The 133,843-nt window shown below is 39.7% G+C and overlaps 8 protein-coding genes and 1 long non-coding RNA gene across 13 annotated transcripts in view; 6 read left to right on the top strand and 3 right to left on the bottom strand.

Moving 5' to 3' along the window:
* Positions 1-7,532: 7,532 nt before the first annotated feature.
* Positions 7,533-25,022, bottom strand: LOC119489343. Its single transcript, XM_037771647.1, has 6 exons — positions 24,686-25,022; positions 13,958-14,190; positions 12,173-12,359; positions 11,990-12,085; positions 10,422-10,929; positions 7,533-8,905 (listed from the first exon to the last, which is right to left on the bottom strand). The coding sequence occupies exons 1-6, from the start codon at positions 24,710-24,712 to the stop codon at positions 7,971-7,973; spliced, it is 1,986 nt and encodes a 661-aa protein (XP_037627575.1). The 5' UTR covers positions 24,713-25,022; the 3' UTR covers positions 7,533-7,970.
* A 9,016-nt stretch (positions 25,023-34,038) lies between these two features.
* Positions 34,039-51,163, bottom strand: LOC119490603 (peptidase inhibitor 16-like). The gene is made up of 6 exons (XM_037774108.1): positions 50,677-51,163; positions 37,800-37,950; positions 36,993-37,060; positions 36,757-36,866; positions 35,351-35,442; positions 34,039-34,580 (listed from the first exon to the last, which is right to left on the bottom strand). The coding sequence occupies exons 1-6, from the start codon at positions 50,968-50,970 to the stop codon at positions 34,081-34,083; spliced, it is 1,215 nt and encodes a 404-aa protein (XP_037630036.1). The 5' UTR covers positions 50,971-51,163; the 3' UTR covers positions 34,039-34,080.
* Positions 51,164-66,190: 15,027 nt separating this feature from the next.
* Positions 66,191-77,340, bottom strand: edem2 (ER degradation enhancer, mannosidase alpha-like 2). Its single transcript, XM_037772867.1, has 11 exons — positions 77,084-77,340; positions 73,546-73,656; positions 72,727-72,766; positions 72,426-72,531; positions 72,192-72,317; positions 69,651-69,862; positions 69,250-69,391; positions 68,277-68,401; positions 68,038-68,182; positions 67,645-67,766; positions 66,191-67,215 (listed from the first exon to the last, which is right to left on the bottom strand). Exons 1-11 carry the CDS (start codon positions 77,224-77,226, stop codon positions 66,733-66,735), a joined length of 1,755 nt encoding a protein of 584 aa, XP_037628795.1. The 5' UTR covers positions 77,227-77,340; the 3' UTR covers positions 66,191-66,732.
* Positions 77,125-82,053, top strand: LOC119489893. The gene is made up of 3 exons (XR_005207275.1): positions 77,125-77,274; positions 81,082-81,197; positions 81,362-82,053. It is a non-coding gene; the product is annotated as an uncharacterized LOC119489893 (long non-coding RNA).
* A 731-nt stretch (positions 82,054-82,784) lies between these two features.
* Positions 82,785-93,750, top strand: LOC119489199. Its single transcript, XM_037771363.1, has 12 exons — positions 82,785-82,884; positions 83,310-83,500; positions 84,164-84,383; positions 85,375-85,674; positions 85,882-85,979; positions 86,473-86,585; positions 89,925-90,055; positions 90,252-90,442; positions 91,112-91,331; positions 92,119-92,460; positions 92,668-92,765; positions 93,248-93,750. Exons 1-12 carry the CDS (start codon positions 82,785-82,787, stop codon positions 93,365-93,367), a joined length of 2,124 nt encoding a protein of 707 aa, XP_037627291.1. The 3' UTR covers positions 93,368-93,750.
* A 21-nt stretch (positions 93,751-93,771) lies between these two features.
* LOC119489891 (macrophage mannose receptor 1-like) lies at positions 93,772-99,165 on the top strand. 2 transcript variants are annotated; one of them, XM_037772869.1, is made up of 7 exons: positions 93,772-94,000; positions 95,277-95,378; positions 95,575-95,771; positions 96,608-96,833; positions 97,775-98,122; positions 98,326-98,420; positions 98,754-99,165. In XM_037772869.1, the coding sequence occupies exons 2-7, from the start codon at positions 95,336-95,338 to the stop codon at positions 98,871-98,873; spliced, it is 1,029 nt and encodes a 342-aa protein (XP_037628797.1). In that variant the 5' UTR covers positions 93,772-94,000; positions 95,277-95,335; the 3' UTR covers positions 98,874-99,165. The 2 variants fall into 2 exon arrangements, with proteins under 2 accessions (XP_037628797.1, XP_037628796.1); XM_037772868.1 differs by lacking the exon at positions 93,772-94,000 and having other exon boundaries at positions 95,242-95,378.
* A 6,340-nt stretch (positions 99,166-105,505) lies between these two features.
* LOC119489892 (macrophage mannose receptor 1-like) lies at positions 105,506-110,036 on the top strand. Its single transcript, XM_037772870.1, has 6 exons — positions 105,506-105,677; positions 105,874-106,064; positions 106,734-106,953; positions 107,741-108,079; positions 108,283-108,377; positions 108,871-110,036. Exons 1-6 carry the CDS (start codon positions 105,635-105,637, stop codon positions 108,988-108,990), a joined length of 1,008 nt encoding a protein of 335 aa, XP_037628798.1. The 5' UTR covers positions 105,506-105,634; the 3' UTR covers positions 108,991-110,036.
* A 55-nt stretch (positions 110,037-110,091) lies between these two features.
* On the top strand, positions 110,092-126,220 carry ccdc135 (coiled-coil domain containing 135). The gene is made up of 18 exons (XM_037772865.1): positions 110,092-110,218; positions 111,253-111,407; positions 113,355-113,526; positions 114,332-114,457; positions 115,288-115,482; positions 115,636-115,779; positions 117,331-117,549; positions 118,721-118,855; positions 119,100-119,169; positions 120,130-120,258; positions 120,571-120,699; positions 121,959-122,170; positions 122,581-122,796; positions 122,915-123,025; positions 124,353-124,463; positions 124,698-124,892; positions 125,657-125,796; positions 125,960-126,220. The coding sequence occupies exons 2-18, from the start codon at positions 111,253-111,255 to the stop codon at positions 126,057-126,059; spliced, it is 2,559 nt and encodes an 852-aa protein (XP_037628793.1). The 5' UTR covers positions 110,092-110,218; the 3' UTR covers positions 126,060-126,220.
* Positions 126,221-127,169: 949 nt separating this feature from the next.
* Positions 127,170-133,843, top strand: part of LOC119489962 (PHD finger protein 20-like) — a 14,742-nt gene continuing 8,068 nt past the window's right edge. Inside the window, exons 1-8 of one of the 4 annotated variants that reach the window (XM_037773035.1) lie at positions 127,170-127,308; positions 129,641-129,720; positions 130,006-130,168; positions 130,381-130,465; positions 131,454-131,527; positions 131,634-131,865; positions 132,401-132,484; positions 133,712-133,771. In XM_037773035.1, coding sequence (XP_037628963.1) covers positions 129,641-129,720; positions 130,006-130,168; positions 130,381-130,465; positions 131,454-131,527; positions 131,634-131,865; positions 132,401-132,484; positions 133,712-133,771 — 778 coding nt within the window. In that variant the 5' untranslated portion in view covers positions 127,170-127,308. Of the gene's footprint in view, positions 127,309-127,377; positions 127,400-129,640; positions 129,721-130,005; positions 130,169-130,380; positions 130,466-131,453; positions 131,528-131,633; positions 131,866-132,400; positions 132,485-133,711; positions 133,772-133,843 lie in introns of those variants that run through there. The other 3 variants (XM_037773033.1, XM_037773036.1, XM_037773034.1) reach the window with 3 other exon arrangements.

The raw sequence follows: 133,843 nt of genomic DNA, 5'->3' as shown, positions 1-133,843 counted from the left end.
CTGTGAAGTTCAGCATTTTGAAAGTGAAAATATCACTCAGGATTTTAATCATAATTAAATAAAATGTAGATAAAAGCCTCAAAACAAAATGAAAATAAAATACTAAATTTTGAGGTCATGGTCGATGTAGGGTGGTAAATATCAGACTTTTATCTCAAAAACTGTATTTTTGACAGTATTTTGAATTCTATCCTCGTGTGAACCATTGCAGTCAATGGAAATCAAACATCAATTTGTCACTTATGGAGCGATCAATCTTTATTGAAATAAATTACTGACATTTGTGTGTTGTTGTTACGAGCCTGCAGGGCCAGACAGGCCTGCAGGGCCAGACAGGCCTGCAGAGCCAGACAGGCCTGCAGAGCCTTTCTCATGTTCTGTTCTGCCCCTGTTTTAATGGAGGTGATTGGAGTCCACCTGTATAGAGTTGGTCAGCTGCTGATTGGCTCACTCTCATACCATCCAGCCAATCGCTGTCGTGGGCTGCATTTAACAGAGGCACACTCTGGGCTGCTTCTCTCTCTCTCTCTGACTCATTTGTACTGAAGTATTTGACTTGTGAAGACACTTGTTTCTAGTGTGAAATTAGAAGATAAGGTTTGTGGTAAGGAGGTAGAGGGCATAGGTAAGTTTGGGGTACCCTGTACACCTTTTGCACGTTCATGTCTAGAAACACTAGATTTATTGTTTTTTGCAAACCCCTGTATGTTTTGTAAACTGCTGTTTGTATATAATTTAGTCAGCCTTTTGTTTATGTTGTGTTTAAAGAAGACAGAGATTTAGTTAAGCCTGGTTTTGATTTGTTGATTTTGATTATTTGGCACAATCATTTTGTCCCTACCTCCACCACATTTGTTAACCTTTAGTTTTCTTTAATAAACCTGTAATTTTGCACTTCACTTTGACTCTATCTAATCTTTGGTTGTTGTTCATTTATTGTTCCACTTAGTGGACGTAACAGTTGTCTAGATGAAGTACGCAAATTCTCTGAATTGTCAGGAAAACTGAATTTTTTACGCTAGTTTGAATTCTGCCTTTACATGCAGCCCTGTCGCCTGCCTCAGTCATAGAGTGATGTCAGTGTGAAGTGGTAGTTTCCTCTGGGTAGTGAGCTCATTAAGATAGTGATGTGCCCTTGGTGCTTGAGGTTGTGAGTTCAAGACCCAATCGAGGCAGAACAAATAGGCTAATGCCTTAAAGGATTAATGATGATGGACCGTCCTGTACTTCACATTTATCTTCCTCCTCCTCAAAATGCCCTGCCCCGACCCACAGCTGAGCAGCAGCTATAATTTATTTCATTATTTACCCCTGTGCTTTTCCTGCTGTGCCGTGTCTGTTTGGTACTAAAAAAACTAAATATTTGAGGTTAAACCATCTCCTCTGAGGAGCATCACCCACCACAGACCTCGTGTCCTTTAAAGGACCCGGACCCTGAACTGTGGAGGCAGCATGTGTGTCTGTTTTCCCATCATGCTTTGATTCCCCAAAGCTTCATTAGTTCAAGATCTTCAGCCCCAGCTGTCGTCTCACTGTGAATCTATGAACTCAGCCGAGCGTCTCGGCCTCACGATCTGTATACTCTCGCTGTGTTTCTCCACATTTCAGGGCTGAGATGATCGGAGATCATGAATTAATTAAACAGTATATGTATTTAGCAGCTCAGTAGCCAAATGTGGGTAACACTAGAATAACCATAATTTATAAATGATATATTATACGTGAATTGAACTTAGTAAATAGTTATTTTACTGTTAATAAACAATGAATTAATAATGCTTACTAATTATTAGTAAATCTATAATTTGTTATTTTAACAGTTTATTGTTGCACACATTATAATATTTTAGTAAAGTAATTTTTTTCGATAAATTGAATCCATGAATTTGTCAGTAATTCCAAAGAAATTTCAAATAGGTTACTTGCTAATTATCACCTAATTGCCATGAATTTTACGGACCTGTAAAACGAAGTGTTACCGAAATTATTTTTACGATTTAGAGGTTCATTATTTCTTGTTTCCTGTAAAGAACTGTAATTTGGTAGAAATTATAGGAAAAATAGAGACAATGTTTAATTATATTTCCAACTGATAAATTCCAGTTAGTTGCTTGTGTAAACTAGAAAGTCTTTAAGGCTCTATACTGAACACACAGACACGAGACTGATATCCATCTTTTCTTCTGACTCTCAAAAACAAAGAGAATGAGCACATTTCCCAAAGATCTTTATGTCAAAATAAAAAACAAATGTTTGAGGGATCACAGTTTTTTAATATATATTCCCCTTTTAATAATTGTCTTCTGTGTGGAGGAGAGAGATTCAGACGGACGGACCAATGAAACCAGCTTAGAGTAGTTAGCTAGCTGCATGCTTCACAACATTATTTATAATTTTTAATCCAGTTCTTGTCGATCAAATTCAGCAGTTAATGAACATGCACTGTAACAATCATTTGGCTCCGTCCACTAAGGTTTAAGTCAACAAATTATATTATTTATGATTTAAGGACATCCCGTCTTCTGAGATGTATTTGTCAAAATAAAAGCTGAGTCGGTGAAAAAATACAGGACAACATCTTTAGCTCTTATGTATGGAGGACCACAAGAGTCAAGGAAATAGTAATAAAGCATTAATTAATAACTAATTGTACAATAAAAATAGGCATTAATCAATTTGTTCACAAATTGATTAATTAATCTATAAATAAATGGACTAAATTACAAAGTAATTTATTATTTTACATTTTAATGGGCAATAAAAATAAGAATTATAAAAAGATTTTAGAAATGAAACTTTAATCCATCAATAAATAGTTGAAATTAAAAAGGGATTTACAAAAACACCATAAAACAGTCAATAATTACATCATTTAGAAAAAACATGATAAATACATTTAATTTGTAAATTATTTGTATAATTCTTTTTATTGCCCATTAAAATGTCAAATAATGAATTAGTTTGTAATTTAGTCCATTTATTCATAGATTAATAAATGAATTTGTAAACAAATGTATTAATTCCTATTTTTTTATTGTACAATTAGTTATTAACCAATTAAATGCTTTATTACTATTTCCGTGACTCTCTTGGTCCTCCATACATGTGACACTTTAGGCAATCATTGAAATGCTTGTTCTGTGCTAATCAGGAGTTAGCATGCTAGGTTCAGACTGTAATAATAAAGCTTGTTTATGCAGTTTGATTGTACACTAACATCTACGTACGTACTGTACACTAGCATATAGCAGGATGTCGGTGAAAAGCAGAAGTAATCTACTGAAGGCAAAGTAAAGGATAAAGTATATAAAAAACTAATATGATTATAAAATATACTTTTACATCATACAGTGATAGTTGTTCTAGATTGTCCACAAACCAAAGTTACACAATGTCTTTGGCTAAACACTACTGACGAGTTAGTATCAAACATTATATTCTCTCTCTTGCATGAACACACACACACACACACACTTAGAAAAAGAAACCCCTTAAATATATTCATTTGACGAGTCCAACTTCGTGACCTTCCTCCGAACTTCGACAGAATATGAAAATAAATGGACATTTTCTTATTTTTAACAAAATTGCATTGAACAGTTTCATTATACAACACGTTATTACATCATAACATTTAACCCTGATAAGCGTTTCTCAGATTAATCCAACCACCCATGTTGGTTTATAGCATGTATGATAATCCCACTTAATGAGACTGATGGACGCCTGTTGTTGTGATCCAGTTCTCCTTCACTCCTCACACAGAATCAGGTGATTTAAAAGATATTTTTGAAAAAGAGAAAACTACCTGAAGATCTGACAGGATGGATAAAAGTCTCATTTAGTCATTTTAAGTTGAAAAAGTTCCATCATTTTGTTGACATTACTGCTGATGTCTCATTTTGTAACTGAACACTAAACGTAGTGATATCAAAAACCAAAGTTTTACTGGGAGTTACCTGCTGGATAATTTAAACCTGTTCTAGCTAGAATAGCTGCTTCTAGTCTTTGTGCTAAGCTAACCATCTCTTCTCTTACAAAAAAGAAGTTTATTCAAGTGTGCCATTAGTATACTTCTTTTAAACTTAAAATAAGAGAGTATGCTTTCAATTTACCTTTTATGTACTCATCAGAGATATACTTAACAAAATTATACTTAAGTATACTTGGCTTATACTGACAAGTATACAGAAGTATATTTGGCTAGTACAATAACTTCACTTAAAGAAAACCTACAAGTATACTTGCAACAAAAACTATTAAACTAGTAGTTTACTGAGAGTATACTTGTAAGTGTACTTTCATAAACTAAAAAGTGGGCTACAACTATATAACTAGTAAACTATAAGTATAACAGTATACCTATAAGTTCACTTGTAGTATAGTTTATATTATAGTTGCAGTACAAAATACCACTTGGATGTAAACTAGGTGTGTACTACTCTTACATTTACATTACATTTAAACTTAAAAGTATACTTTTATAAACTAAAAAGTGGGCCAATTGTTGGTGCCTTCAAACGGAGTTGTGTTTGTGAAATATAGTATATTCACGAGGAGAGGCCATATGAACGCCCCCCTCTTGTCGCATTCACGAGTTGTGACGTGTTTGTTGACGTTGTCAGAAATGGCGGAGGCCTTGGAGGTTAATTTTTCGGTGCATAATAAGTTAATAGATTGTAATTTCAGTCATATATTTTTTTTCTTCTTAATTTTATAATATGTCTGAGGAAAATGTTCATATTTCCAAAGACCTCATCTTCTTCCTCTGTCATTATGTCTTTGCATTTCCTGCATTATGTTACCCACTTGCTTGCTTGCTAAATTGTTAGCCTCTGTGGCTTCTAGACGCCGACAGTAACGTTAATACTTCTGTTGCTTAGCAGCGGTGTTCTTCACGACTTAACCACTTGAATGTCTAGCGTATCGTGTACACGACTTCCCATGTTGTAAACACGAGCTCACCAGTTTCATTTGAAGGCACCATTAGTCCCAAGACGTATTGAAGTAGTGCACTTACAAGTAATAGTACATTGCTATTAGTATACTTATTACATAAAGTATACCTGGGATTATACTTGAACTATACTTAAGTTTACCTAATAAAATATACTTCTTTTTTGTAAGGGTTGGCTGTAGCTTCATATTAGTCAATCTTCTCATCTAAATCTCTGCAAGAAAAATGTATGACCTTCTTCTTCTTCTTCTTCTTCTTATGTCGAACCATTCCTTTAAAGATAATTTATAGTGATTTCTGATGTATTACTGAACAGATGTATAAACCTTCTTCAGACAGATCACTAAATGGAGCAGAATACTTGGAACCAAATAGAAGTCTTCCGAAATAGAAACCCGGTTGCACTCAGCGCTGCGTGGAGCCCTCTCTATAGCGTCTCATTTATTTACACTCCAAGTCTGTGTGAGATTAAAACGGTGAACCACCCAGGAGAAACGGTGACTAAAAAAAAAAAGTGTGGTGAAACAGCGTCTTAGAGGATTTAGAGGCTGTTTGATCATAAAGGTGCTGACATCCTCTAACAAGCTTACAGCGAGCAGTTCACAGAGTCGTCCGTGTCGTTTCACGGCACAGAGACGGAAACAAAGGCAGTGAAACCAGAAAAGGAGATGGAGACACTTTTCCACAAGGCGATATTTCAGACCAGTCACAGGCGGTCTGGTGTGTGAAGAGTCCGACCAGCTCATCCAGTGAGTCTATTAACGCTGCAGAGTCTGAAGCCTCCTGCAGCTCTTTAGTGTCCTTTTACTCTTACAAACCTGCAGAAAATCATTTCTATAGCAAGCGTTGGATCAGAATCTTGTTCATGTCAGACAGTAGTGTTGGTTTAAACTCTTTTGCCATATATTTCAGTTCATTTCACTCTTTTCTGGGGACAGCTTGTTGGTAATTTTCCTCGTGAGCAACAGTAGTAGCTTTGGCCACGTTGTTTTTATAATTCTTGACCCATCTGAGGAGACACTTTTAGGCTCTGAAGTCCAAACTTCCTTTAACACGACTGAGATCCAGATTCACTAAGATTGCGGAGCAAGTCCAATTTGATAGAGAGTCTAAGTCCTGCGCCTTCTGATGGACCCTGATGGGACCTTATTTCGGAAAAAATATGTACGATAGTCAACGGAGAAAGACAAATAATGTTTTGATCCCGTTTGAAGAGCGCCATGAATCACACATATGATGTTTGTCGATTTAAAAAATAATTTTGCAAGTCAAGAAAGTCTGTTTGTTGTAAAACTGTAAAAAAAATACGTAATTAGAAAGACGACACACCCGAAAGTGTCGTAGTGACGTCTCTCCGTCTGAAGCTACGATGCCGGCGTGTTTCCTACTGGGATGAACTCACACCAGTAACGGGTCTGATCGTTCTTTCTCTTCCCGGCTGATAAAAAAGACCAGGAGTCGCTGGATAAAACACTTCATGTAAGATAACGTTTCATCTGTGCGTGGTCATAGCTACGTTAGCTAGCTAGCTAGTGCTGGTGACGTATATTGTCCGAGACGAGAGATGTAGTTCACTGAGCCGTTTCATACAAAACTAAATGATACTACAACAAACTGTGACTTTTTTTACTTGAAAAGATCTTTCAAATTGACAAACATCATGTGTGTGATTCAAACGGGATAAAAAAAATATTCATCTCTCTCCGTTGACTACCGTTTATATTTTTTCCGAAATAAGGTCCCATGTGGGACACCGGAAGGCGCGTGACTTTGGCTTTCTATAGTATTTTTAATTTCATCATCAGCTCATGTCTGCCAGCATCTATTTTAGAGTTTTCCATATATATACTATATATATTTATATATTTTAACATTGCATAGACGGTTGAAATGCAACATGAAAAGGACATAATAGTATTGCCATACCCACCGAGGGTTAACTACAACTCTGCAGCTCTATGCATCTGTTAGCGTCTTTTAGCTCATTGTTTTGATTCTCCAGCTTCACGTAGACCGTATGGTTGATTCCCTCAGGCTCTCACCAACCTGCCCATATATACATAATTATCAGCAGCCATTTCTAGCAAACATGCAGCACGAAAAGGCGTATGAATGACACGATAACGTGCAAGGCATTTAGCGTGCAATAAGAACGCCTTTCTTGCTTTTGATGTGTCATTTCTACGCCATGTAGTCGTACCTGTACTGACCGCGGGCGGGTGAGAAGGTGGACGGGTCCAACAACTACACAGGACTTTCAGCCAGGAGATCGTTGTTTGGGATCAGTTGTTTGGTTTTGTAATTAACGTTTGTGACGTGTTTTTTTAGTGACGTTTATGACGTCTACTTCTATTCCATTGTCTCCCTACGTATGCTACATAGTTTACATACTTATTTTAAGCTCAACCATGATGTTTTTCCTAAACATAAGTGTGTGGTTTTGTTGCCTTAACATTACTACGGGCGTTAGTTTTGTTGCGTGGCATACACTCTTCACGGGCTAGATTTTTAAAGCCTGAAAACAGAGCCATGAGGAGGTGCAGAAGTCTAGTTTTCTCTCAGAGCACTTGAATTACAATATGCTGAAAGGTTATTATGAAATTTTTGCCCAATGATGCCAAAAACATTCTGCTTACTGAAGCTTTAACTGCTGTTGTAATAAAACAGTAACAAGAGTTGTCGACGCCAAGACTGTGATTGGCTTCAACCATCTCTATGTGATTCCTTTGAAAACTTCTTAGATTCACTACAACAGTTACTGGGTTGTGTTGTTAAGTGAGCTTGTGGATTGCGTGTGTTCTTGACATACAAGGCTCAAAATAATGTGATTTATATGCAGTTGACAATGTAGACGCATGACCATGACCTCTGTCAAGCACAACTTCAGGTTAAACAACTTTCTGATTTGGTCATTTTAGTGCAGATGTTTACACTTGTCGCAACGCAAACCTTTTAATGAATCTGGGCCTGAGTGTTGGATCGATCAGCAGTAACCAACAGTGGTGTTAGACAATCAGACAGTAGTAACCGATAACAGAGGGCTGGGACATAGCTGACTGTCGCTCTCCACCCGTGTCCCGTGAGTCAGCAGTTCCTCCACAGTTGTCCAATCATCAAGCAGCTTGCTGTTCCTCAGCCGGTTCTGCTTCATGTGGCTCAGCTCCAGCACCGTCTGAGACGACATCGACCCCTGAAGTCCCCCGGCCTGCTCCTCCCCTCCCGCTCTCCTCTCTCTGTGTTGCCGCGACAACGCCAGGTGGCGTCTCCTTTCGGTCCGGTTCCAGTATCGCCCCGCCCACCGACCGTCCTCCCCGTCGTCCCCGCCGTCTCTCTCCCCCTCTCCTCGCACCTCCTCGTCTGTTGTGACCTCACTGCGTTCCCTGGCCAATCGGTAAGCTCGGGCTCTGAGCAGCTGGTTCCTGACGGACTTCTGATTGGACAGTCTGGAGCGGGGAGAGGGTGGAGAGTGAGGGTTATGTTGTGGGGCTCCAAGTGTGCTGTAGAAAGGACCCGAGGAACCTTTAGTCATGCCGGGGCGATTCCCGAGAGTCTGAAAGCCACGCCAGTCTGACGCTCCGCTGGAGCCAGATCCAGGACTCTTAGAGAGGGGGGAGTCCTCCTCTCTGCTCCGGCTCATGCCCTGGCTGTTTCTCAGTGCGTGCTGGTGATTGGTCAGACTGTTTCTGTCTATGCTGAGGTGACTGGTGGGGTGACAGTTACTGGGATAACTGGCCCTGCTCCTCGGCCCCAGCGTGCTGCTAGCTGGTCCCGGCGGGCTGGGAGAGTTTGCCTCTAACATGTTGGGGTGACTGGCCCTGCGTTGGCGCTGTCCTTCACTCAAATCTGTTATTGTTCGACTCCGCCCTGGAGGCTCCATCATCCCGCCTCCTCCCTGCTGCTGCTGCTCCAACCACAGCGCCCTCCGCTGGCAGGGCTCAGTACGACAACCTGCAGACAGAAAGAAGTAATCAGGTCCAGAGTGTTAAACCTCCATTCAGCCATTATAGCAAGAACTCCTTGTTGCCACCTGAAGCTGGACATACACTGTACGATTTTAGAAATGTTGTTGTGTAACTCCTACTCCTACTGTACGAGTAGATCGTTTGCGATGTAAAGCCAAAGCTCACGATTTATGTGCCATCAGTAAGATAGAATCTATGGTCCTGACCACGGCTCTGAAATATCAGTAAGTTAGAATCTATGGCCCCGACCACGGCTCTGAAATATCAGTAAGTAAGAATCTATGGGCCCGACCACGGCTCTGAAATATCAGTAAGTTAGAATCTATGGCCCCGACCACGGCTCTGAAATATCAGTAAGTAAGAATCTATGGCCCCGACCACGGCTCTGAAATATCAGTCAGTTAGAATCTATGGCCCCGACCACGGCTCTGAAATATCAGTAAGTAAGAATCTATGGGCCCGACCACGGCTCTGAAATATCAGTAAGTTCGAATCTATGGCCCCGACCACGGCTCTGAAATATCAGTAAGTTAGAATCTATAGCCCCGACCACGGCTCTGAAATATCAGTCAGTTAGAATCTATGGCCCCGACCACGGCTCTGAAATATCAGTCAGTTAGAATCTATGGCCCCGACCACGGCTCTGAAATATCAGTAAGTTAGAATCTATGGCCCCGACCACGGCTCTGAAATATCAGTAAGTTAGAATCTATGGCCCCGACCACGGCTCTGAAACATCAGAAGCCTACATGTGCTGTGTATTGATAAATCCATGGCGCTGTCCATGGTGCTGAAATAGCAGATGGATTAGTAATTGCAAGTTTTCCACTGAATCCTGCCCTTCTATCAGTTTTGTCTTGGATCTATAATATTCTCTAAACTCTAAAGCTAGGAGGGGGTATTAAAAAATACAGAACCGACAGTCGTCCATGGGGCGGTTTGTTAGTCGCTGGTGAACGAAAATAACCGTCCCTCGTTAAAAACGAACAAATCACCTACTAACTAAACTTGTAATAAAGCTAAACACCTCACGTTTTTGAGGGGCACTCTTACTTCACTACTTCACCATGGCTTTTACTGTGTCTAATAATAATAGTAGATAAATAGTAGATATAATAATAATAGATAATGTGCAAGCCTGCAGAACTGAGTAAAGCCGAGTTGCTCTTGTTGCTAACCAGACAGAGATATTTTAAACGACAGACTGCTTGAAGGAACATTAGTGATGCACTTAAAGTTTCAGTTAAGTTCAGTTGTTTTTGAATGAAGCTGCTGTTGATTGTTTATCATGTGTGACTAGTAACAGCAAAACGCCTCTGGCTGCAAAACAAACACCTCAGTGTGGCTGAGATCACAGCTGCATCATGGTGCACCTCACTTTTAGGATCCAGTGTATCAAACATAATCTGAATTATAGTCTCTCTGATGTTCTTGTCTTCAGAATCTGTAGACTGTGGCGTTAGAGGGATAATAATCAATCATAGTAATGGAGCTTTACTAACCCATGGAAGGGGAAGGCGGCGAGCGGTGGCGAGGTAAGGTGGGGCTCCTCTCCGCTCTGTGGAAATGAACTGTCGTCGTCGTGCTGTTACCCACAGTGCAGCGGGACGCCTGTGGTGCTCCAGAGTGAGTCATCGGAGTCGTTTCGGGGATGGACTCCAAGTCCCAGCGTCCTCTCTGCTCTCGAGGGGAGTGGCCTGAGCGAAGATGGTGCGTTTGTCGGTGGGCGTGGCTTCCGTGAATCTTATGCAGTCGTCTGTGCTCCCCGGTACTGACGCTGTGGAAGCCGGAGTCGCTGGGTTCAGAGGAGATCAGGGATTCGGAGGAAGAGGAGGAGCCTTGGGAGGAAGGGGTGTGACCTGGCAGCGATGACATGGCGTCCGTCTCGGCCTCGGAGAGCGCCATCTGGTGATTTGGGCTGTCGGGGCCGCAACCCAGCCCGCTGTCGAGCTCACTGAGGGGAAGGTATCCAAGAAGACGATCAGACCGCCAAGGAGGCTGATAGTCGGACTAAAGAGCAGGGAAGAGAGAATTTGAATTGAATTTAAAGTACAAAGGATGCAACAAAATTTGCCAGGCTAAAAATGTTTTTAAAAAATGACATAAATTTCAAAATTGTTACGCCGAATTCACACCAGAGCAACGACCTGCGGCGAGCTGCCATGCAATGTCTATGGAAAGCTGTGGCGGCCGCTCCCGTGCTCAGCAAGCTGCGGACGTTTTATTCTGTGGTGAAGTGCGGCCTAATTAAACTTGGGAAAAGTTTAAGTAACTTTTAGCGGCAAAGTCTGGCCAGAGATTAACCGCAGCCAATCAGTAAACTGATCCTGTGACCATGGATGTATAAAGAGAACTGGATACAGGGTTGAAGGCGGGCTCCCGTTCATTCCCATGAACGTTACTCAGTGGCGCATGATCAACCAGCGATCCTCCGCCCATTGGGCCCATAGAATAGGCGCAGTAGCGTTTCCTTTAACTCCGCCTCCCAGCCCTCGCTACAGCCTCGGTCTGGGTCTCATTCACATGAACGGAGGAAGGAATATAACTCTGATTCGGCTATTAGTGCATTTTATAACTTTTAGGACCTAATGATTTAAATAAGGGCTATTCAAGTGTTCATACTGGGAAGTTGATTTACCTCACAAACAATTGTCCCCTGATTTACAGACGTCTCTTTCCCAATTTAAGTGTATGGGAAAAAGTCTTTTTGGGCCCAATGGCATCATGTGATTGACACGGAAGTTGTAGTACCACCGTTTGGCCACTACGAAAATTTGTTTCAATTCCCGGCGCTCTTCCTGGGGGCTTGCCTGTTACATGTTGACCTACTGTATGTTACAAAGAATTTCTTCCTGCCTGAAACAGGTGAACATGCCTCCAGGCCGCAGAAAAAAATAAATGTGGTTATTGCAGCGAGCCGCGCTTCAACGCTGCCTGGTGTGAATCTGGTGTTAGAGAGGCAGCATAAGAGAGAAAGAAGTGCAAAAAAGGAATACCTGAGGGGCAGAAGAGGGCACAGAGGTGTTGCAGAATAAGTAAAATAGTGATGCAAATCACTGAAATGATCTACCTGTCTGGGGAAATTCTTTGGCTCCATCTCCTCTGTGTTGTAGCAGCCAATCAGACAGCTCTCTGAGTTCGGCTGGTAGGGCAACATTTCTGGACCCTGGAATAGAAAACGTATTACTTCTGTAGCATATAATAGTAATCCATAGAATGAATCAGAACATAAATTCAGAATAGAATAAATCACCTGGTAGTCCAGTCTGTCCAGGTGATCTAAGCTGTAGGAGACGCTGGGCAGGTAGTTGTTACCCGGGTGCTGGTCATTGGATGATCTGGTTAGGTAGCCATTGGGTGGATAGACATCAGGCGACAACATCATGCGACTACTGACGGAGTACAGGTCAGGTGACACGGTCATGTGACTATAGTAAGGCCTGTGTAGAGGAAGAAATCAGGTCATGTTAAGGAGGTGATGTCAAAGAGAATTTATAACGGAGAGGGTATGTAGGTCTATTTATTGTTCAATGTCTCTGTGAATATTTATAGTCTTCATCCACATGTATAATCAAAGCTTGTGTTGCACTGACAGCTGTCTCAGCAGAACCACCTTCCACTCATGAATATTTATGAGAGAGCCAAGAGACTAAACGCAACATCATGCTGACCTTGCAAACTGATCCCTCAAGTAAAAAATATTGTCCCTCCATTTGAATCACCAATAGACAGAAGTAGAAGACCTCTTTTCATACCTTTCACTTCCGTCCACTCCCAAACTTTTACTGCAGTCTTAGCCTTTTTTCGCCCATTCCAAAATTTGTACCCTTGTCCTAAACTTCTTCCCTGTTTTCACACTTAACACCCAGGTCCCAAATTCTTTAACCATTACAGAACTTTTACCATAGTTCCAATCTTTCATCTAGATTCGCCGGAAAAAACTTGGGCAGACTAGAGCCGACGGTGCGGGACACACCGCAAAAACTAGGTCGACGGATGCTCACCGATGGCCCCAACTGTCTGACGGCGGACCGTCTGCTTGGTGTGTCAGGGCTAAGAGCTACAGTACCCTCCATTACAAGTCTTTCTCCCATTCACAAAACATTATCTTTCTCCCCCCATTCCCTCATTTATGCCTCTCCCAAATGTTACCCCATTCAAAAGCATACCAAGTGCACAACTTTTACTTAAACCGTTTACACCAGACCTAACAGTTACATCTGTAAGCATTCACCCAAAAACCCGCTAACACAGTCCCTAGCTGTTTACCCCAGTCCTCCTAAGCCCCATTCTTCGGTCTCCAACCCTTTTCAAAGCTTCATCTAAATCTGAGGGCACCATCTTACACCCGGCGCACAGCGCAGCACAACTGTCATTGCTAGTTTCAGACCGACACAGTTGTCATTTTCACGCCCAACACCCACTATTGTAAATAGCAAATGTGCTTGCACTCATCTGTGCAGCCATGGGCGTGTTGGTCTTAAAATGAGGTGTGGTCAGGCGCTTTGTTGGCACATTGCTAACAAATTGATTGGCCATTGACCAACAAAAAATTGGTCTAAAGTCTGATGGATCCGCACATTAGGAGGTGCGTAATGCATCCCCGGAAGATTCCGCTCAGCTGGTCCAAGCCCCTCATGGGTTGCATTGAAAATATTAATACAGTTTTTTTTAATTATCAATACATGTTTATCATATTTAGCCTAGTGCTTATTATCATATAATGAATACCGCATAACTAGCAAAAGTGGAGTTGGACACGCTCTCAATGCACTTGCCCCATGCACTTTAGACCATGCACTATAGATCGTTTAAATAGGGCGTAATAATAATTGCATGTATTTACTCAAACGTACATAATATTCACAAATACTAAAACTTGTAAAATATTAACACAAATAAGAAAAGAATTGCTAAAAGTTTGTTGATATATCTGTTTCCCTGCCTTTACCCAGGACGACCCGTCACATCATTCTGTCATTATCCCAAACTAATACAAAACTTTAACTCTTTACTCGAGGCCTCACCCATTACCTACCCTGCACTGTAGCCGTCTCCCTGGCCTCCATCTCCCTCCATCAGTCCCATGGCTCTCAGGGCCTCCCAGTGTCTTTCTGGCGGGATGTTGCACTCAACCGCGCAATGAGACCGCCGCCTCCTGTGACCACGCCCCCTCCTTGCCTCCACCTGCATAGTGATTGGCTGGCCATACTCATCCACAAAGTGCAGCTCCTCCCGGTGTCGGTGATGAGAAGGTTCGTGAGTCTTGGCCTGACCAGAGGGAACACTACATGTCAGAGTTGGGACCGTACTCACAAGGAATGCTTTACCTTAAGGTTACAAATATATTATAGGTACACATGCAGCTCGGTAGTAGTTATATTTTTACACACTGATGCTCCATCTGTGAGAAGATTTCATTTTTATGTCTTCCCAAAGATTTCGTTTTTAAAAAAGGGTCAGCAGCAGGTTGGTTTAAAGATCGGAGATACTATTAAACATAGATATTATCCTGCTTCTACTGTGTAACATTCACGTATTATCTATATTATTGATGAAGGAAAAATGCAGCATACACACGCAGTGGGAAAGTGGGAGTTTAGCCTTCAATACAAGGTCAGTCAGTTCTTTGGTTTCCAACTTTTTGGGATGCCTGACTACAATTGTGTTACATAACGTGGCATATGATTCACACTCTCTTTATATAAAAAGATAAAAGATTGAGCCCCTTAGTATAAGTTGGAGATCAGGAGAGAACACTCTGCAGGTTTCTGTTCCAGCTGAACAGCAGCTAAAATCACAGAATTTTTTTCCTCTCGTTCTGTGTTAATTAGTGGAAACAGCTGCTGTGGTGCTAAAATCTGCAGACCCTTGACCCCCCATGACACATAGTGTGAGACAACTGATGTGCAGTATTTTAAAATAGCATTTACTTTACCTTACTTACTACCTTACTTACTAACTTACTGTATATTGCTCAGTCGGATAGATCTAACCCAGGGGTCAGCATCCTTTACTACAAAAACAAATCTGTCTGGAGCCACAAAACATTTGAGCATTGTGATGAAGGTAACACAGTTTATAGTCTGAGTATAAAGTATATAAGTCTAATGCAGTGAGGGCCAAAGAGCAAATGTACCACGGAGTATTAGGGCCACATTAAGGGGAAGAAATCTGAGATTTCCAGAAAAAAGTTGTAATATTACGAGAATAAAGTCATAACTTTACGAATGAGAAATTTTGAAGTTGTAAACTATGGAGTCACAGGAGTGTCATAAAAATAATGAATCTGTAAAAGAATAACAAAATAAAAGTGGAAATTTAAAGACTAATATAAAAATATAAAAGAAAATTATAAGAATTTTCATTTATATATATTTATTAATATATACTGTATATATATATACAGTATGTTCTTTGTACATACTGCAACCAACATTTGTGAGGAACTGAAGCCGTTATAACGCGATCTTCAAAGCCACCAGACCAGACTCCATTCACAAAAACAGTAATTTTACCTCACAGAACACGAGGGTTGCCGGTCTACCAAAAATTGTAATGTTCGGATTTGAATACATAAGGAACACCTCTGGGAATCTACAGAATGATATAAAAAACTAAAAAAATAAATAATAATAATAATAATAATAATAATAATGGACCTGCCCTTTAATTAGATTAGTTTGATGTAGAAATCTTCATATTGCTATCTTCAGTAGTGGAAGAAGTATTCATAATGCAGAGAGGCTACTGTCAGTGTTATTTTATATTATTGAATCATGATTGTTTATGTATTCCAGCCCAATCGCACGGAAGTTCGTGAAATAGTCAAAAAAATGTATGTATTGATTCGTGTACATAGAAACGAATGTCACATTTTTTTCATGATGGTCAGCATGAAATCAATTCGCATGTAGTCCACGTAATGGTTGGTCAACAGGTTGGTCAAAAAACATCAAACTATCACCAGGAGACCGCTGTTCATGTCCCGTGTGAAACCAGAAGTCAACGTTGATTTATTTGTAACTTCCGTATATAAGTAACGCCACTCACAGAGTTATTTAAACCCAAACCAGCATCTTTTCCTAAACCTAACTAAGTAGTTTTGTTGCCTAATTCTAACCAAATCAATCTTTTTCCTAATAATAACAATGGACCCACCCTTTAATTTAATTAATAATCAATTAATATGATAATAAATCACTTTGTGGATTATCTCTCACACACTGAGGGGGCCTGTATGTTTTACATTAGAGAGCTCAGGAACAACAGAGGAGGTTCTCTTAATGTAAAATGTGAGTGTGTGTGTGTGTCACCATTCTGTCAGCTCAGGACATAAAAGGACAGCTCACGCCCTAAAGGACACGCTGTCATTACGTCTGCTGAGTCTAAGTCACCACACAAACTATAATAGTGGTGGTTTGTGTTGTAACATCTCATGTGAAAGTTAAGATGCAGCGAAGTTAAAGAGGCTCGGTCTGAGCAGCATCATGATGTAGGTCAGGATTCAGCAGCAGCAGCCCACTATAACCCCTCCTGGACCAGTACTGGAGTCTTTACACTCTCTCAGTGCACGGCCCGGGGGCCACACACACACACACGCACACAATCTGAAAACGCAAACACACAAAAACAAGCACACATACATACAGAAGGATGTGCACACGTACATAAACACACCAGTTTCATACATGTGGAAACCTGCTTCACACAAAGTCATCGTGCACTAACATGCACACTTCTACACACAGCTACACACAGAGGAATCAGAGAGTGAGAGTGATGTGCTGTACCCTGGAGAAGTGTGTTGCGCTCCGCTGCACTTTGACAGTAACACAGACTGATCTCTCTCTCTCTCTCTCTCTCTCTCTCTTCATGTATCTCTCTCTCTCTCTCGTTCTCTCACAGTTTTTTTTTTTTTATGAAGCTTTTGACTCAATTTTCACTCAAAGTGCAAAACTCTGCAAAATGCGACACTCCTCGTTCTCAGCACAAAATCACGGTCGGCATGCAGAATTAAATCAAAGTGTCAGATGCTGCAAGCTTCACAAAACTGTATCAGAATATTGGATTTGATCCCGTGAATTTCAGTCACTGCAATTATGAATAAATTATCAAATACAAATAATTCCCATTAAGTCAAAGAAAAGACTCTCAGCCTTTATTCTGTTTAAAGGGACTGTATATAACTTTTTAAAAGTTTAGCCTGTAGACTGCTTTTTATGTGAAGGACTCGGGTCGGTGTCCCAGCGGATGTGACGTCATGCGCGCCCGCGTGTTCGCAGCTACAGGGATAGCTAACGGTTGGTTAGAAATGGAGCCCGCTAACGCCAACAAACGACCAGCCCCCACCACAACTCAGACTCCAACACAAACTCCACGGAAGCACAAAACTAAAGTTCTAGTTCTAGTGAAGCCCGTCTCACAAAACAGGAATGTGACCGACATCGGAGGAAAACTAGAGTTGTGGGAGTGTGTGTGCACGTTGGAAGTGAGTGGTGAAGCAAGAGAGAGCGAACGGCGGGCAAAACGAGCGAGCAGCGGAGCAGAAGAGAATTAGTTAAGCTCTGAGAATACGTGAATGTTCAGAAGAAGTTGCAGTTTGTGCTGTGTTTATGCTCCTCCAGACCAACAGAGGTTTCCTTTGTCTTGTTTTGCAGCTGCTGAGTGAAGTGGCGACGGGGGTTAACTCCGGAGAGAGTAACGTTATCGACTGAAGCCCAGGAGACCAAAACTATGGTGCCTCCCCTGTGTCTTCTGACCACAGTCGGGAGGCTGAAGCAAGAAAAGTAAACACCAGGATCAACATCGATTCATGGAGGGACATAGTTTGGTAAGCTAACATTACTGCCAAGCACGTGAAATATAGAGTGATATTGTGGTTTTAGCTGCTAATGTTGCTAACGTTAATCAACATGATGCCCGTCAATCACGTTCAGTCTTGTGTGTGTCGGTAGCGTGAGCTCTAGCAACAGGACTCTGATGGCTAACGGCCACAGGTGTCACTGTTAACAAGCAATTTTTGATTCTTACGCAGAGTCCCTTTAAATATTTTAAAATGATGCATTCATTATAAATCCACTGCTGTTCATGATAGAGGAAAGATGCAGTAAAAGGAGACTTCTCATGATGCTAAATGGTATAAAACACCTCCAGTGATGAATCAGTTCAGTGTGACTGATCTGCGTCAGACTCACTGTACAACTCTGTGACCCGACAAGACTGTTGATATTGGACGTCATGTTACAGACATTATAAACTATAGTATCACAGGAGAGCTTTACGGTATGATGTATATCTACATTTATAACTGGATGTAAAGATAACACCTTTGAAAATAAGCTTCTACCCGAGTTTCAAAATATGTTGTTGAATACAAAATGAAGGACATACAGTATATGCTTCTTAAACAAACACCTGGTTCTGAATGCGATGTTACATCTCGGTCATCTATGAGCCACAGACCTTTATTTGAACTGGTATTCTTCCCCTGACTACTGAGGCTGCCACATTTAGAAGTATTCAAAAGGAAAACAGATTGCGTGAGCCGAGTGATTTGGGTGAAGTGAGTCACATTTTCTTTTGTACGTCCAGAGAGTGTCAGTCCTTCACACTGAAATATTCTGCTGCACTGAAGATTAAAAATGTGATTTTTTATGCATCTCACTTTGCTATCATTGTCTCAGAAGGATAATTTGACTATTTAATTAGTTATCATTATTACAGACTGTGATTTTTGAATTCTTGCTTGAAGGTTTGAAGATGAAAATTATATGAATTGATTTTCTTGAAGAGTACGTGCTGCATTTTGGTTTGGTTGATAATAATCTGTGGAGTCTTCTAAGCTCATGCAGGCTCACAATCATTCATTCATTCACTATCAGCTGCACAAAAAACTAAAATAATTCATCACAACCCAGAAATACGTTGTCGCTATTTTAGTCAGTCCAGGTTTTCCAGCAGCTCTATCGAGATGTAAAGTGTAATGTACGTCCACGGGTGATATAAAGCCGTTAGTCCTGCACCACCACCCATTTATGTCAAGCCGTCAGTCTCTTTACAGTCACATGAAACAACATCCTGCTCTACTGCCTCACATCACAGACAAATAAACCCAAGTGTGGTCCTCCAGCTCAAACATTTACATTCAGCTTCAGCAGCCGTGGAGGAAGATCCCCGTTGATCCTCTCTGAGACAAAACCTTGGCTCAGACGTTCATATTATAATAATGAAGCTATATTTGTGAGGGGTTTTTAAATATTTACGTCTTCAGTTGGAACCAGTGGGCAACCTCCAGGTCTGAGAAGTGAAGCCAATGCTGAAGTGCCTTGAACTTGCATTCTTTCTAACAGCCAGCAGGGGACGACTCCTCTGGTTGCTAAAAGAAGTCTGATTGTATAGAAGACTATGAGAAAATGAGCCTACTTCTCACTTGATTTATTACCTCAGTAAACATTGTAAACATGAGTTTATGGTCTCAATCGATAGTTTTGAGTCTTCTTCAATACAGCATGATGTTCATCTAGTAAATTATGCTCCCATTTAGAGTCAAATAGACCATAAAGCAGGGGATACTTTCGGGTGTGACTACCTTGTGATTGACCGGTCGCTACCACGGCTCCAGTCTGGGAGTTGTCTGTGTTTTTGTCTTAGAACTTTAACCCTTTCACAGTGTGTTTTCAGTTCATGAAAATTAATACAAATATTTTGGTCGCCTAAAAATGTCTTATTTAGCGTTTAGTTGTACTTAGCTCCACCCTCTCTCCACTAAGATGGTGACGGCCAAAAACCAAGATTGCGACAGCCAAAAGCCAAAAACCAAGATGGCAACAGCCAAAAGCCAAAAGCCAAGATAGAGACGGCCGAAATGCAGTAAAGTAACGGCAATTATTTTAAACCAAACCACTTTTCCTAAACCTAACTAAGTAGTTTTGTTACCTAAACATTGCAGGCGCTTGAGTAAGCCCACTGATGGCTCATGTAGCTGGACATTCGTAGGATAGAGATATCATACGAACCGTTGAATGAAGTGTGTTTTACAAGGATCAGCGAGGTAAAGTTAGTGTTTCTGTCAATGGAGACTGGTAGCTTTGAGCGGCTGTTTATTTTCACAGCTAACTCTGTGAATTAGGAGTTTATTTCGACCAAACCAGAGTTGGTGATTTTTGGAACAGTGGAAAGACTAACAAAGACGGTTTTGATGAGTATTATTTTGTTTTATTTTCTGTCGAGTTTGTGCGTTTCAACGATCAACGAGTTAAAATCACTGTCGTCCGACTGGAGTCTGGCGGCTTTGAGGACAGCATATTAATTGATGACCTGTTGATTTTATTAATATCTTATTTTCAACTTGCATCACATAGCATCACATTGAAAAAATGGCAAAAATTTGCATAATTTTTTTTTACTATTTACCTGCAGCCTTTGTCTGCACATGAGATTTGTTGATAATAAGAGAAGAATGGTCAAAAGCACATATTATTAGCCCATCAATTGTAGAAGCTAACAGTACGAGTGGGTCGTATGTCTTGATGGAGAGTTAACGAGCTAATAGTTTGTCTGTGCGACTTCACTCTCATCAGGTTACAATTTAAGAATATTTTGCACATTAATGCATTAAAAAGTGAAGCAGTGAGCCCATAAACAGTTCTGTGTAAACACTTCTGTGCCTCTGTTTATCTTCCTCCCTCATCTCTATATAAAGTGATGTGTTATAGAGGTAGACTGATATGTACAGTGACTGTTTTTCATGTCTCTTGTTGTGTGTTTATGTGACGCTTGTCTTCCTCCATCTCACAGATCGGGTCACCTCAGCAGCCATCAGATCCAGTTATGATCTCTCGGTTGGTGTGTTGGTCTGTCAGAAGTCCTGAACTGTGTGTGTGTGGGCTACAAGAAGTCATCTGATAAGGTGTTTGTTTACGTGCATCAATGCATCAAGGAGAAAAACCTCCACTGACATGCGTAGCCGGATAATCGTGTGTTCCAGAGTTCAGAGAAGAGCAGCTGTCGTTGCTGTTCAGTTCTTCATGTCTAAAGAGGGCGTCGAACCGCAGCCAGTCGAGCCTTTTGATTATCGAGGCGTTCAGCCAAAGAGAGGTGGCGCTACATGAAAACACGGCCAAGCAACGAGCTCTCGTCACTGATCGTCACGATGGAAAGAAATCCACAGACATCAATTACTGAGATGTGGCATCTCGCTATGACAAGCAGAGAGGAGGGCTCGCTGACCAAACAGGCAACAAACAAACACTTTCCAAGAAAAACTCCCATTGAAGGACTAATTTGTGGAAGCGAAGCTGGAGCACTCTACATAATGTGTTCAGAGTTGTTCTCTGCCTTTGCTTTTAAGAGTGATCTGTTCAGTTGCTGCAGATTAGTCACCACTGGAAGTCATGCTCTGTTGCTTTAACCCATTAATGTTCTGCTCGACCATTTGAAAAATGTGTTGAACTTGATCGCTACCACTCAGTTTAAGGCTGGCCCACAGTAAAAGATTTTACAAATCTTAACAGATGTGTAAAATATAAGAGAGCCCACACATAACGACTTGTTGTGTTAAATTTAACAGTTTTGTTCCTGTAGTGTGTGGAGAGCAATGATTTGGCCAAAACAGCCAAAACACCACACACTAACAGATTCATTCATCAACAACAAGTCCCCATTAAAAAAAACGGATATCTCACAAAATATCTCGCAAAACATCTCGCGATCAAATGATCAAAAAAGGCGGACGACAGGCAGAAAAAATTAGCGATGTTAGTTTTTACTTTGTACTGAAAATTCACGAAGGATGGATGGATGAAGTCATGGAGAAACGTTAAAGAAACACTTGTGTTGTTGCCACAAATCAACATTTCTGAGCTCCATCTTACTACGACTTTATGCTTCACGTTTAGCATTAGCTCATGCATTAGCCACGGCCACCATGATGGCGGTGGTTGTCCTTCCTTCTTCAGTCAGCTTGGTTCTCTATTGGCTATCGTTCTTTCCCACGTGACTGCGTCATCGGCTGTCCTCGGGGTACCCCACACACAACAGGCAAACCCATCGTACATATTAAACATGTTTAATATTTAGGATTTGAAATCGGTGCGGCCAGGATGGACTTCCGAGCCGATCGGGGGATGTAAAAAACACACAGGAACATCTGGAAAGATAATCTTTAGAACCATCAAAATATCAGGGCTTTGCTGACGAACGCCGATCTTGATTCTCGTGTAGTGTGTGCCCCGAATAACACTCATGCAATTTTGTCGACTAATCGATTAGTTGATTTAATCGACAGATCTGTAAAACTGAGTTTCTTCACAAAGAATCACACAAAAGCAAAACTTTAAATCTGGTGTTTACCAGAGATGTGCTCAAGAATTTCTTGGAAATAAGCATGAAAAAAGAAAAAAAAAACGACTAAAGACGTCTTAGTCGACCAAAACAACCGATTAGTTGACTGAGAGTCTTACTGATAACCTGCTAAAACATTCAGCAGAAAATCAGTTTTAGATTCTGGGTCCATTTGAGAGGAAATCAGCAAATATCCAGCTGTGTTTTGTTCCCAATTTCAACAGCAAAGTGTTCTGAATTTGCAAGTCAATTAATTTTATTTATATAGGCCTAGCTGAAAATCAGTTATATAATCATCTGTCCTGTGTGAAACCAGAAGTCAACAGTGATTTATTTGTCACATAACTTCCGTACTTAAGTAACGCTGCTTACGGAGTTATTACAACCCTAACTGCGATCTTTTCCTAAAGCTAACTAAATAGTTTTATTTTGAAAAGACTGGAGCAGAAATTGACACGTGCGTCACGTGTTGCTTGATATTTGTAGGAAAACGCACTAAAAATATGTTGTAAGTCATGGTGAGCGTCACGAAAGAAAAAGGTAAATTAGTGTCAGCACGCAAATCAAATTGATTACATTTCGTGACTATTTAACGAACTGCTGTGAGACTGTGTTGTGCATTACTATGTAAGAGGTACTAATTACACATTTTAACTACTCCAGACACTTTAGGTTGTTTAATCTGTAACAATGGATCATATTTTATAAACTGATCATGCTTTTTATTTGTTAAATCTAAATTTGAAAAGTAACTAAGCTCTTGAATAAATGGAGTGGAGTAGAAGTATAAAGAAGCATAAAATGGAAATACTCAAGTAAAGTACTTTGTACTTATGCACAGTACTTCAGTAAATGTACTTTTCTTTTCTGTCTGTCTGCTCATCCTCTCTCAGATAATTTAGCCTTCAGTCATCAGAGCTTCTCCCTCAGCCATTGTCTAGGTTCACTGGTATTTTCTGGGTTAGAGATGTGTGTGTGTACTTGTATAGCTATCTTTGTGAGGACATTTTGGCCGGTCTTCACTTTGGGACAGACCTTCAAAGGCCTGTTTGAGGGTTCAGACTTGGTTTTAAGGTTCAGATTAGAATTAGGTTTAGGTTTAAGTTATAGTCCATTTCCCCTCACTAGTCAGCTGCTTTTCTTGGACAGTTGAGTCCTGAATATAAAGAAAACCTTTTTTGTTGTTGTTGTTTAACGCTCCGGTTAAAATGAAACAAGACGACAGCTCTGTGGCTCTGTGAGGCTCTAATGCTATTTACAGACCACAAAGAAGAATCCAAGAAGCCAGAATCGATATATTTGCTTCATTTGAGTCTATGTAGAGGTAGAAGGAAATTACCGCTTTTATTGTTGTAGTCTGAGTAACGTGACGTCATATCCGTTCCGTATCCGTCAACCAAAACAAACCAGCGGGGGGGCCGAAACGAGAAAGTAGAAAACGGTGGAGGGTCGGCGTGGATACGACCTGTACCCTCACATGTTAAATCCAAAGTGGTAAACACTACACATACAGTAAAGTATGGAAACACTTTGGGTTTCACACATCACAGCTAACACAACACAGCTGCATGCTAACTCTGTCATGGACAGGAAACGTTATCATATTGTGGTAACGTGCGGTCAAGCTGGTCGTCACTCTCATCTCCGTGGTCAAATGGGCCGACGCTACAACTGTAGAGCACCCATATACTGACATTTAGGTTAAATGCATTCAAACGGCCCCGAAGGAGCTGACCATGGATGTATAAAGAGAACGGAGCTGACGGGAGAGCTAGAGACGGACTTGGAGAAGTTAGAGGAAGTATACACGTGTGACTACGTCCGATTTTCAAAATAAGGTGTTAACAAAGGGTACTGTATATACAAAATACATATATCGAAATAAGATTGATTGGATTATATTCACCGAAGTATAAAACATTACATGTCCCTTATAAATTAAAAAGAAAATACCACTAATTTGTGAGGGAAATGTCTTTATTCTAAAAATTGTAATAAGTAATTCCTGACAATGATCCTGATATATTTGACTTCAGGACATCTCTGGCTACATACATGCTGAAAATCAAACATTCTTACTGTATTAATTTAGATATTTTCCAAAGTAAAAGTCCCTCGAAGTGTATGATTCAACTTTTTCCCATGGTCTAGTGTTAAAAAAGATAACAATAATCACAATAAATCGTAATATCGAATCACAATACATATTGAATCGGGAGAAAGGTGTATTGTCCCTGCCCTGCTAGGGAATGCATTATGTCAATAAGGGTCCTCACAAAGATAGAAGTTCAAGGTTGTGTGTGTGTCTCCAGTGATCTAACGGAGAGCAGGTCATCATCAGGCAACCATCACATCTCATTATCTATCCTCTCTTCTCTCTCTCTCTCTCTCTCCAGACACACACCTGCAGAAGGTCACTCACCTTGGTCCGAGTGAGACGACAACCCATTCTGACTTTTCCTCCGACAGGTACGAGTCAGGAGGAGAGGATGAAGATGGAGATTGAGAAAAAGAAAATAAAGATGCTGATGAAAGAAGCTGCAGAGGAGAGGAAGGGAAAAAGGGAGAGCGAGGGTCAAAAAGAGAGCGAGAGAATAGAAAGACAGTGTGATGAGCCTCGTTTGTCCACCAGCTCACATCTCCAAACTCTGATCACCCACAATCCCCGGCTAATCAGCTGTCCTCCTGCACTGCCGAGGAAACTACAGCTCCCATGATGCTGCGGTGTAAACAGCAGCAGCAGCAGCAGTAATAGCAGTCGGTGGGCAGCAGGTCCATTGCATTAAACCTCTCTCTCTCCTCAGGAATCAGGATGGATGAGCAAACAGCAGCAGAGAGGGAGAGACAGGGGGGCGAGCGAGGCAGAGAGGCTGCTGGGAAACTGAAAAAGAGAGAGAGACGGAGGTGAGAAGAACAGAGACGTCCTCCTCATCTGACAGTTTCTTCTTCTTTCTTATTCTCCTGTCACACTCTCTCTCTCTGTATCTCTGTATCTCTGTATCTCTGCTCCCACCGGCCAATCACAGAGCCCGGATGCGAGGAGGATGGGAGGCGGAGGCTCTGATTGGCTGAGAGCAGCATCACTTTCAGCATCCATTCAGGCCTTTCTCTCTCTCTCTCTCTCTCTCTGTCTCTGTCTGTCTCTCTCTCTCTCTCTCTCTCTCTCTCTCTCTCTCTCTCCATCCTTCGTCTCTGTTTTCTTCACTCTCTCCCTTTTGCTCTCGTCACCATCCGTCTCAAAGTACCTTCATCCTCCTCCTCTTCACTCTCGACTGATGCTGATATTATTCTGTGTGTGTGTGTGTGTGTGTGTGTGTGTGTGAGACATAATGTGTGTCACCGTGTGATTTAGTTTTTTTATATTTTATGTGATTCATGATTTTCATTCTAAAACAAGACATTAAATATTCAGTGTTTGTCAGTAACTAGGGCGACCAGATCCCAACAAATCAAGTGCTTGAAGTGGAAGAAAAATAAGTGCCAGTCCTCTCTTATTCACATGTATGGCGTTTTGTGTATCGGCCGCTATCAGAAAAATCTCTTGCGACTTATTCCTATTTATTCATTATTTCTTTCAGCATGTTATACTGTCTCAGTCATAATCAGCTGTGGTTTTATTGCTATTATTATACCTGGGCTATGCATCTTCTATAGTAGGCCTATAATACTCCACATTATAGGGTTAAGGTGGTATATTTACAAATAGTGTTAATACTTACAGTGTTTTCCTGTTATTTGTAGCCTATAGTATTGCTCTATAGACTATTATTATTCCCACAGATAACTCCAAAAATGCTTAAAACTGGAAATGTCTGCCCTAAAAGAGTAGATTCAGAAAACTTTTGAAATAATGTTTCATTAGTTATATTTGTTCACGACTAAAAAAAGTTAGGACCAACAGTTCACTAATTATTACGTGAAGCATGTATTGATAAATTACAGCACCCTCGTTCTCACACATAGTTCCCACATAGTTTTTATGTTCATACGATTTATAAGGCGAGGCTCAAAGACGCTGGCGCTGCACGGTTATGATTATGAATCTCCCAGAGAACCTGATATGGAGAGGGTAGAGAAGAGTACCGGCAGCTTGAGAGAAGCGCCGGTACGCAAGAAAAAAGTGACCGTACGCCAAGGAGTAAAATGAAGAAGTGCCGGTCGCATTCCCCCCCTTGTGAAATTGAATAATAACTGGCAAATTTCACAAAAAACTCTCAGCATCGCCTTCCACTGGCTTATAAATACTTAAAAGTAGTTTCACAGTCTTTGTTGTAGCTGCTCTTCCTTTTCTTTAGGGTAGTTTCCATCATATTCTGCCTAAATCTACATAGCTTGGGACTTTGCGGTGACTCGCAATTTTTCTCTGTTGGGCGTAGCGTAGCAAAGGCGGTGTAGGGACCAACCATTACTGGTGGCAAAGACAATGAACTACGCTTCTCAGGATCCTTGAGTCATGCAGCCATTGGCTGTGGACTCAGCTCAGTAGCCATTGGCTACTGTAGCATTCACACATAGGTGTGAAATTCACCCAGGACAAAACCAGAGGAATGTCTTTGTTCCTCTCTTTCTTCACCTTCTCCTCACCTCCTGACCTGTGGAGGTGAGCTGCTGCTCTCTTGACCAGAAGCAGCTCTTCTCTGATCTATCATCTGTTAGGAAACAGCCATAGGAACACAAGGAACCTCTAATGCAGAGGACACGAGAGCCTGCCTTTTGACCAGCTAACTTCAAGCAACAACCGCAAGGAAGTTAACACCAAGCTATCAAGATGCTGGGAAGAAAGTATTGAAGCGATCAGCTTCCTCCAATCTGCACAACTTGATTTGAGCATAGCAAAGACGACATCTTTGACTTGGAACCACAACTTCAACACATGGAATTACAAACCCCTTTTCTTCCATGGATTGGTAACGTACTGGGCTTACCTTAGCATTAGCAATTGCACATGGCTGAGCAAGACTGTTCAATTTTGATTTCTAGAATGTACCTGTATTGATATGATTAATGTTATTCATTGAGTTTGACTGTTGTGATATTATTTGTAGTTAAGATATTTGTGTAGCTGGCTTTGCCACATCTGATGTGTTTAGTTTATGCTTCACATAGACAAGGTCTTGCATGCAAACTAACCATCTTTTCTAACCCACTGCATTATCTAACACACATTAAGATCACATACGTTTTGGTTATTGGTCCCTGATTCCAGGGTGGTGCCCCGTTTATTATTAATGATTATTGATAATCTTTATTAATATTAATAATTCCATTATTATTTATTAATTAATTTGCTAATAACCAAACCTGTTACTGCCAAATCCCTAAAGGATCTTCTATAGTAGGCCTATAATACTCCACATTATAGGGTTAAGGTGGTATATTTACCCATAGTGTTAATACTTACAGTGTTTTCCTGTGTTATATGTAGCCTACAGTATCGCTCTATAGACTATTATTATTACTACAGATAACTCCATAAAAAACAAACTGGCAAACTGGCCTCTCTCCAGCTACCAGTTCACACTCAGTACTTGGTCCATGTGGGGACTTGAACCGGCGGCCTTTTGTTTCACAGTCTTTGTTGTAGCTGCTCTTCCTTTTCTTTGGGGTGGTTTCCATCATATTCTGCCTAAATCTACATAGCTTGGGACTTTGCGGTGACTCGCAATTTTTCTCCGTTAGGCGTAGCGTAGCAAAGGCGGTGAAATGTTAACCTGCACTTGACCCGCGTGTGCACAGTTTGACAGCAAACACAGCGTCATGATGACAGCCTTCACTGCTTTCTTCACAGCTACTGATAAAAAACAGATTTTAGAAAAGCGTCTGTCCTGCAGTGGTTTGACTTTTGAAAGCTAGAGCCATTGAAAATGTGGGACATTGTCTCAATATGTGAGTGTCTACAGACACCGACAGACTAGTTGTTGGCCACAATAATGAGAATGATTAGAGGCTAATGATGCACAATAATCTAATTTAATTCATCTTTGTACTGAACTCCATGAACCTGTTCATGAAGAACAAGAGTCTGAGGTTCAGAAACTCATTCATGGAACCTGAATTACGTAGGACTTTCAAGAGCTCTCGGAAATTATGAAAATTGCTCCATTAATTTGTCAGGATGAAGAAGCGAGTTGATAATAGTTTTCCTGCTGAGAGAAGAATGAGGTTGATTACAGAGGAGTGAGAGGAAGATGGAGAGAGTTATATAAATCACCTGAACACACTGACTCACACACACACACATACACACGCACACATACATTTAAAGCCGTTTCACACGAAACTCGAATCTTCGTCGACAGAAATGTATAAAAACAGAGATTTTTGGTGGTTTTATGAATGCTTCCACACGCCTAAACGTCTAAATGCGTCCACTGTGTTCACCTGCTGGAAACTGTGAGGCTGAACCAGACAGGAAGTGTGCCGTAAAAACCAAAACTATGAGCTAAAAGAGGCATTACTTGGTTACTTTGTGAGACAGATGACTGAGAAACGCTTCCTAAACACGCTGTAACAAGGACAGTTTGATTACTACTTTTACTAACAGCTGTTATAGCTAACTAGCAAATAAGAGAGGTCAACATTAACAGTGTTAATGTCATCGAGCAACTGTAAAAACTATGTTTCACTGCAGTTACGTTTCATCTGTTTCTTTTATTTTCTGGATTAATAAATTAATGGTTTGCTCTATATATGTCGGGAAATTAAGTGAAAAATGACCATCACATTAACGTATTTAAATTGCTTGTTTTGTTCGGGACAACAGACCAAAACCCAAAGAAATGAAATGTACAATCAGAAGAAAACCCAGAACGTCCAGCAGTAGAAGAGCAGGGTGGTGAAGGGAAGACAGATAAAAAGATAAATAGTAGTGAGAGGGTGAATAAAGAGAGAGAGAGAGAGAGAAGAAGAAGTGAGCCGGGGCAGCCAGAGGCCACGTCACTATTAATCCTCTCTGGCTTCAATGACTCTTTCATTCACTTTCCTCTGCTCTTCTCTAACTTTCTCTTTATAGTTTTATTAAACTCTCCTTCTCTGACCCAATCTCTCTCCTCTGTTTCTCTAAATTGATCTCTTCATGTATGTCCATCCTCTCTTCTTTTTCTCTTCCTTCATCTCTCTCTTTCTTTCTTTCTTTCTCAACCTATCTCTCTCTCTCTCTGTGTCTGTCTCTCTCTCCTCTAACACTTTGTGTTTCAGTTCAGACTCCCTCTCTGCCTGGAGGAAGGTTGTTGTTGGTGTGGAGGTCACCAGAGACCCATCCAGCAGTGGTGGTGCAGTGGTTCACTGTGTGTCCACTGCAGTGGGAGTCTCACTCTGTGGCTGGAGGACCCAGGCAGGGTCGCTACAGGATACAGGAGACTCATGAAACTGATGTAATGCGATCAGCTATAGAGAGGAGGACGAAACCTGCCAAAAATAAATAAAATAATGTAGCAAAAATAATATTTAAAATAAATGTAGCTATTAACTAATTTATAAAATGTGACATAAATTGACATTTCTGTTAAATTTGCTTTTTATTAATTCCCTTACTTATTTATTTTCGCATTTGTTCTTTATTTATTCATTTATTTTTGTATTTATGTTTTAATTAATTTATTTATTTTTGCACTATTTTTAATTTTATATTTTTTTTCAAATGTAGGTATTTATTTATTTTTTATTTTTTATTATTTTTTTTAATTTATTTATTTATTTTTGCATTTATCTTTTATTTATTCATTTATTTTTTGCATTCATTAATACATTTATTTATTTTTGCACTTCTTTTTTTATATTTATTTTTTCAATGTAGGTATTTATTTAAATATTTATGTATTTACTTATTTATGCACGATTTTCCCTTTGCATTTCACCCCTTATTTATTTCCCCAAACTTATTTATTTCTGTATTCTTTTCTTTATACATTTCTTTATGCATTTCTGCCTCATTATGTAAATGAAGGGGCCGTCACTCAACGTGTGTCATCGGTAGATACAGAATTAATGTCAATTAGTACCAGCTGAAGTTTGTCATTTTAACCAGCGGAAGTGGCGGTGAGACTGTAGTTAAAAAAAAAAAGTATATATAAATTAAAATAATTGAGAACTGTGTAAACCGTTCAACATTTAGAAAAGAAAGAAATTGCATTTATATTTTATTTAAATTGTATGTGTTCTGTGTGTATGTAAAGTATGTCTATGTACAGAGATCAGCACAGGAACACACATCTAACACACACACACACACACACACACATACATCTAACACACACACATCTAACTTACACATCTAACTTGTCTGCACAAAGTGAAATAAAGAAGCAGTGATGGAAAAAGAGGGACGCAGCAGAGAGAAATACAATCACAGAGAAGATCTTTTTAATAGAAGAACAGAAATGTTCTGTTTAGCTGCAGGGAAGAGCTACATACACACACACATACACACACACGCACACACACACGCACGCACACACACACCAGAAATAGCCTGAGAGCAGTTAGCAATGAATATTTCAACTATTCGTTCTCAGTCACTTTAAATGTCTCTCTGCACTCCTCCACATTTATAATTTCTTCTTTTCTATTTCCACCTCTCTTTAAACTTTTAATTTACAATCTTCTCTCTCTCCACAGGTCTGTGCACCTCCTCCTCCTCCTCCTCCTCCTCTTCATCCTGTCGTTCCTCCATCTCCACGGCTCAGGAAACAGTTTCAGTACAGTGAGTGCAGTAAATGACGAACCACCATTATTCAAATCACCAACACCTACTATGGAGGACCACAATAATAATAAAGCATTTAATTGCTTAATAACGAATTGTACAATAATAACAGGCATTGATACATTTGTGTACAAATTAATTTATTAATCTATGAATAAATGGACTAAATTACAAAGTAATTTGTTATTTTACATTTTAATGGGCAATAAAAAGAAGAATTATAAAAACAATTTACAAATGAAATTTTAATTCATTGATAAATAGTTCAAATTAAAAAGGGACTTAAAAAAAACACCATAATTAGCCCAGGCTAAATGCACAGGCTAAATGGAGAAGCAAAATGAATAGCTAATACATTTAGCAAAAGTAGCAGGGAAATGCAAATGGGAAAAGAAGTTGGCCTTTTAAATGCCTGAATAAAATCTGTATCCTTAATTCAACTTGTGAATCCAGTTATTTGTTTCTATTTTTAAACTGCATTTTCAACTGGAATTTTAAATTCTATTATTTATTTATGAATTCATTCATGTCTTTTTAAATGATGTACTTATTGACTGTTTTATGTTGTTTTTGTAAATCCCTTTTTAATTTCAACTATTTATTGATGGATTAATATTTAATTTGTAAATTATTTTCATAATTTTGAAATACCCCCCCCCTACTTAGGTAAAAGATCTGAGTACTTCTTCCTCTGCTGAAAATTAGTTCACTGAATAAAATGTGAACAAAGATTGAAATAATAAATTAACACACACTGGTGAAAGAAGAGCCGCATGCGTCGAACTGTCAAAAAGAAGAAATCCTGTTTATTTCTTTATTAATCTTATATACAGACATTTACAGCAATCTTTGCTAAGTTTATTGAAGGTGGTTATGGTAACTTCCTGTTGTCTACGACAGTGTAACAGAGATCATGAAAGTTATTATTGTAGTTCCAGTCTGAGAGTATATGATGCTCATTAGATAATATATATATAGTGAAGAAGAAGAAGAAGAAGAAGAAGCAGGGTCGTCAGTCTGTTCAGCAATCATTTCTCCTGCATTCACTCAAACACTAACAACACATGAGATGAGACTGTATATTTACCCTGCAGATACAAGCTGAACATGAGGAGGCGATCTGAGAGGAACTACTTCATTCGTTGTGAGTGACCTCCTCCTCGTTACAGCACTTGAACCCTTTTCAGTACAAAAGCGTGTTTACACAACTCAAATTAAAACATTTAATGTCACAAGCAAACAATACTTTTTTTTTAGCATCCTGCATCTGTAATTAAACACATTTGTGGTTGAAAAGTTTTTTCATTATCAGATGTTTCAGTTTGTTTGTTTTATAATGAGTCCTTTTGTGCTGATGTTTAACCCTGACGTCATTTAACGTCACGTCGTTACTGTGAAACGGTCACGGTTATGTTTAGGCAATAAAACCCACTTAGGTTTAGGAAAAACATTATGATTGTGGTAGAAGTACGTACACTAAATAAAATATGTACGTAAACAACATAACATAAGTACGGAAAACAGGTTAAAGTCCTGTGTTTGTGCAACACATTCTCTCTCCCAACTCATCAAATACCGCCGTTTGATCAGTGCCCCTCGCCATCGGGACCGACGCACGGGGTACCCGTCTTGTGTTACTTTTGGATGTACCGGGGACTGTGTGTTAATAAACGCTCGTTATATGCAAGGTGTCTTTTCAAAATAAACTTCCGTTTTTAGGTTTAGGCAACACAACCACTTAGTTATGGTTAGGAAACGGTTATGGTTGACGTTAACTCACCTCACTGACGATACTAACGAGTCATGTGACTAACTACTGACGTGACTCATGCGGCTGACGATACTGACGAGTGACTAAAGACTGATGTGACTCACGAGACTGACGATACTAACATGAACAGCGGTCTACTGGTTGAAAGTCTTGTGTTTGTTTGACCCATCCACCCCTCCCACCTGCCCTTAGCGGACTCTCACGCTATTAATACTACGTGACTTGCTCCGACCGTCGAATAACGCCGAGAGTGGGTTTACATTGGAGTTAGTTGAAAGCCCGGTTCATCACATATTGCCGCTAAAGACCGCCTCCGTGCGTCCGTTTCTGATGCCGAGGGGCGCTTACCAAACGGCGGTATTTGACGAGTTGAGAGTGAGAACAGGTTGGTTTGTTGGACCCGTCCACCTCCCCTCCCTCCCTCCCACCATCAGCAGTCTCTCTCTCTTTTTATTCTACGTCACTACCTCTGAGCGTAGCACGGATGCGTTTACATTACAGTCAGTACAGACTACATGGCGTACACATGACATGCCAAAAGCAAGAATGGTGTCGTTATTGCACGCGAAATGACTTACAAATTGCCGTGCCATTCATACGCCATTTGGTGAGACCGGGCCGGTTATTATGAGCACAACTTTAAAACCTACTTTGGTAAAACGTGCGTGGTATAAGGACTTTACAGTCACCTCAATCTGCACGCACATTAAAGGAACACTTTTTGGGTGTTTGGGGGAAATTCACTTATCTGCGTTCACCAAGATTTGCACAAAGACTGGAAGCAAGGGGAAACAGCTGGCCTGCTTCCAGTCTTTATGCTAAGCTAGGCTAATCATGTCCTGACTTCAGCTTGGCATCCATCTGAACTTGAAGGTGATTATTTAGAGGCTGCTATCTGACATCAGCTTTAATGAAAATAGTCAAAATCACAACAAGCTTCACCTCATTAACCTCCACTTTTCTCTCAGTTAGCAGTCAAAAAATCCTCCAAACGGATCCTGTAAATGTGTCTCCTTTTATACGAAAACAACACATTTAGTTCTTGTAACTCACTGGCAGTAATATTGTTGTATTCCAAGCAGGTTATGCACTCATTATTTGACCCAGATCTCGGCCCAGACTACATGCAGATGTTGTGAACATGGCAGCTGTTTTCTGATGAGTGTGAATTATTAATTGACCCATATTACTCTGCAGGGGGAGAAATGTTACCACAGGGCGGGTTAACAAGGTAATGTGAAGTCAACGCAGGAGTGGTGAGGTGAGGTGTCTCTTCTTCTTTTCCTCCTCCTCCTCTTCCTCCTCCTCCTCCTCCTCCTCCTCCTTCTCCTCCTCCTCCTCCTCACAGCCTCAGAGTCAGGATCCCAGTCAGACAGGCTAACAGGATAGAAGGTGATGCTACTGAACCAGCAGCGACAGTACTAACTTTCTTTTTTTCGTATATGTTTCGTGTTACATCTCTCTCCCCCTTTCCTTCCGTCTTATCTGCTGTTTCCTTTCTCTTCTCCTCCTTCTTCTTCTCCTCCTCCACCTTTTCGGGGACTTTCGGAGGATGGGTGCCCGGGGCAGGTGTGGCTTGTGGTTGGGCGTCCTCAGACTCCTGAGCAGAGGTGGTGGTGGTGATACTGGGAGTACTGGCAGTAGTAGTGGTGGTGGTGGTGGTGGCAGGCTGGACATGAGAGTCAGTTGGTGCAGGAGGAGGGACAGCCTTCTCCTCCTCTTCGTCTTCCTCCTCAGGCTGGAGGGAGGGATCGGATGTTACTGGAGGAGGAACTACAGCCTCCTCCTCTTCGTCCACCTCCTCTTCATCATCCTCGTCCTCTTCCTCCACCGTGTCAGAAACTAGAAAACACACAACAGAAGAAAAAAAGATTTTCTTCTCAGATCTTCTAAACTGTAGGGCTACAGCCAAAGAGTATAGAAGCAAAGAGATGAAACTCCCGTATTTTTTTGACAACAGCCCCTGCCGCCATTTTGGACTGAAATTGTTTATTATATTTATAATATTTTATTCTTCAACACAGGCCATTCTGGTAGAATATGACAATAGAATAGAAATAATCTAGTTCTACTGTTGAATGGCACATTTTAGTCGGATACTTTACTGGCGTCCGGTAGTCTCTTTCAGTCCAAAATGGTGGAAGCTACGACCATAATTTACAATTTTTGCTACAGCAAATATTGTTTTCAACTAATTCATTCAATTTTGAATCTTTAAAATGCCAAGAAATGCTTCAGGTTTCATCTCTCATTTGGAAAAAGAAGATAATTGTTGTCCCTTTTATAGCTTAAATGTGTGACAATGCACCTTCAAGAGTTTATTGTTGATAGAAACAGAAAGTCAGACATTGAGATTTGAAAGCTTGAGGCCAAGAAACAGCTGGATTCAGAGCTCTGCTAAGTTGATAAACTCATCTAATCAGGGACGGATTTACACCCTAAATATTTACCGCAATGGACATCTGCTAGGACATAAAACTTTCCTCGGGACCAGAACTGAACCTTTAAACGTGTGATTTAAGCACCACAGTCGAGTGTTGCTGAAGTGAAGAAGAGAATGGAAACAGATGTTAATATGAGGAGACAGAACGAGTAAAGAGAGCGTGTCGTACCACAGAGGTTGTTTTCACATTTCTGGAGGTTTTCAGGACATCTGGAGCACCAGTCACCTTCAACAAACGGCCTCTGGTCTTCATAGTTCCCTCTGAGGACACACAGGTTAAAACACACACAGAGTTATAATCTATAACGATATAATGACGGGGAGGTCTTCTCTCATTCATTACTTTGTTTTAATCTAATTCAATTTATCACACAGAACGTCTCATTCAACGTAGCCCACTGAACATCAACCTAAATATAATTAAATATGCTAAATATGTTCATACATGTAAACACAAACACTGTGAAGAAAAGTTTTACTGTCCACCAGGGGGGGCTCTTCTTCCAACAGCAGCAGTACTCACACTGGTACTGTTATATATACGTAGTAATGGTGGCAGCAGTATTATTAACAATAGTAGAGGTAGTAGTACAAGTAGTAGCAGCGGTTATAGTACTAGTAGTTGAGATATTAATAGCACTGTATTAGTGATAATAGTAGTTGTAGTGGTAGTAGCAATAGTTTAATTAGTAGAGATAATAGTAGTAGGAGAGGTACTTGTAGTAGTATTAGTTGCAGCAGTAATAGCAGTGGTGTTAGTACTATAGTAGTAGTAGTATTGTTATAGTAGTAAGAGTACCAGTAATATAGCAGCAGTACTACTTGTAGTAGTAGTAGTAGTAGTGGTGGTAGCACTAGAAGTAGCAGTGGTATAGTAGTTGTAGTAGTTGAAATAGTAGTGGTACTTTATAAATGGTAGAAGATGTAATAGTAAGCAGTAATAGTAAAAGTGGTGGTAGTACAGTAGTAGTAGTAGTAGTAGTAGTAGCAATAGTTCAATTAGTAGTAATAATATTAGTAGGAGTACCAGTAATAGTAGCAGCAGTATTAGTTGCAGCAATGGTAGTAGGGGTAGTACTGTAGTACTAGTAGTGGTAAAAATAGTTGTTGGGGTACTAGTAATATAGCAGTTGTAGTAATAGTATTAGATGAAGCAGTAATAGTTGGGGTGGTAGTACTATAGTAGTAGAAGTAGTGATAGTAGAATAGTAATAGCATCAGTAGTTGTAGTAGAATTAGTCCTGGTAGTAATGGTACCACAGTAGTAGTGATGTAGTAGTAGTACTGATGCTGGGTAGTAGTTGCAGACGAGAAAGGAGACTCTCTCCCAGTCCAGACCCTCCATGTTGTTAGTAATAGTAGTAGTACTGTAGTAATAGTACAGTAGTAGTAGTACTGTAATAGTAGTAGCAGTAGTAGTAATACTAATGCTAGGTAGTAGTTATCGAGGAAGGAGACTCTCTCCCTGTTCAGACTCTCCATGTTGTTAGTAGTAGTGTCTGTAATAATGGTACAGTAGTAGTACTGTAGTAATAGTTCAGTAGTAGTAATAGTAGTAGTAGTAGTAATACTGACGCTGGGAAGTAGTTGCAGACGAGGAAGGAGGCTCTCTCCCAGTCCAGACCCTCCATGTTGTTACAGAGATGGAAGGCACAGCCCACTCTGTGTGTGTCGGCCCACACCATCTGAAACACACACACACACACACACACACACACACACACACACACACACACACACACACACACACAGGTCAGATCCAGTCCAGAGATACACATGCGTGTATAAATATGTGTGTTTTAGTATCTGACCTGTGTATAGTGTCCACACATCTTGTCTTCATCACAGCTGTTGTTTTGGAAGTCATAGTCCAGACGTTCTACACAAACACATTACATTACATTATATATACATTATATTATATATACATTATATTACATTCAACCAGTGGTGGAAAAAGTATGCAGATTCTTTATTTAAGTAAAAGAAGTAATACCTAACGACTCACGGGACTGACGTGACTAACGACTGACGTGACTAATAACTCACGTGACTGACAACTCACGGGAATCACGGGACTCACGATGCTAACGACTCATGTGACTCACAGGACTGACGATACTAAATGACTCACGTGACAAAATAAGTCAACGTTACTTTTAGTTTCACAAGGGACACAAACACCGGTCTTCTGGTTGAAAGTCTTGTGTCTGTTTGACCCATCCACCTCCCCTCCTGCCCTGAGCGGACTCTCATGCTATTAATACTACGCCACATGCTCCGGTTTACATTGGAGTTAGTTGAAAGCCCGTTTCATCAAATACTGTACTGTCGCTAAAGGGTTCCTCCTTGCATCAGTTTCTGATGCCGAGGGGCACTGATCAAACGGCGGTATTTGATGACTTTGGAGTGATAAAGGGTTGGCCCATCCGATGAGTCCAATATTCTCCCTCTTTTCGCTCTGTTTTTGGTCTCCTCCAACTCCTGAGGGAAATATCTGTCTCTTTAGCTGCTAAATGCTCCACTATGTTCACCAGCAAGAGGAGAAGATTGTTTATTTTTTGACTGCTCTTTTCCGAGATGGAGGACCAGCTACTGCAGACGTGCCCCGCACTCACCCAGAAACCATTTCTCCATAGCCTCTGAGAGGTTCAGAGTTCCGGTGCCGACGAACAGATTCTCTCCAGTGTCCTCCAGATCTGGGTTGTGGTTCCAGATGCATTTAGCGGCGTAACCCTCTGCGATCAACTTCAGGCTCGGGTCCCATCTCTGCAGAGAACCAACACAAGTTACAGTATGGAGAAAAATTACCTCTGAAACTCTGATGCAAACTACTCAACCAGACATGGACCTCTCTTTTTAAGAACATTTCTGGTGCAGCTCATTTGTGGTGTGAAAGTAAAGCAGACATTTACAGTAACTCAAAATTCCTAACTACAAAGTGTCTTTTCCCCAATCAGGGAGTGTAAAATCCCACGTTCCAACTTATAATTGAATGCAGCATTTCAGTCCTTCCTGTGGGTCCAGCTGATTAACAGGAATGATGACCATAAAACGACCTCAGAGAAAGTTTTCTCACCATGTTTACTGTCAGCAGTCATTTAGTGAAAACAAGATACCCCTTACGAAAGAGTAGTGTACTTCAAGTTTATTTTATGAAGTATACTTAAGTAAAGTTCAAGTATATTTCCCCAAAGTATACTTTATGTAGTAAGTATACTAATATCAATGCACTAGTAGAATACTTGTAAGTGTACTAATTCAATACTTCTCGGGGCTAAATTGGCCCACTTTTGTACTTTAAGTGCAAAAACAGTAAACTTTAAGTACACAACTAGTTTAAATCTAAGTTGTATTTTGTATTTCAACTATACTATAAACAATACTATAAGTGAATAGGTATACTGTTTAATAGTTATATACTTGTAGCCCACTTTTTAGTTTATGAAAGCGCACTTTGTATACTTTAACTTTTAGTACTTAGCCAATGATTTATGTATTACACAAAGAGACTTGCTCCTTTTGCTATTTGACTTGATATTTTGTGATGATAATCAAAATATTCATTTACAAACTCTCACACACTTTAATAGGCTACTCTATCAAAAAGTAAGCACAACTACAAGCCAAGTATATCTTTCTGTAGGCCTATAAGGCAAGGACACTTAATTATACTTTTAAATATATCTCGATCAAAAGATTAAGTACAAGTATGAGCCAAGTATACTTAGACTTTTTTGTATACTACTCTGTATGAGCTAAGTATACTTAAGTATATCTCTGATAAGTACATACAAAGTAAACTGAAAGTATACTCTCTTATTTTAAGTTTAAAATAAGTATACTAATAGCACATTTGAATAAACTTCTATTTGGTAAGGGACACAAACACGCAGAGAGAGAGATGTAAAATATTGTAGAGATGTTCCAGCACACTTTACATGAAACCTGATGGAGCTTCAGGTGTCACACAGGAAGTTACTGAACTGAAATAAACTTTAAAATTCTTCTTCAAGACATTAGATTGATTGTTGTGTATCCGTTTATATCCCGGCTGTTTTTTCTCTTCCCCTCTTAAACCTGCTTTTAATCAGCGTGATGATTTCAAAGTGTAGCTGGTTTTGATTTATTATGTTTTAAGGCCTCCCTCGGGGAACGCGCTACACAAACATTGTTTTATTATTATTACATAACATATTTTATGTCTCTATATTATAAAATCAACCACAGATCTTTGGCGCGGACTTCAGCCGATTCAGTGAACGGATTCTTTTTTTATGTTTTCTGAGACATTAAGGAGTTAATTTGACAGCCTCTGGTTAAAAAAAAACAATGTTGAAAAAATGATATGACATTTAATATCTTATCAAGGAAATGTGCAAAAGACATGCAGGAAAAAGGGGAAGTGAAGAAACATTTAGATTTATGAACAACACATTGTGTTTGACCGTGACTCTGGTATCACCCTCACATGGCTGAGTCAGGAAATCATGACTTCATTCAACCAACGAAGCTTCACATTAAGACTTTTGTTTCCTTTACATCCAGATACAACCAAGAGGTGTTGCTCTGGGAGCGTTTATTCCCTCAGCAGGAAGTCCTCATCTCCCACTTATCCATGACCTGACGTCTGACCCCTGAACCCGTCACCAGCCAGAGGCACGTATTTACTTCCAGTCATGCCGGATGGTTTAACTTCCTCTTCTGAAAGTGATGTGGTGAAAGGTGGACCGCGAGTCAGCCAGCTGCAGGGATCTTTGATTCCATCTCTAACAGAATGAGCCATCGAACATTTTCTGGCGAAAGAAACCCCGTTTGGGATCATATATATAATATATATATTAGGGCTGTCAAAGTTAACGTGATAATAACGTGCAAATTCGTTCAAATACCCCTAATTTCTTTAACGCAACATGAGATTTTTAGGTTATAGCGGACTCGCCGACCAACCATGTCATACTAGCTTGTCGTGAAGGAGGTTAAAGAAAGCTCCAAACTTACGCTAAATTTTGGCGAGGAAAAACTGGCATGGTCATTTTCAAAGGGGTCCCTTGACCTCTGACCTCAGGATATGTGAATGAAAATGGTTCTATGCGTACCCACGAGTCTCCCCTTTACAGACATGCCCGCTTTATGATAATCACATGCAGTTTGGGGCAAGTCATAGTCAAGTCAGCACACTGACACACTGACAGCTGTTGTTAGCTGTTGTTGGCTGTTGGGCTGCAGTTTGCCATGTTATGATTTGAGCACATTTTTTATGCTAAATGCAGTACCTGTGAGGGTTTCTGGACAATATCTGTCATTGTTTTGTGTTGTTAATTGATTTCCAATAATAAATATATACATACATTTGCATAAAGCAGAATATTTGTCCACTTCCATGTTGATAAGAGTATTAAATACTTGACAAATCTCCCTACATTTGGAACAGAATGTGCGATTAATTGTGATTAACTATGAACAATCATGCGATTAATTGCCATTAAATGTTTTAATCACTTGACAGCCCTAATATATACTGTATGTGTATATATACTGTAGTTCTCGTGGATCAGTTACGGTCACGGTCATCTGACTCGCTCTGATGTCTCCGTAGAGTTTTAAACATAAAGTAAGATACTAAAAAGAACTACTTCTGAAACATAAACTTTGGTCTCAGATTTAATGTTTAATATTTGTTAATTTGTCTGAAGGTAAATTTATTTTTTATTGAACAGTTAACGTTGCGTGAGAGTGTGAGATAGATGTGTGTTTAATTTGTAGTAAGAAATGTCAGTTCATCCAAATCTAGTCTGAAGACTTGTGGAGCTGCAACGATCAATTGACAGCTCAGGTGTACCTGATAATTGATAACAAGTTTCAGGGTCCTGGTGTTGTGCATGCCGTCGTGGCTCACTGGGGCACTTTATGGAACTAAACCATCGTTAACAAAATGTGTTTCACCTGCTTTGAAAAGGCCTTTTACAAATACAGCATACTGCATCGGACTACAAGTTCAAACTCTCCAAGAATACAAACTACGAATACAGTGTGAAGTAGTACACCGTAGTTTTTCTACTAGCAATGCAGTTCCACCTTGTTTTATAAAAAGTGTCTGAGAGGAGAAATCAAACATGGAAATACACAAAGAAAGTCTGGTTAAAACGTGAGTCTTGCGCTGTGGATTTTAATGTCTTTATAATGATTTTCTTCTGCTGATCGTGTTTACTGATGTTTATTTATGTCTGCAACAAACAGCCAGATCTCCAACCACAGGACTGCCTGCCTCAGGAAATGTCCATGCATCTTTATCACAGCAAGTGAGTTAACACATTCATTTTATTTTAACTGTCTCTGAAGCTTTTCTGCATCACCACGGTTCAAAGAAATATAGATGAATATATATAATAATATATATTCTTGTCAACACTGTTTGTGTGTATCACAGCCTGATATATCTTCTTTTTCTGTGCCATAGAGCTTCTTTGTTGTCCTTTTCACAAGTTTTTTGAAATTTTTTCACTATTTTTTTCACATATTTTACTAATATATATTTTTCACAAGTAAAATATGTGAAAAAAATAGTGAAATATATGTGAAAAATGTTCGAAAAATATCAGAAAAATATTCGAAAATTATTAGGAAAATATTCTTAAAAAATATGAGTGAAAAATGGCCCCAAAATATATGTAAAATATCCAAAATGGATATTTTACTGCCACTAATACTCACTAGAGCACCACATGTGGATTAATACCCCGCTGGAAATAGTCCCCAACAAATGCACTACTTCCTCCTGTTTGTGTAATAAAAACTACAGTGAGCAGCTGTTTTAGGAAACTACTGATGAAATATATATACAGTATTTGTGTTTTTAAACATTTACGTCTTCAGTAGGAACCAATGGGCTTGGAGTTGAGAGATGCAGCCAGGAAGTCAGACAGTATTGAGAGACGCGCTAACATGTTGATTTGTTGACAATAACACAAATATAGAATATCACCAGCCTTGTGCTTTAAGAACAGATTGACGTCTTTAACTCTGGCAGTTATTTCCATCTTGTGGTTTGAGTCGCTGTTGCTAAGATACCGAAAGAATGAACAATATTCCTGTGTGTGTGAGATTGTGTGTGTGTGTCTCTCTGTGTGTGTGTGTCTGTGTGTGCGTGTGTTTATTTGTCCAGTGATGACACACAACACAAACAATAGTCAGGGGTCTCCTTCACATTCCTGTCTCTCTCCAGGCTCTCTCCACATCTGGTCTGTGTTATGACTTTGGGGTCATGCGCATGGTAGTGTTGTAACACACACACACACACACACACACGCACACACACACGCACACACACACACACACACACACACGCACACACACACACACACACACACACACACACACCCACACACACACACACACACACACACACACACACACACACACACACACACACACGGTCAGTCACCTCTGTCGGCCATACTAGAGGTCATCCGGTCTGTGAACAGCTGATTTCTGTTTCTATTTGTCTCAACAGAAAAGTCATTGATAAGGATGAGATGATTTTATGTTATTCAGATGTTTCTTAATATTATTTGTAGGGCTGGGATGATTCACCTCCCGATACTATCACGATACCTGGGTGCTGTTTCGATATGTATTGCTATTTTTAAGTATTGCGATTCTACAAGTACAGCGATTGGATATTGCGATTTATTGTGATTTTTGTCAACGTTTTTTAACACTAGATTATGAGAAAAAGTTGAATTATACACTTCGAAGGACTTTTACTTTGTAAAATATCTAAATCAATTCAGTAAAAATGTTTGATTTTCAGCATGTATGTAGTCAGAGATGTTCTGAAGTCAAATATATCAGGATCATTGTCAGGAATTATTTATTACATTTTTTCCAGCAACCCAAAAATCTAAGAATAAAGACATTTCCCTCACAAATTAGTGGTATTTTCTTTTTAATTTATAAGGGACATGTAATGTTTTATACTTCTGTTGAATATAATCCATCAATATTATTTCCATATATGTATTTTGTATATACAGTTCCCTTTGTTAACACCTTATTTTGAAAACCGGACGTAGTCACACCTCTAACTTCTCCAAGTCCGTCTCTAGCTCTCCCGTCAGCTCCGTTCTCTTTATACATCCATGGTCAGCTCCATCGGGGCCATTTGAATGTATTTAATATAAATGTCAGTATATGGGTGGTCTACAGTTGTAGCGTCGGCCGATTTTGACCACGGAGATGAGAGTGATGGCCGGCTTGACCGCACGTTACCGCAATACGATAACGTTTCCTGTCCATGACAGAGTTAACATGCAGCTTTAGCCGTGATGTCTAGCTCTGCTTTTCCTGCAATGTGTGAAACCCAAAGTGTTTCCATACTTTACTGGATGTGTAGTGTTTACCATGCTGGATTTAACTGACATTAAAAAATAGATTTCAAAATCGTAAAAAAAAAAATGCAATACATACTGTAGATGAATTGATTTTTTTTCCCACCCATTATAATGTATAAGTTATGAACTCCCTGTCTACAGTCCCAGTTCTGTGTTTATCCCTTTAAACAATGGAGGCTTTTGTTTTGAACTGCCAGCTGTTTAATTTAATACAACTTGATATAATGAAGTTGTTGAACATAATGTAATATGTTTATTTCCATGTTTTTTGAGTGGAGTTTGGTTCAGTTGGTTTCTCTCCTCAGGCAGATGTTCAGGACGTTTTTATCCTCCGTGATGGAAACATGGAGATGTGATGTAACTTTGACTCCAGCTGCTGAGGACAATGTGTCCTCTGGTTTGTCTTACTGGTTTCTGAGCACCAGTCATCTGAACTGGTCAGACTGGTTTCTCAGTTGTTATTGTTTTTGTCTGAACAGGTCAGACTGGTTTCCCTGTTGCTATTGTTTTTGTCTGAACTGGTCAGACTGGTTTCTCTGCTGTTTCTACGTAGCACAGAACAGTTTTAATGGAACTGGATAGACTTGTTTCTCAGGTTTTATCGATTTGATCGGAACTGGTCAAACTGGTTTCTCTATGTGCAGCACATACTAGATGCAACTCTGCTGGTCTCAGTCCACTTTTTCGAACGCCTTATCTGACTGGAAATGTTGAAATTACATTATACAGACATTTTCTTTCTTGCCAACAAAAACGTGAATCTGTCCTCCCAGTTCAACACACTGACCTCTTCCACTTCTGTCATCTTACTCTCTTTCTCCCCATTTTAGAACTACTCCCTTTCTCTCCATCCCTCCTTATCTCCATGTCACTCTTTTTTCAATCCTTGTCTCCTTACAATCCTTCTTTTATTCTCTCTCATCCACCTCTCCTCTTTCCTCGCCGCCTTTTCTACCTTCCCTCCTTCCTTCCTTCCTCCTCTTCCTCCTTCCCTCTACTTCTCTTTGCTCCTCACTCCTTCTCTCATTCTGTCCTTCCTTTCTCTTTCCCTCCAGTCTGGCAGAAAGAAAAACATGAATATGGAAATGTCCCAGTGGGGCTTCCATACTGGCGGAGACGGGCTGAGACCTCTCCTGGTCCACACACATATACATACACACAAGTATGAACACAAACATAAACACACACACACATTCCTCTGGGTGCTCATTCATACCCTACCTAATTTTCATTTTTCTCTCTCTATCTAAACATTGTGTTCGTTTCTTTCCCAACAGTCTTCCCCCTCTGTTGCTCAACCCTGAGCGTTTACTCCCTCCCTATCGGTCTGTCGTCCAGGATGATTTCCCCGCTGCGTTCCTCCTCTCACACTCGTGTTATTAACAGGAGGGAGTCTGCAGAGGGAAACACCCGTCTGTTCCTGGAAACCAGCATTTCTGGTGCCTTTTTAATGTGGTTGTCCCGTAAAAAGTGGCGATCCTGGTCTGCTAATTAGGAGTGGGGGAAAAAATCGATTCACCTATGTATCGCAATTTATTTTTTACTATTTTGAAATCGATTTTTTAATGCCAGAATCGATATATTTGCTTCATTTGAGTCTATGCAGAGGTAGACTCAAATGAAGAGGCTTTTATTGTTTTAGTCTGAGTAACTTGACATCATATTCGTTCCGTATCCGTCAGCCAAAACAAACCGAAGCAAGCCGAAACGAAAAAGCAGAAAACGGGGGAGGGTCTACGTGGATACGACACGCACCCTCACCTGTTAAATCCAGAGTGGTAAACACTACACATCCAGTAAAGTATGGAAACACTTTGGGTTTCACACATTGCAGGAAAAGCAGAGCTAGACATCACGGCCAAAGCTGCATGCTAACTCTGTCATGGATAGGAAACGTCATCGTATTGCGGTAACGTGTGGTCAAGCCGGCCGTCACTCTCATCTCCGTGGTCAAATGGGCCGACGCTACAACTGTAGAGCACCCATATACTGACATTTATGTTAAATGCATTCAAACGGCCCCGATGGAGCTGACCATGGATGTATAAAGAGAACGGAGCTGACGGGAGAGCTAGAGACGGACTTGGAGAAGTTAGAGGAAGTAAACACATGTGACTACGTCCGGTTTTCAAAATAAGGTGTTAACAAAGAGAACTGTTTATACAAAATACATTTATGGAAATAAGATTGATTGGATTATATTCACCAGAAGTATACAACATTACATGTCCCTTATAAATTAAAAAGAAAATACCACTAATTTATGAGGGAAATGTCTTTATTCTTTGATGTTTGGGTTGCTGGGAAAAAAATTAATGATTCCTGACAATGACTGATATATTTGACTTCAGGACATCTCTGACTACATACATGCTGAAAATAAAACTTTTTACTGGATTAATGTAGATATTTTCCAAAGTAAAAGTCCCTAGAAGTGTATGATTCAACTTTTTCCCATAATCTAGTGTTAAAAAAGTTAACAAAAATCGCAATAAATCGTAATATCGAATCACAATACTTGTAGAATCACAATACATATCGAATTGGCATCCAAGTATCGTGATAGTATAGAATCGGGAGATAGGTGTATTGTCCCAGCACTAGTAGAGATGTCTTTTTTACTCAACAAGGTGTAGCTCATTGACAGCAGGGGGAGACAACTATACTGTAACTGCAGTGTCAACCCAAATGAACACAACTTCTTTATAATATGATAAAATGCCTGTAAAACAGTTTTGGAAGAAAGATATTTAGGTCCAAACAACCACACTCAGACACATATGTAAACTTTACTGGAATCCACAGCCATAAAAGCTCATCAGTCATCATCACATCTCCATAAGGAGTTAAACCAGCAGCAGCTCCTCTCTGGTCCACCGACCAAACCAAAACAACCAGCCGGCTCCAACCTGCCGGGAGCTCCCTCACAGAGATTTAATCTGACCTCCAGTTCACCTGGAAGTCTGACTGAGAGTCAACGAACTGTTCTCAAGTCTGACGCAGCATCATGACGAATGGAAAACTTTAAAATTAGTCTTTAATATACCAGTGAGACGGAGAGCCAAGAGACAGTAACAGCCACAGGACATCAGCCTGTTGAATGAAATACAGTATCTAACTAAATATTTATTGAATTGATGATGAATATTAATGACTTTCATGATTCTCTGACTTTTCGTCTGGCGCCACTAACAGGTCAAAGTCTCCAGTTCATGACAGCATACCTCGAAAAGTAATGTCAGCCTAAGATATATTTAAGAGTAACGTTCAAGCTGACATGGTGTCGTTAACATGTTAACATGCAAACTATTACTGTACATAATGCCATCAAGGTAACATGCTAAATGTTACATACTAACATGACAAAAACATAACTAAACATTAGGGCCCGGACGATATACCCATCTCCCGATTCAATTCTATCGTTGCAATTCTATCGTTGCAATTCAATATTGCGATTTATTGTGATTTTTGTTAACTTTTTTAACAAAAAAAAAAAAAAAAAGTTGAATCATACACTTCTAGGGACTTTTACTTTGGAAATTATCTAAATAAATACAGTAAAGATGTTTGATTTTCAGCATGTACGTAGTCAGAGATGTCCTGAAGTCAAATATATCAGGATCATTGTCAGGAATTATTTGTTCATTTTTTCTAGCAACCCAAAAATCAAAGAATAAAGAAAGTATTTTCTTTTTAATTTATAAGGGACATGTAATGTTTTATACTTCTGGTGAATGTAATCCAATCAATCTTATTTCCATAGATGTATTTTGTATATACAGTTCCCTTTGTTAACACCTTATTTTGGACGTAGTCACATGTGTTTACTTCCTCTAACTTCTCCAAGTCCGTCTCTAGCTCTCCCGTCAGCTCCGTTCTCTTTATACATCCATGGTCAGCTCCATCGGGGCCGTTTGAATGCATTTAACACAAATTTCAGTATATGGGTGCTCTACAGTTGTAGCGTCGGCCCATTTGACCATGGAGATGAGAGTGACGGCCGGCTTGACCACACGTTACCGCAATACGACAACGTTTCCTGTCCATGCAGCTTTAGCCGTGATGTCTAGCTCAGTGTGAAACCCAAAGTGTTTCCATACTTTACTGGATGTGTAGTGTTTACCACGCTGGATTTAACATGTGAGGGTGCAGGTCGTATCCATGCCGACCCTCCGCCGGTTTTCACTTTTTCGTTTCGGCTCACGGCGGCAGGCTGGTTTGTTTTGGTTGTCGGAGTTTGAACGAATATGACGTCACGTTACTCAGACTACAACAATAAAAGCGGTAACTTCCTTCTACCTCTGCATATACTCAAATGAAGCAAAGATATCAATTCTGGCTTCTTGGATTCTTCTTTGTGGTCTATAAATAGCATTAGAGCGCCACAGAGCTATCGTCTTGTTTCATTTCAACTGGAGCGTTAAACAACAAAAAAGGTTTTCTTCATATTCAGGACTCAAGTGTCCAAGAAATGCAGCTGACTAGTGAAGGGAAATGGAAAATCAAGACGTTGCTGAAGTGGTTTCGTCAGCAAAGGGACATGAAAACCAGATACAAAGAAAGATAATTGGACCAAGACGGAGCACGTTCAAGACAAACGCCAGCAAACAGTTCCAGAGATTACATGATGTGCGTTTGTGTTCTGGGAACAACCGGGAAACAGAAACAGAAGAAGAAAACTGAGAAGACGATGAATATACAGTGTTAGTAAATTAGTCAGTAAGATGTATTTCTTTATACTTTGTCTTGTCTCCTTCCCACTCCTCCTTTCCTTTTTTATGTACCTCCTCCTTCCTCTTTTTCACCACAACATGTGATCCAGACCTCCTCCTGCCATCTCAGACAACACCCACCATCGTTTACACAAAGTGAAGTAAACTCAAAGACTTAATTCTCTGTACTTCTGAGCGTGCTGTTGATGTCCGCTGTTCTCCCACAACACAATGCACAACAGGAATGAAGGAGGAACTCACAGCTGGAGACGATTAGAATAAATTGTGAACAGTGGAGGGACGTCTCCAAGCACATCTTAGAAAACAATATATTACATATTTATTACGTCTTTGTAGAAACATCTGGATTTCTCTTTGTTGCGTTGTGGTGCTCCAAAGATGCAGTTTGCTAAAATGTAACTTGATTTAAGAGATAAAAGTGTCACTTCATTTCATATCTTCATTTCTTGAATAATAACTTTAAAATATTCTACTTTCATAAATCGCTGACCCGAATGCTACGAAGCTTCGACCGTTGCCATGGTAATCGATCTCCAAATCAGTACTCAAATGCTTCGTTTTTTTTAGTTTTTTTATATATAAGTATGTAATGATAAAGAATAAATTCCGATATAGCCCATGAAATAAGGAATAATCCCACGACATTATTCATATTCAACATTAATTATTATTAAATATTCTGAGATATTCCTGTCTGAAACGCTCTGTTTGAGCTCCTGTAGCTCCTGTAACTCTAGACAGCAGTTTCCTGACCATATTCATGTCCATTAGAGACACATTTCAAGCCTTTCAAACATTTTCTGGCTCACTCACAAAGCCAACAATAATTTGCTTTACCAGCTGTTGTAATGGGCATTTTCATGTTAAACTTTTTTATAAGTACATAATTCTTTTAAAGGGGCGGGCCCCCCAAAAAATATTTTTTGCAGATAGTTTCAGTGTGACCTTTGAGATATCACATCATCCCCACACAATAAAGCTCAATGACTGATTCATGGTTTCTCTAAATGCTGCAAAATTAGATTAGTAAGACTCAACAGCAGCGTCTGTTTCCAGGTATAATGACAAGTCTGTGACGTCTGGAGGTCCGTTGATTACTCGCTGTCAACAGCTTCATTGAAAACTTCTGCTACTCATTCTGATGGGAAACTTCTACTATTAAATTAAAAGCTGCACAAATTGTTCTAGATCATTGCTGCAAAAAACTCTGTGGTGCTTTCTCCTTTGGCTCTTGATTTTTGGGGTGTTTTGGACTCATTCATTTATTGTTTTAAAACAGTCAAGTTTATGTGTATTGATGGTGTCAGACTGCTCTTAAGAAGCCACTTCAGGTTGCGATCTTTTATATGATTCTCATCAACAGCTTCATGATTTTTCTGTCGCATTTTTGTTTAATTCTGATCTTGTGATCTTGTGATCTTGTGCGGCTTTGTCCGGGTCTGAAATGTGAAGCCAATGCTAAAGCCCCTTAAACCTCCATTCTTTCTAATAACCAGCAGGGGGCGACTCCTCTGTTTTCACTTCATCAAAGTTATTTGTAACATTTTGGTCGCCTACAATTGTCTTATTCAGCATTTGGTTGTACTTAGCTCCACCCTCTCGTGTCACTTCTGGTATTTTTTTCATTTATGACACAATTTCAATACTTTTGTCAATTATTTTAGTTTATTGACTTACATAAACTTACATCACAATAAGCAAAAATACCAATGTAGGCACTGGTGGACCATTTCTACTGCAGAGTTCAATATCTTAAATAAAGTTGCATCATAATATGAAGGTTTTAATGCTGTAGTACTGACAAAACACTATAAGTCTGACCTTTGACCTCTTGAAAACCAATATTTTTTTAGGTAAACACCAATGTTTTTAGACTTTAAAGTCTAAAAATAAATAAATAATTATGATCTTTTTAACATTTAATGTTCCAAAACATGACAGATATTTAGTGGTTTTCTTCAACACAACATTTGAATCATTTATTAGACTAATACAAACTTGCATAAGAACAAAACCGAGTGCCAGTTTCTCATTAATTGCAGGGAAACCCTAGGACGCATTAGCGCCTTCTTATGAGGAATTATTTCACAAAAAACTTGAAGATTAAATTATGACTGAAACGTACACAGAAAATCGTCTTTACAGATTCTCCTGCTTGTAATTCTGCAGCTATATTCAGGAAGGAAACTGTCATGATGCTGCGTCTGACATTTAATGGACAACATGTGTTCATTAAATCAATATCTCACCTTATTGACGTCTTTCTACTGGTTGATGTGAATTTGTGATGACGTTAATGCACAATAAAGCCGTACTGCGATGTGAGCTAATGCACGTTGGTATTTTAATCTGTGCAGGTGTCTTACCAGAGGCAGCATGGCCGAGGCACTGGGTGAAACCTGTCCTCTGTAGTAGTTATGAAGCTCCACCAGCAGCTCCTCCTGCTCCTCGCTCAGAAAGCTCCAGGCTCCAGGAACCACCAGGGCCCCCAGCAGGAGCCATGCCCAGAGAGGAGCTCCCCTCGGCGGGCAGAGGCACCGACACCCGGACCCCCTCCTCGGCCGGGAGCTCCACGAGGCTCGATCCTGAGTAGTCCTTCGGGTGGAGACCCCCCGCTGGGTGGAGACCCCCTGGAGCTCCGAGAGGCTCCGTTGGTGCATGATGGGAATCAGAATCCTGAGGGATGTATCCTCGAGTGGTCAGTCCAGAGTCCAGCTAAGTGTATGTATGTGTGTGTGTGTGTGTACAATAGGCCACTTGTCTTTGAGTGTGTGTGTCTCTGTGTGTTTTTAAGAGTCAGTCTCAGTGTGTGTGTTCCCTCCTCAGTGCCTCTCACTCTCAGCTCTGCTGATCTCTCTGTTTCTGACCCGGCTTTAAGAGAGGGAGAGGATCCTCCCCTACACACACACACACACACACCCCACAGTTCCCATTTCACACACTGCACCGACTGGTACGCCAAACAAACAGCCCCCCCCTCAATACTCTTACTCCCCATATTCTCCATGTCCATCTCCCTCCTCCTCCTCCTCCTCCTCTCTTGTAGCCTTTCTTTCATTTCCCCGTCTTCAACTTCAATCTGCTTTATTGGCACAACATTCAAAGGACACTGTAGGTTCAGATTTTATCTCATACAACGTGCACATGTTCATATGTACATTGAAACAGTTAATATGACGCTTGTGCACGCACACAAACGAGGAGGCTGCATCTTTTAATGTTACTGCTAAAAGTTAAAGTCTTTTATCAGAGGTGGAGGAAGTATTCAGACCGTTTACTGCAGTAAAAGTACTAATACCACAGTGTAAACCTACTCTGTTACAGTAACAGTACTAATACCACAGTGTAAACCTACTCTGTTACAGTAACAGTACTAATACCACAGTGTAAACCTACTCTGTTACAGTAACAGTACTAATACCACAGTGTAAACCTACTCTGTTACAGTAACAGTACTAATACCACAGTGTAAACCTACTCTGTTACAGTAACAGTACTAATACCACAGTGTAAACCTACTCTGTTACAGTAACAGTACTAATACCACAGTGTAAACCTACTCTGTTACAGTAACAGTACTAATACCACAGTGTAAAACTACTCTGTTACAGTAACAGTACTAATACCACAGTGTAAACCTACTCTGTTACAGTAACAGTACTAATACCACAGTGTAAACCTACTCTGTTACAGTAACAGTACTAATACCACAGTGTAAACCTACTCTGTTACAGTAACAGTACTAATACCACAGTGTAAACCTACTCTGTTACAGTAACAGTACTAATACCACAGTGTAAACCTACTCTGTTACAGTAACAGTACTAATACCACAGTGTAAACCTACTCTGTTACAGTAACAGTACTAATACCACAGTGTAAACCTACTCTGTTACAGTAACAGTACTAATACCACAGTGTAAACCTACTCTGTTACAGTAACAGTACTAATACCATACTGTAAACATACTCTGTTACAGTAAAAGTACTAATACCACAGTGTAAAACTACTTTGTTACAGTAACAGTACTAATACCATACTGTAAACATACTCTGTTACAGTAAAAGTACTAATACCAACCAACTTTGGGTGGAAACCTGGATCAAGTAGTTTTGTTGCGTATGTAAACCTAAAAACTAAATACTCTCTACACTGGAAGTTTATTTTGAAAAGAGACGCTGTCCCTGACATGTCCAGAAGTGACGCTAGAGTCGTACCTAGAGTGTCGTAGTTTGAAGCGTAGTTCCGCTGACCAGGCGTCGGTATTTGAGGATTTGGCAGTGAGGATGTGTTGGCCCGGAGGTTTCTCAGTTGTCATGAAGAACTTGTTGTGATGCTGCAAACAACTGAGCGAACTCCACCCGGCGATGAAGACGGAGATGTGTGTGAGATCTCTGGGGAAAACCTAGTTAGTGGACCTCAAGTTTATTTCGTCAAACAACTATGTCCATAATAAAAATGAACTTGCATGTTCAAAGATGTTTTTCTTTGTTTTATAGCTCCTTTATTGTAGTTGTTGCCTGGCAACCGGTAAAGAGCAGCACCCCAGGAGAAGAAACCCTGAAGTCAGAAATCTGTGATCAATGAAGAGAGAGAACCACATCATGGACAGGGAGGAGTCACAGCTGTCACATCTGTAAGTAACAAACAGAAACTGTAAACTGGGATGAAGAGGCCCAGTAACACTTTGACACTGGGACACCTCTGAGAGAGCTGGTCAAACTCTGTAAAGGTAAACTAACATACTAGTCTATCAGTAGACTGCTGACAAAGACTGAATATCTGAACTTCTCTTGTATTAATGCAGTGGTAAAGCTAACAGCTGAGTCAACTCCAGTGTTCCCATTGGCTACCTCTGAACGGTGCGATGTCAGAGTGAATTTAATTACATCCACGTTCCCCTCTTCTCTTAGTCCCTCTTTGTATCCAGGTTTACATCCAAATGTATCGCAACATTTTAACCGAATTTTGAGAAAATCTGCAAAAGAAAATGCGAATTAATGCTTGTTTCTATCCACTACCGTTATGTGATTATAAGGAGTTGGTTCATACAGATCAGCAGTAGGTGGAAAACCATTATAGTGCTGCAGAAGAAGATGTCGTAATTAAAAGAGCGCCAGTCGAACCTCAAACGGTGAAAAACAAAAGTAGAAAACTGGATGTAAATCTGAGATTAGTGTTAGTTTCATGTGTTAATGTGAGAAAGGTTACATCAGATCTGTGTGGAGCGATGAGGAGACTGATTTTTATCTCTTCAGTGGACGTTGAAGTCACATGATGCTTCATGTCCTTCATCATTTATTCACTAAATCTGTTTCCATTTTGCTTTTTATCGATACACCAACTTTCAGCCAAGAGGATTTCTTTTCAGCATTTCCACTCAGGGTTTTTAAACGCAAGTTGAAAATGTGCATAAAAGCAGGTGGATGTAAACGCACCTACTGATGACACACGGTGCAAGGAAAAGCTGCGAGGGAGGGTGAATCAAGTTTTCAGACGTCTTTTCCTCTCAGGCGTCATGAGAAGCTACGTCAGTTTCTTATGACGGCTGCACATCTGGATCACAGCTGGATCACCTGCCAGTTTAAAGGCGTCGGCATTCAAGCAATGTGCTTGTCAGATTGTTAAACGGTGTCTGTAACCTGCAGGTTGCATAACGTGAGCCGCCGAGTGCAAAACCGTGGTAACGCTGTTGGCTTCACTCAGAGGCCATCATTACCATAATAACACTACTTTAGGAGCAACTGAAGTCAGATGGCGGCTGGCGGTAGCACAGTTTCACAAGCGTGTTGGAGAACTACAGTGGCCTTTAGATAACGTAAAAACGCGAAAGTCTCTCTCTAGAACCAGTGTTTGGTTTGTCTGTTCTGGGCTACAGTAGAAACATGGCGGAGCAACATGGCGGACTCCGTGAAGAGGACTCGTTCCCTATGTAGTTATGAAGGACTCATTCTAAGCTAACGAAAACACAATGATAATTAGTTTCAGCTGATTATATACTAATGAAAACATAGTTGTGAACTAGGGCTGTCAAAGTTAACATGATAATAATGCGATAACACAAATCATTTTAATGCCACTAATTTAACTAATTTCTTTGACGCATTAACACAACTTGCATCGGGCCTGGCCGCTATTCAATCTTTCAGAGGTTGTAGTGGACTCAGTTTTACGTTAGAGTGATGCTGGTATCATATGAAACTAGAAAAACATCAGGAATCCATTGGTACCAACCATGTCATACTAGCTTGTCAGGAAGGAGGTTAAATAACGCTCCAAACTTACGCTAAATTTTGGTGAGGAAAAAATGTCTTTAAAGGGGTCCCTTGACCTCTGACCTCAAGATATGTGAATGAAAATGGGTTCCATGGGTACCCACGAGTCTCCCCTTTAAGCTGCTCCAGAGAAGCGAGATGAGACGAGAGTCGTTGCAGAAATAAGAGCTTATGGTTGGAACGGCGTGATGTTGGACCAGCTCAGCTTCCAGGTCACATGAAGGGAACTGACATGTCTCCTGTATCAGCGGTTAAGTTCATGTAACAGTAAATGTATATCAGCACGTATGCCTTCGTGTATATGTAGATGCTGGTGTAACATTACAGTAGTATTATTATTAAATTAAACTATAAAACTCAGTAATTTAGAGATGTGTGTGTGTGTGTTTGTGTGTCCGTGGCACAGATGCAATTAGAGACTCGCAGTGTGAGCGCTCGCCTAAAGCTGTGTTTTCATTCTTTCAGCCAAGTACATCACATCATAACACACACCCAGCTGTACCCACAGGCTCACATTTCACTGTACAACACATTCCTCACTGCGTGTGTGTGTTGGAGGAAGCAGAGGGGGTGAATGTGTGAAACTGAATCCTTTGGGTCACCGTTTGCTCCGTAACACCGACCTCATGTTGTCAGTCTGCAGGGAGACACGGCACATGTGTGTCCTGACCTCACTGTCACACACACACACACACACACACACACACACACACACACACAATAGTGACTTTGTGTCACCTTACAGATACAAGTTGAAGAGATCAGGAAGCTTTGGATCATTCACGTCCCTGTCAAAACTATTGTTCATGGAGTTATCAGCCTTTATTTAAACACACTGAGAACAAGATCTCTTACAGGAAAAAAACAAATGTGTTACAGAAACAAAAGATAACAATCAAAGAACAAATGACAAGACAAGACAGGCAACCGAGATTCAGTGAATCACATCCTAAGATCTTTTTTCCAGATATGTGAGACTTGCAGGGTGGAGTCTCGTGTGTTGTCCCGCAGTGTGCACCAGCTGGACGGTGGAGACGAGCCAAAAACAAGTTCACTCTGATGTTCGTAGTCTGGTCAGCGAGACGGGCCGAGGTCCTGAGAGGGATGAGACGGGTCTCTGCTGAGCTGGTGCGATAACACGAGATGTATGGAGAGTCAACTGAATCAGCAGGGAAAGAATTATTCATTCAAATCTGATCTGAGTTTCTTACGACTCTGTAGGTGAGAATAGAACCGATGCCTCGTCTCTTCAGTTTGATCTGAACTCAGTGCTTCACTAGAAAAGGTGACGTCAAAATCACGTCATTCATTCAGGTTAAGTGTTCAGAATGAATGCAAAGCTAATTTTAGATGTGGCACAAGTGCATATGAATTAAAGGTGAGACATGAAAAGATGAAATGTTCTCTCTAGCCGGTCTGAGCAGCCCAGTTGCTAGGAAAAAAATGTTTGCATTGTACGTTTCTGCAAACCACGGATACGGTGAATGACGGCGGTCAGAGCAAGTAACGTCATACATTGAAAGTGAGGTGATATAATGATGAGAAAGGGTGGGAGGTAGGGAGGGTGTCAACGTTACGTAATGTTATGTAAGAAAGTCCGCTAAGGGCGGTTATTATATATTGACAGTAGTTACAGTTGTTACATTACGTTGTTACTAGGGCTGTCAATTGATTAAAATATTTAATCGTGATTAATCACACTTTTTTTATCTGCTCAAAATATACCTTAAAGGGAGATTTGTCAAGTATTTAATACTCTTTATCAACATGGGAGTGGACAAATATGCTGCTTTATGCAAATGTATGTATATATTTATTATTGGAAATAAATGAACAACACAAAACAATGATAATTATAGTCCAGAAACCCTCACAGGTACTGCATTTAGCGTAGAAAATATGCTCAAATGATAACATGGCAAACTGCAGCCCAACAGGCAACAACAGCTGTCAGTGTGTCAGTGTGCTGACTTGACTATGACTTGCCCCAAACTGCATGTGATTATCATAAAGTGGGCATGTCTGTAAAGGGGAGACTCGTGGGTACCCATAGAACCCATTTTCATTCACATATCTTGAGGTCAGAGGTCAAGGGACCCCTTTGAAAATGGCCATGACAGTTTTTCGTCGCCAAAATTTAGCGCAAGTTCGTAGTGATATTTATCCTCCTTTGCGACAAGCTAGTACGACATGGTTGGTACCAATGGATTCATTAGATTTTTTAGTTTCATATGATGCCAGGATTTTCACCCTAGCTTTAAAACTGAGCACACTACAACTTCCAAAAGTTTGATTGTGTTAATGCGTTAAAGAAATTAAGGAGCTGACTCAGCTGAAATGAATGGTTAACTTTGACAGCCCTAGTAATTAGTAATTACATTTTTAAAGTAACCCTTCCAACCCTGGTGTTTCACTGCTTTACCTTGCCGTCAGACAGCTATACAGTCTGAAGCTGTTATCTGTTATATGTGCTCTCGCCAAAGCGACCAGACTCCGCTGACAAAAACAGTAACTTTGCCTCTCAGAGTTGCTGTTTTACCGCTGCCTCGGTTGATCGGTTAGTCTGTTTGTGTGACTTTGGTTCGTTCGGATATCACACAATAGGGTAGAATGCAGACTGGAGAGCAGAAGACAAAAGATACAAGACAAGAATAAATAAGTGAAAGAAGGAGGTGAAATAATAGTGCAGGAAAGAGGGAGGAAATTTGACTGGAATTCCCCTCCAGTCACATACTGGGACGGATATTAAGCTGGGCCGAGCGGTAAATGCTGCTCCATACCTCACAGCTGCACTGTGATGGGCCTGGCAACACACACACACACGCACACACACACATGCACACACAGATCCATACATCATATGAACAGTATGTGATCGTGTGTGAGTGCACTGAGCCCAGCCCATGTGAGTCTGTTGTCATTGACTGGCTGCTAATGGCTAACAGATGAGAGTGTGTGTGTGTGTGTGTGTGTGTGTGTGTGTGTGTGTGTGTGTGTGTGTGTGTGTGTGTGTAGGGTGTGGACCCTCTTCAGAGTATGATTAGTTTGGGGACTTTGAGCCAAATGCTAACATTATGCAACATCTGAGCAGACCAGTATAGTGTAACATGGCCTGTGTGTGCGTGTGTGTTTGTTCCATTATCACCATCATCATCATCATCATCATCATCATCATCATCATGTGTTCCTGGACCTGTCTGCACTGCTGCACATGCTTGGTGATGATGTCACTGGTACAGGAAGTTGACCACTCCTCAGTGATGATGTCAAACCTGCACAGCCGACTCTGAACGCTCACCAGCCTGCAAGAACCTCGCCCAGTGCTCAGAGACCTGAGGCTACTGGTTTCACTGGGGTGTCACTGTCACACGGTGTCACTGCTCTGATATGTCGGTGTTCTTACTGGTCTTACTGGGTTAATTGGTTAAAGCGGTTTTACTGAGTTCTCTAGTGTTACTGGTTTCAGTGGTCTAATTGGTTTTACTGGTCTCAGTTGTGCCAGTTTTCTCACTGGATTCATGGTTTCACTGGTTACACTGGTCCCACTGGGTTATGGCTTCACTGTTTTCGCTAGTTTCATTGTTCAGTCAGAGCAGTGGACTGGTTTCACTGGTGTCACTGGGTTGATTGGTTTCACTGGTCTTAAGGTTTACTGGTGTTACTGGTTTCACTGGTGTCAATGGGTTGATTGGTTTCACTGGTCTTTATGTTTACTGGTGTTACTGGTTCAACTGGTCCTCACCGGTTCACAGGATTCGCTGGTTTATTGGCGAGTCTCTTGTTTCACTGGTTTAAATTGTTACAGTGTTCTAAGTGGTGCTACTGGGTTCAGTGGCTATACTGGTCTTGTTGGTTCTGCTGGGTTCAGTGGCTTTGTTTCTTTCCCAAAGTCACTGGTGCCACTGGCTTCACACGTGTATCACTTGTATAATTGGTTTCACTGGTGTCACATGGTTAATTGGTTAATTGGTTTCACTGGTTTGTTTATTTGGTTTGTTTGGTTTCACTGGTCTTTAGGTTTACTGATGTTACTGGTTCCACTGGTCCTCAACAGTTCACAGGATTCACTGGTTTATTGGCGAGTCTCTTGTTTCACTGGTTTTAATGGTTACGAAGTCACTGGTGTTACTGGGTTACTTGTTTTCACTGGTTTCTAGATTTACTGGTGTTACTGGTTCCACTGGTCCTCACCATTTCACTGATCTCACAGGATTCGCTGGTTTATTGGTGTCTTGTTCTCTGTTTTCACTGGTTTTAATGGTTTTCCCAGTGGTGCCACTGGGTTCAGTGGATATACTGGTCTCGTTGGTCTTGCTTGATTCATTGGTTTTGTTTCTTTCCTGAAGTCACTTGTGTAATTGGCTTCACAGGTGTATCATTAGTATGGTTTCACTGGATTGGTTTCACTACTTTCACCAGTTGTCACTGGTCTGACTGGTTTCACTGAGTTCATTGGTTTCACTGATCTCACTGGTTGTGTTACTGGTTTCTGTGGTTTTGCTGGTTTCACTGTTCTCACTGGTGTCGCTGACTTAAGTGGATTTACTGATCACATTGTTTCCACTGGGTTCAGTGGTTTGAATGATTTCACTGGTCTGTGGTTTTATTGGTTATACCGGTCTTACTGGTCTTACTGCTTTCTGTGTCTTTGGTCTTCACTTCAGTCACTATTGCATTGATTTCATTAGTTTCACTGGTCTATGGCTTCATCAGTTATACTGGTTTTGATCGCCTTTACTGGTCTGAGTTTTGTCACATATGTCCTTAGTCTCACTGGTGTCACTGGTTTCATGCCAGTGATTCTCTGGGAGGAGAACCGTCCAGAGGCGCCAGGAGAAAATTTCATCATCAGTTTTTTTGTGTCATTCCACCAGGACTGGATGTATCCCAGTTTGTGCTGGTTCAAATCCCTGGATCATGTGGGAACACCTCATAAGGTGAAACTTAACAGGACGTCTCCTGTAACCATCTGTGTCCAGTCAGTCACTCATTCGTCCTACAGTGAGTGGAGCCACATTGTAGTGACATCACTAACCCCGATCAATTAATGTTATGATTATTATAAAAAGGTACAGATGTTGATGTTAAGCACTCTTATCTAATTTCCTGGCTGGTATTAATATGAGATCTGGATCTGGATATCTGAATCAGGAAAAACATGTTAAAATGCGATCCATCCTGGTTTTGATGTTCTCATCCATCAGCTTCAACAGTGTGTAGTAGGGGTGGGGGAAAAAATCAATTCACCTATGTATTGCGATTTTTTTTTTACAGTTTTGAAATCGATGTTTTAATGCCAGAATCGAAATATTTGCTTCATTTGAGTCTATGTGGAGGTAGAAGAAAGTTATCGTTTTTATTGTTGTAGTCTGAGTAATGTGACGTCATATCCGTTCCGTATCCGTCAACCAAAACAAACCGTAGCGGAATGAATGATTTGAGCATAATTTTATGCTAAATGTAGTACCTGTGAGGGTTTCTGGACAATAATTTTCATTGTTTTGTGTCTTTAATTGATTTCCAATAATACATATATACATACATTTGCATAAAGCAGTATATTCGTCCACTGCCATGTAGAGAAGAGTATTAAATACGTCAAGAATCTCCCTTTAAGGTACATTGATTAACTATGGACAATCATGCGATTAATCGTGATCAAATATGTTAATCGATTGACAGCCATGCCTCAAATGTCACATTTAAGAAGCGTAAAACCTTTTTTCTTAAAACATTACTCAAACCAATTTATCGATTATCAAAATAGTTTGTGATTAATTTAATAGTTGACGACTAATCGAACGATTAATCATTGCAGCTCTACTGACAACCACTGTAAAAGTTTTAACAGTGACATTCAGCCGCTTTCTTCTTCTTCAGTGGTCTTCTGGAAGATGTGTCCAGAGCGCCAACTGCAGTGTCGGAGAGAAATGGCAACTCCAACATGGACGACAGCATGACTTGCGTGAGTATGTGCACATTAAGTATGATAACTTTTAAATAGAAAAGTCAGCAGGGTCCTGTAGATAATCCTCTCCAATAAAAAATAACTTTAGATTTGATAACCTACGCTCCTCAGAGTGAATACTTTCTGGCCTTGAGGCTGAATTTCTTCCTTTTTTGTTGTTGTAAATATTCTCATAGTAGTGACATTACTCCAAGAGACCAGCTGGGAGGAGAAACGTCAAAATCACACTGGGACTCTTTAACCTCCCAAACCACACTTAATTAAAAGAGACACGGACCGAGAGAACGGAAGCTCCTCCTGTCTGGGAGAAGTGTTGAATTAAATGATCTCACTGTAAAGACGTCAGAAGATTTAAAGTGTTAGATACATCTGGTGAAAGCCCTTATTTCACCAAAAATACATCCATATAACATTTGTCGTGCTTAAATACGAGGTGCAAATTCTTAGTATCAATAAAAATCGATTTTATATCGATATACGTCCCCCGTGAAGGACAACTTGCCGAGTACCTATCGATGTAGTTGGATCGTAGGAATTTAAATCAATACATTGATGTAGTAGATGAATCCTTACACCACCATTATATACACTTATCTCATGCGCACAAATTAAAAATAAGGTGGGAATGTTTTAGTTAAATTGAGGCCACGAAAACTCCGGTGTCTCCCCTGTTCCCTCCGGCCGCGGTCAGGAGGCTGAAGCAGGAAAAGCCAACACTAGGATCAGCAGTGATTCATGGAGAGACCTTCGTCTGGTCAGCTAACATTACTGCCAAGCAGGTGAAATATAGAGTGATATTGTGGTTTTAGCTGACGTGTGTCGCCTCACTGTTTTGACGGATGCTCGTTCACATTCAGGTAGCGCGTGCACACAGGCGAGCGCGAGCAACAGGACGATGACTTTCGTTGACTTTTACGGCCACAGGTGTCGCTGTTACAACCAATTTCTGATTCTTAAAACAGTCACTTTAAAGGAACAATTCAACATTTTGGGAAATACGTCTATTGAGATGTTCAGATGGATATCAAACTCACGTCCATGTGTTAATTATGGAGCTGGAGTCAGGACGTGGTTAGCCTAGCTTAGCATAAAGACTGGAGCCAGGGGGAAACAGCTCTTTCCAAAGCACTAAAACACACCAAGCACCTGCAGCTCGGAGGGCGGGTGTACAGCAGGTGTCATGGATGCATGGTTCAAATGAACTCTTCTAGAGGAATTTAAAAGTCTGTTTAATTGGAGATAAAAACTGAGAGAGCAGCATGTTGGTGCTGCGCTGCAGTAAATCCCCTCAGACTGACTTCACTCTTACAGGAAACAGAGCAGCTGAGGCAGATTGCATCACCACATGTTCTTCTGTTATTATTGCTCTGAGTGAGGAGAGCACAGAAACTCACGGAGCCAGCAGACAGGACTGGAGGCTTTGTTTGAATAACACCTTTCTAAAATAAATGTTTGCAAAGTGGATGTACGGAGCGCCCAAAACTGACAAATATAGAAGAATGTAAAATAGACAGAATTAACCAATAAAACCCTGGATGAAGGTGAAATGTAGAGTTTAAAATAACATTAGAATATAATAAAAGTGGTTGAAATGGTGAAAAGGCTGCTTGTTAAACAGAGTGATAACAGAGACACAGTAGAATAAAGTAGAGTGACAGCAGAGTGGAGAAAGGAGTCTGAGCTATCTAATCTGTTTTAAAGACGTTTGGATCGAACTCAAGTTAACACTCAGCAGTTAGTCATGATGTAGTCATCAATACCGACACAGCCAGAGACACACCCTGAGAGGAAGGGAGGAAGGAAGGGAGGGAGGTAGAAAGGGAGGAAGGAAAGAAGGAAAGGGGGGGAAATAGACCTGGAGGAGTCAAGAAAGGAACAAAGGAAGGAAGGAAAAATAGATGTGGAGGAGCGAAGGAAGGAAGAAAGGAAAGAAAGGAGGGGGGGATATACCTGGTGGAGCCAAGGAAGGAAGGAAAGGAAATACAGCAGGAGGAGCGAAGGAAGGAAGGAAGGAAGGAAGGAAGGATGGAAGGAAGGATGGAAGGAAAAGAAATATGCCTGGAGGAGCAAAGGATGGAAGGACAGAAGGAGAGATGGAAGGAAGGAAGGAAGGAAGGAAGGAAGGAAGGAAGGAAGGAAGGAAGGAAAGGAAATAGACCAGGAGGAGCCAAGGAAGGAAGGAAGGAAGGATGGAAGGAAAAGAAATATGCCTGGAGGAGCCAAGGAAGGAAGGACAGAAGGGAAGACGGAAGGAAGGAAAGGAAATAGAACTGGAGGAGCGAAGGTAGGAAGGACAGAAGGGAAGATGGAAGAAAGGAAAGGAAATAGACCAGGAGGAGCCAAGGAAGGAAGGAAGGAAGGAAGGAAGGAAGGAAGGAAGAAAGGAAAGGAAATGGAGCAGGAAGAGCCAAGGAAGGAAGGAAAAGAAACGGGACGTTAGAAGTGTGGTAAAAGGGATTCTTTAGTTTTGTGATGAGGAGAAGGATAGAGGGCTGAAGGAAGGGGAAAAGGAAGGAAGGAAAGAAGGAAAGGTAGAAAGAAAATGGGATTCTGGAGTTGGGAATTGAGAATAGAGAGGGGAAAGAAAAGAGGTGAGAGGAAGTGAAAAGGTAAGAAAGGATACAAGAAGAAAGGAAAGAAAGGGAGAAGGAGAGAAAGACGGGGAAAAGAGGGATGAAGGAATTTAGGAAGAGGCAACTAATAGAAGGGAAGGGGGAAAAGAGGAGAAGAGGAGAAGGAAAGGGTGTCTAAAAGACAGTAAACATTTTAAGAGACAAAAGAGATCCAGAGGGAGGAGGAGTGATGGAGGAACAATGCAAAGGTCATAATAAAAGAGACGAACCCCACCCATAGAGAGAGAGAAGAAGGGGGGCAGATGGAGAGAATAAGAGGAGAAGGGGAACAAGAAGGAAGGGGGAAAGATGAGAGAAAAGGGAGGACGGAGAGGAGAGGAGGAAACAAGGAGAGGAGAGAGGGAGTCCCACCCTGAATGACGGAGGAGGGGATTTCTGCTGAAGCTAAATGACAAACAGATCCAGAGTCAGAACTAAATCCAGTCACAGAAACACAACTGTTCGACGTCAGAGAATAAACTGGACTTTATTTAGCATATACAAGGAAGGAAGGAAAGAAGGAAGGAAGGAAGGAAGGAAGGAAGGAAAGAAGGAAGGAAGGATTGAAGGAAGGAAGGAAGGAAGGCAGGAAGGAAGGAAGGAAGGAAGGAAAGGAAGGGAAGGAAGGAAAGGGGGGAAATAGGTCTGGAGGAAACAAGATAGGAAGGAAGGAAGGAAGGAAGGAAGGACGGAAGGAAAGGAAAGGAGGGAAAATAGACCTGGAGGAGCCAAGGAAGGAAGGAAGGAAGGAAGAAAGAAAGAAAGAAAGAAAGAAAAGGGAAATAGACCTGGAGGAAACAAGAAAGGAAGGACTGAAGGAAGGAAAGTAGGAAGGAAGGAAGGAAGGGAAGGAGGTGAAATAGATCTGGAGGAGCCAAGGAATAAAGGAAGGAAGGAAGGAAGTAGGGACAGAAGGAAGGAAGGAGGGACGGAAGGAAAAGGAAAGGAGGGAAAATAGACTTGGAGGAGCCAAGGAAGGAAGGAAGGAAGAAAGAAAGAAAGAAAGAAAGAAAAAAGAAAAAGAAAGAAAGAAGAGGGAAATAGACCTGGAGGAAACAAGATAGGAAGGACTGAAGGAAGGAAAGTAGGAAGGAAGGAAGGAAGGAAAGGAGGTGAAATAGATCTGGAGGAGCCAAGGTATAAAGGAAGGAAGGAAGGAAGGAAGGGAGGGACAGAGGGAAGGAAGGAGGGACGGAAGGAAGGACGGAAGGAAAGGAAAGGAGGGGAAATAGACCTGATGGAGTCAACGAAGGGAGCCAGGGAGGGAGAAAGGAAGGAAGGAAAGGTGGGTAAATAGACCTGGAGGAGCCAAGGAAGGAAGGAAAGTAGGAAGGAAGGAAGGGAGGGAAAGAGGGGAAATAGATCTGGAGGAGCCAAGGAATAAAGGAAGGAAGGAAGGAAGTGAGGGACAGAAGGAAGGACAGAAGGAAAGGAAAGGAGGGGAAATGGACCTGGTGGAGCCAAGGAAGGAAGGAAGGAAAGAAAGGAAAGGAAGGAAGGAAGGAAAGGATGCACCTGAGGACACATCATCTCAGCGTCTCTGTTGTTGTCACCTCTGAATGACCCGATGCATTTGCCTCCACACTTAAACTGTGTGGTTCTAACTGAGTCTGTAATTTACACCAGTGGTTCTGAGTCCGTTTAGCTTGTGTGGGAGCAGCTGGAGGGATGGAAACCAATCATAACTTTATATTAATGCTGCTTGTAACGTGTTGATCTTTATCTTTAAAGAGTGAAACATAAAGATGTCCACATGAAATTATATCAAAAATGTATATTTTTTAAAAGGAGAATTTTGTGCACAATGAATGAAAATATATACCGCCTCCTGCTGGCAGCTCTAAACAATTACACACCTGCAGCCCCAGATTGATGTCTATAGAACATACTGACACCATGATGATCACACAGGTCTGCACCTCACTGTGCTATAAAAAGTAGAAATTGTAATTTAGCATTTCAGCATGGATGGATGTTCATTTTTGAGTAACTTTCAACTTTCAACTAGGGCTGGGACGATTCACATATCTACTGATTTGATACTATCACGATACTTGGGTGCTGATTCGATATGTATTGCGATTTTTAAGTATTGCGATTCGATATTATGATTTATTGTGATTTTTGTTAACTTTATTTAACACTAGATTATGGGGAAAAAGTTGAATCATACACTTCTAGGGACTTTTACTTTGGCGAATATCTAAATTAATCCACTAAAATTTTTTGATTTTCAACATGTATGTAGTCAGAGATGTCCTGAAGTCAAATATATCAGGATCATTGTCAGGAATTATTTATAAAAGTTTTTCCGGCAACCCAAAAATCAAAGAATAAAGACATTAATTAAAGACAAATTAGTATTTTCTTTTTAATTTATAAGGGACATGTAATGTTGTATACTTCTGGTGAATATAATCTAATCAATCTTATTTCCATATATGTATTTTGTATAAACAGTTCCCTTTGTTGACACCTTATTTTGAAAAACGGACGTAGTCACACGTGTATACTTCCTCTAACTTCTCCAAGGTCGTCTCTAGCTCTCCCGTCAGCTCCGTTCTCCTTATACATCAATAGTCAGCTCCATCGGGGCCGTTTGAATGCATTTAACATAAATGTCAGTATATGGGTGCTCTACAGTTATAGCGTCGGCCCATTTGACCACGGAGATGAGAGTGACGGCCAACTTGACCGCACGTTACCGCAATACGATAACGTTTCCTGTCCATGACAGAGTTAGCATGCAGCTTTAGCCGTGATGTCTAGCTCTGCTATTCCTGCAATGTGTGAAACCCAAAGTGTTTCCATACTTTACTGGATGTGTAGTGTTTACCACTTTGGATTTAACATGTGAGGGTGCAGGTCGTATCCACGCAGACCCTCCGCCGTCTTGGACTTTCTCCTTGTGGGTCGCTAGGGTTTGTTTTGGTTGAAGGATACGTAACTGGTATGACATCACCTTAACAATAAAAGTGGTAACTTCCTTCTACCTCTGTATAGACTCAATGAAGCAAATATATCGATTCTAGCATTAAAAAATCTATTTCAAAATCGTAAAATAAAATCGTGGTACATAGATGAATCCATTTTTCCCCCCAACCCTAGCTACAGACTGTATCTCATGATCTTCATCAGCGTCATCACATGACCTAAATTTGGACCTTTGGCCCTTTTGGGGTGGAGTTTGATAATTGTAGATTTTTCTGATTAAATCTTTATAAAAATCTTATTTTCACAACGGCCATTGTTCTTCGGTATGAAGACAATAAACAATATGACACATCACACAACCGCCACAACATTTCTAATAAATACAAATATATTTCAGCTTCAGTGTAAATTAGAGCAACAGAGTCAACACAGCACATTTGAGCTCTTGGTTCGCGGGTCTTGAGTGCCTTCATCACAACACAAAAACAGCTTTATGGAGCGTGGAAATTGGATCCTCACAACAGTGATTTTCAAACATGTTTGTTCCCTGAAAGCTGACATGTTGTTATAGGAATGCTTGCTGTGATCCAATCAGTGGCAGAACGTTGATATCAGGTGTGACCAGGTGAGTGTCAGGTGTTATCGGTGAAAACTTGTCCCATGATGGAGAATCGAGCGCTGAATGGCTGAACGGGGCAGGACAGCAGGGGGTGCGTCTTCTTCTCGCCTGGTTTTAGAGTGATGCTTTCTGATTGGCCGGGGGGAGGGCCTTCATTCTGTTCGGCGGGCGGCTTTGATTGGCCGCTTGGCTTTTTCGCGGGCTGCGACAGGCTGAGCAGGATGTCTCGGAGCTCCTGTCGGTCCTGGGCGTGGCGGCTGCAGCAGTAGAGCGCCGCCGGGTCGAGAGGGTGAGCCTCCGTGTTGAAGATGAACCCCCCCGCCCCTAAAATACACTGCCCCCCCTCGCCACCCTCCTCCCAGGACCCGTCCCCCTCGGTCCCCCCGCCGTGCAGGAAGTGGTCGGGGTCAAAGAGCAGGTAGAGGTACTTGATGGTTTCAGCCAGAAAGAAGGACTCCATCCTGTTGTCCAGCTGGTGGTCTCGCAGGTCTTTAACCTGCAGGAGGAGAACATTTGTTCCAGTGCTCTACATTATTTTGTCTTTTAAACATTTGTTTTTTGATTTAACACAAGTGGAAATATTTGATAGGAACAGTGTGTAACATTTCAGGGGGATCTATTGGCAGAAATGGAATATAATATTCATAACTATTAGAGATTAGATTAAAATAAACGTTTGATTAACACGAGATGAATTCATACGAACTTACCAAAACTACAATCCAAACATATGTGAAATTGCATTGAAGTCTATGGGATTTTCTGTTTTCTATCCCCCAAAAGGGGGCGCGGCCTTGACTTTGTGTGTGCCGGTCTGATGTATGTTGTAGATGAGTCCTTATATTTATGACTAAATAAGCTTCAGACTAAAGTTTGGTCTCTTTGCCTCTGAAAAATGTTTTTGGCTCAGATGGACGGATCTTACGCTGGCGTATCCGCAGGGCGTCTTGGTGATCTTCTCGATGGACTCCAGAGCGTCGAGGCCTAGCTGGAGGTAGGTGTGGTCACCTGTGGCCCTGAACAGGTACATGGCGCTCTCTATCAACTCTGGAATAAATAAAACACATACAGAAACACTCACTGTATTTGTGTTCACAGCCAGGGAGCGAGTTATTGACCCGAGTCATTAGCTAGTTTAGTTTTCAGCTGCTGCAAAGACCAAAGTTACTTCCAAAATAAAAGCCCCCAGTTTTTTAATCATTTATGTGAAACCTTTGAATTACCCAACCGAAAAACATTATTACATTATGTCTATGTGTGCTGATATTTTACACTCTCTTTTCCAGGTCATTACTGGGTAAGAGGTAGGCGGGCTGACCTGGTCTCAGTGGGTATCCCTCTCTCTTGTCCACGGTGTAACCCTGAGGGATGCTGTAAAACTCCGGCAGACCTCCAAACTGTCTCCACACTGAGTAATAGTTCTGGAAAGTTCTCACAGCGCTGTCCAGGTTCCCCAGGAGAGACTGAAACACACACGTAAGAAATTAATATTTTTGAGTATTTATGTATTTGTCAGCAGCCTTAAGTCAGGGTTGTTTGTGTTTTCAGTGTTTGTACCTGCAAGCCGGGCCAGAAGGCCTCCAGAGACTGGAAAACAGGCATGGAAACGGTCCCTTTATGCATCTGGACCCACAGGTACCAGTCGTCAAATCGGGTGTAGTTCTGAATGGCTCGATCATACTCTGAGAAAAGGTATCACATTAATGTTAATTAGAATTAATTTCATGCACCACATGACCAGACTTTTGGGATTTATCACAGATGTATGTATATTTTTGTTATTTTACAATGTCTTTATGGTCAGTTGAGTTTTTTTATTTATTGTTAATTGTTTTTTAAATTATTTATTATTATTATTATTTTAATTTATTTATTTTAATTTATTTATATATTTATTATTTTATTTATTTAGATTTATATAATTTCATTTATTTTTGATCTTTGTCTTTTATTGTTATTGTTAGAAAAGGCATCACATTGATGTTAATTAGAATTCATTTCAGGTACCACGTGCCTGAACGTTTGTAATTTATCACAGTTGTAAGTAAATATTTGTGATTTTACAATTAAAAGTCTTTATGGTTAGTTAGGTTGCTTTATATACATATATATATATATATAAATATATATATATATATAAATATATATATATATATATGCTTTATTTTTTTAATTAACTTATTTTAATTTATTTATTGTAATGTATTCATTTATTTTTTATTTATTTTTATTTTAGATTTATATCATTTCATTTATTTATAATTTTTTTTATATTTGTCTTTTATTATTATTGTTATTATTATTATTTTCATTCTTAAAATTCCTTGATGTTGCGTACCTTTCCACTATTGATTACGGTGCCCTCGCTGCATTATACACGCATCAATAAAGTGTTGATACTAGAATTAATGTCATGCTGTGTTTTTCATTCTCTATCTATCTGTTATCAGGCTGTAGGCGTGGTGGCGTGGTGCCTTGCTCAAAGGCATGGGGCTGAGGGAGGAGGAGAAGGTTGTTGAGTGAGTGTTACCCAGGAACATGTTGAGCAGCTCCTCGTCCTGCAGCATGATGGCTCCTTTCACCAGATACTCAAAGTAGGAGTCCACCCCCGCTCCGATACCGGCATCCTGAGCCACCCACTTCTTAGACAGGACGTCAATGTGGTTCCCCACCTGGACAGAAAGACAGACAGGTAAGAGAGAGAGCGAGACAAGTGTCCAAAGAGTCTTCTAATCCTTTTCCTCTTCCATTATAACCTGTAAATCAGCAGTTTTTTTATTTTAATGGTATTTATATGCTTTTTGGTGCTGTTCAATTGTATAAAATATAAACTAAAAAGCATATTTATCCAAGATGTAGTTGTGTAAAGAGGTAGAGAAGACGTTTCCATGGTTACTGTACTAAAAGCAGACAGACAGGTGGACTAGTTACCAGCCCGATGTCAGATCTGGTCTTCCACAGGGCTCTCAGGGCTTGGCGGGCCACGTTCTCAAACGTTGGGTCTCCTGTTAGTCGGCTCAGCGTGGCGAACTCCAGGATGTAGGTTCCCACGCCGGCGGTACAAGTGACGGGTGTTTCGGTGGGGCTGACGCCGTTCAGCAGGTTCACCGTACCGTACGGCATGCCGGTGGGAGTCTGGAACGCTGAAATCAATTATACAACACAGGGATTTAAAGGTGATGAAAGCTGGTGTCCATTATTCTGACTTGGTTGTTAATAGAGTTGCAAAAAACGGTTATTTCCATGATTAATTAATGTGTCAATTATTATTAGTGGATTACTTAAAGGCTGGGTCCATCTGCCAAAAGCAGTGACGTAGGTTATCACAGTAAGCTAATCAATAAGGTTATGGATAATGTACATACAGTTGCATAAAGCAAGCGTATTTGTCCACTCCCATGTTGATAAGAGTATTAAATACTTGACAAATCTCCCTTTAAGGTACATACATAACAGATAAAAAATGTACGATTAATCATGATTAACTATGGACAATCATTACAATTAAATATTTTAACCGATTGACGGCCCTAATATAAAGTAATGAAATGGACCACTTCAGTATTAACTGGCCTGCTGCCAATTCTTCTGCCTTTTTCCCTCACCAAGGGTGAGACGTTTGCCATTTTTGGGCGGCTCTGCGCCCCCAGAGCGCGGGCAGCACATGCAGATAAACGGCGCCCCTTTAACCAGGGCTCCTCGTTCGTCTACGTGAGCTGCGATGGCGCACGGCCCAGTTGAGGATCGGCAGAGTTTCACTTTGAGGTCATTACGCGACCAGGCATTAGCAATCCACTTGAGGGCGGCTTCAACCACATGTGCTTTCCCCCGTGCACATTCGTTTTCTGTAAAGTAGCTAAGGAACACCAAGTTTCGCAGAGAAAATTACTTTTTTTTTTTCTTCCCGTCATTATTTCAATGTGCACGCAGCACCACCAGCCGGTCTGTGAGGCAAAGCATCATGGGAGTAAAGTAAAAAACAAAACAAATATTGAATTAACGTTAGCCGACCGTAGCTTTAAAATGTTTTCCACATGGTGTCATATATGAAAAGACCCAAAATGAGCACTGTAAACGGATTACTTGTTAACTATAAGCAAATAATTCAACCAGCGCATAGGAATGATTCTGTCTCAAGCAATTTGATCCATACAAGCAGTTGATCACTGTAACCATGATCACTATAAGAGGTTTCCACTGTATGACCTCTCTACGCAGCCCAAGCAAGGACAGGGGTCGCAAATGAGCCTCGGCTAGAAATCGTCTATGCAACACGTGTATCACGTTATTGTAACCTGTTACAGTGTTTTTTGCATTGTCCCTAACAGATAAACAAATAAATAAAGAAGCTGGGATCATCAAATGTTTGCCATTTGCGCTTGATGAATAACTTAAATGATTCTCTCGACCGACTACTAACGTTTCATCTGCTCAAAATGAAATAGATTTGCCCTCACTTTACCTTGGTGAACTCATTCTGAACAAAATGTTGGCGTGGGAGCATCAAAATAACAGACGCCAAGTCTCCGTGAGTACAGACATTTCATCACAGCACCATGTCAGATCCCAGCTTAAATTTACATGTCTGGTTCGGTAGTACTTTACATAGGCAAATGAAATGGCCTGGACTGACAAAGGATTGACTCTGTGTGCTCTGTGTGTATTTGTATACTCATCCTTTCTATCTGGTGTCCCATCACTCAGGTTCCTCACAATTATGCTTACAAAGGAATGAACGCAGCATGCCATGACAGAACAAAGGACCTCATAGTGAAGGACATATCAAAATATTTTCCACCCTCAGTGGGAATGTACAATCATTCCTGTGTCAAACCTCTCATGTTTCATCTCTGCAATAGTATCCCAGGTACTTTTTCACATCTGTTTTCCAATACAGTTGTAATAAAATATACCTAGTCTTTGTCTAAAATTTAACTTTAAGTCATACTTGCTACAGACACTTAAATGTACCTGTTGCATAAAGCCTCCCTATGAGTGACTAATGTAAGACTGACTTAGATAGCCTGTCACGCAACGCATTATGGGTGAAATAAGACACAGCCTGCACCTCTGACTCTAGCCTTGAGGAAGCCTTTATGACCAAGGTCATAAAATACCAACCACTCCTAAATACCATCTCAGAGCTGGTTATAGGTGCAGATTACTTGTTTTTATATTTGGCAGCCTAGGACACACTCACAGGTTGGTTGTTAGGGGGCTTCAACAACTTGAGATGCCCATAAAGGGGTCTAAACAGCCTGTCAAGTACTGTGCTGTCTCTGCTGTCATTAGACGCTGCTACTATCCCTGAGAACTGAGTAGGCCTACTGTGTTTTTTATTGTGAACACCTATGTCACTGCCCCATGATTTTGTGAATGTATTCTACGGCACATTTGAATATTTGTGTCCCTTGTATCGTTCTTCTCTATGCGGACATAAATAAAGTGATAAAATGTGTGTTTTTTTTATACCAGGCAACAGCTTCCTGGCAGCGTCCTCGGCCATCCTCAGCAGCGGTCCTGAACAAGGCCAACCGGGCTCCAGCTCCATCCCCGCCCGACCTGCCAACAGGTGAGCTGACAGCAGACCACCCACCACTACACACACACACACACACACACACAGGACAGTTTAACTGTTGAACGTAAAGAAAATAGACACAGTAAACTAACTTGTGATTCATTGATCGTCCTCCTCCTCTGTACCTCTGATGTTGGTTTCGAACACGGAGGCGTTGACGTCGATGTCAAAGTCCACGGTGTCTTGGAGGAGCGACGCCACGCGCTGGAACTCTGTGCTGTTTCCCAAAACCTTCAGAGAAAATATTTTAAAATCAGACGTGAACGCAGCATGACTATTTCACAAACTTTAACAGGAATCTACCGTTTGTCTCTGCTTATAATCAGACTTGATCAAAGATGTTTACAGTCTTAAAAGTCCTCTGAAATAATTCTGAAATCAAATTTTTTATTCATGTTTTGACAAAAAATTGTTCTCAGATCTTACCAGCAGAGTGTCGAGAGCATCGATCAGAGTGAGCGAGAAGCTGTTGAGAAAATATTTAATTTTTCATTCTTTTTTTTATTATTATTTTCATCTTGAAGTTACATAAGAACATTAAGTCAAACAAAAAAGTTGAAAGAAAAATTATTATTATTATAAATTAACTAAAAACAATAATGAACAATATAGAAAAGGAGGAGAAAAAATATATAATATAAAATAAAATATAATTATATGAGTTAATTGTATACCAAGGCACTAATAAGAAACATTTGTGATTCTTCATTTGGCTTTAAGGGTTTGAATTTTGCCAATTTACAGAATTTACATTTATGAATATAAAATGTAATCATCAAAATATAAAAACTGACTGAAAAGAAGTTTTCTTGTGTCAGAATGATCATATTATTCATTTAAAGTAAATAAGTAAAATACTCATTAATAATAATAATAATAATATCAATTTTATTTATAGAGCACTTTTCATACAAGAGATGTAGCTCAAATTGCTTTACAATAAAAAATAAAAATGCAGCACATTTAAACAAGACAGTAAAATTAGACAATAAAAAGACAGTAATAATAAAATATATAAGTGAAAAAACAGGGACTATAAAGAATAATAATAAAAATGGGAGAATTATTTAAAAAAAATAAGAAAGATTTAAATAGAAAATTAATAAATAGGGTTTTCATTCATAAAAATTAAAAAAATGAGTAGATCTGCGACTTTCATAAATCCAACATACGGCAGTATTTTAAAATGTTCTTCTTCAGCTTTATTAGTTACAGCCGTACCAAAACACGATGATGTCGCCTTACCTGCCCCAGGTGTCCTGTCCGTCACAGGTGAGTGGGCGGAGCTCGTCGTAGGGGAAAGCGTTGTCAAGGTAACTGTTGTAGGCGTGGTAGAACATGGATTTGATGCGCTGTCTGACAAACGGAGCAGGTTATAGAGAGGACACTGGTTAATGACAATTAACATCAACTCTGACATTTAGAGGTTGAGATGCTTCTTTAGTTCGTTCAGTAAAAAAATTATTATATGTGACAACAGAATAGAAAACCTGCAGTCTTGTTTATTCCACCTCCATCTAGACTTCTTGTGATCACTTTCAGTAACAAATGTCCCTTTATTTTATTTCAACTTCTATCATCAATTATTTACATGTGACAAAATTAGACTAAATGATCACTTTAGATAGTCTTGTTTTTTAAGGAGAAGATTTCAATTGATTCATAAAGGAGGCAAGTTTGAGGAGAGAAGCTGTGCTTGACGGACAATTTTTCTTTTTGTTTGCATCCAAAGCTTCTTATTGAAAGTCTGCTTTCAGAGAGAGAGTTTATCAGTGGTGTAACGCAACTACGTACATTTACTCAAGTACTGTACTTATGTATCAATTTGAAATACTTGTGTTTTACTTGAGTTTTTCATCCCAGTCCTGTCCAGAGAAAAGCACGCATCTCCAGATGTGTTGATGTTGAATGTTTGTGATAAACTAAAGGATGAAGTGTTCCTTTATGTGTTGAGAAAAACCTCCTTCTGAAGCTAAATGAAGTCTATGGTGCCATAAACCATTATAATAATAAGAATAATACATAATAGTAAAACACTGACAGGGAACATTTTACTGACACGTCAATACTTTAACTACATTTAGATGATGACATACTTTTACTTCAGTAAGGTTTTGAATGCAGGACTTTTACTTGTAGTGGAGTACTTTCACAGTTTGGTATTAGTACTTTAACTGCAGTAAATAGATCCTCCAGCACAGTGTTGTTCTCTGGATGTCTGTCTGTGTGTCTCTCTGTGTGTCTCTATGTGTGTGTGTCTCTGAGAGTGTGTCTCTCTCTGTGTATGTCTCTCTGTGTGTCTCTCTGTGTGTGTGTGTGTGTGTGTGTGTGTGTGTGTGTGTGTGTGTCTCTCTCTGTGTGTGTGTCACAGTTACCTGACAGTGTCTGGATGTCTGTGTGTCTCTCTGTGTGTGTCTCTCTGTGTGTGTCTCTCTGTGTGTGTCTCTCTGTCTGTGTGTCTCTCTGTGTGTGTGTGTGTGTGTGTGTGTGTGTGTGTGTCACAGTTACCTGACAGTGTCTGGGTCTCTCGGTGTGTCTCTCTCTGTGTCTCTGTATGTGTGTCTCTCTGTGTCTCTCTCTGTGTGTCTCTCGGTGTGTCTGCGTGTCTCTCTCTGTGTGTGTCTCTTTGTGTGTCTCTGTCTCTCTGTGTGTGTCTCTTTGTGTGTCTCTGTCTCTCGGTGTGTCTCTCTCTGTGTGTCTGTGTGTCTCTCTGTGTGTGTCTCTTTGTGTGTCTCTGTGTGTCTGTGTGTCTCTCTTTGTGTGTGTCTCTCTGTGTGTCTCTTTGTGTGTCTGTGTGTCTCTCTCTGTGTGTGTCTCTTTGTGTGTCTCTGTGTGTCTCTCTTTGTGTGTCTCTCTGTGTCTGTGTGTGTCTCTTTGTGTGTCTGTGTGTCTCTCTGTGTGTCTCTCTGTGTGTCTCTCTGTGTGTGTCTCTGTGTGTGTCTCTCTGTGTCTGTGTGTGTCTCTTTGTGTGTCTGTGTGTGTCTCTTTGTGTGTCTCTGTGTGTCTCTCTGTGTGTGTCTCTTTGTGTGTCTCTGTGTGTCTCTCTGTGTGTCTCTCTGTGTGTGTCTCTCTGTGTCTGTGTGTGTCTCTTTGTGTGTCTCTCTGTGTGTGTCTCTCTGTGTCTGTGTGTGTCTCTTTGTGTGTCTCTGTGTGTGTCTCGGTGTGTGTCTCTCTGTGTGTCTGTCTCTCTCTGTCTGTCTGTCTCTCTGTGTGTGTGTCTCTTTGTGTGTCTCTCTCTGTGTGTGTCTCTTTGTGTGTCTCTGTGTGTCTGTGTGTCTCTGTGTGTGTCTCTTTGTGTCTGTCTCTCTCTGTCTGTCTGTCTCTCTGTGTGTGTATCTCTCTCTGTGTGTGTCTCTGTGTGTGTCTCTCTGTGTATCTCTCTCTGTGTGTGTCTCTCTGTGTGTGTGTCTCTGTGTGTGTCTCTCTGTGTGTCTGTGTGTGTGTCTCTCTGTGTGTCTCTGTGTGTCTGTGTCTCTCTTTGTGTGTCTCTGTGTCTGTGTCTCTGTGTGTCTGTGTCTCTCTTTGTGTGTCTCTTTGTGTGTCTCTGTGTGTGTCTCTTTGTGTGTCTCTCTCTGTGTGTGTCTCTTTATGTGTCTCTGTGTGTCTGTGTGTCTCTGTGTGTGTCTCTTTGTGTCTCTCTGTGTGTCTCTTTGTGTCTCTCTGTGTGTCTGTGTGTCTCTGTGTGTGTCTCTGTGTGTGTCTCTCTCTGTGTGTGTCTCTTTGTGTGTCTCTGTGTGTCTGTGTCTCTGTGTGTGTCTCTTTGTGTGTCTGTCTCTCTCTGTCTGTCTGTCTCTCTGTGTGTGTATCTCTCTCTGTGTGTGTCTCTGTGTGTGTCTCTCTGTGTATCTCTCTCTGTGTGTGTCTCTCTGTGTGTGTGTCTCTGTGTGTGTCTCTTTGTGTGTCTCTCTGTGTGTCTGTGTGTGTGTCTCTTTGTGTGTCTCTGTGTGTCTGTGTCTCTCTTTGTGTGTCTCTGTGTCTGTGTCTCTGTGTGTGTCTCTTTGTGTGTCTCTGTGTGTCTGTGTCTCTCTTTGTGTGTCTCTGTGTGTGTCTCTTTGTGTGTCTCTGTGTGTGTCTCTTTGTGTGTCTCTCTCTGTGTGTGTCTCTTTATGTGTCTCTGTGTCTGTGTGTCTCTGTGTGTGTCTCTTTGTGTCTCTCTGTGTGTCTCTTTGTGTCTCTCTGTGTGTCTGTGTGTGTGTCTCTCTGTGTCTCTCTGTGTGTCTCTCTGTGTGTCTCTCTGTGTGTCTCTTTGTGTGTCTCTTTGTGTCTCTCTGTGTGTCTCTTTGTGTCTCTGTGTGTGTCTGTGTGTCTCTGTGTGTGTCTCTGTGTGTGTCTCTGTGTGTCTCTCTGTGTGTGTCTCTTTGTGTGTCTCTGTGTGTGTCTCTGTGTGTCTCTGTGTGTCTCTCTGTGTGTGTCTCTTTGTGTGTCTCTGTGTGTGTCTCTGTGTGTGTCTCTCTGTGTGTGTCTCTGTGTGTGTCTCTGTGTGTGTCTCTCTGTGTGTGTCTCTGTGTGTGTCTCTCTGTGTGTCTCTTTGTGTCTCTCTGTGTGTCTCTTTGTGTCTCTCTGTGTGTCTGTGTGTGTCTGTGTGTCTCTCTGTGTGTCTCTTTGTGTCTCTCTGTGTGTCTCTTTGTGTCTCTGTGTGTGTCTGTGTGTCTCTGTGTGTGTCTCTGTGTGTGTCTCTGTGTGTGTGTGTGTGTCTCTGTGTCTCTGTGTGTGTCTCTGTGTGTGTCTCTGTGTGTGTCTCTGTGTGTGTCTCTGTGTGTGTCTCTGTGTGTGTGTCAGTTACCTGACAGCAGCCATCTCCTGCTCAGTGAACTGACGAGCCCCCGCGTCGCTCAGCAACCAAACAAACAGCGTCACGCACACGGCAGCGCGCATGGAGAGACACGAGGACACCCGGGAGCGAGCCACAGGTGAACAGGGAGACATCAAATAGAAAAAAAACACAGAGAAAGAGAAGGAAACACACGCGCACAGGTGAGGCTTTCTGCTGTTGTTGTCAGCTGTCCGGAAGTGAACGATGTGCGCATGACGAGTAGAGAGTGACGTAACCGGAGCTGCGTTCAAGAACAAACCTTTTTTTTTTTGTTTTAGCAACGTTAGCGAATGTAAATATAATGTTTAAAATCTACCAAAACAAACGGAGGGAACCGGTAGAGAATGATTAGTTAATCGATAACAGAAGAGCTACATTATCCAGCTGCTTTTTTTGGTGGTAAAAACTATAATATCAACACACTTTTTAGCTTATTTGACAGTTTTTCAATTAGTAACTGAGTTATGTTCAAGAACAAACCGGGGGTTTTGTTTTAGAAACGTTAGCGAATGTAAGGCAAGGCAGCTTTATTTGTATAGCACGTTTCAGCAACAGGGCAATTCAAAGTGCCTTACCTAAACATTCAAGAACATTGTGACAAAGTGCAAAAGAACATTAAGACATAATTAAAACAGTTATAAAAACATTAAAGATTAGGAAATAAAAACAAGCTAAAAATGAAAAAAATGTTTATTTGTTTTTATTTTACAACTCTTTTAAACCTAAGAGTTTTGTTAGAGGGCTGACATGAAGTTCCTGAGTAAACTCACATTTAACTATTTCATTTAAAAAAAAAATTTCAAAATGTATTTCGAACTTGAGAATACAAAAAAATAAAATTAGAAATAAAGAAAAAGAGAATGATCATAGGCAAGGCAAGAAATCTTTATTTGTAGAGCACGTTTCAGCAACAGGGCAATTCAAAGTGCTTTATATAAACATTCAAGAACATTGCGACAAAGTGCAAAAGAACATTAAGACATAATTAAAACAGTTATAAATACATTAAAGATCAGGAAATAAAAACAAGCTAAAAATAAAAGCTAGGATAGAAGCTAAAATAGAATATAACACACAAGAGTAAAAGCTGTAGTGCAGTATAAGATCATTATCTGGTTTAATTAAAGGCAGCAGCAAACAGGAAAGTTTTAATGTAAATATAATGTTTAAAATCTACCAAAACAAACGGAGGGAACCGGTAGAGAATGATTAGTTAATCGATAAACAGAAGAGCAACATTATCTAGCTGCTTTTTTTTGGCGGTAAAAACTATAATATCAACACACTTTTTAGCTTATTTGAAAGTTTTTCAATTAGTAATTTGAGCTGCGTTCAAAAACTCACCGTTAATAAACGTTCTTTGTTAAATATACAGTAAGTGTCATATGCACGGCGAGTACTGAGAAGCAGTCTAGTTGGCAATGAATGCTCATTAAATATGTATAAAAAAGTAAAAAATGAGGATCTAAAACATAAAATAGGGCAGAAGTGAAAACAGGAATAAAATATAACATATATATAAATGATACATCCATATATATATACTGTATATTTTTATATATATATATATATATATAGGTAGACATGGTGTGCAGTACTTGCAAAATGAATAAACTGTAATGTAAATAGGAATGTAGAAGTAATGAATATACAGAGATGTAAACAGGTAAAACAGTAAGTAAAAGTATTTATAGGTAAGTACTTTACACATTAGTTTAACTCATCCTTTTTATCATTTATAAACATAATAGTTAAGGTATATTGATCTTCCTGTGAGGCATCCATAACTGAATGCTGGTGCAGATAAAGAATGACAATATAATAGTACACAGTTATAAATTATAGTTGTATAATACAAAATGTGTCCTCATAGGAGAAATTAGAAAAATTAGAATTGTTAAAAAAAACACTTAACACACTGTTTGAGGGTTGAGTGACAATCTTATTGATCTGAATCTGTAAGTAACCAGATTAAGTTATCAGATAAGTGTTGTGTAGTAAAAGGTAGGCTACAATAATTTCCTCTGAGATGTAGTGGATTAGAGGTAGAACATGGAAATACTCAAGTGCAAGTACCTCATAATTGTACTCAATTGAAGCACTACATTAAATGTACTTAGTTACTTCCACCACTAGTGTTGGAGGATGAAGGTTAGGCATTGACCTCGAATAGTTAAGGTTAGGCATTGACCTTGAATGGTTAAGGATAAGCATTGACCACTAATAGTTAAGGATAAGCATTGACCTCTAATGGTTAAGGTTAGGCATTGACCTTGAATAGTTAAGGTTAGGCATTGTCCTATAATAGATAAGGTTAGGCATTGTCCTCTAATAGATAAGGTTAGGCATTGAGCTCTAATGGTTAAGGATAGGCATTGACCTCTAATGGTTAAGGATAGGCATTGACCTCTAATGGTTAAGGATAGGCATTGACCTCTAATGGTTAAGGATAGGCATTGACCTCTAATGGTTAAGGATAGGCATTGACCTCTTATGGTTAGTTTATGCATTGACCTCTAATGGTTAAGGATAGGCATTGACCTTGGCAGCAAGCCTCGCAAAAGTTTTTGCAAGTTTTCACAATATGTGGGTTACCTTCTAGACACTACCCAATCGGAGCCTGTCATGGCAAAAACAAGCACTTTTAGTGGATGTAATGACGGGACCTAGAACCTGCACCGAGAGAACACAAACACATAGAACAGACATACACAAGGAAAACAACAGAACACAGAGTGAAACGTAACAGTAGCCCATAAGTGATGCCAAACCATGACTCCTATTAGACCACAGTCCCAACAGTCAGCAGTAGATGTCATAGAAGTGGTGTACACAATCTGAAAGCTGGGAACCTGAAGATTGATTTGAAATGCAGCTCAGCACTATGTGACAAGTTGATCCAGTTCTAAATTAGAAATAAACATTGTGTTTTGGTATGGTGCTTATTCAAATATTGAAAGTTTAGATTGTATAAGGGCTTAGAAGATTTTGGGTTTGATACCATTTGTTACACAGATTTGGTGCTAAATTTAATTTTACCTCACAAGAATTGATAAAAATGATCAATAATCCCTCCAAAATACCACATTAAGACACCAAGACCTCGAGGAACACCATAGAAAAAGCCATGCTGGGATTTGATATGAAAAACCTTTGAGATTTCTGCAAGAATTGTATTTTTCGGCAATTGGATGGCGAGCACTTCTGTTGTGTAAACTGCTCAGAAACCCCCTTATTGTCAATTTAGCTAGGAAAGCCATCCATCCTCTGAATGCTCTAGGTCTCTAGTTTTGTGGCTGTAAAGTTACATGAGGCTGTGATTATCCTAGAGGTCACCACAGGTCATTTTATACAGTGCGGTCAAGTTTAAAAAAATGGTCTCACTACATTGGATCCACAAGAGTCTCAGCTTTACAGTGATACCAATTGTATGCAATTCTAAGACTGTTTAGGGGACCACAGTATGTAGAAACCATTCTTAGAAATGGCAAAAATCACACATTTATACTGCATGCAAAAAAACTGCATGTGATTATCATAAAGTGGGCATGTCTGTAAAGGGGAGACTCATGGGCACCCATAGAACCCATTTTCATTCACATATCTAGAGGTCACAGGTCAAGGGATCCCTGTGAATATGGCCATGCGTTACTACAATTTAGCTTAAATTTGGAGCGTTATTTCACAGGTCCTGAGTGCAGGTAGGGGTCAGTGGGGAGGAGTGAGGAGGATGCAGGGGGTGTAGGTGTTTGTCTGATGTCGGAGCGCGTGAGGGATGTGAATGTGGGTTTATCAAACCGGCTGTACATGTCATCACAGCACGCTATCTGACCGCAGTTTAAATTTGTTAAAATTTGCATTTAGTTTGGTTTGGTAGTACTGTACATAGGCAAATTGAATCCTAAGTCTGGACTGATAAAGGATTTACTGTGTATTCTGTGTGTATTTGTGTACTGTGTACTGTTTAGTGTGTGTGTGTGATACTAGGCAGCAGTTTCCTGGCAACGTCCTCGGCCAACCTCAGCAGCGGTCCTAAAGAGAGCCAACCTGGCTCCAGCTCCATCCCGGCCCTCCCTGACAACAGGTGAGCTGACAGCATACTACACTATTACACACACACACATACACACATACAGGGCAGTTTAACTACTACTAATACGAAGAGAAAATTCCTCTGAGATGCAGAAAACTAACTTGTGATTCATTCATCCTCCTCCTCTGAACCTCTGATGTTGGTAATGAACACAGAGGCGTTGACGTCGATGTCAAAGTCCACAGTGTCTTGGAGCAGCGACGTCACGCGCTGGAACTCGGGTCTCCCAAAACATTCAGAGAAACTTTTTAAAATTAGACGTGAACGCAGCATGACTATTTAACAACTTTAATAGGAATCTACCGTTTTTCTCTGCTAATAATCAGACTTGATCAAAGATGTTTACAGTATAAAAAAGTCCTCTGAAATAATTCTGAAATCTCATTTTTTATTTATGTTTTGACAAAAATCTTTCTCAGATATTACCAGCAGAGTATCGAGAGCATCAGAAAAGTACTGGACATTAGTAGACACTTGAGTGTTTGTGTTGACCTTATTGATCTGAATCTGTAACTAAACGTATCAGATAAGTGTAGTGGAGTAAAAAGTACAATTTCCCTCTGACATGTAGTGAAACATGAAAAGCAGGAAAAATGTGCTAAATACAGGATAGAGAGCATTTCTATTGGCTCTCACAGCTCTCAACATGGCCACTGTGAGCCTCTAACGGTGCTAACAGCGCTAACACTGCAAACAATGGTGAAAGTTCTGACAAAGATAACAGTGTTTACCTGAGGGGCAACTGGAGGGTGGGTGCTACGCTACCGCAACGACGGTCGGGATGGCATTATCAGCTGTAACCACCGTATAAGAGCAGTGCAGAGCGGCGGCCGTGGGTGAGCCAGTGGGGCATGCTCACATGCACGAACATGCACTAAAAGCACGCATGGCCGTCCGGCTATGTCAACAAAGCGAAGGAGAAGCTCTGATTAAAACACACACAGAGGGAGAGAGATTTCATTCTCTGAATGAGCCGCTACAGAGTTCACTTGACAGCGGTCCGAGACCACCCCTTCAAGGCGGACCCCAGAGAGAGAGTGGTTGTTTGGTCAGCACCAGAGTTTGAATTCGGCGTTCACACCCACCCAAACGAAACGGGGGTAAACGCTCCAGGGTTCGGTTCAACTGGACTAAACAAAGTTGGTGTGAATGTGCCCTTAGTGGACATAAATGATGGTGCCAGCTTGCCCCAATAGCACCATATTGACCAATTTCAGATTTTGTCCCTATTAGTCAGTGAGACACAAAAACTATATAAAGAAATGGGGTTTAGGTTGAAAAATATCGAAGTTACGCTCAAATAAAACTATTTAGTTCCCTCTCCTGAGTGGGCTCCCTGCTCTCTGTCCAACCTTGAGACGGCTCTTACCAGCAGGTATGTTACCTGAATGTTTACATCACTTCCTTAAAATGAATAATAATCATTCATCACAGATAAACTTTATTACATTCATCATATACATACATGAAATTTGACCTCTGCATTTAACCTATCCTAAGCATTGAGAGCAGTGGGCTGCTGTGAAGCAGTTTGGTGAGCAACTTGGGTTCCAGTGTCTCGCTCACGGACACTGCGACATGCAGACAGGAGGAACCGGGGATCAAACCATCAACGTCGTGGTTAAAGGACGATCCGCTCAACCCACTGAGCCCAAGATGTTCATGGCTTTATGTGACAGTAAGCAAACATATACAGTTTATTGGTCCTAATGAAAAATAACCCTGATAGGCAAATAAATGTTCCCTGAACCACTTTGCATAAAGTCCAAAGTGCAGCTGAGAGGGTAATGTATGACGTAATATATAGTCTCAACTTCTGCACATCTACAGTCACAGACTGAAAGAGAGGAGCAGAGAAGAGATGAGGATGGATGAAAAAGTTCTTCTCAGCATCGTCGCTCTGTCAGGCAAGAGTTTGATATATTTTTATTAATTTCCCATTTTTAATACTATGTATTGTGGTATCCCTGTGACATAATTTTAGGTGTACAATACTCTCCCTTCTTTGATGTACAGTCTAACTTTAATGTAAAATGATCATCTACATTAGTGAGTTCAGTCATTTGTATCACATCTAATAAAAATGCATGTGTGTCACTACAGGGCTGTGTGCTGTCTCATCACCTGCTAAACGTCAATACCATTTTGTTAATGACGTGAAGAACATGACTGAAGCACAAAGTTACTGCAGAGAGAAATACACAGACCTGGCCACTATAGACAACATGGAGGATGTGAAGATCCTGAACAACATGGTGGATTTAAACAAAATGGTCAACGCAGATAACAGCCATGTGAGTTCACTTTTCTCTCTCTCAGTATGTCAGTGACAGGTGATGTAAAATCTGAGCCTACATAGTAACTAATAACTAAATATACAGTAGTCCTCTCTAAAATGTATTAGAGTAGAATTATAAAGTGTGTTTATTATAAAGGTCCCTCGTTGTGTTTCACCAGACAGTGTTTTCCTGTTAAGCTGCAGTGGAGGGATGCTGACAAAAGGAGGGGATTTTGGATTAGAAAGACTGTAACTTTGGAAGATATCCACGAACATCATAAGCTTCATATTAACTTCAGATCAACTTCTGAATATATTCTTACACAGAACGAGGACTGTGGATTTCATCCTTCCTCATTCACATTGAAAGTGCATTACAAGGGGACCTCTTAATGTCCAGTATGAAAAGCACGAAGCAAAACCTGTTTCAATGTTCGTTGTACCTGACTGTTGTTTTAAAACAATCTTGAAAGATTATTAACCTATAATTTTTCCAAACTGAAACTCTGCTGTGAAAGTTGAGCCAGAGCAATCGTAAAATCCTCTAATAAAGACGTAGAGGATCAGACTGATAGGCAGTATCAAGACTGTAAATGGAAAGTTAATGTAAAAATATTGTCTTGAACAAAAGCTAGAGCAGGGTCTATTTCTTTATATCACAATGAAAAATTGTTTTCAGCGAGCCTGGATAGGGCTGTACGATGACCTGGACAGCTGGAAATGGTCACTGTCAGACACAAGTTTCTACAAACACGGAGAGACGGAGTTCAGACGATGGGGCTCTGGACAACTGGACAACCTGAAAAGTGGACAACACTGCGCGCTAATGTTTTTTGATGGAGAATGGGGTGACAACAATTGTGAAAACAACTATACGGCAGTCTGCTTATATGTCAGAGGTGAGAATATTAACTAATGAAGTTTCCCTTCTCTGCTTCTCTTTGTTTTCTTTATTTGGGCCTTTGTAGTATCAGTCAATCAATCAAACTAACTTTATTTGTATAGCACCTTTCATACAGGTTAGTGCAATTCAAAGTGCTTTACAGGTGAATGACAAGCTGATAATTAGACAGCACAAATGTAAACAGTAAAACTATTTGAGAGTAATGCACACAAGAAATAGAAATGATACAAAAATTGTATATTAAAACCAATAAAATAAATTTAAAAAATCAATAGAAAAATAGATAGAAAAATATTTTAAAACATGAAAACAATTAAAATGTTACTTCACGTCATTTATTCAACAGCTGTAGTTACTTTTCAGATTAAGATCCTACTTTAAAAAAAAGCTTATAAAATACAATGTGTTGTTATATATCAAACCAGTGTTTCCCGACCTTTTTACCAGCCACCACACTGGTTTTGTTTTCACCTTGTGAGTCTATGTGTGAGTCATTATGGCAAAATGTGATCCTGGAGACACCTACTGTAGCAGGAACTACCACAGAGGAGGTCTGAGTACTTTACCAGCTGTTTATACAGAATGGACAGATTCTGTCACTGCGATAGCATCACAACCGTACAAGATGCAGTAACGAAACTTTACAGGAGTGTAGCTGAGATCAAAACTAAGGCCGAGTTCAAAGATGGATGGGGTCTGAGCAAGGGGGGTGGGAAGTGGGGAATGGACCATTGATTTAAAGGACATTTTTATTCACATGGAGAGATTGTTAAATACTCAATAACATGTATTAACATGATAATGTCTGACATTTTTATTTTTACAAATCCATTAGTTTATTGATGTGATTCCTTATATCAGTGGATTTATATTATATATTATGTTGCATGGATGGTAGGCTGTATGATGCCTCTTCACAGCACTTCACTGTGGTCTATTTTCAGGGCCGAATGTGACATTTATCTTGATCAACACCACCATGACATGAACTGAGGCCCAGAGCTACTGCAGAGATCGCTACACAGACCTGGCCAGTGTGAGAAACATGACAGATAACCAGAAGGTACAGGAGCTGGTATCTGCAGGAGAAAGCGTCTGGATCGGCCTTTTCAGAGACTCCTGGAAGTGGTCGGATGGAAGTAACTCCTCATTTAGGTACTGGGGAGCAGGACAGCCTAATAACGAAGCTGGGAAGGAGGCTTGTGTGGTTGCAGATTTTAGCAACTCTGGACAATGGGAAGACTGGCCCTGCGACGTCAGGAGAGCATTCATCTGCTACAGTCTGCGTGAGTGGTAACCCATGATTCAAATAGTATTCACATTTAGATTTAGGTTTACTTTAGCATCAAATATCCCAAATGATAATATAACAAAATCAATAGAAAACATCAAGCTCTGGAGGATGTCACTACCACATTTTCCCTGTCATTGTTTAAACTGAGGAATTTCTACTCATCATATGAACAGAGAGTTTGTAATTTTCTTTTTCACAGCTACAACGACAAAGCAAGTGATAAAACTGAGTCTGCTGAAAGAGAACCCCTCTCTGGATCTGAATGACCCTGCTGTGATGGAGAGCATCTTGAAGCAGGTAAATCATGTTTTCTACTTTTATGCAAAAATAGAACAACTAAATGACCCTTAAAGGCAAATTAAATAAGATAAGATCAAACTTTACTGATTCCCAGAGTTACAGCAGTACAAGAAACAGTCTGAGGCGGTAGGAAACAGATAAAAAGCTATATAAAATAATAAATACAGCAAAATAAGAACATTCAGTAAATGACATTCAAAGGCTGTATACAGTATGTTCATTACAATACTTTGGCCATATACATGACATGAGTTGAGTGTTGTGTAGGAAGCCGTGCAGAAGTAAAGAGTCTAGTAGTGTCTAGTAGTCTAGTAGAAAGAGGGGGAAGTCAGAAACTACAATAGGTCGGCGACATCTTAGGGAAAACACATGTATACATATGAAGCAGAGTGCTCCTACAATAGAGCTTCCAGATGAGTAAAACATAAATAACAATGCAGATTGTAATCTCTCTATGTGAGTGATAATGTTGAGGAGTTTTGTATCTCAGCTCAAACAGAGGCTGAAGGACCAGGGGGTGAATGACGACATCAAACTGAGCTGGAAGAAGCAGCCGGATGGAAAAGTCTTCCACAAGGAGAAGAAGAAGGACAAAAAGGATGAGCTTTAATGTTGAATTGCTCTGTCTGTTTTCATCAGAGAAAAGTGAATTTCTTTCCTCAAAGTCCTCATGTAACGGGTCAGAATAGAGCTGCAAACAATTAGCTGATTAATCAATTAGTCGCAACTATTTTGAAAATCAATGAATGCTTTTAGTCATTTTCCAAATGCCCAAATATTTGCTGCTTCCAGCTTCTCATATATGAAAATTTGATGATTTTCTTTGTCATTTATGGTCATAAACTTAATGTCGTTTGTCTTTAGACTGTTGGTCGATTAAAACAAGACATTTGAATAGATCTGCTTGGGCTGTGGCAAATTATAACATGTGTGTTTTACTATTTTCTGACATTTTATAGATAAAATATGATTAGATTAGATACAATACTGTACGATAAGATAAGATTTGACTTAAGACAACTCCAGAGAAAAAAACAACAACTAAAAAAGACGTTAATGTTGTGAAGAATCTTTAAAAGCTATTTTTATGAGAAAAACAACCTACATCAAAGAGTAGTATTGCATCCAAAAATGAACATGAATAGGTTATAACTTCAAATGACTTATACAGAACATAATAATATGTAATATTCTTATGCTGTCACCTAATTAGGGATGCAAAACTTTAAGCAATTTTCCTAAAATTATTTATGTGACTTTTTATGTGATTGTAATATCTTTCCAAGCAAAAATGCCAAATATTAATTGCTTCCAGCTTCTCAAATATGAAGATTTTAGGCTTTTATTTGTCATATATGGTCATAAACTTAGTATCGTTGGGTTTTAGAAATAAAAGTGCCATCAGGAAAATGCCATTATGAAATAAAAACAGGCTTTTTCAATTTTTAATAAAAATGGTTTATTATGAAATAAAAATAATATACAATGAAGTAATGTTATGTTATTTAGAAAATTAATGATGTAATGACAATAATGAGTTTGAATAATTTCTTCTGTAATTTCACAAATTGTTGGTTCATTTATATATTTTTACACAGTGTTGTTGTGCGATAATTATTTCGTAATCTTTTTTCATGTATTGAATATTGAATACTTTCTATAATAGCTTCAATAAACCAGGATGGTCTTTTTCCTGACTTTCAACAGTTAATGGCTCGTGATCTACAATGTTTTTGAAAAGGTTCATTTTCTCAGAGAGCACGTGAGGGCAACGTGTTGTATACGTCATTACGTCTGGCTGTTACCATGGACAGGGAGTAGTCACAACACTCCTGACGTTAGTTAGCTGAACAACAAAACCCTGTTAATTTCTTTAGGACTGGGTGAGTAAAACTTTGAAATAGTTTATATATTTTAATACATATATGAGTGTACTATATATGTGAATAGTTTTTGTAAGGCCAGTCACTCATTTAATTCATTTAATTAATTCTACCCTATTTGAAATCTGGGCTTCATCCGCTGCAGAATGGTACCAAACACCGATATGATATAAACTACTGAATAAAACTTGATCAATTGAATTATAATGAACCAATTACACAACATAGACAAGCCTTGTCAACGTAACATGTAGGTGTACAAACACTACAACAGCAAGGCCTATATATATATATATATATATATAAATACAGTCTATATTTATGTATATATACAGTATATATATATATATATATATATATATATATATAAATTTATATTTATATATAAATCAATTTATATATATATATATATATATATATATACTGTAAATATAGACTGTATATATATATAAATATATAGGCTTTGCTGTTGTAGTGTTTGTACACCTACATGTTACGATAACACGGTTTGTCTACGTTGTGTAATTGGTTCATTATAATTCAATTGATCAAGTTTTATATATAAAATGTATATACAAATCAAACCGCTCCAGAGTTCACTTGACAGCGTTCCGAGGCGGACCAGAGAGCGGGTGTTTGGTCAGTGCCAGATTTAAAATCCGGCGTTCACACCAGCCCAATTGAAACGTATCAAGGGGGTAAACCCTCCAGGGTTCGGTTCAACCGGACTAAACAAGGTTGGTGTGAGCGTTCCCTGAGTGGACGTAAATGATGGTGCCAGCTTGCCCCAATAGCACCATATTGCAGTCTCTCCTTCAATACTGGACCAATTTCAGATGTTGTCCCTATTAGTCAGTGAGACACAAAAACTATTTATTAAAAAAATGGGGTCTAGGTTGATAAAATACTGAAGTTACCCTCAAATAAAACTATTTAGTTCCATCTCCTGAGTGGTCTCCCTGCTCTCTGTCCAACCTTGAGACGGCTCTTAACAGCAGGTATGTTACCTGAATGTTTACATCACTTTCTTAAAATGAATACTAATCATTCATCACAGATAAACTTTATTACATTCATCATATACATACATATTATTTGACCTCTGCATTTAATCCATCCTAAGCATTGGGAGCAGTGGGCTGCTGTGAAGCAGTTTGGTGAGCAACTTGGGTTTCAGTGTCTCGCTCACGGACACCTTCATCTGAACATGATCTGATGCATGATATTGTTGCACAACTCGTACCATAAAAGAATACTTTCCTCTTTACATGTAATCAATATTGGGGGCATTTATTATTTGCACTGTGCAGGATTTCACCAAACCTCTGGAAGAAGAAATGTACATTTTCAGGAGCCTTCATCAAAAATTCAGGAGCGTTCATCATGTTTGAACCATCAAACCAAATATCAAAACAGCCTAACAGCCTGTTCAGTACATATAAGCAAACATACACTCACCGGCCACTTTATTAGGCACACCTTTTCAATTGCTTGTTAACACAAATAGCTAATCAGCTAATCACATGGCAGCAACTCAATGCATTTAGGCATCTAGAGGTGGTGAAGATGACTTGCTGAAGTTCAAACCGAGCATCAGAATGGGGAAGAAAGGGGATTTAAGTGACTTTGAACGTGGCATGGTTGTTGGTGCCAGACGGGCTGGTCTGAGTATTTAAAAAACTGCTGATCTACTGGGATTTTCACACACAACCATCTCTAGGGTTTACAGAGAATGGTCCGAAAAGAGAAAATATCCAGTGAGCGGCAGTTGTGTGGACGAAAATGCCTTGTTGATGTCAGAGGTCAGAGGAGAATGGGCAGAGTGGTTCGAGATGATAGAAAGGCAACAGTAACTCAAATAACCACTCGTTACAACCAAGGTATGCAGAATACCATCTCTGAACGCACAACACGTCCAACCTTGAAGCAGATGGGCTACAGCAGCAGAAGACCACCCGGTACTAGCACCAGCCACTTTATTAGGTACAAGGTGTATATAGGTGAGTGTATATATCAGTCACCATGAAAAATAACCCTGATATGCAAATAATTGTGCCTGAACCACTTTGCATAACATGGAAAGTGCAGCTAAATCTCAACAGCTGCACATCAACAGTCACGGACTGAAAGAGAGGAGCAGAGAAAAGATGATGATGGAAAAAGTTCTTCTCAGCATCGTCGCTCTGTCAGGCAAGAGTTTGATATATTTTTATTAATTTCCCATTTTTAATACTAGGTATTGTGGTATCCCTGTGACATTATTTTAGGTGTACAATACTCTCCCTTCTTTGATGTACAGTCTAACTTTAATGTAAAATGATCATCTACATTAGTGAGTTCAGTCATTTGTATTACATCTAATAAAAATGCATGTGTGTCACTACAGGGCTGTGTGCTGTCTCATCACCTGCTAAACGTCAATACCATTTTGTTTATGACGTGAAGAACATGACTGAAGCACAAAGTTACTGCAGAGAGAAATACACAGACCTGGCCACTATAGACAACATGGAGGATGTGAAGATCCTGAACAACATGGTGGATTTAAACAAAATGGTCAACGCAGATAACAGCCATGTGAGTTCACTTTTCTCTCTCTCAGTATGTCAGTGACAGGTGACATAAAATCTGAGCCTACATAGTAACTAATAACTAAATATACAGTAGTCCTCTCTAAAATGTATTAGAGTAGAATTATAAAGTGTGTTTATTATAAAGGTCCCTCGTTGTGTTTCACCAGACAGTGTTTTCCTGTTAAGCTGCAGTGGAGGGATGCTGACAAAAGGAGGGGATTTTGGATTAGAAAGACTGTAACTTTGGAAGATATCCACGAACATCATAAGCTTCATATTAACTTCAGATCAACTTCTGAATATATTCTTACACAGAACGAGGACTGTGGATTTCATCCTTCCTCATTCACATTGAAAGTGCATTACAAGGGGACCTCTTAATGTCTAGTATGAAAAGCAGGAAGCAAAACCTGTTTCAATGTTCGTTGTACCTGACTGTTGTTTTAAAACAGTCTTGAAAAATGATGAACCTATAATTTGCAAACTGAAACTCTGCTGTGAAAGTTGAGCCAGAGCAATCGTAAAATTTTCTAATAAAGACGTAGAGGATCAGACTGATAGGCAGTATCAAGACTGTAAATGGAAAATGGAAAATTAATGTACAAAATGTTGTCTTGAACAAAAGCTAGAGCAGGGTCTAATTCTTTATATCACAATGAAATATTGTTTTCAGGAAGCCTGGATAGGGCTGTACGATGACCTGGACAGCTGGAGGTGGTCACTGTCAGACACAAGTTTCTACAAACAAGGAGAAACGGAGTTCAGACGATGGGGCTCTGGAGAACCGAACAACTGGATCAGTAGACAATACTGCGCGCAAATGTTTAGTTCTGGAGAATGGGGTGACACCAGTTGTGAAAGTCACTTGAAGGCAGTCTGCTTATATGTCAGAGGTGAGAATATTAACTAATGAAGTTTCCCTTCTCTGCTTCTCTTTGTTTTCATTATTTGGGCCTTTGTAGTATCAGTCAATCAATCAAACTAGCTTTATTTGTATAGCACCTTTCATACAGGTTAGTGCAATTCAAAGTGCTTTACAGGTGAATGACAAGCTGATAATTAGACAGCACAAATGTAAACAGTAAAACTATTTGAGAGTAATGCACACAAGAAATAGAAATGATAAAAAATATATAATAAAAACATTAAAATAGATTTAAAAAAAAGACAGCTTTTTACCAGCCGCCACACTGGTTTTGTTCTCACCTTGTGAGTCTATGTATGAGTCATTATGGCAAAATGTGATCCTGGAGACACCTACTGTAGCAGGAACTACCACAGAGGAGGTCTGAGTACTTTACCAGCTGTTTATACAGAATGGACAGATTCTGTCACTGCGATAGCATCACAACCGTACAAGATGCAGTAACGAAACTTTACAGGAGTGTAGCTGAGATCAAAACTAAGGCTGAGTTCAAAGATGGATGTGGTCTGAGCAAGGGGGGTAGGAAGTGGGGAATTGGCAATTGATTTAAAGGACATTTTTATTCACGTGGAGAGACTGTTAAATACTCAATAACATTTATTAACATGATAATGTCTGACATTTTTAAATTTTACAAATCCATTAGTTTATTGATGTGATTCCTTATATCAGTGGATTTATATTATATATTATGTTACATGGATGGTAGGCTGTATGATGCCTCTTCACAGCACTTCACTGTGGTCTATTTTCAGGGCCGAATGTGACATTTATCCTCATCAACATCTCCATGACATGGACTGAGGCCCAGAGCTACTGCAGAGATCGCTACACAGACCTGGCCAGTGTGAGAAACATGACAGATAACCAGAAGGTGCAGGAGCTGTTATCTGCAGGAGAAAACGTCTGGATCGGCCTTTTCAGAGACTCCTGGAAGTGGTCGGATGGAAGTAACTCCTCATTTAGGTACTGGGGAGCAGGGGAGCCTAATAACGAAGCTGGGAAGGAGCCTTGTGTGGTTGCAGATTTTAGCAACTCTGGACAATGGGAAGACTGGCCCTGCGACGTCAGGAGAGCATTCATCTGCTACAGTCTGCGTGAGTGGTAACCCATGATTCAAATAGTATTCACATTTAGATTTAGGTTTACTTTAGCATCAAATATCCCAAATGATAATATAACAAAATCAATAGAAAACATCAAGCTCTGGAGGATGTCACTACCACATGTTCCCTGTCATTGTTTAAACTGAGGAATTTCTACTCATCATATGAACAGAGAGTTTGTAATTTTCTTTTTCACAGCTACAACGACAAAGCAAGTGATAAAACTGAGTCTGCTGAAAGAGAACCCCTCTCTGGATCTGAATGACCCTGCTGTGATGGAGAGCATCTTGAAGCAGGTAAATCATGTTTTCTACTTTTATGCAAAAATAGAACAACTAAATGACCCTTAAAGGCAAATTAAATAAGATAAGATCAAACTTTACTGATTCCCAGAGTTACAGCAGTACAAGAAACAGTTTGAGGCAACAGATAAAAAGCTATATAAAATAATAAATACAGCAAAATAAGAACATTCAGTAAATGACATTCAAAGGCTGTATACAGTACATTACAATACTTTGGCCATATACATGACATGAGTTGAGTGTTGTGTAGGAAGCCGTGCAGAAGTAAAGAGTCTAGTAGTGTCTAGTAGTCTAGTAGAAAGAGGGGGAAGTCAGAAATTACAACAGGTCGGCGACATCTTAGGGAAAACACATGTATACATATGAAGCAGAGTGCTCCTACAATAGAGCTTCCAGATGAGTAAAACATAAATAACAATGCAGATTGTAATCTCTCTATGTGAGTGATAATGTTGAGGAGTTTTGTATCTCAGCTCAAACAGAGGCTGAAGGACCAAGGGGTGAATGACGACATCAAACTGAGCTGGAAGAAGCAGCCGGATGGAAAAGTCTTCCACAAGGAGAAGAAGAAGGACAAAAAGGATGAGTTTTAATGTTGAATTGCTCTGTCTGTTTTCATCAGAGAAAAGTGAATTTCTTTCCTCAAAGTCCTCATGTAACGGGTCAGAATAGAGCTGCAAACAATTAGCTGATTAATCAATTAGTCGCAACTATTTTGAAAATCAATGAATGCTTTTAGTCATTTTCCAAATGCCCAAGTATTTGCTGCTTCCAGCTTCTCATATTTGAATATTTGATGATTTTCCTTGTCATATATGGTCATAAACTTAATGTCGCTGGTCTTTAGACTGTTGGTCGATTAAAACAAGACATTTGAAATAATATGCAATAAATTAATGTTATGCAATTGTGAAAATTAATGATGTAATAACAGTAATGAGTTTGAATAATTTCTTCTGTAATTTCACAAATTGTTGGTACAGAATGGTCTTTTTCCTGATTTTAAACAGTTAACGTCTCGTGATCTACAATGTTTTTATACAGATTAATTTTCGCGGAGAGCACGTAAAGGCAACGTGTTGTATACGTCATCACGTCAGGCTGTTACCATGGACACGGAGTCGTCACAACACTGCTGACGTTAGTTAGCTGAACAAAAAACACCGATAATTTCTTCAGGACTGGCTGAGTACAACTTTGAACAATTTATATATTTGAATACATATGTGAGTGTATTTGTGAACAGTTTTTGTAAGGTCACTCATTTCAACCTTATATTAACGTCAACGCTAACCGTTTGTTATTGTAACACTAGCTAATGTTAGCATGATTAAAATTCCACAATTTCCACACTTATTAATTCTATGGGTAAATAGGGTAAATGCTCCAGGTTTCGGTTCAACCGGACTAAACAAGGTTGGTGTGAACGTGCCCTTAATGGACGTAAATGATGGTGCCAGCTTGCCCCAATAGCACCATATTACAGCCCATGAGCAACTCCTGTCTACAGCGCTCTCCCTCAATACTGGACCAATTTCAGATGTTGTCCCTATTAGTCTGTGAGACACAAAAACTGCAAACAAAAAAGGGGTCTAGGTTGAAAAAATACTGAAGTTACCCTCAAATAAAACAATTTAGCTCCATCTCCTGAGTGGTCTCCCTGCTCTCTGTCCAACCTTGAGACGGCTCTTAACAGCAGGTATGTTACCTGAATGTTTACATCACTTCCTTAAAATGAATACTAATCATTCATCACAGATAAACTTGATTTCATTTGTCATATACATACATGAAATTTGACCTCTGCATTTTACCCATCCTAAGCATTAGGAGCAGTGGGCTGCTGTGAAGCAGTCCGGTGATTAACCTGGGTTTCAGTGTCTCGCTCACGGACACTGGGACATGCAGACAGGAGGAACCGGGGATCAAACCACCAACCTCGTGGTTAAAGGACGACCCGCTCAACCCACTGAGCCCAAGATGTTCATGGCTTTATGTGGCTGTGGTCAGTAAGGAGCCCTCATCATGTTTGAACCATCAAGCCAAATATCAAAAAAGCCTAACATCTATATAATCTATATCTATAAACATATATATCAGTCATCATGAAAAATTACCCTGATATGGTAAATGGTAAATGGACTTGCATTTATATAGCGCTTTTCTAGTCTTCCGACCACTCAAAGCGCTTTACACTACATGTCAGTATTCACCCATTCACAAACACCTTCATACACTGATGGCAGAGGCTACTAAGGTGCCAACTTTGCCCATCAGGATCTAATCTAAATACTCATTCACACACCGGTGGTTATGCCTTCGGGAGCAATTTGGGGTTAAGTGTCTTGCTCAAGGACACATCGACATGCGACCCGGAGCAGGCGGGGATCGAACGACCAACCTTCCGATTGGTGGAAAACCTGCTCCACCCTCTGAGCCACAGCCGCAAATAAATGCTAATAATTGTTACCTGAAATACTTTGCATAAAGTCGAAAGTGCAGCTAAATCTCAAGAGCTGCACATCTACAGTCACAGACTGAAAGAGAGGAGCAGAGAAGAGATGAGGATGGAAAAAGTTCTTCTCAGCATCGTCGCCCTGTCAGGCAAGAGTTTGATATATTTTTATTAATTTCCCATTTTTAATACTATGTATTGTGGTATCCCTGTGACATTACTTTAGGTGTACAATACTCTCCCTTCTTTGATGTTCAGTCTAACTTTAATGTAAAATGATCATCTACATTAGTGAGTTCAGTCATTTGTATTACATCTAATAAAAATGTATGTGTGTCACTACAGGGCTGTGTGCTGTCTCATCACCTGCTAAACGTCAGTACCATTTTGTTTATGACCTGAAGAACATGACTGAAGCACAAAGTTACTGCAGAGAGAAATACACAGACCTGGCCACTATAGACAACATGGAGGATGTGAAGATCCTGAACAACATGGTGGATTTAAAGAAAATGGACTACCCACACCCACAACTCCCCCATGTGAGTTCACTTTTCTCTCTCTCAGTATGTCAGTGACAGGTGACAAGTGGTTTGAAAGTTTGCGCTCACACAGTGGTGGAAAGTGAGTAGATGAACTGTACTTAAGTAGATTACTTGTACTCTACTTGAGTATTTTAATAGGCTACTACATTTCAGAGGGAACCTCTGGTTTAATCTTAAAGGAGCACTGTGTAAGATCTGGCAGTATCTAGCGGTGAGGTTGCATATTGCAACCAACTGAAGCCTCTCCCGTGTACCAAGTGTGTAGGAGAGCGATGGTGGCCGAAGTTAAAACATGAATGTCCATCTCTAGTGCCAGTTGTTGTAAGAGTAGCGTAGGTCAGTTGGAGCAGAGCCAGTGCTTAGAGTATGTGTGTACATGGGAAATGAGTGGTGAAGCAAGAGAGAGAGCGGCGGCAACGGGAGTGAGTAACGCCACACGGCTCTCAACATGGCGACAACTGAGCCGGCCACTAGCAGCTAACGGTGCAAACAGCGCTAACAGTGAAAACAACGGCAATACAGCTGAGAAAGCTAACAGTGTTTACCTGGGGGGGGGGAAACCGGAGGGGTGGGCGCTACTTCCGCAACGATGCCGTCAGTCGGGATGGCATTATCTCTGATTACAACACACACAGAGGGAGAGAGACTTCATTCTCTGCTCGGCTAGACTTTACTCCTCTATATCTTTACATAAACAATAATTGTTTGATGCTATAGGTGGCTTGATAGGCAGTATCACGACTGTGGATGGAAAGTTAATGTAAAAATATTGTCTTGAACAAAGGCTAGAGCAGGGTCTATTTCTTTATATCACAATGAAATATTGTTTTCAGCGAGCCTGGATAGGGCTGTACGATGCCCGGGAGAACTGGAGGTGGTCACTGTCAGACACAAGTTTCTACAAACAAGGAGAAACGGAGTTCAGACGATGGGGCTCTGGACAACCGAAATACATCGCAGTAACAGGAGTACGACACTGCACACGAATGGATAATGGAGGAGTATGGTTTAATGCCGAATGTGTAGACCGCAATAAGGCAGTCTGCTTATATGTCAGAGGTGAGAATATTAACTAATGAAGTTTCCCTTCTCTGCTTCTCTTTGTTTTCTTTATTTGGGCCTTTGTAGTATCAGTCAATCAATCAAACTAACTTTATTTGTATAGCACCTTTCATACAGGTTAGTGCAATTCAAAGTGCTTTACAGGTGAATGACAAGCTGATAATTAGACAGCACAAATGTAAACAGTAAAACTATTTGAGAGTAATGCACACAAGAAATAGAAATGATACAAAAATTATATATTAAAACCAATGAAATAGATTAAAAAAATCAATAGAAAAATAGATAGAAAAACATTTTAAAACATGAAAACAATTAAAATTTTACTTCACTTAATTTATTCAACAGCTGTAGTTACTTTTCAGATTAAGATTCTACTTAAAAAAAAACTATGAGCAGTTTATAAAATACAATGCGTTGTTATATATCAAACCAGTGTTTCCCGACCTTTTTACCAGCCACCACACTGGTTTTGTTTTCACCTTGTGAGTCTATGTGTGAGTCATTATGGCAAAATGTGATCCTGGAGACACCTACTGTAGCAGGAACTACCACAGAGGAGGTCTGAGTACTTTACCAGCTGTTTATACAGAATGGACAGATTCTGTCACTGCGATAGCATCACAACCGTACAAGATGCAGTAACGAAACTTTACAGGAGTGTAGCTGAGATCAAAATTTGGAAAGATGGATGAGGTCTGAGCAAGGGGGGTAGGAAGTGGGGAATGGGCCATTGATTTAAAAGACATTTTTATTCACGTGGAGAGACTGTTAAATACTCAATAACATGTATTAACATGATAATGTCTGACATTTTATTTTTACAAATCCATTAGTTTATTGATGCGATTCCTTATATCAGTGGATTAAATATTATGTTGCATGGATGGTAGGCTGTATGATGCCTCTTCACAGCACTTCACTGTGGTCTATTTCAGGGCCGAATGTGACATTTATCTTGATCAACACCACCATGACATGGACTGAGGCCCAGACCTACTGCAGAGATCGCTACACAGACCTGGCCAGTGTGAGAAACATGACAGATAACCAGAAGGTGCAGGAGCTGGTATCTGCAGCAGGAGACAGCGTCTGGATCGGCCTTTTCGCAGACTGGAAGTGGTCGGACGGAAGTAACTCCTCATATAGGAACTGGGCAACAGGACAGCCTAATAACTACCATGGGAGACAGACTTGTGTGGCTGCAGCTTTTAACGTTGGAAATGTTGGAAAATGGGAGGACTACCAGTGTCACGTCAAGAGAGCATTCATTTGCTACAGTCCACGTGAGTGGTAACCCATGATTCAATATTCACATTTAGATTTAGGTTTACTTTAGCATCAAATATCCCAAATGATAATATAACAAAATCAATAGAAAACATCAAGTTCTGGAGGATGTCACTACCACATTTTCTCTGTCATTGTTTAAACTGATGAAATTCTACTCATCATATGAACAGAGAGTTTGTAATTTTCTTTTTCACAGCTACGACAAAGCAAGTGATAAAACTGAGTCTGCTGAAAGAGAACCCCTCTCTGGATCTGAATGACCCTGCTGTGATGGAGAGCATCTTGAAGCAGGTAAATCATGTTTTCTACTTTTATGTAAAAACAGAACAACTACATGACCCTTAAAGGCAAATTAAATAAGATAAGATCAAACTTTACTGATTCCCAGAGTTACAGCAGTACAAGAAACAGTCTGAGGCGGTAGGAAACAGATAAAAAGCTATATAAAATAATAAAGAAACTCCAGAAACTACAACAGGTCGGCGCCATCTTAGGGAAAACACATGTATACATATAAAGCAGAGTGCTCCTACAATAGAGCTTCCAGATGAGTAAAACATAAATAACAATGCAGAATGTAATCTCTCTATGTGAGTGATAATGTTGAGGAGTTTTGTATCTCAGCTCAAACAGAGGCTGAAGGACCAGGGGGTGAATGACGACATCAAACTGAGCTGGAAGAAGCAGCCGGATGGAAAAGTCTTCCACAAGGAGAAGAAGAAGGACAAAAAGGATGAGCTTTAATGTTGAATTGCTCTGTCTGTTTTCATCAGAGAAAAGTGAATTTCTTTCCTCAAAGTCCTCATGTAACGGGTCAGAATAGAGCTGCAAACAATTAGCTGATTAATCAATTGGTCGCGACTATTTTGAAAATCAATGAATGCTTTTAGTCATTTTCCAAATGCCCAAATATTTGCTGCTTTCAGCTTCTCATAAATGAATATTTTATGCTTTTCTTTGTCATTTATGGTCATAAACTTAATGTCGTTGGTCTTTAGACTGTTGGTCGATTAAAACGAGACATTTGAAATAATATGCAATAAATTAATGTTATGCAATTGTGAAAATGAATGATGTAATGATGAAAACAGTAATAAGTTTGAATAATTTCTTCTGTAATTTCACAAATTGTTGGTTCATTTATATATTTTACACAATTTATTTGCGTGATTATTCATTTCATAATCTTTTTTCATGTATTTAATATTGAACGCTTTCCATAATACAATGAAATAATGAGGCTCCTAACGGTGTATTAAATGAATAAAGTGTAAAATTGCCAATATGTCTTGTTTGTTCCTTGTTACTGATAGAGAGTTCAATCATCCAATCCACCAAACAACTCAAAACGAGAGTCAATACCAACAGGAGAATACACTGTTTACAATTGACGGAGCATTTTATCAATTTTTCTTGGGAGCTATCCACATAATCAGCTGTGCTGCTCATCCCACAAATGCATGATCCTTACAAGTTGGACATCATTGTGAAGGTAAATAAACAGGCTTTCCAACAATGTAAAATACAATACCAATTAGCATTGTAACAACAGAGAAATAATCCACCAAACACAAATTTACAAACTTTTTTTTCCGAGTTTATTTATAAATCAAACCGTTCCAGAGTTCACTTGACAGCGTTCTGAGACCGCCCACTCTGTAACTCCCCTCCCGCTCCCCCTCTCCACTGGGTGTGTCTCTGCCGACTAACATACCGGTTGTGAAAAAACATTTTTTTCGTTTTTGAAATACAAATGAATTACGGATTATCCGATGATACCTAGACCAATCTAGCTCTCAAAAGACACAAAGGTACACAATCCTTTTTGTTATTTCTCCAGGCATGGGCAATGCAGAGCCTGGCAAATTTTGTGATGTACTATTTAGTTTTGCAGCGTGAATTAAAAGCCTAATTAATTATATGTGGAAATCGCCTTTGTGGTCCTTTCCAGCAGAGGTCCCCACCTCATGCTACCAAATTCCTGTTAACTGTTTCAGAGTAGGTTACTAATAACTTCACATTCTACAACATTATCAAGCTAATGTTCAGTTTCATAGCTGTTGTTCATTGTTGACTACATTACGTAGCTACACAACCTATGGAATTTATCAGTCCTGTGACATTACACAGTCAACAAATCAATGTGCCAACGTGGTATTGATCAGATCATATTGAGGGGCCGTCAGCTTTTCAATTTAGTTTGGAGGGAGATTCGGTTTCAGTGAAGTCAGTACATTTTATGAGTAAGCCTTCTGTGACGTTACCCGCCACAGGGGTCAGAGGTCACCACTCCTTCATACTACCAAATAAGCTAGAAATGATTGAAAAGCATCATAAACCACCAAACAGAATACAGTAAGTTAGTGATTTCAGTTTTTTAAGTGAACTGATTAATCATCATTTTAGACTATGATGTCTGAAGGTTGGCAAACATGCTCATCAACCATACTTATCTATCATTGACCATGATTATTGACTTGACTTTTCATATATAAATGCATCAAAATTGAGAATTTGACTGCTGAACTTTTTGAGAAAAAAAATAAAATCCTTGGGGTTTGAGGGAGTGGTGACCTCTGACCCCTGTGGTGGGTAACGTCACAGAAGGCTTACTCATAAAATGCACTGACTTCACTGATACCGAATCTCCCTCCAAACTAAACTGAAAAGCTGACGGCCCCTCAATATGATCTGATCAATACCACGTTGGCAGATGATTTGTTGACTATGTAATGTCACAGGACTGATAAATTCCATAGGTTGTGTAGCTACGTAATGTAGTCAACAATGAACAACAGCTATGAAACTGAACATTAGCTTCTAATGTTGTAGAATGTGAAGTTATTTGGTAGCCTACTCTGAAACGGTGAACAATATTTTGGTAACGTGAGGTGGGGACCTCTGCTGGAAAGAACCCATAAAGGCGATTTCCACATATAATTAATAAGGCTTTTAATTCACGCTGAACAACTTAATAGTACAACACAAAAAAGAATTTAAAAAAATACAATACATTATCTTAATGTGAATTTGCCAGGCTCTGCATTGCCCATGCCTGGAGAAATAACAAAAAGGATTGTGTACCTTTGTGCCTTTTAAGAGCTAGATCATAGAGCATTGTGAACATATTCACTGCTTAATAACTGTGACATAATCTTATTCAAATAAGCTACAGTAGACTTCTATCATTCTTTCTATGTATCTGGCTCCAACTGGACTCCAGTCTGGAGCATGGGAGCATGAAATAGGCTACTGGTCCTATGGTACACTCTACTGGGTGAAAACAGTAACTAGACTACAGCCTTTCTAGAAGGATGCAAGGGATTAAGTGGAAATGTCAGGTGTGTTGAAAGGAGTAGCCACATAGTGCTTTGCCCCTCCTACAGAGTTCTGTATAACATCAAGTTCAAGTTCAAGTATAGTTTATTGATCACCTACACATTGACATGGCAGTGATATTTTTTGTTCCTGTTTGTTACTTTCTCATCCCTGTATAATACACAATCGATCAATCAATCAATTGAAAAACAATAATAAAGTAAAATATAATCATCATTATAAACATTATAAATGTAGCAGCAACAATAGCAATTTGTTCGATAAAATATGAGGTAGGGAATACATACACAATTATAAAAAAATATAAGAGAATATACTCCCACACGCACACACGCACACACACGCACACACACACACACACACACACACACACACACACACACACACACACACACACACACACACACACACATGCACAAACACACACACTCCCCCAATACAGCGCTTCACAGTAAATACATAGAATTAAAAACCTTGTAAGTGTGTGGTGCAATAAGTGCAGTGTAACCAAGGGTGAGGAGGTGGGTACGAATGGATGAATGGATAGAGACAGGGCTCTAGTGGGTCAGGGTCTGGTGTGAGTCTCAGCTCAGCATCCGGATGGCCTGGGGATAGAAGCTGTTTCTGAGGCGGTTGGTTTTAGCTCTGATGCTGATGTAGCCAGACTTCCTCTTGGACTGCTTCCTGACGAAGAGGCCGTGGCTCAGGTGGCTGGGATCAGCATTGATCTTGTTTGCCTTGGTTATACATGTCTTGGTGTATATGTCCTCCAAGTCAAGCAGCACTCCACCCGTGAGCCGTTGGGCCGACCGCACCACTCTCTGAAGCCGCCGTCTGATCGTGCTCGGAGCAGTTGCCATACCAGGTGGTGATGCAGCCGGTCATGATGCTCTCAATAGTGCACCTGTAGAAGTTCCTCAGTACAGGTGAGGACATTCCAAATTTCTTCAGCCTTCTTAGGTTGTAAAGGCGCTGCTGGGATTTCTTCACCAGCGTGTCCACATGCCGAGACCACTTCATATCCTCCGAGATGTGGACGCCAAGAAACCTGAAGCTCCTGACTCGCTCCACGGCCGCACCATTGATGGTTATGGGTGTGTGTGTGCGTGTTAGTGCTCAGCCTTCTTCCTGAAGGCCAGGATCAGCTCTTTAGTTTTCTCCACATTAAGCTCCAGGTTATTCCTCTGGCACCGTGTGGAGAGCGCCATCACCACGTCCATGTAATCCGTGGTGTTGTTGTGGGATATCAGACACCCTTACTATGGGGTGTTTTTTTTATGTCGGCAGGTGAGAAGCACTATGTGGTTACTCCTTTCAACAAACCTGACATTTCCACCTAATCCCTTGAACCCTGGAAGGCTGTAGTCTAGTAGCTGTAGTTCTGTTTTCACCCAGTAGAGTGCACCATAGGACCATTAGCCTATTTCATGCTCCAGACTGGAGTCCAGTTGGAACCAGATACATAGAAAGAATGATAGAAGTCTACTGTAGCTTATTTAAATACGATTATTTCACAGTTATTAAGCAATGAACATTTTCACAATGATCTATGATCTAGCTCTCAAAAGACACAAAGGTACACAATCCTTTTCGTTATTTCTCCAGGCATGGGCTATGCAGAGCCTGGCAAATTCTGATTAAGATAATGTATTGCACTTTTTTTAAAGATTTTTTTGTGATGTACTATTTAGTTGTGCTCTTAATATATCCATGATCTGCATGCATGTCTCGGAAGCACGCACAGCATAAAGCGAAAACTACCAGACATTGTAATGATTTCTGTGGCAAAGTATGTTTTACAGACGATATAATCTTCTTTGTGGTGTTAAAAGAAAGGAAAAATAATAAACTAGCACGTTCGCGATGAACGCAGAGACGAGTACAGTTCAGGCTTTTTTTTTACCCCCTATATAATATGAATTTTCCCCAAAAATTGCCATTGTTCCCTTTTTATAGATCCCTTCCACTCGATGGTTAACTTCTCTTGGAGGCATGACTGTAACTATACAGATTGTTCAGAACTGTATTTCCTAGAGTTGCTTGTGTGATGTCATGAATAGGTCTGACCTCTCATGGTCCAATATGTGGTAACTTGACATCTTTAGCTTCAGCATACACAGAAAGCTGAGTAGGTATTGAAGGTTTTTGACTTGGGATTACTGATAAATATCAGTGGGTGCTTGTTGCCAATTTGCATATTCATAAATCCTTATATTTTCAGTGAGGGTAATAAAGGGTGTGTAATGTTGCTGAGGCATTTTCAATAGTTTATTGAACAATTTGGTGAAAACCCATATGTATACAAATGGTTATTCAATAAAGAAAGTTTTTTAAGGGCTTGAAATACATCTTGAGGGAATCTTTCAGGCATCCACGTGCTCTGCTAGTCTACAACTTTTTAATTCTCTGTTTTGACCCTCTCTCTCTCTCTCTCTCTCTCTCTCTCCTTTCATCTCTGACACACAAGACACAACCACAGTGGAATATTAATATGTATTGTTATATTGTTCTTTGTTTTAAAGCCATTCAAGTAACATCTGGCAGCCCAATCATGAAGGCATCTCCATGCTCTGCTAGTCTACAAGTTGTAAGTTCTCTCTCTCTCTCTCTCTCTCTCTCTTACATTTAGGTACTTGCCAGTACCGAGTACTGATATGAGTACTTAATAATACCATTACAGCTCTAATAATGACAACGAAAACACGTTTCATTTTCATTAGATGTTCCCCTTTTTCTGACTGTAACATTAAATATACAACATGATGCTGTTGCTGACATTTTACCATTCAACTTTGTTTTTCTGATACAAACAGCATACTTTGCAGTAGAGTTGTTAATAATTAACTGATAGCATTGATCGGTCAAAATTCTTGTTGTCGGTTAACAGTTAAACATATATGTAACAAACAAATGTAATCAAACAAATATTGAAATAGGGCTGTCAAAGTTAACGCAATAAATCTTCTGGAGGTTGTTACGGCCTCCGTTTTCAAGCAAGTGGATGTGAGAGAAGATACTATCATATGAAACAAGAAAACCTAAAGAAACCATTGGTATCAACCATGTCATACTAGCTTGTCATGAAGAAGGTTAAATAACGCTCCAAACTTATGCAAAATTTTGGCGAAGAAAAACTGTCATGGCCATTTTCAAAGGGGTCCCTTGACCTCTGACCTCAAGAAATGTGAATGAAAATGTGTTCTCCGGGTACCCACGAGTCTCCCCTTTACAGACATGCCCACTTTATGATAATCACATGCAGTTTTGGGCAAGTCATAGTCAAGTCAGCACACTGACACACTGACAGCTGTTGTTGCCTTTTGGGCTGCAGTTTGCCATGTTATGATTTGAGCATATTCTTTATGCTAAATGCAGTACCTGTGAGGGTTTCTGGACACTATTTGTCATTGTTTTGTGTTGTTAATTGATTTCCAATAATAAATATATACACACATTTGCGTAAAGCAGCATATTTGCCCACTCCCATGTTGATAACAGTATTGTATAGTTGACAAATCTCCATAAGGTAAATTTTGAACTGATGAAAAATGTACGATCATTTTGCAATTAACTATGGACAATGATACGATTAATCGTGATTACATATTTTAATTGATTGACAGCCCTAATTAGAAATTAAAGAAAGAAAATATCTTTTTTTTACCATGGGCACATTGTTAATTAATACAAAACTTATGTTTTTTTTAATTATGGTGCAAAGTCCGGGTAATGAGCTGCCAGTACTTTTTCTGTTATTTTACGGATTTTTGAACGTGCCCTTAGTGGACGTAAATAATGGTGCCAGCTTGCCCCAATAGCACCATATGCAGCCCGTGAGCAGCTCCTGTGTACAGCGCTCTCCCTCAATACTGGTCCAGTTTCAGGTGTTGTCCCTATTAGTCAGTTAGACACAAAAACTATTAAACAAAATGGGGTCTAGGTTGAAAAATACTGAAGTTACCCTCAAATAAAACTACTTATTTGCACTGTGCAGGATTTCACCAAACCTGTGGAAGAAGTGATGTAAATTTTCAGTCATCATGAAAAATAACCCTGATATGCAAATAATTGTTGCCTGAACCACTTTGCATAACATGGAAAGTGCAGCTAAATCTCAACAGCTGCACATCTACAGTCACGGACTGAATTAGAGGAGCAGAGAAAAGATGATGATGGAAAAAGTTCTTCTCAGCATCGTCGCTCTGTCAGGCAAGAGTTTGATATATTTTTATTGCTTTCCCATTTTTAATACTAGGTATTGTGGTATCCCTGTGACATTACTTTAGGTGTACAATACTCTCCCTTCTTTGATGTACAGTCTAACTTTAATGTAAAATGATCATCTACATTAGTGAGTTCAGTCATTTGTATTAAATCTAATAAAAATGCATGTGTGTCACTACAGGGCTGTGTGCTGTCTCATCACCTGCTAAACGTCAGTACCATTTTGTTTATGACCTGAAGAACATGACTGAAGCACAAAGTTACTGCAGAGAGAAATACACAGACCTGGCCACTATAGACAACATGGAGGATGTGAAGATCCTGAACAACATGGTGGATTTAAACAAAATGGTCAACGCAGATAACAGCCATGTGAGTTCACTTTTCTCTCTCTCAGTATGTCAGTGACAGGTGACATAAAATCTGAGCCTACATAGTAACTAATAACTAAATATACAGTAGTCCTCTCTAAAATGTATTAGAGTAGAATTATAAAGTGTGTTTATTATAAAGGTCCCTCGTTGTGTTTCACCAGACAGTGTTTTCCTGTTAAGCTGCAGTGGAGGGATGCTGACAAAAGGAGGGGATTTTGGATTAGAAAGACTGTAACTTTGGAAGATATCCACGAACATCATAAGCTTCATATTAACTTCAGATCAACTTCTGAATATATTCTTACACAGAACGAGGACTGTGGATTTCATCCTTCCTCATTCACATTGAAAGTGCATTACAAGGGGACCTCTTAATGTCTAGTATGAAAAGCAGGAAGCAAAACCTGTTTCAATGTTCGTTGTACCTGACTGTTGTTTTAAAACAGTCTTGAAAAATGATGAACCTATAATTTGCAAACTGAAACTCTGCTGTGAAAGTTGAGCCAGAGCAATCGTAAAATTTTCTAATAAAGACGTAGAGGATCAGACTGATAGGCAGTATCAAGACTGTAAATGGAAAATGGAAAATTAATGTACAAAATGTTGTCTTGAACAAAAGCTAGAGCAGGGTCTAATTCTTTATATCACAATGAAATATTGTTTTCAGGAAGCCTGGATAGGGCTGTACAATGACCTGGACAGCTGGAGGTGGTCACTGTCAGACACAAGTTTCTACAAACAAGGAGAAACGGAGTTCAGACGATGGGGCTCTGGACAACCGAACAACCTGAAAAGTGAACAATACTGCGCACAAATGTTTAGTTCTGGACAATGGGGTGACATCAGTTGTGAAAGTCACTTGAAGGCAGTCTGCTTATATGTCAGAGGTGAGAATATTAACTAATGAAGTTTCCCTTCTCTGCTTCTCTTTGTTTTCATTATTTGGGCCTTTGTAGTATCAGTCAATCAATCAAACTAACTTTATTTGTATAGCACCTTTCATACAGGTTAGTGCAATTCAAAGTGCTTTACAGGTGAATGACAAGCTGATAATTAGACAGCACAAATGTAAACAGTAAAACTATTTGAGAGTAATGCACACAAGAAATAGAAATGATGAAAAATATATAATAAAAACATTAAAATAGATTTAAAAAAAAGACAGCTTTTTACCAGCCGCCACACTGGTTTTGTTCTCACCTTGTGAGTCTATGTATGAGTCATTATGGCAAAATGTGATCCTGGAGACACCTACTGTAGCAGGAACTACCACAGAGGAGGTCTGAGTACTTTACCAGCTGTTTATACAGAATGGACAGATTCTGTCACTGCGATAGCATCACAACCGTACAAGATGCAGTAACGAAACTTTACAGGAGTGTAGCTGAGATCACAACTAAGGCTGAGTTCAAAGATGGATGTGGTCTGAGCAAGGGGGGTAGGAAGTGGGGAATTGGCAATTGATTTAAAGGACATTTTTATTCACGTGGAGAGACTGTTAAATACTCAATAACATTTATTAACATGATAATGTCTGACATTTTTAAATTTTACAAATCCATTAGTTTATTGATGTGATTCCTTATATCAGTGGATTTATATTATATATTATGTTACATGGATGGTAGGCTGTATGATGCCTCTTCACAGCACTTCACTGTGGTCTATTTTCAGGGCCGAATGTGACATTTATCCTCATCAACATCTCCATGACATGGACTGAGGCCCAGAGCTACTGCAGAGATCGCTACACAGACCTGGCCAGTGTGAGAAACATGACAGATAACCAGAAGGTGCAGGAGCTGTTATCTGCAGGAGAAAACGTCTGGATCGGCCTTTTCAGAGACTCCTGGAAGTGGTCGGACGGAAGTAACTCCTCATTTAGGTACTGGGCAGCAGGACAGCCTAATAACTACGCTGGGAAGGAGCCTTGTGTGGCTGCACACTTCGACTCTGGAAAATGGGAGGACTACCAGTGTCACATCAAGAGTGCATTCATTTGCTACAGTCCACGTGAGTGGTAACCCATGATTCAATATTCACATTTAGATTTAGGTTTACTTTAGCATCAAATATCCCAAATGATAATATAACAAAATCAATAGAAAACATCAAGCTCTGGAGGATGTCACTACCACATTTTCCCTGTCATTGTTTAAACTGAGGAATTTCTACTCATCATATGAACAGAGAGTTTGTAATTTTCTTTTTCACAGCTACGACAAAGCAAGTGATAAAACTGAGTCTGCTGAAAGAGAACCCCTCTCTGGATCTGAATGACCCTGCTGTGATGGAGAGCATCTTGAAGCAGGTAAATCATGTTTTCTACTTTTATGCAAAAACAGAACAACTAAATGACCCTTAAAGGCAAATTAAATAAGATAAGATCAAACTTTACTGATTCCCAGAGTTACAGCAGTACAAGAAACAGTTTGAGGCGGTAGGAAACAGATAAAAAGCTATTTAAAATAATAAATACAGCAAAATAAGAACATTCAGTAAATGACATTCAAAGGCTGTATACAGTATGTTCATTACAATACTTTGGCCATATACATGACATGAGTTGAGTGTTGTGTAGGAAGCCGTGCAGAAGTAAAGAGTCTAGTAGTGTCTACTAGTCTAGTAGAAAGAGGGGGAAGTCAGAAACTACAACAGGTCGGCGACATCTTAGGGAAAACACATGTATACATATGAAGCAGAGTGCTCCTACAATAGAGCTTCCAGATGAGTAAAACATAAATAACAATGCAGATTGTAATCTCTCTATGTGAGTGATAATGTTGAGGAGTTTTGTATCTCAGCTCAAACAGAGGCTGAAGGACCAGGGAGTGAATGACGACATCAAACTGAGCTGGAAGAAGCAGCCGGATGGAAAAGTCTTCCACAAGGAGAAGAAGAAGGACAAAAAGGATGAGCTTTAATGTTGAATTGCTCTGTCTGTTTTCATCAGAGAAAAGTGAATTTCTTTCCTCAAAGTCCTCATGTAACGGGTCAGAATAGAGCTGCAAACAATTAGCTGATTAATCAATTAGTCGCAACTATTTTGAAAATCAATGAATGCTTTTAGTCATTTTCCAAATGCCCAAATATTTGCTGCTTCCAGCTTCTCATATATGAAAATTTGATGATTTTCTTTGTCATTTATGGTCATAAACTTAATGTCGTTTGTCTTTAGACTGTTGGTCGATTAAAACAAGACATTTGAATAGATCTGCTTGGGCTGTGGCAAATTATAACAGGTGTGTTTTACTATTTTCTGACATTTTATAGATAAAATATGATTAGATTAGATACAATACTGTACGATAAGATAAGATTTGACTTAAGACAACTCCAGAGAAAAAAACAACAACTAAAAAAGACGTTAATGTTGTGAAGAATCCCAAAATGAACATGAATAGGTTATAACTTCAAATGACTTATACAGAACATAATAATATGTAATATTCTTATGCTGTCACCTAATTAGGGATGCAAAACTTTAAGCAATTTCCCTAAAATTATTTATCTGACTTTTTATGTGATTGTAATATCTTCCACGCAAAAATGCCAAATATTAATTGCTTCCAGCTTCTCAAATATGAAGATTTTAGGCTTTTATTTGTCATATATGGTCATAAACTTAGTATCGTTGGGTTTTTAGAAATAAAAGTGCCCTCGGGGAAATGCCATTATGAAATAAAAACAGGCTTTTTCAATTTTGAATAAAAATGGTTTATTATGAAATACAAATAATATACAATAAAGTAATGTTTTGTTATTGTGAAAATTAATGATGAACTAACAGTAATGAGTTTGAATAATTTCTTCTCTAATTCCACAAATTGTTGGTTCATTTATATATTTTTACACAATTTATTTGTGTGGCTATTTATTTCATAATCCTTTTTTCATGTATTTATATATCGAACACTTTCCATAATGCAATGAAATAATGACAATTAAAATAAAGATTTTAAACAATGAATGGCTCGTGATCTACAATTTTTTTTTATAAAGGTTCATTATCTCAGAGAGCGCGTCAAGGCAACGTGTTGTTTACGTCATCACGTCAGGCTGTTACCATGGACACGGAGTAGTCACAGCACTCCTGACGTTAGTTAGCTGAACAACAAAACTCCGTTAATTAGTTAGTTTCTTTAGGACTGGGTGAGTACAACTTTGAATAATGTATATATTTTGATACATATATCAGTGTACTATATATTTGAATAGTTTTTGTAAGGCCAGTCACTCATTTAAACCTTATTAATGGAGCAATATAGCAGAATAATGGAAGATAAAACGGACAACAGCACAGTGAGGAAAATAGAGAGACTTCCTGTTCAGCTCCTCAGCCGTTTCCGGTAACACTTCACAATAAGGGTACATTAATTAACATTAGTAAATGCATTAATATGAGACATAAGTGAGCATTGGAAATGGACATCATATACTTCTATCATAATGTTTCTAAACCCTTATACACTTTTACAATTAATTTTAAATAATTCATTCATTCATGTTTATTTCTGTTTTAGTTTACACAACAGAAGTGCTCGCCATCCAATCCCCAAATGTTTTTGATCCTATATCCCAGCATGTCTTTTTCGATGGTGTTCCTCAAGGTCTTGGTGTCTTAATGTGGTATTTTGGAGGGATTATTTATAATTTTTATTAATTTTCGAGTGGTAAAATATGGTTAAATTTAGAACCAAATCTGTGGAACAAAGGGTATCAACCCCAGAAATTGCTGCAACAACTTACGAGACATAAGTGAGAATTGGAAATGGACATCATATACTTCTATCATAATGTTCTACGCCCTTATACACTTTTACAATTAATTTTAAATAATTCATTCATTCATGTTTATTTCTGATTTATGACTACTAGGATAATCACAGCCTCATGAAACTTTACAGCCACAAACTAGAGACCTAGAGCATTCAGAGGATGGATGGCTCTCCTAGCTAGATTAACAATAAGGGGTTTTCTGAGCAGTTTACACAACAGAAGTGCTCGCCATCCAATCTCCAAATGTCAAAAGTTTTTTTTTGTTTCCATATCACAGCATGTCTTTTTCTATGGTGTTCCTCAAAGTGTTGGTGTCTTAATGTGGTATTATGGAGGGAATATTTATCATTTTTATCTGGCTGCTCCATGTGTTTGAATAAACTTCACCGTCAACTCTTTTATAAAAGATGGAGACTGTACTGGAGTCAGACGATGAGGAGCAAGTCAGTGGTGGAGAATCACAGGAGGAGGAGGAGGAGGAGGAGGAGGATGAGGATGAGGAGGACGATGAGCCGATGAAGCTGGACGGAACTCTCCATGTTTCAGCTCCTCAGGAGCTTCTGTGAGCGTTCACAACTCATAAACACACCACACACACTGAAGGAGTCCTTCAAATAACTAATCAATTATTAGGGATGCACCAATACCGATACCGGATCGGATATCAGGCCGATACTGACTCAAATAGCTGGAACAGTTATTGGTGACAATGGATCCGATCTCTTCAATTCTATTCTATATTTATATACTATATATATTATTTATTGGAATTGGAATTCCTGTTTAAGTTTTGACCACATGAAAAAGGTTTACACTTGAACTGTAATTCCTGTTAATTTTGAAGATTTTTTAACAAGTTGCTGGTGTATTTTAATAATAAATAACAATTCAATAAATGTATATCTATGTATTTATTTGTTACATTTTGTTTTACAGAGATAGGAAAGAAATGTTTAAGTCAACCCTAATGTTGCCTTATACGTAAAAGAATGATCCCAGTCACTTCCACACAGTGAGGCATACAGATTATTAATTAAACACTGGTATCTGATCGGTACTCGGTATCGGGACTGAAAATGTCGGATTGGTGCATCCCTTTTTACTATATGTTGTGTTCAATGTATCTATTAATACATTTAAGCCTGAAACAATTTTGATAATGAATTGTTTATTTTACTTTTTTTTTTTTACTTTTTTAAACAAAATTGTCTTTTATGATTGTAAAGTGGTTCAGGTTTTGAACATTTGAGACAAAACAACCTATTCAAATATCTCAACTTGTGCTCAGAGAGAATAGAATGCTCCAGGGAGGACGTATTTTTCTAGGCCAACCAGGAAGTTAGCGTCGCTCTGAGTCCCCTCGACAAAAAGCCAATGGGATTGTTCCATTGGGTTTTGGGTTATTGCAGAAAATAAGCTCTGTGGCAAACAAACGTTTATGATACTTGCACGTTTTGTTCAGCCAGATAATCTCCACAAATGAACACCACTTGTATGATTTTTGTAGTGTGATTGCAATTGGCAGAAGTAAAAAGCTAACGTTAGGCTGTAAACGAACTACGACACAATCGCATGAGCGCGAGTATACACAACGAGGCTTTAATTGAGGACGAGTCGACCTGATGAAGTTTAGTAGTCTCATTTAGCCACTTGTTAGCAACCAGCTTTTTTAAGACACTTTAAGGCTTCTCTCAAGCTTGTGTTAACCACAGACCTTATTTCAGGCATCTAACTAAAAGCTCATTGACTCCCAGACAAAGGAACAGGAAGTGCTAAAAATGCTAACTCATTTCTGGGTTTTAGGGTTCATTCCTGAATCACTCTATGTGCTGGGCAAATATAGACCAAACAATTAATCAAGAAAATAATTTGCTGCGGATTAGTACTTTGTGCACTCAAAATATAAACTCATGCACTTTCATTTACTCCCTGTATTAATAGTGTTATCAGCTTTAATTCCATATGGACCACGTGGACTTGATACAGTTTGATTTAGATTTTGGACTGAGATACGTAAAAATACTTCAGGGTTGATTGTTAAAAACAACACTGTTGTCTTTACAGATTACAATAGATTGTTTTACCTTTGAAACTTTAATGCTACTGCCAATTAGCTCTGCATCTAATGATTACTATTTACTATTACTATTAATCTTATGAATTTGATAATGATTGATGATGGATTCGGAATGGAATTTTTGTAATTTTTGCTTGAAAAGTGACTTAAACGATCAACCGATTGTTGCATTTTAATTGTCTTTTGATTGATTAATAGACTCATTGTTCCAGCTCTACAGCGGCTGTCATCCAATTCATGACAGGTTTTTTTTTTTTTTCAGAGGAGAGACTTCGCCTCTCTATATGAAAATAAATTGAATTGAATTGGAGGTCACAAAAAACCTTATTTCCAATAAAAAACTGCAGATCTCATTAAAATATTCTTTTATTACCAAGGTGTGGGATGATGGGTAAAAGACCTTATTATGACCGTTTTATTCACTGTCTTCAGTAGCCTGAAGTTGGACCAGGCAGGCGAGCTGTATCCTGAGTCCTACAGGGTTAACTCCCCCGACGAGATTCGACTGTTGGCCATCGCCGACAACTTCCAGCGTCAGTATTCACACTTGTACCCCGACCGCAAACCACTGCTGCTCTGCCCCATCAACGAATGTGGTGTTAAGGTAACACTAACAAACCAACTCAACTTTTTGCTTCTGTTTTTCTCTCGCAGGAAGAGAAATGCCACCTGGTCCTCAGGGGTCGTATTACAGAAACTTCTTAACTTGCAGATCCTATCTTAACTGTTTGGTAACCGTGGTAACAAGGGTTAGGACCTGACATTGCCGGTTTAAGGGCCCAGACACACCAACCCAGCATCAGAGGACAAGCGGCGATGAAGGCGGACTCTTGAGTTGCTTCACATCGCCTTTGTTTTGGCCGACAGGTTGCATTTGAACACACTGCAAAGACTACAGCTGACGGCCAGTTAGCGCGTATGTTCTGCGCCTGCGTGACAGGAAATATCTCTCCACACCAGCAGGTGGAGGTAGTCTTTATTCGTCATTCAAAAAGGGAAACGGGAACACAGAAAACGCTGGATATACAAGCCGCTGTTATGATACGTACATGAAACAAAGCAGTGTCTGCCAACCATTTTCACACCACTCTCACTCACCACTTAGCTTCATTCCAGATGGCCATGTCGCATGTCCCAGTCAGTTGCTAGGTAATAGACATCAAATTTGATAAGCAATGTTGGATTCTGTATTTAGGATTTCCTAACCTAAGATAAAATAGGATGAAGTGAGATAAGATAGGATTCCTGAAGTTAGTTAGGATTTGCTTCAGAAATACCAAATTGGGAAAAATCTTGAATTAAGACTTAAGATAAGAAGTTTCTGTAATACGGACACTGATCTTCAAACATCCCATATACTATATGTATCTCCTCTGTCTAATTCCTGTGTATATTTCTCTAATATTCAGAAGTTTGTGTCCATGACTCTTCGGCCCACACCGACAGTCTACCCTGAACTTTTTACCTGGGAGGGCTGTGCCTCCTTTGTGGCTGACTTCCTGTCTCTGGACCCTCTGGAGCCGCCTGTGGACCTGGTGAGGAAGGCAACACTTAATTAGATCTTTAGATCCCTCTTAGTCATGGGCTGCGGTTGAAAAGTAAAAAAATTACGTCCTAATGTCATATCCTAATCTCGTTTCCTTGACCTCGATGGAAAACGTCATGAGGTCAAAGAAAGATGTGAAGGAGAATTCAGAAGGACTTAAGAAAAGACAACCGTGGTGTTGAGAGAATCCGACTGCACTGACACTAGGATACATAATTATGGTGTGACGGCGGCGGATGTTAGTGACGCGGGTCTACCGTGGTAAAATTACAATGTTCTGATGATGGACTACAAAAGGCTTTGGCTCCCCCAGTGCATTATTAGATAGCTCCTTCAGTGACGGCTGCTTCACCCGCTGTGTGTGAAAGAGAGATACAGCAGGTCCTTCTGCTACTGGAACACTTTACATCAACATATAATAAAGGATTATCTGACCTAACGTGGACATTATAAGGTGGACGGCATTATCTCCTTTCCTTTGGTAAAGGATGGTCCAGTGTATCCTATGCTAAATGAGATAATTATTGAAGTATTGAAGCACCTTTCCTTAACATTTAGAGGATTCAAACAGCTCTTATAATGGCTGCTACTGAGATATTTATGGGTCATTTCACTCCGTTAGGAACCTTCCTAAGAGAAAAAGACTTTCGACCGCACCCTTAATTTGTAAGGCAGACTTTCTGTTCTCTTTCTGGTGGATGAAGAAAACCCTCTAAGAAAATATATTTGCATAGTGGAGACTTGTTTTGTGTGTGCGTGTGTGTGTGTGTGTGTGTGTGTGTGTGTGCGCGTGTGTGTGTGTGTGTGTTGCTGTCCCAGCCCAGGTGCATGTCCTCCTCCAGCTCGGTGCTGCAGCGTCAGAGAGCCTCCTGTTTTGAATCTGCAACCCTGCTGTGCAGCCTGCTGCTCGGCGCCCACTACGACGCTTACTGCGTCAGCGGCTACGCTGTCAAAGAGATGTGTCTGCTCGACCAGAGCCTGCAGGAGTGCCCCCTGCTGGACACCGAAGTCAAGGTAACTGGTGCTCTTGGTTCCAGTGTACATTACTGCATAATTACTGTACATATAAAGGGCGGTGAACAGCTTGTACACATCCAGTGTTTCCTCCACAGATTCGGTGACTCACAGATATGTTTGCTCGGTTGTTCTTTGTGTTTGTATGAGCAGAGTGTGATCTCTGAGCAGGAGCCACAGGAGAATAAATACACAGTGAAACCGCTGAGGGAGCTGAAGAGTCACTTTGTGACGCAGCAAGAGAAGAAGAAACAGGAAGCAGAGGTTGCGTTGCTTCAGGAACAAATACTACAAGAGGTAACACATGGATGTACAAAAAGAACTGGATACAGCTTTGTGGGCGGGCTCCTGTTCATTACTATGAAAGTTGCTCAGTGGCGCATGAAGCCAAAATGGCTCGACTGCCGAGGGATAAAGTACCAGGATCATCCGATGATCTTCCACATCCGTTGAACCCATAGAGCAGGCGCAGTAGCGTTTCCTTTAACTCCGCTTCCAAGCCCTCGCTCCAGCATCGGTCTGGGTCTCATTCACATAAACAGAGGAAGGAAAATAACTCTGGATTCAGCTATCAGTGCATTTTACAACTTTTAGGACCTAATAATTTAAATAAGGGCTATTCAAGTGTTCATACTGGGAAGTTGATTTACCCCAAAACAAATTATCTTCTGAGTTACAGACGTCTCTTTCCCAATGTAAGTCTATGGTGAAAAGTCTTTTTGGGCCCAATGGCATCACGTGACGGACACGGAAGTTGTAATTCCACCGTTTGGCCACCATGAAAATTTGCATCAAAGCCCAGCGCTCTTCCTGGGGGCTTGAGGTAACATGATATTTAGCTGGACCGCAGAGGGCCAGCCCTACAAACACAAAAGTCTGTCAATGACCGACTGAGTGATGAGGTTACACGATTGCTCGGCCAATCATGTTGGCGTTTCCTCATTGGTCATTGCCCCTTTAAAATGAAAAGGTGGGAACAATGAGTTTTGAAATGGCGGGGGGCAGCTTTGGATGATGTAGGCTAATCCCCACAGGATTTTGAGAGGCTGTGGTGGGTGACCTCAGACCGTCTAGGGGGTGTTGTGGTCATGCTACCCCGGAAGAAAATTTAGAACATTTTAAAGTTAAAGTTGCGGTGGGTAGAAATGGAGCAAATATGATTAAGAAAAGTTATTTTTATAAACGGTCACTATATCCTGACAATAGTGCATGAGACAAGTAACCTAGTTACCTGAAAAAAATCATGTTCTTCAGTGTCCTTCGGTGCTCCTAACGGCATCTGCAAGATTTCACAGACCGGAGGAAAACAACCAATCAGAGCTGATCTAGAGTCTGCCGTCTCTGAGCAGCTGTCAATCACTCGCCAACTCCGATCAAACGGTCAAACTAGGCAGCGCTGATCAAATATTAATCAATATTCTGTTACTGTAATGTGTATTTCTCTCCTCAAATGTTTTCAGAACCATCTTGTAGTGCACTGTTTAGCTGTAAAATGAGAAAGTTTCGGAGATGTTGAGATCAGTTGAAGAAATATCAAGCACCGCCCACCAGCCTGAGCACAACCAATAGGAACATTCTCTCTATGAAATGACCTGGGATTGGTCAAAGTCTGCCGTCATGGGCTAGATTTTGTAAAGCCTGAAAACAGAGCCATGAGGAGGTGCAGAAGTCTAGTTTTCTCTCAGATCACTTGAATTACAATATGCTGAAAGGTTGTTATGGAATTTTTGCCCAATGATGCCAAAAATATACTGCCTACTGCCACTTTAAATGCATCAATCTGGAGCACCAGTCTGTCTCTACTCTCCCTCCTTTGACCTTTGACCCCTTCTTTCCCATGATAAACAGGAGAGTCAGCAGCGACCTGCTGACCCCCTGCGAGGACTGCGGGTGCACTGTTGGGTGCTGGTGCTGTCAGGGAGTCGGAGCATCCAGGAGAACTTCTTTATCGACCCCCTGATCGGGAACAGCTACTCCACTGACGATGACAACTTCCTGGGCGTCGAGAGCGTGTGGAACAATCTCAACTACTACGTCAACATGCAGGACTGCACTTACGGCTGCGCTGTGAGTCCACGACCACTCCAGACACAATAATATACTGTTAGAGTCAGAATCAATGGAGATAATGGATCTGAAAGTGAGGGTGTCAATGGTCTGCTTATAATACCTCCGGGGCTCCGTGTATTTATAAAGGAAAGACATGGGATCCTATGCTTCTCCTGCTGGTTATAACAATAACAATAGGCTAATATTAATAATTATTACACGGCTTTGTTGAGTACTCGATTCTGATTGGTCAATCACAGCGTTCTACGGTCTGTTATTTCTTAATAGCAGACCATTGCTATGTATAACAGACTGTTGCTATGGACGCAGTTCCGTTTTTGTGTGAAATTATTGATTTCTTCAGTAAGTAGCCGTGTAATAAGCTGGATAATGTACAGCTAGCGGGTCATTGTTGTGAAATAAACCCCTTAAAGGCCATGTAAAACCCCGATGCAGCATCGCCCTGTCGGGATTTATTTCACAACAATGACCGGCTCGCTGTACATTATCCCTTACCTAGGGCTGTACCGGATAGTTCGAAGCTTCATTCATAACGTTGACATTGTAATAATTATTATTTTTAATAATTTACAGAAACATTACGTGCAATAGTCGAACGAAGAGAAAAAAGATAAATAAAAACATGTAGTGAATTTTGGAAATGATTACATCTAACGAAATATTCTTCTTCAATCCATATTTGTTGGCGTTTTGCCTTTCAAAAAAACAACCTTTTCACTGCGGTCAAAAAAACATTTTCTCTCACGCACCAATATTAACGGGGCGGTCCAACAGCAATCAACACCATGATTTAGGCTACATTTATATAACCACAATAAAATAAAGTCACATTTTCTTCATTCACATCGTTCAAAAACCTCAATAGAATGACACTATTTTATAACCACACTGTTGTGTGACGGTATAAACAGAATTATGACACTGATGTCTGAGAAATCAAATCAGCTGTGAAAAAAACACTGCATTGCGAAATACGAAAGTTTCGAATTCGGTTCGGATAGGCTCAAAGAGATTGATGGGTTCGAATTTCTAAATTGGCGTGAGATTTATTCCCACAAATTATTCACGTTTGGTCTGAAAAGACCTTGAAACTACATATATTCTATGTGTGTGTGTGTGTGTGTGTGCGCGTGTGTGTGTGTGTGTGTGTGTGTGTGTGTGTGTGAAGGATATGGTGTATGACCTGGAGGATCTAAAGACGTGGGAGCCAGTCCTGTACGGTGCAATATGCAAAAAGCAGCTGATTCTTGATGTCTTGAAGAAAAAGGACAGCAAGATGATGAACATCAGCAATGATGACGAGGTGTGTAGGTGTGTTTTTCTGTGTGTGTGTGTACATGTTTACATTTGTGTACTGTATATGTGTGTTAATACCCTCACCTTATGTAGCAGTTTGTGGATATTTAGACTTAAAAGAATGACTCAGAAGCAGAGCATATATGATTAAAATTAGGACGGCAGCAGGCAGTCGAACACCTTCAAGGATAAGGCTGGTGATATCTTTCTTGTCAATAAATCCCAGTAAAGCCTGTTTGTTTGTTTTGAAGGAGGATGAGCAGCCACGAGTTCTTGAGATGCCACGATCCTGGGTCAGTTACATCACTATCTCAAAAAAAGGTACAGTAACTCCACATGAGTGCTATTTATCTGATGGTACAGTGTACTGATACGGTACATTACCCTGTACACTCTAGTTAGTGTTTATATGTCATTACATTTATAAAGACGGAGATGTCGAGGATCAGAGCACAAAAACTGACAAAACATTACTGCATCAAGACACAAACATAAAACACCTCAAGGTTTAATATGTAACTTTGCCGCATTAAAATATCTAAAAAAGACTAGACCTATATTATATATTTTGTTGAGTTGTGTACTTAAATTATCCAAAATGTTTCCTACAATTTTCAAACCAGAGAAATCTATCATTTTAATCGAGGTGGACGTTTGTGCATTCGTCCGCGTTGTGGTTGTCTGCCGGCAGCTGTCATAAATAGATTTTTTTATCTAGTTTTAAGCCACATTTTTACGATACACTTTTTAGATCTTGGTGGTTTTTAACCAGATGACAGATTTTAGTCATCGGACATCTGGATCTGTTTCTCAGAGAAACAAGCTGAGCAAACGTTAGGGGCAGCTTGGCTCGCATCCCCTCCAGGACGTCCTGCGTCCGCCGAACAGCGTCTGAAAAACACTGATTTTTAAATGTGAAACTGCTTTATTCAGTGTTTTTACCGGTTTTAATCAGCGGGTCTGTTTGTTTTGGAGAGGAGGAGACCTCTGTGGTAAAAACCTCCTGAACGATGAACACTGAAGGAATCCTAACCGGGAGAAGCTGACCGACATGAAGACAACAACTCCCATGATCCCACGCCGCTTGATCACGTCACCAAACTCCCTCTGTTGTTATTGAGAGACCCGTAGAGGCAGAAAATTATATATTGCGCATTAGGACAGAAATATAATGAGAATTATTCAAATAAAGTGTAAAAAGACACATGGATCAGTGCTGATATCCAGCCCATCTGACGCTTTAAAGCCTCCACAAACTGCTGCCTATCCTTTCTTCTTCAGACCTGGAGACCCGCTGGCCAGGAGGACAGAAGGTGACCCACTACAGAAAAGCAAAGCTGGAGAAGTTTGCAGCGTACCTGAGGTCAGACGGCCTAGTCACACTACTGACCACATACAAAGACCTGGACTGTGAGTGTTTAACACTTGCGCCTAACAAGGGGACATTTTTGGCTTTTTCATTTTTCCATCATTTTGTCTGTATTAACCCTTTGGGACCCACAATAGACACGTTTTCTAAGATAGCACAAGTTCGAGAAACCTTTGACTTTTTAAAAATGTTTTTTTTCGGTACAAGGACGTATTTGACCATAGTCCCTACAGATCTGAGAAAAGTCTTAGAATGTGTCTGAATTTATCTTTAGTGTGAGATACAAGTACAGTTTAACAACAGAGCCCTGAGTGTGTGTTGATTTAGGTTTATGCCGTTTGTGTGTGTTGAAGGCACTGAGATCATCATGGTGAAGGAATGGTATCAACACAGAAACGACCACCTGGAGGAGAGGGAGGTCAACAAGGTCGACAACTTCACCACAGAGCGCTTCAAACGTGGAAGGCGTTTCCACATTTTACGTAAATCTGCTCTCTACTGCTGTCCAGTTAAAACTTCACATCTCCAAAGACACGTTTTAACCGACCTGAATGTGTTCAGAAACAAACAAAAAAACAAACAGAAAATACTATCTCTTTAGATTATCTCCTCCTATTGTTATTTCTTCTTGCATCCTTCTTACTTGTGAGCACACATAAAGGTAAAAAGCAGTTGCTGTGCCCCAATACCACACTACATACTAATCATTCTAAGCAGGTTTTGTAGTTTTTTTTAATCCAGGAAAACAAAACACATTAATACCAAAAGGAAGTGTTAAATCTTTTGACAGAAAATTAATTGGCAATAGTTTGGAGTTAAATATTCACCATGTATAAAATGGTCTCCTGTGAGAACAAAACAGTAAAGTACTCTAATGTCTCTGAATAAGAGCTTTGCACACAACTTGTACTGCCAGGCTTGACTTCTCTGTTTAATCATGTACATAGAGTTTTTTGGTGATTCAATATGCTGGACTACGGCGGCGTATTAGGGCCTTTGTGGGTAAAACAATATATGTATATTACGGAGCCGGGGGAGGGGAGTAATATTCAGAGAAAAAAATTCAGAATTTCCAAGATTAAAGTCGTAAATTTACAAGAAAAAAATCGGATATTCTCTGATATTGAAGTTGTAAATTTACGAGAAAAAACTCCCAAATTGGCGAGAAAAAAAACCTTGAATATTCTCTGAGATTATAAAGTGATACATTTGTGAGAAAAAATCTGAAATTCTCTGAGAATGAAGTCACAAATTTCCGGAGAAAAAAAGTTTGAAAATATTGTGTTTTTTGGTCAAGGAACCACACCACTTCCTCATCAAATTATAGCAATAAGGAAATACTCGTCATTTGAGTCCAGACTCACCTTATTACCATAAGCATCCGGACTATGAAGAGAAATTGCCGTGAGTTTTTTTCCGTAGGTTTAAGACTTTAATCTCAGAGAATATGCAAGTTCTTTTCTTGTATATTTGTGAGTTTTTTCTCATAGATTTGCTGAACAAACTGAATATATTCTAACAAGAACTTTATCTGAACAGTATCTATCACATTAACAAATAATTATTCAAATAATACTTAAAGCCACTATGTCTAGAATGTGAAAATATCTGACTTTGGCACCCCTCAGTTGTAATATTAAAAAAAGACACTAGCACACATTTATGTAGTGAGTTGTAAACCCTGTAACCTGTCATTTATTCATTTATGTCATTTATTTCCTAAATATTGCCTCCTGCTCAGTCCACAGGTACACAGACACCGAGCGAGAGATGGAGTTCAGCAGTGCTCGTGTTGAAAATCTGGTGCGGAGGGTGGAGTCGCCAGGTGAAATGACGGAGATCTTTGAGGGCCGGAACGACTTCCTCTACTACCGCAAGCTCGTCTTTGACAAACACGTCCAGTTTTCAGAACCATGTGTGGACATTGATGTGGCTGACCGACTGCTGCTGCAGGTAAAAATATGTAAACAAGAAGAGAAGAAATTCATCAATTCAGGATATAACCTTACATCTTTGACTGTACAGGTTTTCATAGTAGCTTCTACTACATGTTGATCACAAACAACTTATTGTCAACAAATCCAATGAAAAGACAAAAACCATCAACATGCTCGTCCATCTCTCAATAGAGAGCCGAAGTCTCTCTATACTTTCTGACTTCCTGTCTGTGTCTCAGCTCCAAGCCCATTGGTTCTTACTGAAGACATTAAATTATGAAAAACACCTAAAAGAGCTGGTCCCTGTAGTTTTTAGTAAATGTAACTCTTTAACTATGCTCCGAAATTATGTAATGCCCTACCATCTCGACGGACTTTTTAAACTTAACAGGATTCTTATGTGCCTGTGTGTGTGTTTGCAAACAGACAGTGGTGGAGCGATTCCACAGGAACAGATCCAAACCGGCCAACGCAGACGTGGCCGAGCGAGTGTTCCAGTTGGCAAAAAGACGGATCGAAGTGACCTATCACTTAGAGGATCACAGATTTATCCCTTCAAAGAGGAGCTTCATCAAACCACAAGAGTCGACGGAAAATAAGAAGGCCGAGGACTTCACACCTGACATGGTCTCCAGCTTCCAGGTACAGACAACAATAAGATACAAAGTCCATTTCACTGCCTTTCAAAGTAAAAGTCTTGGAGCTGTTTCTGGGATCACACTCCAATAATAACATGTCTGTTTGTGTTGGGGCGGGTCAGGTGGATCCATCTGAGAAGCCTCTTACGACCCCGATTCTGTGGGAGATACTGGTGGCCCTGATGAAGGATGAGGAGAAGGTGGTTTTCCAAATCAGGGAGTCTAAGAATGAGGTAACAGTCAGTCCTCTTTCTTTAATAACATGTCATGGAAAGGATCTTTTGAAGTAGACTCAGGGGCGAATTCACAAAGAATGGATTGCGGCCGCTGATAGCACCATGAATTGCTCATCACTTGCAACCGCTATCTGCCCCGTCTCAAGGTCCAATTCACCAAATATAATGCACTAATGATATTACAGTGCAAACACACCCATAGATATCTGCAGCTTCGTGCAGTTTGCCCTTTTTTTTACAGAGCGAGAGGGATGAAGTTATCTTTTATTCATTTATATAATAACCTTGTTTTTATTTATTTTTTTCTATTTTCTTTAAATGACATGGAGGGGAGCTTTATTAATTTATTTTTCATGACACAACTGTCATTGCATCCCAAAATATATGAGCTTGAGCGGACACCCCTTATAAATGTGCTTCACCAACTTTAATAATTTCACTGTAACTGCATGTGGCTAACTATGGAGGACGGAACCCGCCAAAATAAAAAATAAATGAATAAATAAATCAATGACTCGGAAAAATAAATAACTATTATTCATTAAATATAGCAAAAATAATATTAAAAATATATGTAGCCATTAATTAATTGATAAAATGTGACATTCTGTTTAGAAGTTTGGGAAAATAAATAAGGGTTGAAATGTAAAGGGAAAATCATGCAAAAATAAATAAATGCATTAATATAAATAAATACATTCATTAAAAAATAAATAAAAAACAAATTCATAAATAAATAAATAAAAAGAATGCAAAAATGTATAAACAATTTAAAAATGTATAAAAATAAATAGATAAATGAAAGGGAAAATTAAACAGAAGAGTAAATACATTTTTTTTTTTTTATTATTTATATAATTTTGATTTTGGCAAGTTCCGTCCTCCATAGCTATCAGCATCGATCTTTGTGAATTGGACTGTTTTTGTAATGAGGCTCATTTGCATAGAAAGTGGCCAACTTTGCTCCAAATATCAGTATATTACCTCATTGAAATACGTCCAAACAGCACAGGAGCACCGAGATGTTATTTGCTTGGCAGCCCAGTTAGGGGTGCATTGAGAATTACATAGTTTCTTTTTGTCTTGCTTGTGCAGGTTTAGCGGCACCAAAAGCCTCACAATCCTTTTGTTATTCGCCCCTCAGTCTGGTCTAACCCTCACTCATCCCACCATCAGTCCTTGCCAACTCCTGCAGTCAAACATTTCCCAGTTTATCACCAGTAAGGTCCCCATGAAGAGCTGACAATGTGATGAACCTTGAGTTTATAGAACATTGTGGTGTTGCTACTTGTACTCAAGTTAAGGAACATTCATGTGTGAGCAGGTGAAAGACATTTTGGCCTGCAGAGTGCAGGAGGAGGCAGACGTTCAGCTTAACGTCTCCCCATGGACGACGACCAGAGCTTCCAGGGCCCGCAGCCAGAGACAGGAAATGGTGAGACAAACACACAAACACACACACACTGAAACTATACATACCCTACTCTACTATACTATACTTACCTACCAACCTACCTCATCTTACCTATTTACAATATCTATGTACCTACTCACTGAATAATTCCTGTATATAATATACATTAAAAATTGCCACACTTTTGTCTGGCAATAGTAGAGTAGAGTAGAGTGTCGGTGGCGTCTTGTGTCGACCATTTCTCTGCCGTTGCAGGAGAGCCTGGCTGCGGAGGAGCAGATGTGGCTGCAGGAGAAGGAGAAGGACCTCCTGGCTGCCCTCCTGATCCGGCTGGACATCACAGAGACTTTGAGCGCCGAAGACGCCAAGCAGCTCCACCACGACTGTTTGGCCGAGTATAAACAGAGACTGGTAGAGCAGGCCAACCTCAGTCAGGAACGATATGAAAGGGTACAGCACAAGTTACTCATGATGTATATTATACCCCTTTTCCACAGCAGATACTTAAGGAAATGTGATGTAACGTGTAACCATGGGCAGATTATGAGACACGCAAAAGACCCCACCACATCTCAAGTGCAAGACACACAGTTGTTGAGCCTCTTTTTATAGTCATTTTGTGTCTCTTTGTTGTCATTTTGCGTATCTTTGTAATAATTTTGTGTCTCTTTGTAGTTGTTTTGTGTCTTTGTAGTTGTTTTGTGTCTCTTTGTGTATGTTTTGTGTCTCTGTAGTTGTTTTGTGTCTCTTTGTAGTTATTTTGTGTATCTTTGTGGTTATTTTGTGTCTTTTTGTAATTCTTTTGTGTCTTTGTTTTGTGTCTCTCGCCTACCAAACAGAACATAGTATAGTATAGTATAGTATAGTATAGTCTGGTCTGTTTAATGACATCTGAAGCATCCTGTTTGTAAAATAGAGTGGAAACCTAGAGAGACTCACAAGGTTCCTAAAGGTTCAGGACATGAGAAGCCTCAGGTTACAGTGTGTGACGTCTCTGCAGTGAAGATGGGCCGTCCAAGTCGCAAGGTCTCAGCTGGTTTTATCTACTGCATCATGTGTATCTGACGGTTGAATATACAGTATTATATAAATTTTTCTAAGGAGACATGCTATGCTATGTGTTGTGTATATTGTATATTCATAAGAACCAATCCTGGCACCTTAAAGATGTAGTTGTTTTTTTTAATTACAAGTTCATAAAAATCTGTGTTTAGGAGACACAGGAGCTGCAGAGGAAACAGCAGTGGTACCAGAGGAACCAGCTCAACCTGACCAAAGTACAGGAGGACGAGTACAAGACCTACTGCTCTGAGAAAACACTACAAATCCATGTCGCCAAGAAACGCCTCAGCATGTACTTACAACCATAAAAAACACACACACACACACACGCTTTTTAACAATTTAAAGTCAAATAATGATCCAAAAGCATTGCTCGGCTAGCTGTTACTGCAGAAAATGAACATAAAGCCTTTTGATATGATAATTATATGATCATTTGTGTGTGTTTATTCCAGGTACAAGGAAGCAGCTCCTCAGAAGTACCAAACTCTGGATCAGAAGCTAAAACGAGACCATCGACTGGCCCCTCACGCCAGACACCTGCCTCCTTTTTAAATACTATATGTAGTGTGTGAATCTTATAAATGTACCTACTTTCCTATAGAGGATGATTAAGAGATTGACATTTGCACATGATCTTTTTCTTGTTTGTAAGTCTTTATCATAAAGTCCATCTGTGTTATATGATTGTATAAACAACCAATTAATTTTTTTGAGAAGGTTTCTCATTCTGAGATATTAAGTCATTATTTTTTTAGATACTAAGTCATTATATTGAGATGCTAAGTCATTATTTTGAGAAAGTTTCTTATTATTTTAAGATACTAAGTCATTGTTTTGAGTTACTAGGTTATTATTTTGAGATATTAAGTCATTATTTTGAGTTACTAAGTCATTATTTTGAGTTACTAAGTTATTATTTTTGAGATACTAAGTCATTATTTTAAGAAAGTTTTACATTATTGTGTGATATTAAGTCATTATTTTGAGTTATTAAGTTGTAATTTTGAGAGACTAAGTCATTCGAACGATACTAAGTCATTATTTTGACATACTTACTCATTATTTTGACATACTTACTCATTATTTTGACATACTTACTCATTATTTTGACATACTTACTCATTATTTTTGACATACTTACTCATTATTTTGAGATAAAAAGTCATTAGTTTGAGAAACTAAGTAATTATTTTGAGATTAAAAAAAGTCATTATTTTGACATACTGTGTCATTATTTTGAGATACTAAGTCATCATTTTTGAGAAAGTTTATCATTATTTTGACATGCTAAGTCATTATTTTGAGATACTAAGTCATCATTTTTGAGAAAGTTTATCATTATTTTGCAATGTTTAGTCATTATTTTGAGTTACTAAATCATTATTTTGAGATACTAAGTCATCATTTTTGAGAAAGTTTATCATTATTTTGTGATATTAAATCATTATTTTGAGAAACTAAGTCATTATTTTGAGATACTAAGTCATTATTTTGCATTGTTTAGTCATTATTTTGAGTTACTAAATCATTATTTTGAGATACTAAGTCATTATTTTGCATTGTTTAGTCATTATTTTGAGTTACTAAATCATTATTTTGAGATACTAAATCATTATTTTGAGAAACATTCTCATCATAATGAGTTTTATGATCTTTATTCCCATCACATTGGCGGAATTGATCTTCCATACCAGTTACACAACACAAACCTCTGAACGGCTCCAGTCAGTCGCGCATGCGCTGTGCGGTCATCACATCACAGTATGATGATGAAGACTGCTGAGCAGAAGTAGCTCCAGAGGTAATCAAGCTTTCTGTTTGGATTCTCATCATTTACACATTTTAACGCTCATGATTACATTTGCAGCAGCGGAGACAGGTTTTATATAAAGGTGTTCTCTTCCATGATATCTCACTAGGCCGCTGTCACTGACTGTTTCAGACTGAGCTGGTTAACCTCAGCGGAGGCTAAGTGTTAGCTTGTGTTAGCTTCTATCTATTCACAGTCAATGAACTAGCAGAAGAACTACTCTGGTTTAACCGGGCGAGCTTGATGAACAACGTCAAAACATTTTGTTGCAGGTGCAGTTAACGAAGGCGTTATTTGAAAGCTTGTTTTGTTTAGTCCTGTTGTCATTTCTTGCTGCTCTTTGGAGCTAACACACAGAGATTAGCATTAGCATTTTTTAGCCACTGTCAAATATCCGAGGGGGCGGGACTCTTTTTTTGAGTGACAGCAGAGTCGACCAATGAGAATGCTGTATAGGTCGTTCGCCGCGGCCTGTGAGCCAATCAGCTTATTTCCCTTCTTTTTTTTGATTGACAGCAGAGACGACCAATGAGAACTCTTGTATAGGTCGTCCTCCGCGGCCTGTAAGCCAATCAGCTTCTTTCCCTTGCACTTTAGATTAAGATACTGGAGTTACCCTGCATTATATTCACTTTTAACAGTCTCTTCTGCGCCATATCTATTTTTAACAGTCTCTTCTGCACTATATTCACTTTTTTAATATCCTTGTATCACAGCTGTTACCCTGCACTATATTCACTTTTAACAGTCTCTTCTGCACTATATTCATTTTTAACAGTGTCTTCTGCACTATATTCACTTTTAACAGTATCTTCTGCACTATATTCACTTTTAACAGTCTCTTCTGCACTATATTCACTTTTTAATAGTCTCTTCTGCACTATATTCACTTTTTAATAGTCTCTTCTGTACTATATTCATTTTTAACAGTCTCTTCTGTACTATATTCACTTTTAACAGTCTCTTCTGCACTATATTCACTTTTTAATAGTCTCTTCTGCACTATATTCACTTTTTAATAGTCTCTTCTGTACTATATTCACTTTTAACAGTCTTTTCTGCACTATATTCACTTTTTAATAGTCTCTTCTGTACTATATTCACTTTTTAATAGTCTCTTCTGCACTATATTCACTTAACAGTCTTTTCTGCACTATATTCACTTTTTTAATATCCTTGTATCACAGCTGTTACCCTGCACTATATTCATTTTTAACAGTCTCTTTTGCACTATGTTCACTTTTAACAGTCTATTTTGCACTATATTCACTTTTAACAGTCTCTTCTGCACTATATTCATTTTTAACAGTGTCTTCTGCACTATATTCACTTTTAACAGTCTCTTCTGCACTATATTCACTTTTAACAGTCTCTTCTGCACTATATTCACTTTTTAATAGTCTCTTCTGCACTATATTCACTTTTTAATAGTCTCTTCTGTACTATATTCACTTTTAACAGTCTCTTCTGTACTATATTCACTTTTAACAGTCTCTTCTGCACTATATTCACTTTAATAGTCTCTTCTGCACTATATTCACTTTTTAATAGTCTCTTCTGTACTATATTCACTTTTAACAGTCTTTTCTGCACTATATTCACTTTTTAATAGTCTCTTCTGTACTATATTCACTTTTTAATAGTCTCTTCTGCACTATATTCACTTAACAGTCTTTTCTGCACTATATTCACTTTTTTAATATCCTTGTATCACAGCTGTTACCCTGCACTATATTCATTTTTAACAGTCTCTTTTGCACTATGTTCACTTTTAACAGTCTATTTTGCACTATATTCACTTTTAACAGTCTCTTCTGCACTATATCCATACAGAAATAGTGCAGGAAGTACTCAGATCATTTACTGCAGTCAAAGTACTAATACCACACTGTGAAAATACTCCACTACAAGTAAAAGCCCTGCATTCAAAACCTGACTGAAGTAGAAGTATGCAAGTATTTTCAGCAAAATGTACTTAAAGTACTTAAAGTAAAAGTATTGATGTTGCAGTAAAATGTTCCCTGTCAGTGTTTTACTATTATATCTGATGTTTCTGGATTAAGATTAATGTGTATGTTGCATTTTACTTAGAGAAGTAGAAAGTAGCAGAACATGGAAATACTCAAATATAGCACAGGTACCTCGAATTTCTACTAAAGCACAGTACTTGAATAAATGTACTTAGTAACATGTAGTAAATAAATTATTAAATTAAATGGAAATTTCAATTTCAATTTCCATTTCCATCAGCTATAAATAATTTCAAAATAATTCATTATTAATAATAAATTTACCGAAGTAATTTTTTCTCTGTTTCTGCCAGATGAAGACTCCCCCGGACAGGTCAGGAATCACCTTTGAGGTCGGAGCTCAGCTAGAAGCCCGAGACAGCAACAAGAACTGGTGTGGACCACACACACACACACACACACACACACACACACACACACACACACACACACACATACACACACACACATACACACACACATACACGCACACACACAAAATAACAAAATATAATCTGGAGTATTCAGACACATCTGTCCAGATGTTTCTGGCTTAAGTTACGTGAATTTATTTGAAAGTTGTATTCCTTTGTGTTTCAATCAAACTCTGTTCACTTTTTCTTTAGAAAGTGATAACATTTTCAAAATCTCGCCCTGCGTCACGTTGTTATCCTGTCAGGTACCCAGCCACGATCGAGAAAATCGACTACGACAAAGAGCGGATCGAGGTCCACTACCGTCAGTGGAGTCGTCGGCACAATGAATGGTTTCATTGGACCTCGCCGTACCTGCGGCGAGTCAGCCTGAGGAGGCAGGGCCTGAATCCACCATGCTCACAGCCGGTGTGTGTGTGTGTGTGTGTGTGTGTGTCGGATGTACATGTTGTTTTGTCATGATTAGATTTAAACAGTCCTGATTTTTAACCATCACATGTCAGGGACTCTTTCTTTCCCGACTGAAAGTTTTGAAAGGATTTCATTAACCAAAGTATAATGTGTATATTATATATGTTCACATTGCAGTATCTGTCTTCATGTTTCTTTCTCTGTCTCAGATGTTTGTTTCAGGTACGAAGGTTCTGGCCTGTTGGACAGACTGTCGTTTCTACCCGGCCAAAATCCTCCGAGTCAACAAGGATGGTGAGGCTCATCTTCACCTTTTTATATCTGATGATGTTACGTTACTGTTCATCAGAGCTGAAATGATCAGGTCATTAATCGATTAGTCAATCTACAGAAAATCAATCAACAACTGTTTTGAGAATTGTTTTCTTTTTGGTGTCAAAGCAAAAGCCGCTATATGGCATATAGATATATAGATATAGATGGATATATGGCAATATGGCGGATTTCAAAGCACTCTACAGATATTGAGCGTCATCAACGAATATCTTTTCTTGTAAAATGTCCGTTGTAAACGGACACACCGGTGTTGTTGAGTTAATTAACCAAACCAAGCTCGAAGCTTTGCACAACAAAAAGGCCCCGAACGTGACCTGGAACTTGATACTTGTCCAGAGGCCTATACTATGAAGCAGGATTTGGGGTTAGCGAGGGAACTTCAGGGTTAACCCTTCAGGGTGGTTCACTTCTTACCGGGGTAGATCGCCATGGTACGCATGATGTTCCAGATAACAGACCAACTCGTGTAAAAGCAACGCCTACTGACCAATCAGAGCTCGGTGCACGGATCGTATGATAATATTACACAAATAGGAAGAAGAGGAAGTCATAATCCAGCCTGAAAGTAACAGAGTTTAAATAGACAAATTGAGGAAGGACAGCTGGCAAATAAAATCGCATACAGTGTGAAACAGACTTGGGAGCAAATAAAAAATTAATTAAGTCAGAGTCTGTGCTTAGCCGGATCTCGTTTGTTAGGGTTATTTAAGCCAGATAACGAGAAGATACCCTGGGTATGTTGAACTCGCTTCGTAGTACAGGCCTCAGTTTGAGTCGTATAGGTGAACTTTAATAGCTGTTATTGTTTTCATGATTCCTGCCAATTAATGTTTTCACATCTAGATTTGGCTGGGAGGTCCACTCTATAAGCCTGTTATAAGCCTCCTCTGTCACATCTGTTTCATGTCTGTTATCTGTCTTTATGCTGTGTGTGTGTGTGTGTCAGACTCCTATACAGTGCGTTTCTATGACGGCGTGGTTCTGACTGTGAAGCCCACCAAGGTCAAACCCTTCCCGAAAGTAAGTACTACTACTCTCCCATTGGTTCTCATCTGATTGGCTTCACCAGTCACCACCCTTCTGACCCTAAGTGCTTTGTTTGTTTTGTTTGTGTGTGGTGACACAGAAGTCCAGACCTGAGAAGGGTGCGGTGGGAAGCGAGGGATGGGAGGAAGGGGAGAGCGAGGAGGAGGACGAGGACGAGGATGGTGGCGAGAGAGAGGACGAGGAGGAGGAAATGGAGGAGAAGGTGACATCAGAGGAGAAGGAAGGAGCTGAGGATGGGGAGGAGGAGGAGAGGAAGAGGAAGGCAGAACCTTCATCCTCCCATCCACCAGCAAAGAAGAAAACGGATGACAGTAAGTCACATGATCTCTGACCACCATCGAGTAGGTCTATATATGTACCTCTCACTTATCTAGTCCATCCTCCAGAACTGTTGAGATGCATTGTAGGTAAATCCCCGTAATACGACAGCGTATTAGAGTCATTGTAGGTAAAAGAAAATAATAATAAAAATACGGAGATGAAACGTTGATTTTTTTTTCTGGGTTAATAATTTATGGTATCAGATTGTTGCATAGACTGGTGTACTCGCCGATACCCGATCCCGAATTTGGGGCAATATTACCTCGCAAATTGAAGCAATAATTGGACCTTGACAAAAAAAACACACAATTCTTTTGAGTTTTTTTCTCAGAAATTTACAACTTTAATCTCAGAAATTCTGCATTTATTCTGTGAATATAACCCCCTCCTCCAGCTCCCTAATCATTTTTGTTTTTACCTACAATGGCCCTAATACGCCGTCGCACCTGAGAGCAGACCGCTATAAAGCTTTCATTGTCTACTACACTCGTTGTTGCTAATACTGATGAATTGCTCTTCTCCCAGGTAGAAGCAGTGGAGTCCAGGATCAGCCAATCACAGGTAACTCCACCGAGCCAGCTCCTCCTAATCCCATCCATGTCGACACAGGTAAACTATGTCAAACAACTCTGATTATAAAGTTCAAGTGTTCAGAGCGTGAAGCAGAGATGTGATAAGATGCATATTTGCTGAGTGGCATGACTATAAGCAAAGATGCATTCATGAGTTTCATTCAGCATTCAGCCGTCACTCACATCTCCGTGGTCAAATGGGCCGACGCTACAACTGTAGAGCACCCATATACTGACATTTATGTTAAATGCATTCAAACGGCCCCGATGGAGCTGACCATGGATGTATAAAGAGAACGGAGCTGACAGGAGAGCTAGAGACCACCTTGGAGAAGTTAGAGGAAGTATACACGTGTGACTACGTCCGGTTTTCAAATTAAGATGTTAACAAAGGGAACTGTATATACAAAATACACATATAGAAATAAGTATAAAGAAGTATAAAAATGACATGTCCCTTATAAATTAAAAAAAAAAATTATACTAATTTGTGAGGGAAATGTTTTTATTCTTTGATTTTTGGGTTGCTAGAAAAAATTTAATAAATAATTCCTATATAATTGACTAATGTATTTGACTTCAGGACATCTCTGACTACAAAATCAAACAATTTTACTGTATTAATTTAGAAATTTTCCAAAGTCAATGTACCGAGAAGTGGATGATTCAACTTTTTCCCATGGTCTAGTGTTTAAAAAAGTTAACAAAAATCTCAATAAATCGAAATCGAATGGCAATACTTATAAAAAAAACACAATACATATCGAATCGGCACCCAAGTATCGTGATGATATCGAATCGGGAGGTAGGTGATTCGTCCTAGCCCTAGTTCACATTATCACAGGAAAAAAACTGCCTTGACACAGAGTTGGCTGTGCCGAAAGTTAAGATCTGTTGAACTGTGCTCAGTCATTAGTTTGACAAAGTTTGTCATTATAATGACTTTACAGGATCTTTTTGTTTTCATCACAAAGCTTAGTTTTCATCTTGTTTTTTTCTTTTACTGGCAGGAATGGGCTTCCATACATTACCCTGCATGTATTTCCAATAGCATTTAACTATCTCAAAGAGCGTCAGTATAAACGTGGAATTTTATTAACCACATACACTAATAATTATTATAAGAATATTATAATAACATTAATGGCTGGTCTGCAAAAGAAGCAAAAACTTGTCCTTTATTTGGGCCAATGCAATATTGAAACAGCGATAACTGATGTTTATGTTTTAGCTCTCTCTGTTGTTTCATCTGAATCTTTGTCAGACACCCTGTTGGAGCGTCAGGCCCACCTGCCCACCACACACAAATACAGCAGAGAGCCACGTAAGTATTGTATTTTACTTTATAATATTTTTGACCGTTTTTATATTGGATGTACATACTTGACTTTTTGTT

The sequence above is a fragment of the Sebastes umbrosus genome, chromosome 6, assembly GCF_015220745.1.
Source record: "Sebastes umbrosus isolate fSebUmb1 chromosome 6, fSebUmb1.pri, whole genome shotgun sequence".
Classification (NCBI taxonomy): domain Eukaryota; kingdom Metazoa; phylum Chordata; class Actinopteri; order Perciformes; family Sebastidae; genus Sebastes; species Sebastes umbrosus.
Note: the sequence above shows the minus strand (reverse complement) of the source record. Positions and strands in the feature narration are given on the sequence as shown.

Coding starts and splice junctions, on each gene's coding strand:
- LOC119489199 (XM_037771363.1), top strand. CDS start 82,785: ATGCAGACAGGAGGAACCGGGGATCAAACCATCAACGTCGTGGTTAAA. Junction 86,586..89,924: donor AAGAAGGACAAAAAGGATGA/GCTTTAATGTTG, acceptor TAATTGTGCCTG/AACCACTTTGCATAACATGG. Junction 90,443..91,111: donor TCAACGCAGATAACAGCCAT/GTGAGTTCACTT, acceptor TATTGTTTTCAG/GAAGCCTGGATAGGGCTGTA.
- LOC119489891 (XM_037772869.1), top strand. CDS start 95,336: ATGAGGATGGAAAAAGTTCTTCTCAGCATCGTCGCCCTGTCAG. Junction 98,123..98,325: donor ATTCATTTGCTACAGTCCAC/GTGAGTGGTAAC, acceptor TCTTTTTCACAG/CTACGACAAAGCAAGTGATA. Junction 98,421..98,753: donor TGGAGAGCATCTTGAAGCAG/GTAAATCATGTT, acceptor TTTGTATCTCAG/CTCAAACAGAGGCTGAAGGA.
- edem2 (XM_037772867.1), bottom strand. CDS start 77,226: ATGTCTCCCTGTTCACCTGTGGCTCGCTCCCGGGTGTCCTCGTGTCTC. Junction 69,392..69,650: donor CCAGATCTGACATCGGGCTG/GTAACTAGTCCA, acceptor CTTTCTGTCCAG/GTGGGGAACCACATTGACGT. Junction 67,216..67,644: donor CGCCCTGCGGATACGCCAGC/GTAAGATCCGTC, acceptor CTCCTCCTGCAG/GTTAAAGACCTGCGAGACCA.
- LOC119489892 (XM_037772870.1), top strand. CDS start 105,635: ATGATGATGGAAAAAGTTCTTCTCAGCATCGTCGCTCTGTCAG. Junction 105,678..105,873: donor CAGCATCGTCGCTCTGTCAG/GCAAGAGTTTGA, acceptor GTGTCACTACAG/GGCTGTGTGCTGTCTCATCA. Junction 108,080..108,282: donor ATTCATTTGCTACAGTCCAC/GTGAGTGGTAAC, acceptor TCTTTTTCACAG/CTACGACAAAGCAAGTGATA.
- LOC119489343 (XM_037771647.1), bottom strand. CDS start 24,712: ATGGGTTGTCGTCTCACTCGGACCAAG. Junction 12,086..12,172: donor TGGACAGACTGGACTACCAG/GTGATTTATTCT, acceptor TTTCTATTCCAG/GGTCCAGAAATGTTGCCCTA. Junction 10,930..11,989: donor CAAAGAATTTCCCCAGACAG/GTAGATCATTTC, acceptor CCTGCTCTTTAG/TCCGACTATCAGCCTCCTTG.
- LOC119490603 (XM_037774108.1), bottom strand. CDS start 50,970: ATGCACCAACGGAGCCTCTCGGAGCTCCAGGGGGTCTCCACCCAGCGG. Junction 36,867..36,992: donor TGTGTGGACACTATACACAG/GTCAGATACTAA, acceptor TGTGTGTTTCAG/ATGGTGTGGGCCGACACACA. Junction 35,443..36,756: donor GTCTGCAACTACTTCCCAGC/GTCAGTATTACT, acceptor GTGTGTCCTCAG/AGGGAACTATGAAGACCAGA.
- ccdc135 (XM_037772865.1), top strand. CDS start 111,253: ATGGAGACTGTACTGGAGTCAGACGATGAGGAGCAAGTCAGTGGTGGA. Junction 115,483..115,635: donor TGCTGGACACCGAAGTCAAG/GTAACTGGTGCT, acceptor TTGTATGAGCAG/AGTGTGATCTCTGAGCAGGA. Junction 123,026..124,352: donor TCAGGGAGTCTAAGAATGAG/GTAACAGTCAGT, acceptor ATGTGTGAGCAG/GTGAAAGACATTTTGGCCTG.